Source organism: Phalacrocorax carbo, chromosome Z (genome assembly GCF_963921805.1).
Source record: "Phalacrocorax carbo chromosome Z, bPhaCar2.1, whole genome shotgun sequence".
Lineage (NCBI taxonomy): Eukaryota > Metazoa > Chordata > Aves > Suliformes > Phalacrocoracidae > Phalacrocorax > Phalacrocorax carbo.
This window is the reverse complement of record NC_087548.1, coordinates 269300-397494: the sequence shown is the minus strand read 5'-3', so window position 1 is coordinate 397494 and position 128195 is coordinate 269300. Positions and strand designations below refer to the sequence as shown.

The 128195-nt window shown below is 43.5% G+C and overlaps 3 protein-coding genes across 17 annotated transcripts; all 3 read left to right on the top strand.

Annotated features, from left to right (window-relative positions):
* The first annotated feature begins 26048 nt into the window (after window positions 1-26048).
* On the top strand, window positions 26049-77298 carry ZNF532 (zinc finger protein 532). 14 transcript variants are annotated; one of them, XM_064439192.1, is made up of 12 exons: window positions 27162-27383; window positions 29036-29144; window positions 34115-35120; window positions 36998-37142; window positions 40939-43298; window positions 49621-49802; window positions 52707-52883; window positions 61319-61481; window positions 65211-65489; window positions 71234-71346; window positions 73083-73230; window positions 74985-77298. In XM_064439192.1, the coding sequence occupies exons 4-12, from the start codon at window positions 37052-37054 to the stop codon at window positions 75477-75479; spliced, it is 4008 nt and encodes a 1335-aa protein (XP_064295262.1). In that variant the 5' UTR covers window positions 27162-27383; window positions 29036-29144; window positions 34115-35120; window positions 36998-37051; the 3' UTR covers window positions 75480-77298. The 14 variants fall into 14 exon arrangements, with proteins under 14 accessions (XP_064295273.1, XP_064295275.1, XP_064295261.1 ...); XM_064439193.1 differs by having other exon boundaries at window positions 34112-35120; XM_064439196.1 differs by lacking the exon at window positions 27162-27383 and adding an exon at window positions 27732-28232.
* A 19046-nt stretch (window positions 77299-96344) lies between these two features.
* Window positions 96345-103684, top strand: SEC11C (SEC11 homolog C, signal peptidase complex subunit). 2 transcript variants are annotated; one of them, XM_064437762.1, is made up of 6 exons: window positions 96345-96880; window positions 98431-98506; window positions 99382-99531; window positions 101676-101795; window positions 103029-103086; window positions 103494-103684. In XM_064437762.1, the coding sequence occupies exons 1-6, from the start codon at window positions 96346-96348 to the stop codon at window positions 103545-103547; spliced, it is 993 nt and encodes a 330-aa protein (XP_064293832.1). In that variant the 5' UTR covers window position 96345; the 3' UTR covers window positions 103548-103684. The 2 variants fall into 2 exon arrangements, with proteins under 2 accessions (XP_064293832.1, XP_064293833.1); XM_064437763.1 differs by having other exon boundaries at window positions 96694-96880; window positions 98397-98506.
* Window positions 103685-117555: 13871 nt separating this feature from the next.
* Window positions 117556-123205, top strand: GRP (gastrin releasing peptide). The gene is made up of 3 exons (XM_064438218.1): window positions 117556-117968; window positions 119439-119689; window positions 122998-123205. The coding sequence occupies exons 1-3, from the start codon at window positions 117821-117823 to the stop codon at window positions 123049-123051; spliced, it is 453 nt and encodes a 150-aa protein (XP_064294288.1). The 5' UTR covers window positions 117556-117820; the 3' UTR covers window positions 123052-123205.
* The last annotated feature ends 4990 nt before the right edge of the window (window positions 123206-128195 follow it).

The window sequence follows — 128195 nt, the reverse complement described above, 5'->3', positions numbered from 1 at the left end:
TTAGTTCACATAGTGCATTGACCTAGTGGAGTTCTTAAAGTTTTTTTTTGCCCAGGATGACATTGTTATTTCTCTCAAACATGCAACATTTGAACAGCAGCAGGAGGTATTTTAATAGTGCCACCTTTTGACTTGCTTATGCCATTTCCTCTTACAGTCCAATCAAAGCACTGTTCATACCAGGTTGGAGAAATATCTTCTACAAAAATGGCGTGAGTGAATCTAGAAGATTCATAATAGAAGAATCTTCCATATCTGCATAAAGCTCTGCAAGCTCCCTCCTCAGTAAAAGTAACCTTTTATCCTGAGAGTCCTTAAACTGTCTATTTGGCTACGGAAAATCATTTGCACTGTGTAACTCTTGACTAAGGGATTTCAAGGCTGTTGTTGCTTTTGTTCATGCATCAATTACTTTTTCTCATTCTGTCAGCTATTAATAGCTCTGGCAGCTCTCACATATATTAAGCTTCAGGGCTGTATTCACCTTGACATATATTCGTGACTACTGTAAGTATAATGCATTTCAGTATTACTCCTTCCTTGCACAGAGTTTTAATTCAGACAGACTAAGATCTGCTCACTTTTTGGAGTGTGGCATTCTGAGATCTGAGGTGTTTGCCATGAATTGAAGATAGGTTTAGGGTATCAGGTGTGGGAGGAGCGGTTGGGAATTTGGGGGATTTGGGTTGGGTTTTTTTTTCAGTTTGATCATGCTTCTAGTGTAGTAATTGCAATAATATAGGAATTGAGCTAGAACACCTCCATGTTATGGAAATTAAGCAGTTATTTAATTTCTAAAGTACTGCTGCTGCAATTTAGTCATACTGGGCTTATTTTAAGAGCTACTAAAACAAAATGCTGTCTCCCATCCTTTTTTGTTGCCCCGCACAGCAAGCATGAGACCAGGATCCATGTGGGTGTGTGTTACCACAGCGACCAGCCTCCACACCCGCATCTGCAGCGGATGCAGGAGGAAGTGACTAGCACTCCGCCATCTGTTCTTTAGACAGAGTCGTTTGAGTTATTTGCTAGCACCCTGCTTTCCTTTTTCGAAGTCAATTGAAATTAGTATGAAAAGCCTTCAACCTGTTGTGCAAATGACTTCACTACACATAAGATCAAACAGCTCTCAGTTGCTTCCTGGGCTCTGTTATGACTTAACGTGGTCATTAGGATTTATTTCACCTCCCTAAAGGTGAGGCAGGTCTACTTTCTGACATCCTATAAGAGGGTCTACGCTGGGCATGCACACTAAGGCAGCACAAGTTATCCTGTGGAGGTAGGCACCTCTCCCCTATGCATTACGGTCAGGCAGCCTGGAGACCTAGAGAAGCCTATCTGTCTAGCCTCTGCAGAGCTGAAACTGCTCAGATTAATTCCCTGCTTAATGTGCTGGTTTTCAGTGCTGTAGGTATTTAAAGTAGTCCCAGGATTCTTCTCAGTTCACATCCTGTCTTCTTTATGCCTGTCATCAGCTTTTCTCCTTTCTTTTCCCTTCTGTCAAATGCCGGTAGTACCCACGATACCTGCCTCACAGCACCAGCTGAGGATTGGTACAGGCATTTTTAAGAACTGCTTTGAGATTGTCAGAATGTACCAAATTTGGGTGGTTTTTTTTTTTGTCTGCAAAAAGCATTGTAGTCTTTCAAGAGAGTACAGAGTAGCTATGAAATACTGATCTGCTGATTCTCAAAGTTTTGTAGGTTTTGCTCTATGCCTCAGTGATATGCAGAAAACTGCTGCAGGCTCTCTTTCAGTGTTGCAGCTGCAAAGAAAACATTTTACTTGAAACACGCATTAGATTATCAGCTCTGCTTTTAGTGGAAATAATGGGTTCATTTTAATCAGAAAATATCTGTGCTTCGTGCCAAGCCTTTTACCTATCCTGGCAGGTAGAGAATTGCAGCTGTTTGCACACTACGCTGTAATCACAGAAACTATTTGCTGGTTAAAGGTGGAGCGGGTCTTGCAGCACATAAATCGGAGGTAGGACTTGTTGCACGTTACAGTGGGAAACTCCTGCTAATTTCTGTCATACTCTCTTCACTGGCATAATCCTGGTTATAACACAGCAGCTCCCTCGTGTTAAAACACACTTTCCTTTGATGTGGGGATATAGGGAAGCAGACCATTTACTGGCTGTGTGCAATATATCTTGTTTGGCTTTTCTTTTTTGAGGAGTGGTCCTTGTTCCTGTAGGGTCAGATGAGACAACTGTGAGCCCAACAGAAGTAGTGTATAAGCCGTCAGTGAAACCCACAAACTGTTCTGTACTGTATGAAGTATAGAAAAGAGAGAAAATTCTGTGTTTCTGTAGCCCTTCAGAAACAATGGCAACACCCAGCTGGCGTAAAACCGGCGATGAACTTGGACCTGTGCCACCTGCCTCCCCTTGACCCCTCTGTTACGGCCTCTCTGGAAGCTGCGCTAACCTCTGGCTGAGAGCAGCGAGTCGCGGCCAGCTCCCCATGCCCCTCCCGGGCTTTTTCTGAGGCGGCCTTCAGAGTGGTGGAGGAACAGATACTTAACACTTCCCTGCTATAAATGCTGTCGTGTATTGAAGGACTTTAGAGCCACAAAAATTGCAGGTGCTAGAACTTGCCCGCTTGCTGGGAGCTAGCTTTCGTCAAACAGTGGGAGAAAAAAGCCTGCAGAATTGCATGATTAACAGGGAAACGAGTGAAATAAGCACTCGTTTGAGTGCACAGAGCTAATTAAGTCATGAACTCTTTTACCTGATGAGCCGAAGCAATAAATTAAATCTCCTGGTACCACCTAAAGCCATAAATTCTAAGGATGCTTTTTGAAGAACTGTGTAGATTGTAATTTTAAAATTATGGAAATATTTTTTGCATTACAGCTTTTAGTTACTGCATACTATGTTTGTTTAAAAATATGAAGTTTATGTGCACATATATGTATGATTTTCATTGTTTTAAATGGGCCTCAACACAGTGCAATATTTTCTCTTAATGAAAGCATGGAAGATGTAATATGAGTCATAGAGTATTAGAAGTGCATTGCAAACAACCACCAGACTCTCACCCTCCTTTCCCTCGTGGTCTGTTTTTTAACTGATATCCTTTTACAGAATCCACCTCTGTGTACCTAAGTTTGTCACTGCTGCCTGAGCATTCATTGATTTGGCAAGCAGCAGCACCATTCCTCTTGAGAAACCCCAGGATACCTTTAGGTGATCTGTTTATCTACTGAGCTTCCAAGTTCTTCTTGTCGTTCTTTCTCCATAACTCCAGCCACAACTCATTGAGCCTGGCACACTGGGCTGACATTGCAGGGACTACAGCCAAATTCCTGCATCAGAGTTTATATGTTATCCTGTTTCTGGTGGACGTGTGGCAGTGCAACCCCTTGTTCTAAGGCGGAGCTGGAGCCAGAGTTTTACCTATGCTGCCCTGCAGTTAATGAATACAGAACTTCCTAGCCTGTTCGGTGTTTAATGTTAATATTAAACTCTGCCATTTAATTTCACAAGAAATGGCACTTAGAACACTCCTTTTTGTGCAAGACTTGTCTGTATAAACTTTGGCTGACAATGTTTGTTTGCTTATGGTCTTCTGTGTAAAGGAAGCACTTGACTGAAGTAGGCGTGTTCACTAAACTTTGGATCATGAATGGATGGAAGGAAGAGGTCACAGCTGATCTGCACCTTATTCTTTGTCATCTTCTCTCAACTATAGCACTGCTTTACGTAAAGAGAATAGATGATCAGATGTCCATTGCTTTTGATTTGGCATATTCAGCTCAGATCTTCAGCCCTAGATAATCTACAATATATTCAACTCTGAAAATCTGTGTGGATCTGTAAGTTTCCATTCACTGGAGGTCCTCCAAACTTGGCCTCTAGCTTTGGACTGATGTTTCTAAGATTAATTTCTTGGGGTTTTCACTTCCATTCAACTTTACAACTGTTTGTGAGCTCATTCATCTTCTGGGATGCAAAAAGATATTTCTAGAGTGCAGATTCTACTTAGCATGCAGCAGTTTTTATTTCAGTTCTCATGATAAAGTTATTACTATTAAAACACTCCCTGAAGCAATACCAATAAATCGGTCAGATTCAGACTGTATTACCGAGGTTGAGACTGGTTACTTTGCTGGTTCTGGAGTTATTTATGATCAAGACAAGAGCTAGTATAAAAAACCCATTTAGCAAGAAGCTTTTCTATCAAAAAGATCTTTCTGCCTACAGCTATGTTCTGCCAAAGAGCATATTGCTTGTGATGAAAATAGTCACTAATATCTTCAACCCAAAAGCAAATTTCTGGAATGGGAGAGAACAGTTCAGGTTGAACAAGAAGTCTGATTCCAGCTCTCTGAGAAGACCTCCTGCCTGCAGGGAGGCCCATGCAGCTAGGGCCTAAGGAGCTTCCCACAGAGGCTGTTCTCACCAATGAGTTCACGTGCTGGATTTAGCCCCATGCCTGGGATACCTGGGCTGTCGAAGGGACTTGAATGGTCATTTGACTTGCTTACTGCTATGTTAAGTAATGATACTGTGTTCTGCAGCGTCCTTCCTTCTCTCTGTCTGGAGATGTAAGTAAAAAGATGCTTTTATTGCTATTGTAACAAAAATTTTGAAACTGCAGCACTTTACAAAAGAAAGCTCTTGGACTCTGGTATGCAGTGTTCTACAGCTCTGCTCTCTTCTACAGCTTGCATGGCAGAGGCCAGGAAGTGGTGTCTTTTTGGAGAGCTTCTCACTTCTGCATTGCCTGTTCATGTTGTTCTTAGTCATTTGAAGTGACTGTTAATCCTAATTGACCTGTTTCTACAGTACAGAGTCCACAAGCAGCATTCCAGCAGACAGGCTGAAATAAAGAACAGCATCAAAAAACATCTGCCCCTGCTCCCTCAACCCGGGGGGTCAGAGAGCAGAAACACTGAAAGTGGCCAGCGTGAGGCAATTAACGCCGCTGCAACCAGTTTGCACAGAAATTAACCTGAACATTTTTCCTTTTGCCTGATACACTTCTTTTAAATAAGCTTTTAAAAAGACTTGTTTTATACTGTGTCTGTGAATGTAAAATTTAATAGCCCACGACTCTTCAGAGTATTTGGCATTTAAACATGTCTACAAAATGAATGCAAACAGATACAGATACCCTACATGGTATACAAAGTAAATGCTGCTACATGTTAGCTTAAAATACCACTCTCCATTTCACTGTATTGCAAAACTACGCTTGCAGATTTTGATCCCCAAAATTGAGCCGTGTAATAAAATGTGCCTTATAGAGCCAATTGTGAGATTATTCTGATAGCGTACATCAAAAGCAAGAGTTTTGTTCCCAGCTTTGCTGTTTTAAGTGTCCTTGAGCAGAGGTCTGTGCCTTCTGCTGCTGTCTCTAAGAATGTAAGCAAGGTCCTGGAGAAAAAGTCCAGGGCTGGGAGTCAGGGGACCTGTACCCACCCAAGACAGGACCAGGTGCCCCAGGTAACCGTGGAGCCTTCTAAAACGAGGTGCTTTTGGTGTGTGAGGTTGCAACAGTCCCTTTCTTTTCATAGAATACATACGTGGTCTTGTATGTCTCTGGAAAAATACGATCTTTTATTAGACTGAATTCATTGCTGTGTTGGTTTTGTGCAATCACACGCTCTCTAGTGGCTGAACAGAAGTGTACAGCTGCTGATCTAGGGTACAGCCCTGTAAGGGGCCTCCCTTCACCAGCTGTGATGCCAAATCCACATTTTCAGCACCCTTTGCCCTTAGCAGGCTGCAAGGGGATTCAGCCCCTCCCAAAACCTGCCTGTTCTTCTTAGGGTATGCTTACGAGCCAGTCTGGACTTACTGACCCTGCTGCACTTCAGGATGAGGATGCATTGTGGGGAATGGGGTGAAGGGCACAAGAGGGAGAGCATGGTGTGGGATGTGAACAGAAAAGGTGAAAATAGAAAAGAAATGCTGGGCCTAACCCTGCTTGTAGGCATGCCACTTGAAATGCAAGAGATCCTTTTAGCAAAGAGCGAGGGAAGGCAAGGCAGCAGGCGCTCTTACCAGATGAAGCACACTTGAGGGAAACTGCAGGACTGAAAAAGTCTGAAGAGGAGAGGACTTGGCTATCTCCCCTCATATTGGCTGATGCGGCTTGACAACAGAGATTGATCTGACAACTTCTGAGGGGTCTAAGGGCTGCATCTAATTTTCATATATATGAAAATATTCATATTCTTTGCAAAAGTTCAACAGTTGCTGTTTGAGTGAACCTGGCAGAGTAGTAACCGCCTGGGACACAAATTTATCTTTGCTTGTGGTTGTAAAGCAGCGACAGTCTGCTGGTACTTTGCTGGAGCAATGGAACGAGATCAAATCCAGGCAGTAAGATGGGAAGACCAGTGCACGTACTTGGTGTGCAGAGGTGCAGTGCACTGGGCAATGGGAAGGAAAAGAGGAGGTTTAAAGCTAATTCATTATCTGTCTGCCAGGACAAAATTGGGGTTTGACTTGTGGTTTGGTTACATGTGTATTCACTACAGAATTCAAATCATGCAAGCCCTCTTGGTCTATGGAATCATTTTTGCTTGTTTAGTGGCTGTGAAGAATGAGGGGTTTTGACCCTCTGCTCAGTTATCAGCTTTCCATCAGCTTCTTTTTCCCTTTTCTAATCCCAATTAGATGAGCCACACTCTCAGCAGGCCCCTGGTGCCCCATGTGTGCTGGAACACCTTTACACCTAGTGGTCTCCCATCATCTTGTTTTATAGTTGTTACTCTTTATCTTTGCTGCTGGCAACCCAATAATCAGTTCTTCTCTTTATATACACTGATAAACAAAAAACCTTTTTTTTTTTTTTTTGTGAAGGCTTGTAAGTTTCCACAGCTGGAAAAGCTCTGTCTGATGTCAAGCACCAAACATTTCCCTTTCTTATCAGAATATGATAGAAAAGAAGGATAAAAACCAGCTTTTTATCTAAAGGTTCCCAAGAGAAATAACTGTTCTTTCTCAACTAATTCTATGTAAAGTTATTTTCCTTTTAGACTCATTAGTTACAATATTTTCTCATTGCTATCATCTTGGTGCTCATCAATAGTTATAGTAAAGTTTATAATAATAGCTGTCTTGAGAACGATATTCATAGTATTTTTACATATACAAGTGATACTGAGTCATCAGTGACAACAGCTTCTTAAATTAGCAGATGGTGGCCCTATAAGAAAACATGTTTTCTTGCCTTATCCCTCAACTTATTCCCAGACTGAGCAAAGATAACTAGGTAGTAGCATCTGTTGATGTAATATTTCCTGTTAAACTCCATCTGCCTGCCAGATCTGATGATGTTCAAACTATGGTATATGTAAGGTACGAAAGGTATAATTAGAATTTTGATGTATCACAAACTCGAGTTGGTTTTAATTACGTGAGATAGACATTTTTGGACAGCTCTAAGAAGAACAAAAAAATGTAGTGAGTAGAGAGATGATGCCCAGCAGTTGACTTAGCTACCTAGATTATTATTTGCATGCATGCAGTGCAAAATGTAAATTTTTGCCTTCTCTGAAGCCAAGCCATTTCTTGCATGTTGGACTTGTATAATTGTTTGTATTATTGCCATGGAAGGAAAGTGGAGAAAGGCTTTCAGAATGGGTCAATCCAATTTCCCTGCTTGCAAAGATGGTATTGTGGCATTTGAACCTGGCTCATAGGTATGACAGAGTAAGCAGGGTTTAGATCAGGTTTGCTGTTTACCTTTCTGATGTTATCACAAGTCCATAGCTCGCTCACTGAATAATTTTTACCCATTTTTAATGGACAACATTATAAAAATAAGGCTGTGAGGTTATTTTCCAAAACTTCCAAATTTCCAAAATTATAAGGGGGTCTGAAGTGGACCAGACCCAGCTCCACCTGCCAGGGTCAGACATGGGACTGTGCCTGTGGGTGAGGGCACTGCCCATGCTGGGGTCCACCACGGGTTCCTCCAGCTCAGACCCCTGGTGTGGCCAGCCCCAACCCTGCTGCACCCTGACAGCTACCTCTAAAACCTCCTGCAGTTTTTTTTTAAAACCTTGCTTTACTATGAGAGTAAACACTGGATACCTAACAGTTGAACCTTTGGGATAGAAACTCAAAAGACTGTGTGCTTTTGTATCAAACTTGAATTTTTATTCAACTATTTAATTTTCAGTATGATTTCAACAGGTTGTGGTTTGTTTTGGTTTATTTTATACTTCCTTCAAAATATTCACCAGGCTCAGAGCAATTGCAATGTGCCACCAGCACATCACCTGCAAGGTGAGGGCTGTGCCAGAGGAAGCTCCATCCTCTGCCACGACTCAGCCACGATGCAGAGGCTACTGTAGCCTGGTGCCAGCTCCCACCTGCCGCTTTACCCCTCTCCCTGCCACAGGGGATGCTGTGGTGAAACCTCCTCCTCCTCTCTCAGACCCTGCAGACAAGATCTGGGAGGAGGTGAGCAAGGGTCTGTCACTTGGTGCCTGTGAGTGTGTGAACTCAGCACAGAGGTGCGGGGGCTCACCTAAGTGATGGGACCCCAGGAAGCTCTTGCTCTGCTTCTCCATCTGCCATTGCCTATGGGGCTGCTTTTAATGCAGGAGCTTCAGATCTCTGGTTCCTGAGATCTTCAGTCTTGGTCTGGGTTTCTCAGTGTTGTTATAACTGCTGCTGTAACTCACGTATCAGTTATGTTGTCAGAAATTTATTCCTTCCTTCCTCCATCATGCAGTTGCGGGGGGAGGAGAGTGAGCAACATGCAAAACTGACTGATGTTTAGGGAATAGTTTTGACAGGAAAAAAAGGAGAGATGAAACATTTCAATAAAATCAAGATGTTTTGCTTTTAGACTGTTGTTGGCATAATGTCTGTGGTTTGAGATTGTTTTAGATGTGTTTCTTCATTAGTGAAAAGATGGTTTGAAATAATTGAGGAAAAAAAAACAGTTGGGTTTTTTTTTCCATTTTGACACCAAGTGACACAGATTCTCCAAGCTCTAATAGTAATAACAGCAATGCCCTTCACCTTGTCTACTTTTAATCCTGGCTATATTGTGTTCTCCTTTGGAATCCATCAGCCTTTAGCTGGAGCACCTGCTGATGAAAAAAGCCAAGTTCATCTTGGAGCCTTTGAGGGAGGGGGTGCAGTACAAATAATAAAGTTCAAATTGCTTCTCATATAAGAGATTTTTTAATACAAACAGACCCTGAAATTTCCTGTTGTCCCTAGGTAGAGGTGCGTACAGATGGATACCTGCAAACAAAGACCAAGGAGTCGTACAACTCTAACCTTCTTTGCTTTGTTTTTAATGTGCTAGGAAGATCCTTTCTAACCAAGTGTGGTTTTTGCCCTCCCAGAGACCATCGCAGCCACCCCGATTGGAAAGTGAGGCTGACTGAATTGCATGAGCTTGGCCGGCCTGTGGAGTTGGGCTCAGGACTAGCAGCTGGCCCTGGCCTCTTTGGTTAACTAACATAGTTTGTGGCCCATGAGTCTGGCTGTTGCTTCTGCTATTGATGTAGAAATACCATGGGTGAGATCATTTGTGGGAAAGGTCACACAGTAGCTCAAAAGGAATAAATGATACTTCTTGTCGTGAAGGAAGCCTACAGTAATATTTTTAGTGGTTAGTTATTCAGTCCTAGAGGAGGCTTTTTAGAACTGAGGCTGCACTGTGCGTGCATGTTTGTCGAACACATTGTGCCTGTTGAGGCTGGGGAGAGCTCCATCAAGACTCGTTAACAGAAGCTCTGGTTCTGGTGTTTCTCCAAGTGCGTACACACACACCCACACACACACAGCTGCATACAGGGTAACAAACGGTTAATGCCGGTAAAGCTGTAATTCTCTAGTTATTCAGTTCCACTGTTAAAATTCCTTTGACAGGAAGGCTGGAAGCCCTCACCACCTGAGCAGTTGGCTGGAGCAGCCACCAGGTGTCAACGTTCTTCTGCAGAGAGGCGGCGTCCGCTGCCTCTCCATCGCCTGGGGCATCTCCTCTTCAGCGAGATGCTGATTTCCCTTTCCGGGCAAGGATCTGGGTAACAGTGTGAATTTACAGTACTGGAGTATTAAAGTTATGCTGTGTAAGGAGTGTTTTTGAGAACTTCAGTTCCACTAAAATACTATGAAAAGGAGGTTTTTCTGTGCAACCAAAACCTCCAAGAGTTTCCTCAGGGCTGCTGCCCCAAGGGTGACAGCATCCCATGCCTGCCCCCCACCCTGTCATGTCCATCCACCACCTCGGATCGTGCTGGAAGGGGGAAGGAGGCAACGCAGAGGGACGGTGGCAGCGCGGCGAGGTCCACGGCGAGGGTGGCACGAAGCCGCAGATGCTGAGCGCGTGGTGTAGGCAGCATTGCTGAGGGAGCAGCGGGTGCGTGGGAGCATCATTTCTGAGGCAGAGGTTTCTGAGAGGTGAAGGGACAAAGAGGCAAGATACCCCAGGTCTGAAACGGTGGATTAGCCCCCACAGACAATGCGTGCAGGTGCTGGAGGAGCCGATGCCCACGACATGCTTGTAATCTCCCCAAGCAGCCTGCCATTAAACACAATCTAATCAGGGCTGCAGCAGGTGCAGCCAGACCCAAGTATTGTCACCAGTGACAGCAATGGATGTCTTACCAATGGATAATGGTTTGCCATCACGCTGCACAGGAAAAACACGCTGATTTTATGGGGAGGTAACCAGACTAGAGCAGCTGGGGGTGTGGGCGTGCAGCCACCCCACCTCGTGTCCCACAGGGATACTTTGTCACCTGGGAATCCCTTCCAGTGAGATAACCGTCCTCTATCTGTTTCTTTTATATGAAACAAACCAAAAGAGCCTCACCACCTGCCCTTTTGTACAAAAAGGGAAAGCCACCAGAGACTGCTAATCTGTCTCAAATAAGGCTGATAAAACTATGAGCATGGGCTACTGCTGAACACTGAAACCCTCAGGGCTGGGTCTGTGCTTGGGCTGGATGCACCCCTGGTTCTTCCCCTCCCTATTCTGTAGCCCTTGAACCTCCTGCATCTTCTGCCTCCCTTTGTCAAATCGAGAGGGGCGTTTCCAGTGCTGCACACAGCAGACTAACAGTGTGGCATGTCACAGGGTGATGCATTATGCAAGCAGAAGTGTTGCCCTAACCCGGACGTGTTTTGAAACATTTTTGGTGTTTTAGGTTGTTGGGTATTTTTAAGACTTCTGTAGGGTAGTAGAGCGCTCACCGGGCAGGGAGCAGGGATTTCCAGTACAGAGCAATTTCCCTCCCTCTTGCCATTGCTAATACATGCAAAGTTATCTAGGATGGAGTGTGCGTATGTGAGTAATGCCAAAGCCCAGTAATGACGTTAAGTTAACTGGTAAGGACAGAAGATGTAGCTTGGGCTAGAGGACTGTTTGCAGTAGACCTCGGGTTTAAGTCTGTGGTGGAAGGAAGCCAAAAAGCTATTAATGCTTTGGTTTCTGTTGTTTAAGACTGCAAGCCTCCAAACTTCCTTAATGTTCCTCTGGATGCTGGCTGCAGACATTTAATTTTCCTCAGAAATATTTACAAAAAGAAACTTGCCTTGTTCATAATTGTCCACTTAGCTCTTACATAGACTTCTGAAACCCTCCAGAGGACTGCGTGTGTGGTCGGGGCCAATCCCTGGCCTGTCTTTCTGTTGCAGCAAACTCTTCAGGCGAAGGCTTGAGAACCTGTGATGGGTACATACTGTGTACAGGCAAGGGTTAGCAAACCTGAGCTTTTAGATTTCTCTGTACTTCCTATTTGTAAGCGTGCAACCTAAAACATGCTACATAAGGAAGATACGTGTGTGTACATATCTGTGCATATATACAGATTGTACACTTCTGTAGTTTTAAGTGTCCTTAATGCCAGGTCCTCAAGTGCTGCTGTCAGGCTGTGAGTCGGGCAGAGGCAATGGGTTGCTTTGGCTCCCAGGGTTCGAGGGTGCAGGTGAGACGCACAGGAGCCCAGGTGGAGCAGGCCTGGCTGCGTGGTGGCTGCACCATGCTGCAGAACTGCCACAGAGGTGCTGTGCTTTCTGACACTGGAAGTCCTCTGCGCACCTGGAAGCTGACAGTTGCATGAGCTCAGCAGCGTGTCTGAGCTGGAGTGTTGGCAGAGCTGGGTGCAGGTCGTCCCTCCAGACAGGTCTGGGGCACCTGCGAGGTGCTCAGCAGGGCCAGTCTCCAGTGTGGGTGCCCTCTGAGGATGCACTGCTGACAAGGACAGCCAACATAATCCAAGCAAGTGACTGTAAAGTGCTGCTAAATGTGCACACCTCACCTTTGCACACTTTGCTGTTTGGTTACACAAGCCAGGCTTAGCATTGCTCCATGGCACTTCATAACTCCCAACTTAGGCTGTGACAGAACCACAAAACAATAGTGCTAACACAAACACCTGTGAATTATTTTCAGTAGTGAGTTCACCATTGACATAAGTGGCAACTGTACAGAGAGACTGTCAGTTTTTCACTGTAATCTGCTGTCGATAATTTGCAGGACAAAAGCAAACATTGCTGAAACTTTCCAACTCACACTCGTTCTTGACTTGTTTCCTGGGCAGCTGTTAGCACAGGAGCCAGCTCAGTTGTTATTAGACACCATTAGGTGGGAGAATCACTGTAGAGGCAGCAATATTTGCGATTTGAATAATAGCACCTGTCTTTCATAGGGAGGGTCCCTGGGGTTCATAGGGGGTTCACTGCCCCCCTTCTGCCACAGGCAGCGAGGTAAGGAGAGCTCTCAACAGTCAGGGCTGCATTTTGAGGAATTTGTATGTCTCCTAGCCATTTGTAAAAATCATATTTCTTACAATGATCACTAGGGAAAAATTATGTGTATAGGAGCAAAGCTTGTAAGGGGCTTGGGGGATTTTTTTTTTATTATTAACTATTTAACATTAACATGAGCTTGCCAATATTTAAAATATTTTTTACTTAATCAAGAGTTTTAAATCAATATATACAGAGTTTAATACTCAAATGCAAACTATACTTTCATTTCCCCAATACCTTATCACAATTTTTGATCAAAGTTATTTCTGCTTTTGATTTGCCTCATCACAGTGTTTGGGTGTCTATTACTGCTCTTGGAAGGCTTTTCACACAACCTGATACACTTCTCTGTCAAGCAGCTTTTCTGACACTTGAGTTTCAGTTCGCTTTCCTCAGTGTCAGCCCCCTCTAGCTGGTCCCTTCCCCTCCACCGCCACGATGGGCTGGGCAGCCCTGCGGCTCGCTTGCAGCCAAGACCCCACAAATACCAAGAAAACCAGGTTGCACAAGCCACCAGCCCCGGTTTGGGTGACGGTTTGCTAATTGCTACATATTTAGGGTTACATATTTTGTTCAGTAGAGATCTTTATGGCAGCAGAAAAGGAAGTTTTCAGTACAGAAAGTAGAGTTGTTACACAAACTAAATGGAATTTGTATAATTCTGACTCATCCTCTATAGCCTTTGGTGGTGATGAATCAGATGTCCTTCCTCCAGCAGGAGATACCCAGTACCAGCACTGAAAGTCTGAGATTGCTTGAAAGGCTGTACAGGCTGTGCAGGCTGAAAACCAGCAAGCCACCTTTATTTTTATTTTTGCTTCAATTGTAGGAAGAACATCACGGGCAGCTCGAAATCAGCAACCACAGACAGGCTAAGCTGCAGATGACATCCTCATCCATGAGGATAGTGTTTCCTGAGGTAAACAGAAGAAAAGTAGCACAAAAATCACTCCTGCTGGAAACAATGTGGCACCTAATTGCGGTTCTTCCGCTGCACAGGTTTCTTAATTGGCTGCTAGCAGCTTCCACCTAGTTCTTCTGATGACTTGCTCAGAGGCCAGCTCTGGTTGTTTCGGATTCCCCTTTATCCTTATTTCATTATGTGCTTGTTCCATTTTATGAGGTAGGCTATGGAAAGGCAGAAGTGAAAGCACTGCTGCTGGCGGCACGGAATGCCTGGCTGAGCTCGCCCCCAGAGGGGCAGGCTGCTGGCCACCACTGCGTGCCGTGAGGCATCGCCTCCGGTGTGCCCTTCGCCAGCTGTGTCGGTGCCAGACTGCCTGGCTGACCCAAGGGCACCAGCAGGAACCCTGCCAAGCAGGCATATACAAGCACGCTGTGTATTCTGGGTTGAATTTTGCAAGCTCGTTGGCACCGTGAGCTAGCACAGCGTCCCCCAGTCCAGTTGATAAAGAAAAAGTCTTCCAACAACTGTCAAAGACCTTCCCAATGTAAGGGTGTGCATGTGCCAGTTATTCCTCTTCTCTGTCCACTGCTTGGGTTACCTAGTACAGCATCTTCTTTCACTTCTTAGTTTCTAACTTTAGAAGAAATAGCTGAAGCACACAGATACTGTCTGCCTCTGCTCACGCAGGTGAGCCGTGGCTCTGAAATGGCAGCAGCAACCAAATCCTGTAGGACACATTGGTGTAGAAAGACAGTATATGCGTAAATGATCGTAACTGATAGCAATTTCTTATGTACTTCCCTTCATTGCTTGAAGAGATGTAATGAGTAGGTTGGTAGGATACATACTCAACTACACAAAGATTTTCTATTCTGAGCAAATTGTGTTAGATACTGTCTAAAACAAAATCTAAGTGTTGCAAAAATACTTCCTCTCCTTGTCTGGTTTGTAGGATTCCAGCTGTGAGAGAAGGTGTATCCAGTGTCAGAAGGGGCCCTGTGGAAACTCCACCTATAGCTCCTATAGGGAGCTCCTAATGAGGCCATTCCACAGACTCTGACAGTAAGTGAGCCAGGGAGCATTGTACATGGCATGATATTTAACGGGTATTACAGTAAAAAATCATCTCCCAACCCTGTGTTTAGGTTCAGCTCTATCCTTTTGCTCACAGTGCTGTGTAAATGCAGGTGAACATACAGCATTCAAATAGCTGTTGATAGCACCATCTGCAAAAGGCTAATGGCTCATTCATTAAGCAGTGGGAGCCAGCACAGCCACGGTCTAATCAGATAGCGTATGATGAATAATTCAGAAATAATCCTTTTATACTTGAATAAATATCAGGAGAAGGAAGGAAAAAACCCTGTACATATGGCATGTTAAGGGAACAAAACCGACATTTTTCAATGTCCTAGGCTGATGAGCTTTGTTATACGGGATGTTAATCATGCAGGTGGGTAATGCTTGAAGAGAAAGCTGACTGAGGGGTTTCTGGCCCAGCATTTGGAAGGTGTTAGTAAGCGGAAAAGCCCATGGTGCTCATGGGAAAATCCATTAGCCTTACATTTGGCAATATGTATGTGGTTCTGTTGTGTAACTTGCTGGTGACACAGGTGGAGGATTGAGTTTGTGAGGAGACGGCTGGGAAGACTGAGGCCTTCTGCAGTGCTCTTCTGTGCAGCTGGGCAAGTCGCTTTGATCAGGTGTGTGCTGTTCCTCATGCAGCTCCTGCCGACACACCCACACACTTTTCACGGGAGCATTTTACCCTTAAACTACTTGTTTTGCTGGAGTACATGGTGTGGTGCATTTGCAATCCTGACCAACCAGATAATTGTTCAGTGGGGCCTCTATATGGCTAGTACAGATGCTATAAGCGATTTCCTTTGTTTCAGGGTATCTTAGTGCAGAACAAAACAAAACTATATGAGCTGGCAATGTGCACCTGCAGCCCAGAAGGCCAACCGCGTCCTGGGCTGCATCACCAGCAGCATGGGCAGCAGGTCCAAGGAGGTGATTCTGCCCCTCCACTCCACTCTTGTTAGACCCCACATGAAGTGCTGCATCCAGCTCCAGGGTCCCCAGCATAAGATAGACGTGGACATGTGAAAGCAGGTCCGAGGAGGGACACAAAAATGGTCAGAGGGATAGAACACCTCTGCTATGGAGAAAGGCTGAGAGAGTTGGGGTTGTTCAGCCTGGAGAAGAGACAGCCTCAGGGGGACCTTCTTGCAGCCTTTCAGTATATAAAGGGACTTAAAAGAAAGATGGAGAGAGACTTTTTACCAAGGTCTGTAATGACAGGATAAGGGGCAATGGTTTTAAACTGAAGGAGGGTAGGTTTAGATTGAACATAAGGAAGAAATATTTTATGATGAGGGTGGTGAGGCACCAGAACAGGTTGCCCAGAGAAGTTGTAGATGCCCTATCCCTGGAAACATTCAAGGTCAGGTTGGAGGGGGCTCTGAGCAACCTGGTCTAGTGAAAGATGTCCCTGCTTACTGCAGGGGGTTGGACTACATGATCTTTGAAGGTCCCTTCCAACCCAAACCATTCTGTGATACCATGGTTCTAACAATAGCCTGGAGGTATGCACAAAGCATGGATAATGGAAGCCAGCATGCCAGCAAAGTCACATCCTTCGTGATGGACTTAGGCCAGGGGCCATGGAGCAGTGAGAGAAGCCAGAGCAGGGGCTGCTTCCAGCAGAGGCTGTAGCACCCCTTCATTCATCTTGATCTTAGGTTCTCCAAAAATGGTACTTCAGTGCAGAAGAAACACCTTTCCAAGTTTTGGCAGTCATTGTAAAGTTTTCCTACCTCATGTCTAGAAATGCTTGGGCTTAAAGGTATCCTTTTGCCAACAGATGTAAACCTGTGACAAGCCTTCCCAGAGACGCAGGGTACAACCGTCTGCCATGAACACCAGTACCGCCTCTTGGCAGCTTGAGGATGACTAGCCAGAAAGTGTTGCAGGCATATGGCCTGCATACCAGGTCTTGTATGTGTGCAATAGTGAGTCTTATGTATGTGCATATTTTGAGCAAACCCCTTTTTTTCTAACTGAGAATCTGCTTGGGACCTCACACTATAGTACATATGTAGGCGTGAGAGTACCTGAGGTGCGTGTGCTCTCCTTCTGGCGGGAAAACTGCTATTGTCTGATCTGAGCAAAATCTGTGTCCCCTTCAGCCCCAAAAGTGGACTGTATAAGCTGTTTGTGAAAACAGAAGGACCTGACCGTCACCAGGTCACTGGTGGCCAGAGGTCTACATCCAGCACTGATATAACCCAGGGCTGCAATAAACATCAGCAGACAAGGAGCCGGAGTGCGGTGTTGAAAGCTCACCATAAAGGCACCAGAGCTGCCGAGTATGGCATCCAGCCACCCGGGCTGCATTGCTGGAAGGACACAGCCTGGATCCGGAGATTTTGGTGTCCTGTATCAGGCACCTTTCCAAAAAGGAATAAATCTCCTTTATTTTCTGCCATTCCTCTGTGAGGATGCAGCACTTTTCAGACATTCAGTTTCTCTCTTTACTCTTACTCAGGCAAGAGCATTCCCCCCATGTGGATGCTGCTGGGCCTTAAACACCTCCACAAGCATGCCATCCTAAGTGCAGTGCCCACACAGTCCTACAGAAGGAGAAAGTACGCCATCACACCCCTTCCCACCATGCCGTGGCTCAGCCTTGGTTCAGCAGATGCTCCCAAGGGGATGGGATCTGAGCTGCTGCTGGGAACGGCAGGTACAGCTGAACCCAGGGTAGGACCAAGGCACGCGCAGGCTCTGGAGACCATCCCTCCTGCTCAGCTGCGGCCACGCGCACCCTGCGACGCCTGATCCCAGCCTGCCTCGCCGCAGGGAAGGCATCGGTTCCTTGAGCTGGGTCCCTGGAAGGGCAGCCCAGCTCTTCCCACTGGCCGTGACGAGTTCCCTGCAGCGGAGGCATCGCTCCAGCATGCAGGGCTGCAGCCGGGTCAGGCCTCAGCTGGCTCGCGGCTCTCCCCACACGCAGCTGCAGACACGGCGGCCATGCCCTGCATGCAGCCGCCTGCTCCCGTCTGCGGCCAGCCCAAGCAAGCCCCGCAGGGCACAGCAGCTTCAGCCTCGGCCTGCAGCAGGGACCTGCTAAGATAGCCAGCCAGCCGGTCTGCCCGCAGGATGATCGCACCCCTGGCCTATACGCAGCACATCAGGAAAAGGGTTGTGCTCAGGAAATCAGCCATTCAATATCGCTGGTGGAGCAGCTTAGAGACCTTCTCCCGCCCCCTCCGGGCAATCCCCAGGGCGGAGGCTGTCCCCGTCACAGGGGGCTTTCCCAGAAGGTGTCGTTAGCGCTGGCACGAGTTACGCCATTGCAGCCTCCTCCGCTCATCTTTCCAACGGATATTTAAGGCCCAAAAGACTGTTTGAGAGACAGAAATAAAGCGTAGCCATGAAGCCTTTCTGCGGCAGAATCCCTTTGATTACAGCAAACGCATGGGGAGGGCAGCTCTGCGTTGGCGCAGGGGCAGAGGCGGTGTCCACCCTGGTGCCCACCCCAGCAGGACAGCTGCAGCCCAGAGCTGTGGCTCCCTGTGGTGGGGACAGAGCTGCTGCTGCTGGCACCGTGCCTCCCAGCCAGCCTGGCCGCCACAGCGTCTGCCTCTCCTGAGGCCCGAGGAGAAGGGCTGTCACCATCGCACGCAGCCACGTCGCGAGGAGGCTGAACTGCCTCTGCACAGGGGCAGGAAGCCCTGAACAGCTGCCAGGCCTGTGGCTGTGGGGGTTCAAAAGCACCATTCATGGGAGCCGTGACCTCTCCAGTACAGCGTTATGCTAATACCTCTCAGTATACATGGAAAAGCTGAGGTATTGACTGTAACTCCCTTCCAGAACCGTTTTAAGACCCCCATCCCTGCTAACTAACCATTATTTCTTTGGGTAATAGTTGGTTTGCTCTGGCTTGTTAACAGCCAGAAAAAAAGAATTACTAAGCCATGTCAAATACTTCTATCTTTGTATTATATCTGTATTGTATCAGCATCTCTTCTACAGATGATTAAAAATCTGAGTGTGTTATTGTTCAAGACATTACCATACTCTGACTTTTCCAGCATTTTACATCCTGAGAGTTATTAGGATTTCTCACTCTTCATGCTATCTGGGCATTGCAAATGTTCACTTTGTAGTTAGAGATTCTCTTCTGAAGATGGATAACAAGAGTTATTAACTTCTATGTAGCCATTAGCCTTTGTCTAATACATCCTTTAAATCTGTGGGAATTTGCCTGTTGTGGAGATGCTGTTCCATAGCTATGGGCAGTGTTTGCTGAAGGCACAAGCACGGATTGTGCAGCAGTTATGATCTGAATGCTGTCTGCCCCACAGAGACTGCCCTAACATTATATTCTTACATTCTTCCCTGCCATAAGACTACATCCCTTTATCTTAGGTTGTACCTACTTCTTGTGCGCTCTTCTTTTCCTCTTCTTCCTCTTGTTTCTCTGAAAGACAGACAGTCTTCAAAGCCAGTTATAATAGGGAGAGAAGGCCAAGACAAAAGACAAAAGCTCAACACTGAAGAAGAAAATCTGTAGCTAAGAATTGGTTTCAATAGCTTTCTCACTTTCTGATCATAAATCTAATTCAGCATCATTTTCAAATACATATATGGTATACATAGGCATATATATATTTTTATATATGGGTTATACTTGCCCTGTGCAGGTTTTAACTGTAGTTTGTTGTGGTCTGCACTTGCATTTAAGCTGTGTGCAAACCACTCTTTGTGCTGAGCTAGGTGCTGATTATTTTGGTCAATAAGTGCCTGTATCAGAAGCAATGGCGATATAAAGCTGGTTGCTAGCTGCTGAGTGTATGCTCAACCCATAAAGGCAGCAACAGGGACCACTGAAAGAGGTGACTATCAAGGAGGGAAATGTCCCCCGCAGATAGGAGCAGCAGGGGACTCTCCTCACTCGTGTACCTCCCTTCCATTTGTCTCTGTGACCATCCGCTACGAGCCAGTAGTGACCAATGGTTTCTGGTCCTAAAAATAGTTGATGGCTTTTCAATAACTAGGAGAAAATGCTGAACAGTCATGCTTGGTAGTTTGCATAGTGTAACCAGACCCTAGAAGAGACCAACAATGGATCCAGTGATTTATCTTCTCCAATGGAAAAATGGCTCTGAATTTAACGTTGCAACATAGGCATTGCCACAAAGTTATCACGGAGTTGGATAATTTGCAGGTTAAAAGTCCTCTTGCTTCCTAAACTAAGGAGCTATTCATACATTTATGTAAGTACGTTCTTCATTAACCTCTACAGAGTGGAATAAAAGTCATTTCACTACCCAGCAAATTTAAAACCAACTTGTAAACCATATTTATTAAATAGTAAGACCTCTCTCATCAGACCATAGCTTCCACTTCAAGGTGTAGGAGTTAGAATACATCTGTACATAATCTGCACACATTTTCTATCACTGTATTTTTGCTCTTACTGACAACAATTACATGCTCTTTTTCTGAGCTAATCCCAGTGGAAAATGCAAACTGCATTGCTTCTGCAGAATATTCTGGACAAAGATTACCAAACTGTGCTTCGAAAGTCCAGTAGAATTGGCATACATTTAATTTATGTTGATTTTAAAAAACTAAAGCTGAAAAAGAAGTAATCAGTCCCCAGTTATTTTTGGACGTCTGGAGAGGCTCCATCCTCCATGGAGCAGCAAACCTTTCCTTGCAGCACAGGGGGTCACTTGCTCATGATGTTCAGCCTAGATTAACAGTGGTTTCACCATGGATCTCAAGCACTCAGCAGGAGGGACCCAGGCCCATGCCTTGCTCACACAGAGAGAGCAGCATCTATGACACTCTATATATAGATATATAGATATGCTCTGATATATAGCATATATGGTATATTCATAGATATATAGGATATATATGATTCATAGGTGCCTGAGGACTGGAGGGTAGCCAGTGTCACTCCAGTCTTCAAAAAGGGCAAGAAGGATGACCCAGGAACCAAAGGCCAGTCAGCCTCACCTCCATCCCCAGAAAGGTGATGGAGCAGTTCATCCTGGAGGTCATCTCCAGGCATGTAAAGGAAAAGAAGGTTATCAGAAGTAATCAACATGGATTCACCAAGGGGAGGTCATGCTTGACTAACCTGATAACCTTCTATGATGGTGTGACTGGCTGGGTAGATGAAGGGAGAGCAAGGGATGTTGTTTACCTCGACTTCAGCAAGGCTTTTGACACTGTCTACCATAACATCCTCATAGGTAAGCTTGGGGAAAAAGTGTAGGTTAGATGAGAGGACACTGAGGTGGATTGAGAACTGGCTGAACGGCAGAGCTCAGTGGGTCGTAATCAACGGGGCAGAGTCTGGCTGGAGGCCTGTAATTAGTGGTGCTCCCCAAGGGTCTGTGCTGGGTCCAGTCCTGTTGAACATACTCATCAGTGACCAGGCCGAAGGGGCAGAATGTCCCCTCAGCAAGTTCGCTGACGATCCCAAGCTGGGAGCAGCGGCTGATGCACCAGAGGCCGTGCTGGCACCCAGCGAGGGCTGGGCAGGCTGGAGAGCTGGGCCCGGGGGAGCCTCAGGGAATTCAACAAGAGCCAGTGCAGGGTCCTGCCCCTGGGGAGGAACAGCCCCCCGCACCAGCACAGGCTGGGGGGGACCTGCTGGAGAGCGGCTCTGCTGAGAGGCCCTGGGGGTGCTGGGGGGCAGCGAGGTGACCCTGAGCCAGCACCGGGCCCTTGGGGCCAAGGGGGCCGGCGGTGCCCTGGGGGGCATGGAAAGGAGTGTGGGCAGCAGGGCGAGGGAGGTTCTCCTCCCCCTCTGCTCTGCCCCGGTGAGGCCACACCTGCAGGGCTGCGGCCAGGTCTGGGCCCCCCAGTCCAAGAAGGACAGGGAACTGCTGGAGAGAGTCCAGTGGAGAGCTACGACGACAATCAGGGGACCAGAGCACCTCTCTTAAGAGGAAAGGCTGAGAGACCTGGGCTTGTTCAGCCTGGAGAAGAGAAGGCTGAGGGGGGATCTCATCAATGCTTATAAATACCTGAAGGGCGGGTGTCAGGGGGATGGGGCCGGGCTCTTTTCAGCGGTGCCCAACGCCAGGCCAAGGGGCCACGGGCACAAGCTGGAACACGGGAAGTTCCCCTGAACATGAGGACAAACCCCTTCCCTGTGCGGGTGCCAGAGCAGGGGCACAGGCTGCCCAGAGAGGCTGTGGGGTCCCTTCCCTGGAGACATTCACCCCCCGCCTGGACGCGGTCCTGTGCCCCCTGCTCTGGGGGTGCCTGCTCACGCAGGGAGTTGGACGCGACGATCTCCAGAGGGCCCTTCCAATCCCCACCACTCTGGGATTCTGAGCAGTGCAGCGGCTTAGGCACAAGATAGGGCTTAATGCAACCCCCAAAGGCTAGCTGGTGGTTGTGTGGAATTTGGCAAACTGCAGATTAGATACAGGCATCTAGAGTGAACATTCGATGAACTTTAACTCCCCCGTCCACCTGTGGGTCGAATCTTGTCTATAAATCAGACCTCTGGTGTCTACCAGATGGCCAGGTGCCAGAATACTACAGCACTTTGATAAACATGTCGCATGACAGATTTAGGTTTACGCACTATTGGGCTGGAAGCTATCTTAACAGAAGGAATTTACAATTTAGAGTGTACAGATGTGGATGCAAGGTTGTGTGTGCCTGTCATATATTTGTCTGTTTACTAGAATGAGAAACATTTTCCATTCAAAATCAGATTTTAATTTTTACTTGACCTCAGTAGTAGTTAAGCTGTATTCTGAATCTAGTTATAGATTTCTCCCTACCAAAGTCCTTCATCTTATCTCATATTAGATCCCTTTCTTTTAATAAATCTCATCTTTCTAAAAGCAATCCTAGAGCTTTTAGTCCAAAATGTAATAGGAGACCTATTTTAATAACCAGGAAAGGAAATTGATTTTTTTTCCCAAGAAAACGTCTAGAGAATCTAGGAGCATCTGAAAAGGGGATGTTTAGTTGTAAGCTGGTTTTTTTTAATGCTGAATGTTTATATATAGCAATTAAAGAAAAGTGCCATTGCACTTCAAACAATGATAAAAAGGAAAATATAAGCGTTCTAAAACAAGAAATGTAGGCTTCTGCTCTGCTCATGTCAATAATATGATACAGGAAATTTTAAGGTGATAACCTAAAAAAGCAACTGAAGCAACAGATAGCATTAAGTTTTTTGCTAAGAGTTGTAAAGCTATTAGTCTAAAAAATAGATTTAGGATTGGAAATACGGAATCTGTATTTTACTCTTCTTTCTTGAGCTAAGGACATTTCACCAGCCAGGAAGGAAATGTTTTGCTATTGAGCAAAAGCAACAAACAAAACTGGGAGAGGACAAAAAGGGCATAATTTATTCTGACATAAAAAAATTAAATGTAAATTGACCTTATTTACCCTAGGCCCCAGCACATTTTAATGTGTAAAAGCTATGTTTATAGGTATTTATAATTGATACAGTTAAAACTGATTCCTGTACAGAAAGTGTGGGGTGAATACACCATGTTTTGGAGTTCTGGATTTCAAGAGCCTTAAAATCCTTAAGAATTTAAATAATTAAGAAGTTAGTTTTGCACACAAGTTCAGCATTCACCGCAGCACCAAAGGGAAAATGTTTTGAATTGGCAGCACTCCTTGCTGACTGCTGAGAAGTAATAGTGGGCTGTACTGGAGGTCTGTCTTCAGGAAAAATAAAAGATGGGGTTAAAGATTCACAGTTCCTGGAGCATGAAATACATGGTGTGCAACCCGACAGCAAAGTCCGCTGCTCTGTCAGCGCAGGTGACCAGGCAATCCCACCTCAGTGCTGTTCTGGAGTTGAGTGGAAGGAGTGCACTGGTGGTTTTATTTGTCTTGACGGAGACTCTCCACTGCAAGGACAGTAGCGTCAGAGGCTTTGCTCCTGGCCACTGCAAAGCCAATGGAGAAAATAGAATAATCTTAAAAAACAGTAATTTCTTCCACCGCAGGTTCTAAGGATTATGTGCCATAGTGTCTGTGGGGGAGTGAACGGAACCTCTATTTTGGTCACTTGTCATCTGATACAAGAAGAGCAAGTCCCAGTCTAATCTGGGTTGTGAACTGTGTGTACTGCCAGCAATTGCTTGCATCCAGAGCGCCTCGCTGCTGATAGCACCAGCTCTTCCAGCCCACTGTCCTCTTCCAAGCCATCCTCAGGGTCCTCTCCTTCCCCACCCACAGAGAGGGGCCACGCAGTGGTGCTTCTAGCTGTTTGCAACATGGTACGGAAGTACTTTCAGATGGAAACGTGAAGGCTGAATATTCAGCACCTGTGGGGAACCAAAACTCTCCTAACTGACTACGTAAGTTTCATCCCTGTACAGCCCCCGCTGCTGACACACGATAAAGTGAGGGACTCCAGTTCCCACCTCTGGAAGCGCTGGAGTAACCTAAAACCACCCGTTGCCTCCCCAGCAGCTAACAAAAGCAGCTTTACCTGCAGAGTCACTACATTTTTGAGGTGACGCAAGGACTAAATGTCAGATCTAAGGTGTAAGGTCAACATGCTAAAAAACCTACCAAAGCCCCACAAAGCCGAAGTGACACTGTAGGGACACTTGCATTGCAACTGCCTGTTATTTTGTGTTTGAACTAAAAAGATGACGGAGAAGAGCTGTCAGCCTGGCACCACTTGTAAATGATACTTAAAATTCTCTTCATTTTATTTTTTGAATGTCAAATACTTAGGGTGACAGACTTTTTCTGCCATGGAGATGTCAAGGACACCTGGCTGGAAGGAAAACATGTAAGTCTGTCTGAAAGACAGCACGCACAAGGACCTTTATGCCATGTATAAACTGTGAAATCAATTAACATTTCAGATATTAATACAAAAGTAGTAGTAGCAGCTGCCATCTTCTTTATACTGTTAAGCAAGCCGACCACAGAAATGCAATGTAAGAAAACAGACTAGTTTTCACTTTTTTCACCAAATCAGTTTACTAGTTAATTGGGAAGAAATAGGTGAAATATTATGACCTAATTCTACAAGTCATTAGCAGGATGAGCCCTAGGCTCGTGCAAGCTGAATTTCATGGCCCTTTTAAAACATCAAAACTAGTGCAGAACACAAATCCATTTCTTTTTTATATAAATTACCAAATCAGTTTATTATATTCAAATTCTATAAACTTGTCATACTCCCTGATTGCCACAGTTGGCAATGGAGCATTTTGCTGTTTTGGTTAATTTGAACAAGTCAGAATTTGTCCCCCATGAAGTCCATCTGCTGGGGTGCGAGCAGCCAGGGCATGAGCCTGCCCAATCAATACCTGTAGACACAGGCTCTGGCAGGGCATCCTCCCATCAGGAGCTGTGTTAACAGTAATGCTGTGGGCCTTTGTGACTTCGCTGCCTTACCAACAGGCTTATAAGAGATGTTAATAAAACATCGCTATTTCAACCAGAATATGTAGTTATTGTCTACATAGTCTGTAAAAAAGCCAAGCTTATAGCATAAACTTGAGATGGGTGTTATATATTTGAAGCCATTTATATGATCCAATAAAGTGATTCACACGCGAACTTTAAACTCTAGGAATCACGCTGCACACTTGTTAAATACACAGTCCCGTCACAGAAAGGGAGGAAATTTCAGATTAAAATTTATAACTATGGCATTAGCGCCAGGTCGCTTTGCAGCAAACAAAAGCCTTAGTACCAAATGCAGCTTGTCACAAGAGCCCAAAAGGTCTAACTATCTCCAGGAAGGCCCTAATCATTTCACGTTAATCTTCTTTTGTGAGGTGCAACTGCACCAATACAGGAAGTTCTGCACTGCGATTGTTTTGAGCACATGGTGCGTTAGGACGGCTCACACCGGTGAGGCTCTCGTCGGTGGGGTGTGCAGCAGGGAAGGCGACGGCCAGGCCAGCCCGCCGTCCCGTTGCCGCCCAGGCCACAGGGGCTTGCTACGTCCCTGGCCACCCCACGCAGCCACCCCTGTGCTGGCAGCAAAAGCAGCATTGTGACCCCTCAACTTCCAGAGGAGCCATGGTGCAGAGCCATGCTTGTGAAGGAAACGAAACATCTGATTTAACAACGCGTCATTTCTCCTGTCCTTTGTTGACTTATAACCATAACGCTGGCAACAGAGCCCGGCGGGAGGCACACACCCGGCCGCGGGCAGAGACCTGCCGTCGCTGCTCGGGGCTCTGTGCCCCCCACGCACTGCGAGGTCCGAGGCGTTCGAGGAAAGGGAGACCCTCGCAGCCTGGGCGGGCACCGAGGCGCAGGACCCCGCGGCTCCGGGCAGGGCTTCCCGCGGGGCCGGGGCCGCCGCTGGCGTCGCAGCGGGCCTGCCCCGTCCCTGCCAGCAGGGCCGCGGTGAGCACCGGGGGAGGACTTGGAACCGGCCCGCCGGCACCGCTCGTTCCCTCTCGGGGCGGGATTCCCTGGCCGCCGGGGCTCGGCGGGCGCCGCAGCAGAGCGGGGAAGCCCCACGGGGCTGCGGGAGGCCGCGACCTGCCCGGCCCCGGCCCCGGCGCCTGCCCGCGGAGCGCTCGGAGGCAGCGGCAGCCCTCCCCGCCCCCGGCACACTCCAGGGAGCCGTTTCACACGGAATCACACGGGAGCGTCTCCCCCATCTGTGCAAGCCGAGGCACCCCCACCCCCACCTTCTCCTCAGTCCCGGCAGAGCCTCCCTGCCATTATGTTCCACCATCTCTTAGCCAGGCCGCTCCGCAGGCGGCCGAGGCAGCGCGGACCTTAGCCATGCCCGCCTGAGGCCGCCGGCCGGAGCAGCCGCGGCCGGGCCGCGGGGCCGCAGCAGGTGTGTTTGCATGGGGGTGCGGAGTTTGCATGCGGTGGGGGTCGCCTTCCTCCCGGCCCGGCTCCCGCCTCGCCTGCGCGCAGGCCCTGCCGCGCCGCGGGCAGCCTGCGGCGGAGCGGCCTGCCGGGCCTGCTCGGCTCGGGCCGCTCCGGAGCGGGGGCGCTGCGAGGGCGGCGGCTGCCGCCGGAGCCCCGCGGCCACCCGAGCACCGGGGCCGCCAGGGCCGGCGGCTTCGGGCCGGCTTGGCGTCGGGGGTGGGGGGGGGTGTCGCTCGGACGTGGCCACCCCGCCGCCTCCCCCACTCCCTCCCACGCTCGGCCGTTCTCCCCGCCACCTCCCCTCCCCAGGCCTCCCCAGCGCCTCGCGGGGACCGTTCCTGCCGGGTCGGGCTCGATAGGGCCCGCTCGGGTAGGGCCGACCCTGGGCCAGGGAGCCACCTGGCCCGGCGGGGGGGGCTCGGGCGCCGCGCTGAGGGGAGGGGGCTGCGGGCCGCTAGCGAGGTGCCCGGGGCCGCGGCGGCCCGCAGAGGCGGGAGCAGCCCGCCCGGGCTGAGGGGCTGAGGGAGGGCCGGCTGGAGCTGCCCGTGCAGAGAAGACGGGGCTGAGGCAGCGGAAGAACATGGTCGTTTTCCCCAGAATGGGGTGGGGATGAGGGATGTGGAGAAAGTGCCAGATCCAGCTCTCTCCGCAGGGGAAGGGGGGGGTGAAGGGTTGTGCCCGAGACCTCTGCTAACAGTTACAGGTGCAGCCCGGAGAGCAGAGGGGCTGGTTGGTGTAGCCTAGCGTGGCAGCTGGCTTGGAGGAAAGCCTTGCTGAAGAGCCATCTCACAGCAGATCCCGGAGAGGATGGGGCTTGGCGTGTAGGCGGAGGTAGTTACTGGTTGTACCAGTGCAAGGGTGAGTAGCCAAAACAGGAGCGGGGTGAATAACGTCTCAGTTTGGGGTGACTGTCAGCCACACAGGAGGAAGGCCCTGGGTGGGAGAGGAAGAAGGGGGAGCGAGCCAGGAGCAAAGCTGCCATGGGCAAAGGTGGGTGCAGAGCCCTCCTCTGGAGGGACTTTGGCACCATAGGGAGCTGTGACCTTCATGAAGACTTGCCCCAGAGAGGGATGTAGGACCGAGCAAGCGGCTCTAATCAGCAGCCATCTTCGCGGGGTGGGAACCGCAGAGCTGTATCCTGGCCTCCCCCACAGCTGTGGGGGTGGGAAGGCGGGGGGGTGTGCTGGTCAGGCATGGGTCTGCAGCTTGCTTTTCAGTGCCTCAAGGATAGTTGAATAGCAAAAAAAAAAAAAAAAAAATCAGCTCAGCAGCCAGCTCGGTGCTGCTAGGAGGGGGCAAAGGAACTATTTTGCAGGCATCTCGCTGCTGCGGAAATGGATTTCTTGAGGGGAGGGAGGTGCGTGTGTGGGTAATCTTTGTAGTAACGCTGTGCAGAGAAGAGAAAATGCCATTCAAGCGGCCCCAGATGCAGCGAGGAGTGGGGAGGGCGGATGGGAGAAGACCTTGATCGGCCACCCCACGGCCGTGGGCATGAGGGGGCAGATGTGACGTTGATCAGCAGCCACCCCTTGTGCTGTGGGGAGCAGAGAGGGGGGAGCGGTCCTTGGTTAGCAGTCTGTCTCCCAGTGCTGTGGCCGAGCCTGCCTGGTGCTGCAAGAGAGATCCTATGAGGATTTTTATTGCGGTCTCTTTGTTAGCTACAGACAGGCACGCACACACTCACAGCTTTCAGCCAGGTTGTGGGAGGTAAGTGGGGGAGGAGAGGAACGGAGCGTGTGGGGCGGCACTGGGGAGCAAGGGGGCTGCGTGGGCCGGGCACGAGGGGAGCAGGGGGACAGGGCTGCGGCCGTCCCCACCACCTCAGAAAAAAGAGCCCCGGCGATTTTCAGGGACTTGTTGGCAACTCAGCGAGGGTTGCCATAGCTTTTTATGTAGGGTGACCAGAACCGGCTGGAACTGGTTTGAGGCAGATCAGCTCCTGAACACAATGCAGTCACTGAGCTACTACAGTGGGATAGCTTCCTCCCTTCATGGCAGCCAAAAGCAGAGGAGCTTGCAGAAAGATACCATCCCAAAACAGTATGTGAATGCACACTTTAGACACACAGCACTGGTATGTGGCTAATATAGTCATAAAGGATTCTGTATGTGAATGTACATATTTGCAGTAACTGAGATTACTTTGGCTTTTCGTGCCTTTTTATGCTTAAGGAATGGGCAAGAGCTGAGATTTATGACCCTTATTAAAATATTTTTGCTTTGCAAGGGTGGGACACTGGTTATGCAGTCTATTTTAAAACTAAACTAAATAAAATTGATTGAATGATTTGTAATTGTTATGCTTGTGACTGAAGAATGCTGCTTTGCATGCTGTTTTATTTACAGGGTGCTGTCTTGTGGTTTTCTTCTTCAGGAGACGTTGGGGGGGGTTGCTATGCCTTTCTGTAAGGCCAAAAGGAAACAATATTGTTGTAGAATTGTGCATAAAAGCATTGCAAAGATGCTGTAAGGCATACTCGTTTTCCCTTTTTTTTTTCTTCTCCTTGTAGGCCTATTGATTGGGGCTGCCTTTAACCCTTTCATATTTGCAGAGGTAATGCATCTGTGGCAGTAACTGAGCATTGGCTAAAAAATCTTTCAAAGGTCAAGGTTCACAAGGTGAGATGTGGTGTTTTGGTATGACTATAACAATAGCATGAACATACATGTATGTGAAAAGTAAATCTGGCTCCTGATTGCACACTTGGCACATTAGTAAAGAGACAATTTTTTAAGTATTACTAAAGAAATGCTATTAACATCCTCCAGTTTTAATAGGATTAAAGTTATTATTTGTAAAGACTTACTGATATCTTGGCTAAATACAGTATTTTCTTTGAAATATCTTTTATACAGATACAGATATTTTCACAATGTAGTGATACGGAATAGGCCTCTGAGTGACAATCATAAATTGTGGACCACATGGCAGTGAACAGTTCTGTGTTGTATTACAGCATTTACACATTCAGAATTTGCTGTCTAATTATTTAAAGGTTGCTTGTTTGGCCATATCTGAGTAACCTGAGACTTACTTCTGATTTCAGGTCTTCAGTGTTAAGCATGTACTTAATATAGCCTATATAGAAAAAAACCCATATAAAATAAATAGTATGGATAGTGTTTCTTAAACTGTTGTAACCCAGGGAGGATTTTGCAGCAGCCAAGAGGAAAGATGTATTTTAGAGGTTTGATGGAGCTCCAGTGGGTTATTAGTGGCATGAATTATAATATTGTGCAGTAATGAAATAAGAGTAGGAAACCGGATGGGCAGTGCATCAGCTCCTGAGGGATGACTACTTTTAACTCAAAGCAATGGATAATGGATAGGATTTTTTTTCCCTCTCATCTGAAAAATAAATGTGTACTTAAATTTGAGCTGGCATTTGTATCTTATACTGAAAGCTGAAGGATTCAGAGAGGGGGAGAGGGGGAGAGAGAAGGAAGCAGTAATGAATATAGCAAAGGGAAGAACAAAGGCTGTTAGAGCTTACACATTGGAACACTAAACATTTTGCCTTGGGGATTCTTTTGCTAGAACTGTTACTTCCTATAACAGGAAATCAGCAACTCTAGAATCTTAACCAGTATGATTTTTTAAAAAATCTGACCACTCCTGGCTGTGTTAGCTAGTTTGGTAGTCTACAATCAAGATAAACATGGAGGCATTGAAAATGTTCTGTTCTAGTGTGAAATGAGGGTCTTTTCCTCTGTGCTCAGCAGAATAAAGTAGACAGTCTTAAAAGCCTTGAGAGGTTGTGGATATTGGGTAAGTTGTATGGTGGCTGATGATAGGCAGAGTGCCTGCATCAGAGTGACAATACAAGGGAACCGTTTTATTCTGACTGCAGTAGATTACGTAAGGTATTTATATATTAATTGTAGAAAAGTGAAAATAGCATGCTAATGTTTAGCCTGAAGTTATGGTTTTGTCGGTTTTAATGCAGCTACAATGTGTTGTTTCTCAGATTTGATAGGACAGTAAATAGCTTGTGTGGTGGAGCAAAATGCCTAACAGATCACTGGGCTGATTTCTGTTCGTATTTTTCATAGTTTGGATGCAGAGGCTCTATATTTGACTATAGACATCTGTGGCAAAATTATGCTGGCAAACATGAATTCTTGTTGCATGATAGGAATACTATCTATTGCTGATGCATGTTCTTTTCGAAGTGTCAGCTAAAATTCACGTTACATGAGAACACCTTTTAGTTTTTTGGTTTTTTTTTTTTCTACCAGAATAGTAAGCAGTTTTAAAATTGTAAGTTCTTGAATTGTCACAGAATTCCGTGACATCTGTTTTGTTTGGATTTTTGAACATATTCTGTACTATGAATTTTTATTTTTAGCAAAGGAGGTTTTGAATTTGCAGGGATTTTGTAGGCTGTAAGATGAGAAACCTGAATAGATGCTGGAGTCCGCAGTGTTCTTGGTGAGTTTTATTTTTTTAGTCTAATAATATTTGTAAATGCTTTTCACCAGGAAATTTTGATTTTGCCCGTAGGCCAGCTTTCCAGCAGAAAATGATGCTTAATGCTGGAGGGTTGGTCCTCTGTATCAGCAATCATGCTCTCATTTTGCAATGAGGCTTGTCTTAGGTATATGATCTTGAGAATAAGGGTAATGATTTATCAAGTTCCAAGCCTCTTTTGAATGAATTAACTAACCGTGGTTTTCTTAGAAGTATGAACATGTGTTAAAATACAAATATGCATACAGATTGCTGGGAATATATGTTTAAAGAAAAAAAAAAACAAAACTAAAACTTGACCCGAATGTTGTAGGGCCTGTTTGTTGCTAGTGTTGCACAGACGGGCCCTGCCTGTCTTGGAGTGCTCTCACCGAGATTGTCTGCAGCTGCTTCATGCTGTTTTTGAGTAAGAATTGCCATCCACTTAAAAAAGTACATTAAAGGAAATAGGCAGGAAGCAAGTGCCATTTAGAATGTGATTCAAATTTGCATTAAATTGGGAATCACAAAATTCTATTCATTATTGTTGCACATCTGAATCATTCACGTGTTAGTGTCCCAGCCCATTTTACATATAAAGTACAAAATTAAGCCATTTTTATAATTAATTTTTAAGTAGAGTGCAGAAAGAATGGTATGGGCATTTACCTTCTTTTCATGTATTCATCTCCATTTTAGGAGAAATTCAGGAAGTTGCTAGGCCCAAAACCTTAACTGGATCTCTCGATAAATACAGGTAGTTTTCATCTGGTCAGCTGTAAATAGAGGTGGTCTGCTCAGCTCCCTGTGATGTGGGAGAGGAGATACATTGCTTGTGTGTTGAAATGCCCCAGTTCGTTTTGCTAGCCAAAGACTGATAGTAGTGAACTTTGAACCAGTTGCATGTGGTTCTCTTTAAACTGTGCTAGAGGTAGTTCAGTGGTGGTGTGGGAAGAGGAAATGGACAGACTTCAAATGTCGCTTCTCTTTCCCTTCCTGTTTTCTCCTGCCCAAAGAGAACTTGAGATACCCATTTTGGAAAAAAAAAAAAAAAAGTTACAAATGGAGGAGTTAGACTACAAGATGAGGCTTCTAAGGAGTCATAAACTACAAGCAATTCTATTTCGGCTGTCAAAAAATACCCAAAGAAATTTGCTTAAGAAAACAAAAATTCTCAAGAACTGTCTTTACTTAATTATACCTATTGCAGGGGAAAATGGCTCATCTTTTAACAGGTCAGATAAGAAGGATCTGTAATCAGATGCAGGATGTAGTAGAGAAGAGGACAAAGACAGCTACCTGTTGTTTTATAATCAGTTATAGAGATGGATATGTTTTTAAAATGGTGGTAACATGCCTACAGTTGTAAAACAACTCAGATTCCTTTTGGGGATATCTTACTTGTTGGTTTGACATGGCATGGCAATCTGTCATTGCAAAACTCAGCTGAGCGATATGCACAAATAGCACCTTGCCATACCTCGCATTAAGACTGAATAAGATACTCCTCTGCAGAGATCTTGTATTCCTAAGGCTCTAGACCTGAATCCATGGGCAAACTGATTGGAAAAAGTTCGGCCTGTATGAATTAACAGCACACAAGGCAACATAAATTCTCAAGTTTTAGTCTGGCTGCAACAGCATCTGCATTTGGTATGTGGAGATAAGTATCATCCTCGTGGCCTCTGAGGACTCACAAATTATTTTGTTTACCAGCAAAAGACAGTGTGCATACACATGAACTGTAGGCCTGTCTCTATGCCAGGTTACAACAATACACCATGAACATATCGTGAGTGCCACTCAGTATCTTTGTGACTCTTTTTTTCGCATGATTTCCATTTTCTCCTATCCCAAATGTAATTTGTCACCATTGCTTTCATTCATGGTGTATGTGATTTTGAACTTCCAAAATCTGTATGGAAGACACTCCTGAACTGAGACATTTAAAATATTGTAAACAATTATGACCAAACTGCACTTTAATTCATATCAACAGAATACACTTGGTAATGCATTGACTTTGGTGGTTTTATTGCTTGTTTGTTTTCAGCATTTGCTAGTTTAAAACAGCTCTTGCAGCCACTGTTTGGATTAACAGGCTTCTGTGGTATTCTAGAACTAGATGAATAAAAGTAGAATGGAGGAATGGGTTAGTTAAATAATTTTTTATACTTTTGTAAATATTTTAGCCATTATTCTAAAATAACGTTGTCTTTTGTGTATAATATTGAACAATATTTTGGATTAATAGTTGAGAAAGGTTCCCATTCAAGTTTTTTTTCTTCCTTACGACATCTGGATTTGTTTATAGCATCTTAATCATACAGCTCGCATGAAAGTAGATCAAAGTCAAATGTGAACTGGTACCGCCTGCTGTGGAAACAGGCCGCAGAGACAGCCTTGTAAATCACAACCGCTAGCTGAGCTTTGTGTAGCTTCTTACCCTGTCCCAATTCCAAAATGTTCTACCTGACCATGGCATGAGCTAGGATTGTGCTCTGGATCAGCAGCATATGGGCAGTGATTTGATAAGCTGCTGTAGCTTGCTTCGGTTTGATGGTACACTCTAAAAATGCGTTTAGATATTGTCATGAGTGGGTGGTAAGGCAAGTGAATGTGAGTAGGTCTGAATGCTAATTAATCGTTTAAATCCTTTTTACTGTGAGGGTGGTGAAATGCTGGAACCTGTTGCCTTGAGAGGTTTTGGGGTTTCCATCTTTGGATATACTCAAAACCTGACCGGACGACCTCCTGAGGGTCCTGCTACAGCTGTCCCAGCTTTGGGCAGAGAAGTTGGAGTTCCAGAGGTCCTTTTCAACCTCAGCTATTCTGAGATTCTGTGGAATGCCTGTTGAAAACTTCTTTGGGCTAGTAGCGAATAAATAAATCTTGAAATTCTGCTGAAACTGTTAGCAGCAAGGTTACTGTACTGAGTTAAAAAAAAGAAGAAAAGCTACTGAAATACTGGGCTAATACTTATCCTCCAAAGTGTTTTTTGAGGGGGAGGAGGGAGGAAGAAAATTAGTAGAATGTTCTCTGAGTAAGAGAAATCTGAATTTGCATTCTGGTTTTCATCGAGGTGTGTGCATGGAGACAAATTTGCTTTTCCCTTTTTTTTTTTTTTTTTTTAAAGCAGATATATACAGTACATAATGTTGAAATATCAGATTGCTTGGTATAAATTTTAACTGTAAACCACCCCATAATTCATAAATATATTTACATAAGGACTGGCATGACTTTATTGATACTGTGGATGGTAAATGAGACCTTTATCTTAAGAAATCAAAATGCTGCCTATTTTGAAAGTTATATTTCTGGAAGCAGGAATCTGTCCGAGTTTTGCAACAGTAACAAGTCATGGGACCTTTGATAAGTGAAAAGGAACCTGTATTTTATGTGAATATGATAGGCATTGCTGATTGTGGTTAAAGTGGCCTCGTGCATATCCTACTTGCCTGCTGAGTGTTTCAAACCACACCAAGCTGTGATATGAGATGTGGTTCTCATTTCCTGAAGAAGGTTTGGTGGTTGAATTAGCATATTGCTTTTGTCTTTCTTTCAGATACCTAGCTTTCAAAGTAAATAATCAGAAGTGTTAGTCAGTCATATTTACTAATCTATGTTTAATAACTAATGAACTGCTCATAATCTGTGTATTAGGCTGATATTTGTCTAATGTTTAGATATATATTACTCTGATTCTGATTGAATCACTGAAGTCTTCTCTACCTGATGAAATTTCTTGGCATAACATTAGAGAAATTTTTTTTAAAAGTTTTTATGCTGGTTAGGCTGGTATTGCTCTCTGTGTAGGCATTTTGATCCAGAATGAGCATGATGTTATTTAGGCATCATTACTTACATTTAGAAGTGGAATAATTATACCAGATTATCAGAATTTTGTTCTGGAATAGCGTGTCTAACTGTGAATTTATACCAGTCCAACTATAACAGAATAATTGTTATATATGGTTATACCAGAAGTATTCTTCCAGGATCAAGATATTAAGCTTGTGCTAGACACTGAAAAGTGGTGTCTCAATGCTCTTGTTTTCACAGTACCAAAAAGAATGCTGATTTTCTTTGAAGGACATACAAAGGAAAGGATCTGTCCCCTAAAGAGTGAATGGTCCCCAACCGTACGTAGTACAAATGGAGATAAAAACTGTAGAAAGAGTTCAGGGAAAGTAAAGGAAGGTAGTCACAAGAACATGAATTCTATAGGTAGATGAAAATTGGAGTTGTGTTTTTTCCTGTTTCCTTAAATAGTAAACAGACTTGCTGCTGAGGGAAGCTTGAGTTGAGTAGTTGTTTGAACACAAGCATGGAGTTACATATTGTAAGTATAGACAGCTATGTGGGATTTGAAGGCAAAGGGTAGGAATTTAAATTTAATATGGTAGATGAGACAGTGCTAGTACAGACAGTTAAAGCAATTGCTTTAAGAGTCACCAGACTTGTGGTTGAGTTTTAATTGGGAAAGTATTGAAAAGGGAGGAGGATTATTTGTCATTGCTAGGCCTGGAAAGCTTGAAGTTGTTGTTGTACTGACAGACAAAAATCAGAGTTTTGAGTGGTTTGGAGATAGGACCTGTCTGGGAGCTGCCAGATGAATCTGTTTCTTTGTCTTCATTAGGCTGTTGAACTTCCCCAAAAGGGGTCTGGTTTGAGTGTTTACAATTGCTTAGCTTTACACCAAAAGACACCTTTTAATTTCAGCAGCAAGTTATTGGCAGCTTGGTCTGTGCCCCATCTGCAGCTGTCCTAAAGCCCAGGCTACAAGACAAATAATATTTAGAAAGTGAGAAAAAATTTTTTCTCCTGTGTGTTTCTCTGCTCCCCCACCTTGGCAGAGTACGTGAAAGGGAAGGTTGATTTGTTTTTCCTCTTATGGCTGGAGTCCCTCCTCCTGGAACAGTTATAGTTACAGGGCTTGAGGAGGAGTGACAAAAATTCCATGTGGTAAAACAAAACTGCCTTTATCAGTCCTTCAGAAGCAGTTATTTATTTCTAAGCCCTGATATTTCTTTGGTTGCTATTCATGTCACTGCATATTTGAGCCTTCCTCACATCTACACAAATAGTTGCTGTAAGAAAGCAGTATTTCAAAATGTTTTCTGAAATCCCCAATGACAGGGCAGGAGCTCATGGATGCATTACATCTTGCAGATGTTTTCCCCTTTTTCTGGAGATCAGCCTTTTAAAATCTTTGAATACATCCTTAGGGTTTCCATCTTAGCAGCCAGATTATGAAGGCCCCAAAAGGTTTACAAGGACTTAACTATTTCTCATGGGTGTAGCATCAAATTCTTGTCCTGCTTGCTTCTTCTGCTGTCAGTAGAGAGTTCTCATGGACTGGTTCTTGTTTTGACATAATTACCCAAGCGAGTGCTTCTGTGGAATGTGTTGTCAGATGAGCTGGAGTAAAAAGGCTAACCGGGAAAAGTAAGACAGTGGAACAGTCAAGGAGTATCTTCCTTTGGCTAAAAAGCTGTGCCATTTTCTTCATGCTGTTCATAGGAAGCACTTATTTCAGATGTGTTTCCAAAGAAGGAAGAATGTAGCAAGTCATGCACACCTGCTTCGAAAAAAAGCATGAACACAAACAAAACAATCTGGGTTTATCCTCCAGAATTTAATTCGCACCTTGTATTTTGTTAAGACATTGATGCACACATAGGGGTGGACGTTGTTGCCGAATTGATTAATGGAAATCATGAACTAAATATATTCAGAGTCTGCTATCTTACGTTTTTAAGACTCACTGGTGTCTTCCCAGGAGTCCTAACATCCACCATCAAAAAACCAGAACCCAGAAGCATTGCACCTCACTGCTCCATGGCTCTCTAGCTATGTAGTTCCTATTGGCCATATCCAGATTTTTCTTCCTTTTCCTTACTTTTATCATTGAATAATCAGTAAACAAAGTAATGCTTGAATTTTTAAAGGAACTGATTTTCTTTAATAACTTTTCTCAAGTAATTCAAGCACCCTAAAGATCTTGCACATCTTGCAGACCTTACAACATCAGCAGACAGCCAAGTGGAGAGGCAGGAAGTGGAACTAGTCCATGGGAAGGAAAGGGAATGTTACAAAGGGAGACTGTCGTCTGAAAATACTACTTTGGACAGAGTCAATAAATCTAAGAACTGACTCTTCATGTGAGTACCCACAAAATTAGGGGTGTTTAATTTATTGTATCAGCTATCCAATTTTCTTCATAATACAGACTTCAAGTTAGCATTCCCTGTTTTGAGGTGAATTTTGTTTCTATTATTTAGAAACTAAAGATTTTAAAAATTCTATTTCAGACAAAGGTGTTTGAGGAGGTGGAAGTCTTGCAGGTTGTTTCTTTAAATATGTTTTTGTTTGTTTAGTTTGAGGAATGTGTCATTGATTACACACCTTCTGTACTGTTTCTCAGTTCAATTCTGAAGATCATCTTAATGGCAGCCCTCTGATGCTAGGTTTTTACACCTTTGTGTGTCTCTTTGGAGATATTGAGCTTTGATTTCAGCGGATTAAAAGCAGTTCTTGAAGAAATTCCAGTTCCTGGAAAATCACGATTTCCTAGGGAACTAGGAACTTGCCTCATTTCCTGTCCTGAAGTATTTACAGGCATCATGTTGGCCCAGAGAAGGGATAGGCTAACAGCTTGTCTGGCAGCCAAGGTGTCAGTTGATTTTGATCTTGCCTAAAAGGCAGAGTTTTATCCTTAAGGGAAGGAGTTACTGAAAGGTTTTCAGAGGGAAAGAAAGGGAGGAATGTGGCTTCAGAGTCCTGGCTCTGGTAGAAACATAGCTTATATACTGAATCTTAAAATCGAATATTAGAATAGTGAGGAAGAGGTGAATAAAATGTCCAGGTTACAACGTTGCTTTCTTGTTTACCACGACTGACCATGTCTTTTGTCCCTGTTGTTTAACTTAGATTGCTTTAAAAGTTTGAAGAATGGGGGAGGTTCTTCATAAGGGCAGCAGTAATTCTGGGTCCCCCATGCAGAATAAACCATTCCATTCTCATGTTCTGGTAGAGCATGGGAGTTGTTCCTTCTGCATACACCTGAAAGCCAGTTACGACTTTATGCAGTGTGCTCTTTATGGATAAATTTATGATCTTAGCTCTGCAGACCTCTTGAATTCTTTTGAGGGATCATCCCATTTGGAATGGGCCTAATGGAGTTTCTCAGTAAAGGACAGATGCATCTTCTCTGCTACACAGTTTTGCCTTGAACGTACTTGGATAAAATACTGTGTAAGTGGGCCTTTACTTAGTTCATTGCTGTTGCTAAATGTTAATTAAACGCCAGTATATGTAATTAGAGGAAGTTTTAGACTACGAAGACTTTCTAGTTCTTTTTGAGTGTATATAATAACTGTAAAAGGACACCTATGGACAAATGCACAGAGTGCAAATAATTAGTATCTTGAACAATGAAAAACTGTCGATTAAGACTTTGTATGGTTTTACATGGTTTTGATATGCTTTGGTCTCAGGAATCTTCAGCTCTTAGGCGACCTTTGTAATTTTGATATTATGTGTATATATATTTTTGTATTTATTAGGTAACTGCCTTTATAATTGTGGCCAGTGTGATAATCATCTTGCTTTGGTATCAGAAGGTGTCTACTGCAATGTGTGCTGAATGCGATGGGTTAGCTTCTGATTATACTACAAGAGTTGAGCTGTACTGGTTGCTTGTCTAGTCTCTTCTTAAATCTTTATGTACATTTTATGCCAGTTACTAGTTTTAAATGCATGAGGGCTAGAAACCTGCTTTTGAATAAATGGATTTTAAAATTTTATAATTAAACAAATACACAATAAAACCAGAATTACCAGCATTATGAAGTCTTGATAATAAGCATTTACTATGATAAGCTACTATATATTGTCCATTAAGTAAAGGAATTATGAGTTAATTAAGAGAGTAAATCTTTTAGTTGCAGTGGTATACCCATATTTTCTAGGGAATCGTGTGCTGAATTCAGCTCTGCAGAAGGACTTGGTGTAATGAAAATGAGTTAGTAAGAGAAGCAACAAAACCATTAAGTGGACCATGTAAACAATTTTCAAAACTATTACATGTTATTTGAAGGTATTATATGAAATGTCTGTGTGTATTCCAGTATCCTTGAGAAATTTCCCTCAGTTGCCTTTCTTAGAGTCTGTTATGACTACGATTAGCCAGCATTGATGAATACGTAAGTCTTAGATTGTTGTCGAGCAAAGGGATTATGCCATTTTAATAAACTGCATCTTTCTGAGGAACAGTTAGTGTGCTGCCCATGTTGATAATGATATGCATAAAAATACGTATTTAAACATATATGCATTTTGATTAGTTTTTCTTAGCATTGTTACAGGTGAATTCAACAGTCAGCAAGTAGTTTCTCTCCAGACCTCGAGATAATGAGCTAAGATGAGGAGGAAGCGAGCTACTGAAGTTGTAGGATGCATCTCCATTGGCAAGTGGCTTCTGCCATGGGGCATGTAGCTTCTTGCTTACCTGAGTTAATATGAGGAGCCTGGAGAGCACTGTTGCAGTTAGTCACAGCATGGTTCTCTGATGGCCAATGTTAATTGATACTGGAAAACACTGACCTGTAGTAAGAATATTTTCCAGTCCTTTAGTGCTGATACAAAGGCAAGAGGTCAGACAGGTTGCTTCCTAAACAGGCACTTTCTAACAAGAACGCTTACTTGGTTAAGTATCTTTTTACATTTAATACTGACTTTGGACTGATAATTACTGAACTATGAAGATGTTAAAAACAGCTCTGTCACAACAACACAAATCGTATCTGTGCATGGTTATGAAAGAGAATGAAAAGGTGTCTGTGCTTTCTGTAACTGATTTTGTTAGATCTCTACTCGTGATTCCCCTGCACACCTGTGCATATTATTGGAGTGTCTGTGGAAAAAGGCAGATTTTGTAGTGGGATTTAAATCTAAAAGTATACTCTAAGTTAGTTTTTCTTTTTACACAGCATTTGTGAAGTTTCAGGTTTGAGCAGCCTGTTTGGTTTGGGAATTGGAAGAAAAAACCCCAACAGCAGAGGCCAATGATGAACAAAAAGCACAGAATCTGGAAAGTGTTATCTGTGAGGGGAAAGAAAACCCTAAAGATCTGGAATTGGTTAGCCTAAAAAGAAGACGATTGAAGGGAGATAATGGTCTTGGAGTAAAGTGCTGTTGCAAAGGGGATGGGTGAATAGAACCACATGTAATTCATTCAGATTGCATCAAGAAAGATTCAGGTTATGCGGTAGGAAACATATAACAGTGAAAATTGGGAATGACTGGAATAAATTACATTGGAGGTTGTAGAATCTTTGCTATGGGAGGTATTTAAAGTAGGTGAGACACCTGTCAGGAGTAGTGAAGGTACAGCAGATTTTTCATTAGAGCTGCTGAAGGAAAGTATTGTGAACACTGGGAGACACTTATTCCATAATTCTTACAAAGCAATTTAATTTATAGAAAACAGTGCAACAGTCTTTAACTGCTAGTAGAAACACATTTGTTACCGTCTTCAAGAAGGCTCATCAGGTTGGCAATGCAAATATCAAGGAAAATCTAGACTTAGGAGGAATTTCAAGTGCCTCATATAATTTTCATGGAAGTCTAGGTATCTTGCCATAGTCACTGTATGTGTGAGGAAGGATTGTAGGAGAGGGGACAGGAAGAAAGTCACTGAAGAGAAATTTGTGCCTAGAATGCGATGACTGGGTCACAGTCTGTGAAGTTGATGGATTACTGTAGCTCTTGGTGTAATAATGTGACTATACACTTGTACGGCAACACTGTTCTGTAATGTGTAATTTCTGAAAATATTACTTCAGAAGTGAAATAACACCTTTTTGCATGGCATATTGGAATATACGCTTATTTTGTGTAAGACTCTGCTATTGGAGCTTAAAATACTGAGATGATGACTTTCTGCTTGTTTTACAGATTTGCATACAATCAAATACATGACCATGGGGGATATGAAGACCCCAGATTTCGATGACCTTCTTGCAGCCTTTGACATACCAGACATGGTTGATCCAAAAGCAGCTATTGAATCTGGACATGATGACCATGAAAGCCACATAAAACAAAATGCTCACACAGATGAAGATTCTCATGCCCCATCATCATCTGATGTTGGTGTGAGTGTCATTGTGAAAAATGTGCGTACTATTGATTCTTCTGAAGGAGTGGACAAGGATGGCCACCATTCTACAGGCAATGGCTTGCATAATGGCTTTCTAACATCATCAGCTCTTGATAGTTACAGTAAAGATGAAGGGAAGTCACTTAAAGATGATGGGTCAGCCTCTGAGACTACACTGAAGGATTCAGGTTTCAACCAGTTTAGCCCAATATCAAGTGCTGAAGAATTTGATGATGATGAAAAAATTGAGGTGGATGACCCTCCAGATAAAGAGGAGATGCGTGCAAATTTCAGAGCAAATGTCTTGGCAGGATCTGTATCTCAGCAGGAATATGAAAAACTAAAGGCACTTGGAGGGGAAAACTTGATTAAATCTGGAATACCGGTTTCGATTAGTGTAGATAAAAATAAAGTTGCTAAACGAGAGACAGAGTCAAACTCTATGAATTTAAGTGTCTATGAGCCTTTTAAAGCTCGAAAAACAGAGGAGAAATTACTAAAAGACAATTCTGAGAAGCTTCTTGAAAACAGGGTACTTGATGGAAAATTGAGTACTGAAAAAAGTGAAACAAATCTTGGCAGCATTTCACAGTCCAAAGCAAAGTCATCAGCAAAGCTTTCTTCATGCATTGCTGCAATTGCAGCACTGAGTGCTAAAAAGGCAGCTACAGATACCAGTAAAGATTTACAGTCTAATTCAAGAGAATCTTCTCCATTACCAAAAGACATGAGTGAAAGTCCCCGGGCTATTGAAAAATCACCTGAATCTCAGAGTCTCATTGATGGTGCTAAAAAGCCATCTGTCAAACCACCTGATAGTCCCAGAAGTGTATCGAGTGAAAACAGTAGCAAAGGGTCTCCATCTTCTCCTGCAGGGTCAACACCAGCAATCCCTAAAGTTCGCATAAAAACCATCAAGACTTCTTCTGGGGAGATCAAGAGAACTGTTACTAGAGTGTTGCCAGAAGTTGATTTGGACTCTGGTAAAAAGCCAGAGCAGACTGCTTCTATGGTAACTTCCATGACATCCCTCCTGTCCTCACCAACCTCTGCTGCTGTTCTTTCCTCTCCTCCTAGAGCTCCTCTCCAGTCTACAGTTGTCACCAATGCAGTCGCATCTGCAGAACTTGCACCAAAACAGGTCACTATCAAACCTGTGGCTACTGCCTTTCTCCCCGTTTCAGCAGTTAAAACAGCAGGTTCACAAGTTATTAATTTGAAGCTTGCTAACAATACTACAGTGAAAGCCACTGTAATATCTGCTGCTTCAGTGCAGAGTGCCAGTAGCGCCATTATAAAAGCTGCCAATGCTATACAACAGCAGACTGTTGTGGTGCCAGCATCAAGCCTTGCCAGTGCTAAACTTGTGCCAAAGACAGTCCATCTTGCCAACCTTAATCTTCTGCCTCAAGGTGCTCAAACCACCTCTGAACTCCGCCAAGTGCTAACAAAACCTCAGCAACAAATAAAGCAGGCAATAATTTCTGCAGCAGCCTCACAGCCTTCTAAAAAAGTGTCTCGAGTCCAGGTGGTGTCATCTCTACAAAGCTCTGTAGTGGAAGCCTTCAATAAGGTGCTGAGTAGTGTCAATCCCGTACCAGTTTACATCCCGAACCTCAGTCCCCCTGCCAATGCCGGAATAACGTTACCAACACGAGGTTACAAGTGTTTGGAGTGTGGCGACTCATTTGCTCTTGAGAAGAGCCTGACTCAGCATTATGACAGGAGAAGTGTGCGCATTGAAGTGACGTGTAATCATTGTACAAAGAACTTGGTTTTCTACAATAAATGCAGTCTTCTTTCCCATGCTCGTGGTCACAAGGAAAAAGGAGTTGTAATGCAGTGTTCACACCTGATTTTAAAACCAGTCCCAGCAGATCAAATGATAGCATCTCCTTCGAGCAATACTGCTACATCTATGCTTCAAAGCCCTGTGGGAGTTGGCACGCATACTGTAACAAAGATACAGTCTGGCATAACTGGGACAGTAATATCAGCCCCAGCAAGTACACCTGTCATTCCAGCTATGCCACTAGACGAAGATCCGTCAAAACTCTGTAGACATAGTCTAAAGTGTTTGGAGTGTAATGAAGTTTTCCAAGATGAGACATCTCTTGCAACTCATTTCCAGCAGGCTGCAGACACAAGTGGACAAGTAGAGTATCATATGTTTAAATTCCAATGTTTCATCTATAAGCCTAGGAGACTTTGGATATGTTTTTACTTTCATTTAGATGTTAATTATCTGAACCTCCATGATTAAAAGTATAAATGAAAACCACAAAAAAATCTTGCAAGCACTTACATAGTGAATGTCAACATTTTTTTAAATAAGAGTTTTCTTAGAATTTTTTTAGGCCCTGAAGTCTGAAACTTGCACTGTATATTTTTACTAAAATTTAGCATGAGCTTTCTTACAGCTGAACATTATACTACTGAAATGAATAATGGTCTTTACTGAAAATTTTTAATGATTCTTTCTGTGCTTTGGAATTTGAGTATCCTGTGGAATCCACTTAATTGGCACCCTCATTAACAGCCCACCTATTCAATCTGAACGATACGTTTAAGTGATTCGTTCTTGATTTGTCTTCAGTTTTTATTATTTTCATATAGCACCATAAGTGAGCTAGGCATTCCTCTTACCTACAGGGACTCTAGGCAATGAACAAATGGCACACTGGTTCTATCGAAAGGATATGCATGCTGTTTTCTTCAGGTCCTTCTTAAACAGAAGCGAAAAGTGGTGTTCACTAGCATGCATTTCTTGCTGTGTGACCATTTGTTTGTGTTGGTTTTCCTTTCCTCTTACAGTTGCTAATGAGTTAAGCTTGCAAACCATTTAGAAATTCTTCACTAATGTATGTGGTCTAATCTGAAAGAAACACGTAATTCAATAAAAGTTAATATTAATCAGTGTGCGATGTATTTTATAATCCTATAAGAGTTAAGATTATTAATTAAATTATAGAGTTGGATTTCTGTTGGGGCGTGCCAATTAAAAGGGATTCTGGTGTGTTTCAAAGCGTTCAGTTGAGCTTGGTGTTGCAGCTTCTTGCTATGTGGGAAGCTGAAAACCTGCAAGCATGCTCAGACTGATCAAGACAGGATTGTCTCAGGAATATTCCTGGGAATCACACAGCAACATGCAGGATAAAAGTTTTAAGTCCTGCAGTTAGGAAAAAAATGCACTAGTCATGGAAAAGCAGATAGGTTCCTGTCAGAATCTGTTTATTAAACTTAAAACCTGTTCTGTGGCCGTGAAGCAGTCACACTGTGCCCACCACTACGGATAGTGATGTAAAGAGATTGGAATGTGGAATTGATCTTGAGCATATGGATTATGTGGCTCTGCCTCAGCTCCTACTTTACTAACTGGCTAGCAGAATTAGGCTGAAATTGCCTGGATTCTTAGTGAAATGCCATGTGAGTGAATTTCAGTTTGTAAGATACTACAGATGTGCATACCTAAAGTGAGTTTATTTAAGCTTTTTGTCAGAAAGAACTAGGAGAATGTATTCCATCCTCAGATCTTGCTGCAATTTTGAACAGTATCTAATGGCTGACCATGGGTATGTCCTGCACCAGCTCTTGAGTTTCCTAATACTCAGTAATTGTTTTTTATCCAACTCCTTTGCTGGTGCTTATTGGTGTTAGATTTACCTTTTTTTCCCATAATAGGTCCATTAGTTATAATTTGGTGTGAGAAGATCCAGTAGTCTTGTGAAAACCCTGTTGTTCTTGATGCTATAAAGTCAAGCAATTAAGAAGGCACCAAGATAAAGCAAGTGGATGAGAGGCAGGCAAATATACTGAGAATAGGTTGGGAGGATCAGGCAAGCATAAAATGAAAAACAGAGAGGAGCAAAGATACAAAAGTGATGTACTCGCTCTCTGCGGGGGCCATTTTGTATGGACAGGTAAACTAAACAGATTTGTAGAAACACCTTTTCCCATTTCCTGCTACCTCTGTCTGGTACTTTTGCCCTGTGGCTGCTGTTTGCTCTCTATGCATGTCCTGTTAGATACTGTTTACCCTGGTGATCTACTACAGGAAAGCAACTGAGGTCTTCATAGAATGTCAAAATACAGCTGCAGTTAGGTGGAAGGATAAGTATGGGTACACAGATATGCTGTTCAGGGAGGAAAGCTCATGAAGGTACAGAAAACAGCCTTGCCTGCTACCTATCAATGTGTCTGCGTCTCTTGTTGGAAACTTGCTCTCTCTTAAGAGCTGATGTATGAACAAGGTCTTAATACCTGCTTACTAGGCCATGGATTTCCAGGTAAAAAAAAAAACAAAAACCAAAGACAAGACGAAAAAATGAAACCAAAAAACCCAGCCTTGTTGCTGCAAAGCACTGGAGGAAAAGCAGCTATTTTCCTGTTGTTCCATATTAAGAGAACACTCTCAATAAACATAGTTTTAAATGTTCTTTGTTGAAATCATCTAATTTTAAAGGGGATTTCAGTTAATTAAATATTTTTCTTAGTCCTTATTCATATATCAAGCAGCAGTTTTCAATTCTGTGCTGGTTTTTTTTTTTTTATGTTGCATTTTATCGTGTACTGTAGTGTTGTAGCTATACCTGAATGCCCACCATAGTAACTGTTTAACTGAACAGTTGCTTTAGTGAAAGCAATACATCCTGCCGCCTTTTTGTTATCTTTTTGGCCATTTTTTGTCCCAAGCATTGCTGCAAGGGTAGTGTTTGCTGAAGAAAGACTCTGTATAGGCATTTATTAATAAATCTAGTACCTCTTCATTATATGTTACCCCTTGAAAAGCTTGGACAAGCAATGATCTGACTTCTGTTTTCTTTCTTAGTGCTTGGCACTGGCTTTTTGATGTAAAATTACCATTATTTTGCATGGAAGGAGACAGGAAAGTTAGATGAAATGGATATTTTAACTTTGGAAGGAAGGAAGAAAGAATAAAAATAAATATTTGGAATTTGCAAACAAATAATAGGGAAAAAAGTTACTATTTGCAGCTTACCCTTCTTTCTAGTGCCCACCTAATTGCTTTTGAAATGGAAATTGTGTACTGTTTTATGTTTTCAATGAGTCTAAGCAATAAGTAGCTGTTACTTCCTGTTCTTAAACTCCTGTTATGAAGGAAGAATGTTTCTTTTAAAATAAACAATAGTAAAACAGCCCCAGCAATTAAAAGATGCCTCTTATAAAGTTGTTACCTTTCTGTAATATTTTACTTCCATTAATGTTCCTGTTAAAGGGAATGGGACCACTCACTGACAGGTTTCATGGCTGAGTGAAACCATCATGTATTTACTGGGGGAAAAAAAAGTAGCAATCCTGGGCTAATTAATGTTAACGTTCATCTTGTTTACAGATAAAAGTGTATAGCTCCCATGGAAACTACATAGCTCATTTCCCTTCATACTCATAGTTCTTGTGTATCTTTATTTTCCACCTCCACCATTTTTTCTTCTAACCCTTTTTTTTCTGAAACTTTGACTTCAAATGCAGGCAGGTGATGATTTTCACAAACTGTGTTTTATTTTGGTATGGGTTGGAATGAGAGAACTGGAAGTTAATGCCACCTTAAGCCCAAAATAAAATGGTAAGCAAACATGCTGAATTTCAGAATTTCACAGTAGATTCTTCTTGTTCTACTGTAATCAGTTACAATTAAACATTTTACTGTACTCATCAAAATAGCAAACCAGTGGCCTTAACAAATAGCATTATTGGCATTTCGTGTCAGTCTGAGTTATTAGCATTACAGATGAATCTTGCAGGCTGCTTGCTGCAAAATCAGAGATACACACTTGGTTCGGGTTGGAATGTTGTATGACTCTTCTGTGGTGTAGCATCCCAGTTTCCTGTTGTAGTGCTGCAGACAAAAGGCTTTGGAAGGACCATGAAAACCCCGTATGTTTCTCTTATTGGAATAAGAAGTTCTGTTTTGCTGTTTTCTTACATAATCCAGTAATACCCCAGATTCTCTAGTATTATATTGTTGCTTATTAATACATAAACGGCAAAAGATAGATTTTTAGGAATGGCGCTGAAGCCAAGTAAATGTGACAAGCACATTTTAAGTAGAGTTATGGTTAGTCAGGATTTTGTCTTTAAGCCTGAGCCGAAGATGAAGTTAACATCCCAAAGCAGTTCTGTTCAGTGTTGGAGGGCATGAGTCAGTGGCTCCAGCCATAGCTGTTTGGTTAATTGAGGACAATTATTTGGCATTTCAAAGTGAATATTTATATGTGTCTGAACACAATTTCAGACTTGCTGTGTCACAAAGGCTCTTAGGCTGATAGTTCCAAAGCCCACAGATAGTTAACCTCAGGCAGAGCTTTCTGCAAGGGCAGTAAACGTATCCATGCTATCTACTTTAGCATCTATCTTTTAGGCTGGCAGTAGTGCTAATATTGAACCTGAATTTGAGTAATGGTAGATTTTCTTTGCTTGACTTCCTCTATTTTAATGTTTTGCATTTCACCATTTTGCTGCTGTCAGGACATTCTGCTGCCGTCAGAACTGTTTGGTTGGAGACTGTTTTCAAACGTATCAGGCCACCATATTCACAAAGTAAACATTAAAAGTGAAAATACACTCCTTTCTTCTGTGTGTGTGACCACAAGATATTTCATGTTAATATTTCTACTTAAAGTTACTGTTTTTAAGAGTCAAAGTATTTGCTTGTACCCTCAGAAAAGGCATTTCGATTAAGCTCTTTTGGAAAAAGAATAAAAATGAAGTGTACAGATTGTAAAACAAAAATATACTTGTTCTTAGAATATCAGTAATACTGTAAAAATGCTGAGGCAATTAAGAAGTTACTTTAGACCTTGATATTAACCAGTGTTCTATTTGAAAAAAAAATCCTTTTTTGCAGTGTCTGTAAAGGCTTTTTCCTTCTTTCTTTGGAGTTAATGTCTGTCTCCTGTTGTTTAAATGGGAACAGGTTATTTTTTTTTTACTGGCATAGTTGCCAATACTAATAAGTCAGACTCCTGTGAAAACTCCTATGAAAACACTGTACTATTTCTTCTACGGTGGTAGCTTTGATTCTGCTATTATATGATCTGGATATTACTGGTTTTTAAGAGAGATGTAAAGGAGAGTTGCCTAAATTGGAAGAATGGGGTGACTTTTTAGTAAGAAACTGTTATTTCTTAATTATTTATTTCAGGATTTCTTCATATGTGGGTTAGTAAAGAATTTATAATGCCGCTCTGGAGATCTCATTCTATATTCTTGCAAAATGTACACATCACTACATCTGCAAGACTCTCAAAGATAACATTTCTAAAAATACACAAATCTCATGTTAAAAAAAATACCTGTGCAATGAAGGAGTCTTGGTTTTGTTTCTAAATCTTCATAATTCACTGCTAAGATTCATAAGTCCCAAGTCATAATAATTTGAAACGCCTTACAAAGCAGAGTCTTACAAAATAGAGTTAAAAGTCCTATTCTGCAAAGACTTGTATTTGTGCTTGACTTTGAGACCATGAGTGTTTCTGCTGAAGTCAGCGAAGCAGCTTCCGTGATGAAAGTTAAACAGAAGCATAGCTCCATAGAGGATGCCAGCTACCTGCTTAGAGATTTGAGAGATGTATTGTAAATGAAACATTTTCTGGAATGCTTTTACAGATTTGGCTCTATGTGCCCTCCAGTGATGGAGAGCAACTGTGAGCAGAAGTGAAGCCTGTTTACAGCTGGGCTCCATCATTTGCATTTCATCCCAAAAATGGCACAAAGCACCCAAGGAATGTCAGATTTGGCATATGGTAAACATGTAGTTGAAGATTTTTATTATTTTTGTGCAACAAAATACAAGAAGAGACTTAGTTTAGTAAGTTACTCCTGCATGTAGAAAGATTGTCCTCCAAAGAAAAACCCTGTAAATATTTTACATATCTCTAGCTTTTACTGAGATGCAGAGTATGTTAATATAATGCAGATGTGGTATTCTAGCCTGAGAAATAGGTTTTGAAATTAGTTGTGCACTTTCTGCCTGGTAATATTCCATTTAATTGGTACTATGGATATTACCATAAGAATTCATCAGGAGTAAGGATTGAAGAAAGTGAAGATAGCATATTTGGTGGGTTTGGGACTTCTACTGTATGTGGCGCACCAATTTAAAACCGTACGGTTTGCTTCTCAGGTTGTACTTAGGCCCCTTGCACTATTAAGGTAATGTTGTGAGGCACCTAAGCAAAACTTACATAAACCAACATGCATCTCCCATGGTCAGTGGTATATGAAGAGCTTTGTGTCAGAATGGCCTGGAATGCCAATATGTCTGTTGCCACTATCTGCCAGCTCTGTCGTACAAGATTTATCAGCAGGGCCTGCATTTAGTACTTTCCTACTTCTTTTGGTTCACATCACAGTCATAACATTTAACCTTTTATTTGATATATTAGTGTGTTTGACAGAAGATGTTACGTATAGCTGAACCAAACCTTTTGTTTCATTTATTTTGGTTTATCGTTTAGAAGACATGCAATATCTGCCAGATGCTGCTTCCTAACCAGTGCAGTTTTGCATCACACCAGAGAATTCATCAGCATAAATCTCCATACACGTGTCCTGAATGTGGAGCAATCTGCAGATCTGTCCACTTCCAGACTCATGTCACTAAGAACTGCCTGCATTATACCCGAAGAGTTGGTTTTCGGTCAGTATAATGATTACTTTTGTTGTCAATTTATGTATAATTTATGCTTTTAAAAGTAGTTTTCCATTTTCATAAGCATTGTTTGTAGAATACAGCTTCACGGGTTTAAGGTTGTCATAGCAACAGTGCTATTAGTACTACAAATTTTGGAATAAATACCACATTAGGATTCTGCTTTGTTTTGGGCATCCACTTTTGTATGTTATTAAATCAGAATATTAGCTAATCTCATCCAGCCATAAAATGTCAGATTCAGGACTTCACAGTTTATAAGGTAGAGAGAATTCAGATGTATTTTCTTAGTTTCAGGTTCTTAAAAAAACCTCTTGAGTTTTTTCAAAACATTGAATTTTAGATTGTTCTCACTGGTAGAACAGTCATTTTCGGTATTTACTGCCAGGATTTATTATCAAGATGCTGGTGGATGTATTGCACCTATCTGGTTGCTCTCTTTTCTGTGGGAAGTCAAGACTCATCAGCTCTACATTGCTTGAAAATTACCCCTGATTCAAATAGCCTGGTCTTTTGGTTCTACTCTATTGCTCTTCAGTTTCCCTTCTATTCTTGTTTCCCTGTAATGGCAACTCATTGAGAAATGGGGATCAGAGGCATTTCATGGAATTAAGTTTTGAAAGGCTTGGAAAATTATCTTAGACTTTTACTCACGCTAAATGGCAGGCAGCACAGCAAGGGATCAGAAGAGCAACCTGTACAGCCAACCTTTGCTCAGCAGTCCTAAAATATTTCCACTTTACCCTGTCTGACTGGAGAGGGGTGATTTGGAATCTTACCAGTGGGCAGCTTCTTCCCCCTTAAGGTGCTACAGGTTCATTTGCTAGGATGGCTGTGAATTCTTCTGCTAAGGGAAGAAAGCATTTTTACTGCATCAAACCAGCTGTTGCAAGCTGTTTTGAGATTGAATCCATGGCCTGACTCCACTCTCAACTCTTTACGGTTCTTTGGGTTCTTCTCTTTTGTTCTTCCATGCAGTAGACTGTCTTGCCCTACGTTTCTTACATCTGTTACCTCCACTCTCCTTTCCTCTAGTCTGTGTCTCTTGGGTTTGTACACCGATTCAACTTCAGGGACTCCTAGTCTGCACCAGTAACACCAGAAGACTCATAAATTCTTCACTGTGAATCTAAACTAAAGTTAATAAACTTTTCAAGATGTGTCATAAACATCTCACGTCACACTAAGGCTATGTTTCTGTATATGGCAAGATCTAAACCAAAAGTACCTAGGCAAAGAAAAGCAGTATCTTAGAAAATTAATGTCTTCCCTCTTAGACTCCTCAGCATGTCCTTATTACCATGGTGCCTTCACTCAAGGAACAGCATAACCGGTCTTGCCTTTCCAAAGGACCTCTGTGAGGGAGTTCAGTTTCATTTCAGTGATTTAGGCTAGTTGTCTGAACTAAATCAGCTGAAAATTTCAACCTTAAGTTTAATTGCATCTTTCCAAGTTGAAAACAAGAAAGCTGTTCTAGCAGTCCAAGAAAGGAAGGCTTGGTCCTTAAGAAAGGTTTTAACATACAATGGTGGATGCTGAGAATAAAGTCCGGACAGGATGGGATGGGGAAGTGGGAGATGTGACCCAGCTCTCCTGAGGTGATGCCCTAGGAGTAATCTGATGATGGGAGGATAATGCTTCATACTGCTATGAAGAAATGTTCATATCTTTATGAGCAGAGAAGAGCCTAACAGACCCAGAAAAGACAAGGACCGTTTACCTTAGAAAATGTATTGGTAAGCAGAGACTAGGCAGATATAAAGTTGATTAATAACAATAAGAATGTAAATTAAGTGCTCAGAAAAGAAAGGATGACCTCATAAAATTCAGAGGTAATATATTTTAAAAAGAAAATGGGATTCTTGAATGCAACATACAACTATTTCCTGGTTTATTGCTATCAGGGCATTAAAACAGTATCAGAAAACAATTCGGTGTTTTTATGACAACAATCATAGTAGATAGATGCCAAAATTGAAATTTTGGAAAGGTAGAGGCCTTCTATGTTTAAATTGTGAAACTCTTACTGCAAAATACTTGTCAATAAGGAATTTGTTCATTTGACAGGTTATTTTGTAATTGCTTATTGCAGCATGTTCTTGGACTTACTTGGTAGCATTTAGTACTGGAGATGTATGGCACTAAAAGGGACCATTGAGTATAGAATTCTTATGTACTAATATTAATTCAATTTTTTAATCATTTCATTTTACAATAGATGCGGAAAGGTCACAAATTTTGGACACAGCAGAAGTATGTTTTTGAAAAATATTTTCAGTTTTCCAATCTGATAGATTGATCTGATTGTAGAGATTTGGTTTAGTTGTCCTGAGTTTAAATTGCTCTTTTTTTTTTTTTTTTTTAAATACAAGCGCTGATTTGATTACATGTCTAGAAAATCTTTACCAGTATGTCTTTATTAAATCTAAACAAGGGAAATGGTGGAAATGTTTCCCTTACTGATCTTCCATTTTGGTGGTAGTTTCTAAATTGCTGTGGCGTACCTCGTACAATCCACTGCATGTGATAAATGCATTTTGTAAAATCTCTTTGGAAATTTACAGAGGTTTTAAGTGTTCTTTTTACAATCAGTAGAATATTCCTCTGTCGACCCTTCTGTTTTGTTGTAATGCCATAAAAACGTGTTCTTACTTCATATCTCTTAGATTTTCAAATTAATTTGGGAAATTTCTTTTTTCTTCCTTTCTGATATGCAAATCTCTGTTTATGTTGATTCTTACTGGGTTGTTTAAATTGACAGAATAATGTAGTTTTATCTGGTTGTGTATGTATGTTTATCTCTTCCACTTGCTTGGAAATCAATGTTGATTCCGTTTCTTTCAGTATTGCTTTGGGCTAGGCTGAACTGACTCTTTTCCACTCTCTTTGCAGCTGCGTGCATTGCAATGTTGTATACTCTGATGTGGCGGCACTCAAGTCTCATATTCAAGGTTCTCACTGTGAAGTCTTTTACAAGTGTCCTATCTGTCCCATGGCATTTAAATCTGCTCCCAGCACACACTCCCATGCCTATACACAACACCCGGGTATCAAGATAGGCGAACCAAAGTAAGCAAAATTAATCTTCTACTGCATTTGCCTGCATTTTAATAACTTGTGAAATTGCATTCTGTCCTGTGCTTATAATCTTAAAAGTCACGTACTGTACAACCAACAGTTTGTCATCCTGTTGGTGCCGTGTGGCGTTCATGTAATGTTTCATGAGTTTTTAGCTGGCAATTTATTTGGCAAAGGTTAAATTCCCATGAATATAGAAATAGCGATTCTTTAAACACTGCACGCTACAAGAGAGTAATACAGTAGTTATAAAAATTATTTGGACAGGCAGCTAGTGTGTTGCTGGTTCTTATGTTTTAATCTGCTTCGCTCACCTGCATTTTTACTGTGAATTAACATAACGCGATTCCAAAAAGAACTAAGACTCATCAGGGCTTTTGCAGTGATTTTCATAGCATCTGGTTGAAAAGGTTGGGAAAAAAGCGAATTTTTTTTCTCTGGGCGAATTCAGAAAATTAGTTCTTTCAGTGCCATCAGTTCACAGGGGTCAGGGCATGTACTTGTGAGAGATGGTTTTAGAAGTGGCAGTTGTCGTCTCTGGGCTGACCTTGGGTGAATGTCACGGGCTACAGTGGTACCTTGTTCTTTTGGTCAGGCAGCTGCTCGCTTATTGGGCGATGTTTTCCCTGCAGGATCTGTTCTCCTCTTTCTGTCTAGTAGATTTTTCTTAATGAAAGCCATAGGTTTTGGGGGTGGTGAGCTAGGTTTTTGCTTGCTTAAGGATGGTCATGTCTCAAGCAGAACAATTCCAGTGTGTTATTAAGTGAGGGGTGCCAGCCTTTAAACCATTACCAGCCTTGCCCCTCCAAATCAAAATAGATGTATTTATAGAGTTGTTTATGTAAGCTTTTTTCCAATACATAATCTCTTTTTCTCTGGATTAAAGCAGAACTGATTGCATTCTGCAGCTAGGAAAGTTGTGCATAAACACGGTGGTTTACTGACGATGGTAACATAGGGCACGGTTAGGAACTTGGCTTCAGGGTCTTTGTTTTAAAGATGTTGAACCTTCAAAGTCTCTGCTGAAGCCAGTGGGAGCTGCAGGTGCCGATGCCTATAAAAATCAGGCTTTAAATCTCATCGGTCTTAGCCTGATGCCTTCTCATTGCAGGCCTTTTTCTTCTGTCTTTGTTCTCCTCTGTTGTTATGCCTGCAGTATGGAGAGTAAATATTTAAGTATTTAACTCCGTGTTGTTTCTCTGGAGTGCACAGAGCACACAAGTACATTTTAACAACTTGCAGACTCAAGAAAATAGAAAGAAGGCACATGAGAGAAACAAGGTACCATGTAACATAATAACCAGATTTCAGAAGAATTTGGTTTATCAGTGTTTCTTCTAACATATTAACAGGAGATTTATTCTTTATGGTGTATAAACCTACATTAAAGCAAAATGGCAACAAACCTCCTGTGTTTCATTCCAAATTAAGACATTTCCACCCAGTAACAAATGATATCTTGTTTTAATTGAGGACGGTATCTTCAGTGAGAGGGTTTGAAATACCAACATTTAACCTAAAACTTATTTCAGATTCCCGTAATTTTAATTAGAGAAAACCAAAGATTAAGATCACCATTGGTGTTAGATATTTCACATATGAAAAATGCGGAAGGTTTTTTGAATTGTGCTTGGATCTGCTGAACTGTTTCTGACCAACTTCGTGAATTAAATATTTTACACGAGTTTTCTTTCCATATAGATGTTCTTATAATTGTATTCTTTTATGAATTTATTTAGATTATAAAAAGACAAATAAAATTTCATGAGGTACTATTGTATTGTAATAAATTATAGAATTCATAATTAACCACTTCCTCTTAAGATGTGGTGTCTTCTTTAAATTTGCCAGTTTTAATCAAGATGCTGTCTTAAATGCATGCGCAGTGACTCATAGGATCTTCCCTGTCTTCACAGTGTTCGGAGTTCTTTGCTTCCGTTTCACAAGCATCTGTAGGTAGTATGGTGTTGCCACCAGCCCTCAAGATGCTTGCATTGACTGCTGTTTCACCATTTAATAAGGTCTATTTCAAGCTATCAGGGCTTGTGGTTTTCTTCAGAATTAACTACATGTATTTCTGCTACATAGTAGCAATTTTTAAAGGAAATGGTTTTGTCGTTTAAATTAGTTGGTTTCTGAGGATATTTCTCACGTATCTTGGTCAAATTGACATCAAATGTTTGTGACATTGCTCAAATTCTGTTTTATTTGCTGTAATGTTCTGTGTTAAAATCACGGAACAACCCGGGTTGGAAGGGAGCTGGAAAGATCATCGGGCCCAGGCTTTCGTGGGAAAGGGAGCTGAGCTGACCCTCTCCAACCACATCTTGAATGCCTCCAGTGATGGGGACTCCATCACATCCCTGGGGAGGCTGCCAGTGAATGATTGTTCTCACTGTAAAAAACGTCTTTCTTGTATGAAGATGAAACCTCTCCTGGTGCAACTTGTACCCGTTGCCCCTTGTCTTCTCCATGTGGCTCCTTGTGACGAGAGAGCCTCCATCCTATTTGTAGCTGCCCTTTAAGTACTGGAGCACTGTGATGAGATCCCCCTGAGCCTTCTCCAGGGTGAAGAGACCCAACTCCTTCAGTCTTTCTTCAGCCCTTTGATAATTTTTGTGGTGCTTTGGACCCTCTCCAGTCTGTCCTTGTCTTTCTTGAGTTGTGGGGACCGGAACTGGACACAGTGGTCCAGATGTGGCCTGACCAGCACTGAGTAGAGCTGACAAGCGCTGTTGTATTTGAGGAAAACAGTCACATTTGACCGATCTGCTGCTGCTGGTTTATCTGTATCGTATTACCTAGCATCTACATTGTATATGGGTGGCGTACATTTTGAAGGCTTAGCGAATTCATTATTGAAAAGTAGGAATGTAATATAGTCATATAACACTATAGATACGACGGCATAAACTCAGTTAAATTTTTGTTCTTCTGAAGTAAAGATTTTAAAACGAAAGGTACAGTAGCCTTCTGTGTTTGGAAATGTGGAGCTTCTGAGTTATCACTGAGTGTATAAAAGGTGTCTGAACCTTGAGTGTGAGTTTCAGACATCACCCGGTAGGCAGGTGTTGAACTCTGCGTGGCCGTGGAGCCTGGCTTCTGGGTGTTCCTCTGGGCATCACAGAGGTGCAGCTGAAAGCAAGACCCAGTGTGTCAGGGTGGCTGGGGAAGATTTGTCACTCCTGTCCTGTAAGCGGGCTGGGGCCAGTCGGTCCTGAGGGACTCTTCACTGATTCACACTTTTTTGTTTACAGGAATTGGGCTCACTGGGTAAATGGCTGTGTGCCTCTGGCATTTACTGGAACTGTGTGCTTTACAATTACATTACAAATGGTTGTTTTAGAACAGGTACAGTAAACTATTTGGTGTATGAAAAATGAAGTTTATGTGCAGTGATTCTCAGTGGGATGAATTTAGATTATTTTAATATAGGGAAATGAATGGCTGTCCGATCTTTCAACTTTGTGAAGCTCTCTCCTGTAGCATACCTAAGATGCTACATGGTTTTTATGGGAAACCAGAGCTTATATGTAAACAGTAAACAGTGTAACTTCATGGGAAGAGCACTAAGATATTTTTCATGGCCGATATCTTTTCTCCAATATCCAAAACTCTTATCAACCCAGATTGTGGATATGGACTGTACTATTGGTACAAAGTATATTATCCCACAGGTACCATTTTTTCAGAGGAAAAAATTATGGGAAGGAGAAATACCATACTCTGGTGCAGAAGCTTTCAAAACGCTAACCATCGTTTATGTGATATGAAAGTGTTTTCCTGTGAGGTAACGTCCATATCTAGTCTAAGAGAATATGTGAATTTGTTAACCTGATTTTTGAAAAGTGAAAAAGTGCATGTACCACGCCTGTTTTTGTGTGTACCATGGGGCAGGAGCAGTTACTGAGTAACCACCCTGATGGTGGCGTGGTTGCAGTTGAACTGCCTGCCCCACTCAAGTGCCTTGTTGAATTGAGGTGGTTGTAAATTGTGTCCTGATTAAGCATAACTGCCTTTAAGCTTTGGGCAGGGTTTTAAGCTGTTACACGTTATATACTGAATGCTTCAATTATAAAACAAACCATCATACTCAGCTGCATGTGTTTAGGATTGAAAATAATGCTTTTGAATGTGACTGAAAGAAATATTCAAAGTGGATACAGTCACAAGTCGTGCTATTAGGTATGTTGGTATGAATTCAACCAAGTACAGTCTTTTCTCAAGAGACCTGTCTGAAATTTCCCCGGGGAGGTGGTTGACTCGGCCATGTTGGACACTTTTAAGAGCCGGCTGGACAGGGTGCTGGGCCATCTTGTCTAGGCTGGGCTCTTCCTAGAAAGATTGGACTAGATGATCCCTGAGGTCCCTTTCAACCTGTGATTCTGTGAAATTTGGATCTCTATTAGATAGTTCTTGTGAACTTGATAGTGAAACAGGGTGAAGTCTTTTAGCTTACATAGAAAATATATATATTCAGCTCCTAGTGTTTTTAGAGATATATAATTTTAATATGTGATACATTCAGAAAGATGTCAGATGTTTTCTAGCAGATTCACTTGCTCAGGTCAGTGCTGGTATGTGCTGCATTACCCAGGGGTGTGGTCATTAAGGGCTTGGGAAGAGCACTGACAGCAGGTCGAGGGATGGGCTCAGTGCTTCTGGCGCAGCATGCAGTACTGGACCCAGAGCAGGGTCCCCAGTGCGAGAGAGAAATGGGCATACCAGAGCAAGTCAAGCAAAGGGACACTAGGATGAATAAGGGACTGGAGCATCTCTCATGTGAGGAGAGGCTGAGGGAGATGGGACTGTTCAGCCTGGAGAGGGGAAGGCTCAGGAGGACCTTACTGATATGTATAAATACCATATGGGAAGGCACAAAGAAGAGGGAGCTGCGCTCTTCTCCGTGAAGCCCAGAGGCAGGACAAGAGGCAATGGGCACAAACTGAAACACATGAATTTCCACTTGCACGCAAAAAGTCACTTTTTTACGGTGAGGGTAGTCGAACAGTGGAACAGGTTGCTCAGAGGCTGCAGAGTGTCAGTCTGTGGAGACATTCAAAACCCAACTGGACGTGGCCCTGGGCAGCCAGCTCTGGCTGACCCTGCTTGGGCAGGGGTTGGACCAGACGACCTCAGGAGTTCCTTTCCAACCTCAGCGATTTCTGTAGTCTTCTGTTCCTTACTTTACATAAAATAAGAATCCAAAGCATATAGTAGATCATAGTTTATTTGATTAAATTGTGTAACCCCGTGGTGATAAATTCATATACTACAGACCTGAAATCATTCCAGGTGAGATCACTGTCTAGTTCTACTACAGATCATAAAGCAGGTTTTCTAATGTCTTGTGTGTAATTTTGTTTGCAAGATACGGTTCTAATAGAAATATACATCATGAAATAATCAGAGAATTATTTTTAATTCTGCCAGTCTTTATTTACATCTTGTTAACCTGGAACAATGTAACTTTACTCATCTCTCTTTAGCACCTAGCCATGGGATAGACTACTCGGCAACAGGCACCAAAATGCTGGGGTTCTGGATGTTAGCAGTGGTATGTGAGCAATGAATCAGAAGGGTGAAAATCACCTTGCCAGGGACAAGGCTATGATACAGTGTTGTGCCTTGGCTTGTTTGCTTGCTTAGTTAGTAGCCCAGCTCGATGCTTCCCGACTTCTGGACAGTTGCCGATGGAGATGTAAGACAGTGTTATAAAAGACAGGATGTAAGGGGCAGAAGAAAAATATTTGGTGCCCCAGGATTAGGGAATGTGTGTGGTTAGTACCAGCTCTCTACCTTGTGACATTACAAGCAGATTCACTACAGAACTGCAGCAAGTACTTTTCTGAGGAACCTCCAGGTTTTTTTCTTGGGTGAAGAGGGCTGACAGTAAAACCACTGCTTTAAATTATCTCTAGCTGCTCTGCTGAGATGGGACCAAGATGGTGGAGCTGCGTAGCTCTGTGTGCTGTGGCCGAAGGAAATGATCTCTTGCATAGTGAATCCTTTGGCTCTTTCTACCCTTAGAGCTTGAACAGTGCATCCCACAGCATGTGCCTGTAATAGCACTGTGCCTGGAGAAGGTTCACGTTCTCTCTCTTTCTGTCTGTGCTTGATTCAGCTGACCTGCTGGCGTGGTGATCCATTGACTTTTTTCCCCAGAAGTTGTCTCATAGGATCTCAGTTAAAACTTAGTAAGATCTGTGGGTTTATATTGATGTGAGGTACATGAGGCAAAACTGTATTTTAGGAGCCTGGGCTTGCTTTCTTACCAGTTCTTATCAAGAATTGTTTCCTATTTCTGGCAAGCTCTGTAACACCTTTCATACAGGAATTGTCCAAGAATTTAGGGTTCTGAAGGGGTATAGATCAGTAATAATGTCACAAACTAAAATACTTGTTCTGAATAATGTTTAAGAAGCTTTTATGGACAGTAATGTGGGGGGTCAGAGGACGGGGAGCGGGCTCCCCTTCCTAAGTACTCCATGCTCACTAGGTGAAGCTAGCAGGTGTGTGTGCTGCTGTGCCTGTGCCAAGTATATCATCTCATGCAGAGGGTTCACCATGGAAAGCAGTACAATAGTATGTAGGTCGGCAGAGGATGCTGTGTGAATAAATAGATTTATCTTAGCATGTGTAAGAAACCGGGACCACTTGATATACCACAAAAATAATATTTTTCACGGTTAATATGATTAAGTGTACAATTTGTCATTATTTCAAATATTTGGACTCGTTGAACGGCTTGGACGTTGAAGCGATGTCCATGTTCGTGTCATCTCAAAACACATTGCAGATTGGTCTTTAGAGCTCTTGAACAATGTAGTATTGATGATAATTGCTCAGAGGGATATGGAAAGGACTTGGAACATCTATGTGGATAATGAGAAAATTCAGCATTGTCGCAAGCAGGGTTTGTTGTCTTTTTGTTGTTGTTTTTTAATGAAAAGTCATTCTTTAGGACAGAGATCAACCTCTAATTGATGGGATTAGGAAGACTGCTTTTGCAGAGGAAGTGCCTGTCATTGTACTGAAGACCTGTTGGGTTTCTTTTATTTTAGCTGAACTTTCTCTGAAGTACCACTGCTACTGATGGCTAATGGATTAGATTTCTCTCTCATTTGATGATCTATGCCAAATTTCTTTGTTACTTTTCTTTCACGTGTCATTTCTTTCCATTCATATTCCAAGTTTTAAAAAAAGTGTGGTGTTTCTGAAAGAATAGAATTACTTACTATTTATAAGCAGATACGTTAAAGGGTTGCAGTTTGAATGGCTAATCTTGTTGCTCACCTTTAGTTGCCAGAGAAATCATTCTTAATACAATCAAACATGCAGATAAGCAAAAACAGCAAGCAAAGTATCAAGTAAATAATTATGTAGAATGCAATTGAAACTATACTTTTCATTACAAAATCATCAGCAAAATGAAACAAGCTTCAAACTATTGTCATGTAGTTGTTGCAGCATTTAGATCAGAGGATTATGTTTCTGGTCTTCCTATGTTTTTTGTCTGTTGGACAGACACTTAACAAGGATCTGCTAAAATACAACTATTTGCAGATTGTTTAATAACTTTCTTAGGATTTTGTGATACAGAATTTTGGCCATCATATTTATTTTCAGGGACTATGCTTTTAATGTCCAGTACATACCTAGTTCTTTGTTAACTAGTACATTTATTTCTAAAGCACTTTTAAAATTATATTAATAAATGCACTGCTTCACCAGTTACACAGCTACTAAAACATAAATAGCAATAGAATACTGCCTATCAGAATGGGAGATTTAGGTAGCTAATTTCAAGAGTCGCATATGCTTTGAGAGGAAGTTCTGGTTTTGGTGGTCTCTACATTGTTTCGATAGACAGATTCTTAAGGGCATGTAACTGCAAAACAGGGAAAGACCGTCCTGTGTAGTTTCAGCTTTTGAGCATTAACAGAGTCTAGGCTTGGTGTTCAGGAGGTTCCAAGCCGTATACATTGCCAAAAATAATTTATCTTGAAGTATATTACCAATTATGATCAATCACTCCCTTGAAGTGTATTGCCTTTCCAACCTGAAACAGGTATATTGTCCTTCAGTTACAATGTGAGTTCAGAAACTGAAGACATTTAACTTTCAGAGTGTCCTAGGTAGGTGTTGGTATTATATATGTAAGTGGCATATGCTGTTTTCTCGCTTCTTGCTTGCACTGTTTAATGATTTTTTTTTTCTATTTTTCTGGTTTTTGTACTGCTCCTGTATTTTGAAATTGGAGGATGTTTTGAATTAGTTTAATGTTAACTTTTTTCGGGCAGTGTGAAATGATTGCTTAAACACATGTCAGATCTTATCTCTGCTGAGAAAAAAAGTTAACAGCATGATTCTTGCAAATAGATCATCAACATGACTGACATTGTTTATTGTACTTCTGTTTTTAGAATAATATATAAATGCTCTATGTGTGACACTGTGTTTACTCTACAACCTTTGCTCTATCGCCACTTTGATCAGCACATTGAAAACCAGAAGGTGTCTGTTTTCAAGTGTCCAGACTGTTCTCTTCTATATGCACAGAAACAGCTTATGATGGATCATATCAAGGTGTGTAGGCATCTTCTCTTGTTTCGTTCTTAGATACCATTTGTCATGCAATATATGCTGTGAGAAAATACTGTAAAAAGGCACAGAATAACAGAGGTCTGGTGAAAGAGAGACATGTTAGTAATTCCAAAAGAGTGATCTGTGAATAATGTTCTCAAATGTTAAAATACTATATTTTGTATCATCTTCAGTGTATCTGTGATGTAATCACTAACTCAGGTTTTCTATATGACTTGATTTTGGTATACTAGGAGTATCTCAGTGCATTGCATTCAGGAGGTCATTTTATCAAAAAAATAATGGGTATAGTGAAGTAAGTTAGTCCAGTCCTCATAAGTATTGAGCCTTATTTACAGTATTCTAAGTATGCAATTGTTAGGAGTCAAGAATGCTCAGTACATTATGAAGTCAAACCTCTGATGTTCAGAACTCACCGGTAGGAACCAGTATGTTTCTTTAATAGATGTAGAGGTTATTTGTGTTTGTGTTTACATATGAATATGAACCCATGCATGCTTTGAAAAAACTTGAAGTGGATTTTCTTACAAATACACTTATAACTGCAGAAGACTTACTGTCATCCTTGCAAATCATGTTACTAAGAATCAGCAGTCCCCTGGCTATAATTTGTTAGTGTTGTGTTTTAAATATGCTGTGTTACCTTGTTTTATATATACTAAACCTGTTAGCAGTGCTGAAATTTCTTATGCCTTATTAATGTGATCTGGCACCTGGTATTGGCTGAAGTTATTTACACCATTGCAAAGTATGGCAATCCAGAATGGTAGCACTTAAGTCAGTGGGCTTCTCTTGCAGCAACACACAAGAGTTAGTAAAATTTGTATATAGAATAGTGGAAAACCAGACATGTTTCTTGTCTGCTAAAACAAGCATTTTGCATTTTAGTCTCAGCTATGGCACTTGTAACCTCAGAAATCTCTGAAGCTGTGTTGAAAACAAGATCACAAGTCTTGAAAAAAACAGTTGGTCTTAAAGCCGATCTTAAACTTGAAGAGGAGATAGGGAAGGGCTGACCCAAGGCGTTCAGAAATAGAAGGACTGGATGTTTTCTTTGTTTCTGAACTATTTAATGTTTACTGTAAGAATTGTCTTACATTTATGCCAGGTATCTTAAATGGTCCGCTTGTGCAGGAGTGCAAAGTCCTATTTTCTGTTTCCTTTGATCTGCTTGTATTTTGTCATTTTTTAACCAAATAGGCAAATTCCATCTATTGTGGTATATGTCTTATTTATGTAATTAGTTTTTCTTGGCTCAGGTGTTATTGTAAAATATTGTTATAGCTGTACATAACTACTTCTTTAAGGCCTGAAAACAACTATTTTAGGAGCATGATCTGACTGTAGTTAGGGCCAGAAGCTATTCTTATAGAAATTAGGTTTGCTCAGCATCTCTCATTATAAAGGTACTCTCAGTTATTTACGACTGGGGACTATTTAACTCTTTTGGCTTTAGTGTTTCATGCCAGTATTTGCACTTTCAACCAGTGTTTTTTTAGCACGTTTCACTATAAATGATTCAGACGTTTTTGAGAATAAAATTAGAGGATTAGGATATACACATGCAGTAGCAGTATTACCGCTTTTATTCAGAATTGCTAGTGCTTTTACATTTAGGATGTGTGTACAGAGGTAGCGACAGCAGCAGAATAGTATAAATTGGTCTTCAGTTAAGGGGGAATGAAAAAACCAGTAACAGGGTATAGATAAAAGCCAAAAAGGACTCGGGGAGAGGATGAGTGCCAGACAAAGGCAGAGCTCAGCCCCCCTGCACAAAAAGTAATTGTTTGGTGTGGCTGGACTTAAACTACCAAGGCAGAGAGGTCCTGGATGAAAATAGAACAGAAAGGGATAGAAAGAAGCTCAGAAGGAGGTTGTTTAAAGCTACAAAAAATAACCTAGAATAACTCCTGCCAATGTGAATGTTTCTTGTTGGCAACATATTGTCTCATTTTCCTATAACGGCCAGCTACAAGAAAATGTCTATAAGCTAGTGAGAACGGGTGATAAAGGTCTGGACTGGAGGTGTAACACTCCCAGTTCTGCTGGTGATATGTGCTGTGATCACTGTGACTCCATGTTATGTTTTAATGCTTTTTGTTTATTTTCAAATAAGAAATTACATTTTAAGTATTGTATTTAAAAGACATTTTGAAAGTTAGGTGCTAACGTTTTACATGCTGACAAGTTAAGCTGGCATGGAAGCTACAGATCAATCTTCAGTTGCCTGATTGTATAGGAACCTCCTTCCCCTCTACCCTGTGCTGCTTTCTTCTTGTCCTGGTGCAATGGTATACTAAAGGCAGCCTCTTCCTTTACTACACAACTTCAGTTTATGCTTAGAGCCCGACAGTTTGTCCTATGTGCTTTGCTTTTTAACATTTTTAGTTTTTTTTAATGACTAGCTTTTCTTTTAACAGTTGTTAAATAGAAGACCATATTCTACAGATTAGGTTGATATTTGCTGTAGAGCCAGCGGGTAGTCCCCAAAGCTACAGGATTTACAAATGAACTTCATACTCTGAAGTATTTTATTGGAGTATCAGATAGTATTCCTATATTCTCAGAATCAAGAATGTATTGAATGGTTTTTTGTTTCTGGGATTACCTGTAGGAAAAGCAATTATGTTGAGATGGCTAGACATATCATCCAGGAGAGTTACAATAAAGGTCGGTAGATTAGATGATTAGAACACTGGCAAGTCTTTAGACACAAAAGAGACCTGGGTAGTGGACCCATGTTCAACAGTATGTGATGTCTGAGCTGCAGTGATCTTTGTTGGCCCAGAACCCTGCCGACTCATTCCTGTTGTGTCCATGTTCATATGGGAAACTCCGGCGCACAGCTGAAGGCCAGGTCTTCCTGAACTAGTCATCTTTATGTTAGGCTCAGGTATCACACCAACATATGACACTGGCTCCAGAAACCAGGGAAGGAGGAGGTAGAAGAGTTCTTTCCCTCTTCCTGATTGTACTTAAAGTCTAGAAATAAATCAGTGAGGAAGGGTCATTACCTAAGAGCTGCAGGATGCTTGAGAACAGCTTGTTAGACACCCCTCAGCTATCCCCTGATCCTGGGGACCCACACACTTCTCCTTCTAAGGATTGTTAGCAATGTAGTCCTAAGTTACAGTGTTCATAACCTGAGCATGGAGTAAGGGCTTAACTCAGCCTGGACATAAAATATTAATATATCCTAAACTATATAGTTGCCGTATCTTTCCAGAGTTCTCTTTTCTTTTCTTAATTACCAACGTGCCAATGCAAAATTTGTCAGTAAAAACCTTTCCTTCTTGGAAATCTCTAGTCGTAGTTTGAAATGGGGATGCTCAACTAATACGTTAGGTAAGTAAAGCAAGAAATTAAACTTAACATAAAGTACTTCTTGAGCCCTTTTTTCCTCTCTATTAAACAGCAATTTAAACTTAACCTACTCTTTTTTTTGTTTGTGTGTGTGTGTGTGAAACTATCTCGCCACTGAAGAAAACTCCTCTTTAGACAGATGGTGTCTGTTACTGTTGTTGGCTAGCTCCTCTTTATTCTAGGCCTTGCCTTTACTTAATCATGTTTCTTTAAGTTAAGAATGTGATCTGGTAATAGTATGACAAAGAAGTAAATTAATACTTTTGATTCAGGGAGTCTTTGCATTTTGTCAATACAACTGTATACATCTATGTTAGTTTTGTACTTTTTTTTTCTCTTTTATTATAGTCTATGCATGGAACTTTGAAAAGTGTAGAGGGGCCACCAAACCTGGGGATAAATCTGCCTCTCAGTACTAAACCCACAACTCAGAACTCAGCCAGTCACAACAAAGAGGACACAAAATCTGTCAACGGAACAGAAAAGTTGGAGAAGAAGTCTCCTTCTCCCATAAAGAAAGCAGAACCTAAAAAAGTTGCTAATCCTGGCTGGACGTGTTGGGAGTGCGATAGGCTCTTCACTCAGAGAGACGTTTACATCTCTCACATGAGGAAAGAACATGGAAAGGTAAATTAATAATATTCAGTTACAAAAAAGTTAATTAAACCTGAAATATGAAGTAATTTTTTCCAACTTTATTTGTGTTTTTGCAAATGATTCCTTTAAGTTCCTGTTGTTCTTCTCTGTTCTTATATCTATTTCATCTTTCTCTCTTTGGCTGCTTAGTTTTTGTCATTTTCTACATGGTTCTACTGAGAAAATCCATACGCTCTTACTTAATTGTAGGCTTGTTCATCCAGTACCAAAATTTCTTCAAGATGGAAGGAGTGAAAGATGTTGCAGTGTTTCATCCAATTATCTAATCTGATCCAGGTTTTCATGTCTTCATTTGTGCCTTCTCAGTTCCCTCTCTCTCTTGAAAATTCATTAACTGTTATGCTCAGGGAATAGAGTCTTGTTCTAGTGGTCCAATGAGCATTTCAGTTTAAAGGTAGACTGACTCTAAGGTTGAGCCGTTGCTCTCATCTTATGCTTGCAGGTTCAGCCAACACGTCAGCTGGGTTGAACAAGTTGAATTTTCTATCTAAAGCAGCTGGATTTAAGACAGCTTACTTAAAATGGATTGAAAATGAAGTATGGGAATTCTGTATTTTCAAGTCAGCAGAAAGACAGCTTGATGCCCTTGCTGCATCCCATAGCTTTTCCACTTAAATTAAAAAGACTGGCAGGTAGGCAATAGTGAAACTGATCCTTGGATGGACCCTTCTTAGCTGCATTGGAGACAGACTGTAGCAAGCACCAGCCCAATGCTGACACACAGCAGTCGTCTGCTATCCAGTCCTGTCCTTCGCTGCGTGCTAGTGAAAAGCATCTGATTCTTTCCTCAGTTGGCAAGCAGGGAATTAAACTAATGTACTGTGCTAATGTAAGAGCAGAACTGGAAGGGATAACAGACTTATTTTGTCTAAGTGGAGAAGAATCATCCTTTGTGAAAATCTGTAGTTTTCAGGATGCTAATGTGCTATAATAAATGGTAGCACATTTCCGGAGGTTTCTGTGTCCCTTCAAATTACAGTGCTTATCTCTAAAGCTGTTGTGCAGATTATTTTATCCTGTTTATAAACATTTTATGGAAAAGCTGAAAATGCCAGACTACTGAGTGTCATCTCTAATTTTCTTATGACAACTTCAAGCAAATAGCACCCAAGCCTGACTGACGGGAGACTCTTTCCATGTTTCTTCTTGCCTTCAGTAACTCCCACTCCATTCTTTCAGCCTTCCTGCTCTGGAGTCCTGTAGCTACATTACCAGTCCCACTTGGAATGAAACGCACAAAACCAAAGGATTATGATTCACATAACTACTTTTTTTTTTTACCTGGTTCTCCTTTTACAGCTTGAGGGCATGAAAAGTAGACAAACAGCTAAGATCACGTGGTCTCTATTTGATTTCTCCAGTTGCTTTAAAAGACCATTTTTGCATTTCTGTCCATTGAAGTCACTGAGGAACTGTTAATTGCTTCAGTTTCAAGCCTAGCAGGTATATTCCTGACACTGGGTAGAGTCTATAAAGAAACTCCACAAAAGTGTTACAGTCCCTGTGGCATGCCTATGCACTGAATTCTTGTTTCTGATCCTGTAACACTCATCCAATCATAGTTTAATTTTATGTCAAAATCAGTCTCTTTAGCAGCATATAAACTGTTGGTCCACTCTATTTTGACTGTTAGTCCAAATATTAACTCATCAGTGCTTTTACCAGCAAACAGAAATAAGTTCAAGACCAGATGCATTTTACATTGATGCAGTTCTTAAAAACAAACAACACAACCCCCTATGAAACTGTCACTTCAGAGTGAACTAGCAAATGATATCCAGTCCAATCACATCTACAGCAAAGTGGCAGAAGGCCACTATGTAAAATAAGGTTAGTAACACATTGATAATGCTTCTAAATATTAGCTTTGAATATGTATCTTTCTACCTCTGATTTTGATAAGAATGTGCAATGTTACCTCAAGAACAGCCCTTACTATGAACTATAATTGTTGCACTCAAGTACTGGCCTAAAGGCCTGTTCCATTGCTTACATTTATGTGCTATTTTTCATCCCTATTCAGCTGGTTCCTTGAATAACATGGGGACCAACAATATTTTAAAATTAATAGAGATACAATTCCCTGTCTTTCAGAAATGGGTGATAAAGACCAATTGCTACATTCCTTCCAGACCTCTTGAAATGTTCAGTAACTGTTAGCTTTCAAAATGACTATGTTCAGAAACTAAGCTTGTAATGATAGATTTTATTCTAGAGAGACAAATGAGCATAAGATAACTAAGCATGTGATATGGATCTTAAAATAATGCAATTAATTTATAGTCTGTTTTTCTTAAGAATGATAGGTGTGGGTTAAATGTTCTAAAATGATCTATGCAGAATGTTTGTTAAAAGCGTTAATTAAGCAATTCATGAGCTAGTCACAAAGTCCACTGTCATGTAAGGTATTTGGAGATAATTAGTTTCAAACTTCTAATTGGTGCTTCTGCAAGGCCAGAGTGTAACCCTTCTTAGCTGATCCCAGGCTGGATTATTCAGAGCTATTCATAGGAGAGGTATTGCCATGTATATCCTCTGGACAGATTCTTGAGTTTCCAGACCTTTTTGGGAAACATCTACACAGACAGATGCATATTCTCTGTATCCTCTTCTTGAGCTGATTGAAGGTAAGCCAGCTTTAGGGTAGGAAAATTTGTAGCCACCTTGGTGTGGCTCTCTGCCTGATCTTAAAAGTGCTGTTTAAAAAAAAATAATAAATGTTATTAGCCCAGGCAAAGGGTGGTCCTAACCAGTCTGTACAACTCCTGGCTTGAAACTGGATTGTGTATGTCTGCACTCAGCCAGGTAGACATACACTGAGCTTCCTAGGACTTCTATGTGTGTTTCTGTGAAAGGACAGATGTTTTCTAAGCAGGAATTGCTTTATCAATTCCAGCTTGCTGTGCATCTAATTTAATATCTTCTTTCTTCCTGTAAAGACAAGATGCTGTACAACAGGTCCTGCTGCACCTAATTAGAGAACTCATTTTGTAGTTCTTTTTGGTTTTGGCTGCCACTGAAGAAACTAATGCATCCAAAATCCTATTTGGGTCTCTATCCGGAATTTTCCCAACAAATTTAGAACAAGTGTGGTGTCATAGACGATTACCCCAGGTAGTGCCCCTGGTGCTCAGAGACAGACTGGGTCCTACTGAGCACAGTCCTCCTGCTGCTTTTCCAACTAAACACTTGACGTATCTCCACTCTGCAGTGGCCTTGGCAAAGATACACGGCTGCCTTGGTTGGACTTGTATGTTTGTTTGTACAGCATGGTGCAGGACTGTTTCTTGATAGAAGCTCTAATAGGGCTTCATAGGGCTTCACATTTTATTTTATTTTATAAATTCTTCACAGAGCATTGCAGTCGTAAGCATACTGCAAAACCACACTGCAAAAGGTATTGATTACTGCATTAACATTAATGAATATGCACTGCTTGTAAATACTGTCATGTTTTCACCTTTAACAATTTAAGAGCAAAATATGTTGATTTCCTTTTATTTTAATTGGCCTTTAAACGTGAAAAGGAAGTCTAGGTTGAACAGTATTGCGTCTCTAACAGCATTATGTTGACTATCCCCAATAAAATTACCATGTCATGTCTCCAAATGGGCTGCTTCACATTTGCATGAACGACCTTTCAGAACTGCTTTTCATTACTTCCCCACACTCCGTGTGATTTTGCTCTTCATAGCAAAATGTCTTTCATCTCACTGTAACCGCTCTTACTCCTTTAGCCATTCCAGGCATCACTTTTTCCTGGGTACAAACCTTCCACCATTCACTCTAAACTTCGTAGTAAATGATAATTTTCAGTAATGACATCACCTCTACAGATCTCCACTGGCTTGTCTGTAGCTGTTCCTCACTAATGTAACCATTAAGGAGAATATGAACATCAACATAAAGCTCAGCAGCCAGAGCACAAATATAAGATGTTTTTCAGTTCCTTAAATATTTCTGTTTGGCTCGAGCTTGTTAGTATTTAGGATTGAGATTTATTATTACTATTATTATTATCATTATTATCATTATTATAACTATTATCATTATTCTTGTTATTGTTATTTATTAATTAATGTTAGGCACCAGATAATTACTCCTGTCGTGTCAAAATGTTCAGGTGGATTATTGTGCATCTCCATTGTTTAGGAATTTGTCACTTCCTTCAGAAGGTAAAAATAAGTGAGCCAAACCCTTTACATTATTCTGTGAAGAAAATCTTTGCTATTGAGTGCTTTGGAACATAGGGACAGGTCTTGGGTGCGATTGCCAGAAGAGTCAAGAGTCCAATTTCAAGCATTGATCCAAGTCTTTCGCTCAGTGGCCTCAGTTGGAATAGCAGAATAAAATTATGTTACTTGTTTTTTTTCAGTTTCCCAATAAATGCAGGAAAGAGAATGTTACTGACACTATGAAGGAAAGCTATGATCACTGCTAGAGCAGGAAAAAGCAAACCAAAGAACGTGATTTTCCTTCTACATACTTGACTGATTGTATGAAACTGTCCATTCCTTCACTTGTACCTGACTAGCAGGCATGAGCACTCTGTCAGACTGGAACACTTGAAATCTGGGTTCACGTGATCCAGATTTCTTTTGGGAGGTTCCAGTAAAATCCATTTCTTTTGCAGACCCAGGACACCTTGATTCTGGCAAGAATCATTATACTGAATGATGAGTGTGGGATCCTGGCCCTGACTGAATTTTTGAAAAGTGAACTGGAAAAGTAATCTGGAAAGGTCTTCAATTAGATTTGTTTGGTCAATGTTTGTATTTAATTTCCAAAATGTTGTTTTGATTTCCTTGTTACTGCCAAAACAGCAAAAATTACAGATACGACCTTGAACAATCTAGTTACCTCTGAAAGGAAGCAGGAAATCTGATTGGGAATATTGGAATTTCCTAACTGCAGCTACTCAGGTTGATAAGACATGGCCTTTGAACGGAGTTCTAGTACTGGTGGAATTCAAGGGACAGGACCATGTCATTCTTTGATTCTTGGGGCTTGTATAGTTCACAGTTTTGGAGATGTTATTTCTTCAGATGCTACACCTCCTGTGGTCATGTTCAGCTGGAATGACATAGATGGAGTCCACTCCATCCTTTTCAGCTTCCTTCCTTTTCTTTCTCCTTCCACTGTAATATATTTGTAATGTAAAACCCACAGACTTCCCCAAACAGATGTCCCTCAAGTTGGCATTGGACCATACCTCTCATTTCTTCATGACTTTTCTGAGCCCTGTTAGTGTGTCCGTGTCCGTGATGTTTTGCTTTGGTCCTTTTTATGGTCCTTCACCCCTCCTTGTAGGTGACTGATAAAAGCTCTCTCAGTCAGCAACTGCAGACATAGTTTGGTGATGGGAAGGGAAAGATTATAGTGAAAGCAAATCTCCCACCGTACTGCCTTTACTGATCCCGAGATAGACACTGATCTTCCTTGCTTCTTTGGTGAAAGAAACTAACATCATCCGCAGTCTGTGACACTGGTTTACAACTGGTGATAGAAGCGTGTGTAACTCATGCTGGCTACACTGCTTTGAAAGAGGTCCAGGTCCTCTGGCTTCTGCAGCATTGCTGTAGGAGTGGTGTGTACTTGAAGATACAGTACCAGACACTGGTAAGTTATGTTTCTTTGCAATTAGTAAAAGTTCGACATATGCACTACTTTCACTGAGCTTTTTTAACGAAGGTATTTTTCTTCTTTTTTTAAAGCAAATGAAGAAACATCCCTGTCGACAATGTGACAAATCTTTTAGTTCATCCCATAGTTTATGTCGTCACAATCGTATCAAGCACAAAGGCATTAGGAAGGTTTACACATGCTCGTAAGTTCTACTTTTATTTATTTAGAAACAAAATATAAACCAACAAAAAAATTGTTACTTGAATTTCTTTGCTTGATTGTATAAAAGCCAGTGTCCTATTCATCCAAATGATTCAGGTATTTATGTACATAGACAGGCTAAACTAGGCTATCTTGCATGCATGAAACAAAGCAGGCTACTGAGAATGCATGTACATGAAGTCTGCTGTCTTTCAGGGGCTTTGGCAATCAAATCTGAAACTTTAGTCAGCTGAGAGTTTGCATGGCTGATAGTTCTGCAGAGGTGAACTTGGTTTTCAATAGTCTCTCAAATACACAATCCACTCTTCTAATCTACAAAAGCCAATATTTGTAGTATTTTTCTCATACATAAAACAGTGTGTAATGTCTAAAAATCCTTAGCAATGTTTAAGTGACTAGAGAGACAATACATAATTTAATAGAAAAATCCATGTCAATCAGATAAGATATATAAAACAAACTTTCTGTGTATCTCTTCATTTGTAGTTTTGTATGTGGAACCAAGTCTGAAGGTCTGAAAAGGAAGCTGCAAGCAGCAGCCTTCTCTGTGGCTCAGACCTTGCCAGTCCCTTCTCTGCCGCAGCATGATCTCTGCTTTGTTAGGGAAAGCGCGAGGCCCTCAGGGCCCAGTGGTGTGGAAGCTTGAGACTGCCATGCATAGAATAGTATTCCAACAAAGTGCTTTATAACCTCCTGTCTCCCTGCACCGTGGCTGCCTGACACAACCCATGCATCAGATTGTTTCGAGTGTACCCTTAATTTGTACTTCAACCTACATGAGCTGGCTAGCCTAGACACTGTTTCTCTCGGTATATGACAATAGCAAGTGCCTGTTTTTTGCATACCCTTTGAGCAGAAAGCTTATTGTGGTGCTCTGTTTTAATTTCAGAATGCCTAGAGTACTGTCAGTTTTACTCTTTTTTTTTTTTTTTTTAAATAAAGTTAAATGAAACAGCATTTTAAAAGTTAAAACCTTAAGAGAGAGACTTGAAAGAGAGTATTACAGTTTAACTTCTCCCCTGCAGTTCTCGTTTGGACATCCCTCCTCCAGACACCCATACAATATAGTCCAACATTGGAGCTCAGGAGAAATATGCTTCCCAAAAGCACATGAGAGGTTTAGAAGTGATGCAGCTGGTTCTGTGTGGGAGAGCAAAGCAAAGATTGTGAAAGACAAGTTTGTTTCTGCTGGTTAGTTTGAGGTTGGAAGGGGAGCTGAGAAGGAATTACTAGTTCCAAGGAGATAAAGTATTTGGATTTCCATGCAGAATTAAGTGACATTTGGAGCTAGCATTCGTCCTACATGGAAGGTGATTGCTTTCCCTATGAAATTTAAATTAGGGAGAACTTTGGAAAGTGTCTAATAGACTGTTCAGTTTGGTGATGTTAGCAGCGGTACAAGAAAAAGACCTTGGATGCTCCCAGGTTTTATTCCGACTCACGCTTTGTACCATTTTGGATGTTATCTTCAGAGAACTTCTTGTTTGCTCTGAATATAAATTGCTTAAACATTTCTAGTTTTATTTTGTAATTATGCTCATTTTCTTATAACACTTACCTGTACTTCCTTGATTGGAAAAACATTGTCACTGTCTTTAATAGATTGTACTCTAGTCTGGATTTACTTAGCTAGTCTTATTTATATTCTTCAGAATACTACAGCTTTTGTGACATGTGACATTTGAATCTGTGCGTGTCTGCTTTGTGTTTGTGTAGGCACTGCCCAGATTCAAGACGTACTTTTACCAAGCGGTTGATGTTGGAAAAACATATTCAGTTAATGCATGGCATTAAAGACCCTGATGTGAAAGAAATGACTGAATCAACCAATATGGAAGAAAGGGAAGTAAAAGAAGACACAAAGGTAATCACTTACAAGATTATTCCAGTCACTGAGAGTGGAGTTTTTTGTGGGTATACATTTGGGATCTTTAAATAGATGCAGGCATTTTCATCCCATAAAAGTCTGATCTTCTGTGAAGTAGATCCAAAAAAATGTCTCAAAGGTTCCTGCAACAAATTCTGTCATGCTTGAATTACAACATGTTTTTGGAAAGACTTCCTGTTTGATTTGATCACTGAGGGATGGAGAATATAATTTACCCCTTAGTGGTTTGCTTTAAGAGCACCTTTCAAATTTTCTGCAACCAAGTCTTCTCATAGCTGTAGAAAAGCTACAGGTTGGGTAGAAGCAATGTCACTTTATTCCAAATATCCAGCCTTGAGCTTATTTGATACAAATTTTACAGTGAAACTGCTTTCAGTCTGATGATCAAAATACAGCAGGATCTCCCACTGTACTTGGGGTTGGTGCAACCTCACCTGGAGTTCTGTGTGCAGTTCTTGGCCCCACCATTTAAGAAGGATGTTGAGGTACTTAAATGTGGCCAGAGGAGGGCAACAAAGCTGGAAGGCATGACCTGTGAGGAGCAGCTGAGGACTCTGGGTTTGTCTAGCTTGGAGTAAAGGAGGCTGAGTGGCGACCTCATGGCTCTCTGCTGCTTCCTGAGGAGATGCTGATCTCCTGTCCCTGGGATCCAGTGATAGGACATGTGGGAATGGCTCAAAGCTGTGTCAGTGGAGGCTCAGGCTGGACATGAGGAAGTATTTCTTCACCAAGAGGGTGGTCAAACCCTGGAACAGGTTTCCTGGAGAGGTGGTCGGTGCCCCAAGCCCGTCAGGGTTTAAAAGGCATTTGGACAATGCCCTTAACAACATGCTCTCAACTTCTGGTCAGCCCTGAAGCGGTCAGGCAGCTGGACTAGATGGTCGTTGTAGGTCCCTTCAGCTGAAAGAGTCTATTCTGTTCTTTTATTGATGATGAGTGTTAGGAGGAAAGCAAAAATAAGATGACAGTGCTGTCCGAAGTCTTGCTATGTGCAGAGTTTAACAACATTTTTAAAGTGTTTTGGGCTCTATATGATAAAAAATTTCACCTGTGATAGCGTGTCCGAAGCTGACAGCAGAGACACAAACCTACCTGTTTTTTAAAATGTTCTGTTGTCCTTTACACAACTGTCTTTCAGCCCAGCATATTGTCTTCTTATTTAAGTGTTGAAAATAACAGCAGCTACCTACCTTGTGTTCATAAATATCATGGAGCATATCTGAGCTACACAGGAGGCAGAGGATTCTTGAGGAATATTCATGTCAGAAGAATAACAAGGAGAATATAAAAAATTATGTTTAATTAGTTTTAAAAATTGTGCATGTTGTTTCATCCTTTGGCAATATGTTAGTTTGGTTACTAACAATCAGGGGATAATCTGTCAGGTCAAATTTCCGGCACGAAATAGTATTAAGTAATTAAAATGTAATTAAGTAATTAAAATGGAGTTCCAGAAGGTAGTGCTGAAAAGTTCTTAGACTGATATTCTACATTCTGTACACAATTGAAGCCTCATTGGTGTGTGTATTTGGATGCAGTTACACTGACAAACGTTTATTTGAGGTTACGCAGTGTATTAGATACTGTAGCTCTATCAGAGCTGACAAAACAAATTTTATGTCCAATCTATCATTATGGAATCTACCAAGGGAAAGTTTTTGAAGTTTGCAAGTCACAAATAGTTATGAAAAGAACTGTGTACTTACGCTTACATTCACGGCTTTTTTTAGGTTCCTAGTCCAAAGCGTAAATTGGAAGAACCTATACTGGAATTCAGGCCTCCACGAGGTGCAATCACTCAGCCATTGAAGAAGCTAAAGATAAATGTTTTTAAAGTTCACAAGTGTGCTGTTTGTGGCTTTACAACAGAAAATCTTCTTCAGTTTCATGAACATATTCCTCAGCATAAATCCGATGGCTCTTCATACCAATGCAGGGAATGTGGACTCTGCTACACATCTCACGTGTCCCTCTCCAGACATCTCTTCATTGTACATAAGCTGAAGGAGCCTCAGCCAGTATCAAAACAAAATGGTTCTGGGGAGGATAATCAGCAAGAAAATAAACCCAATCATGAGGATGAGTCATCTGACAGTACAGCATCAGACAGAAGATGCAAAGTGTGCGCAAAGACTTTTGAAACTGAAGCGGCCTTAAACACTCACATGAGAACACACGGCATGGCCTTCATTAAGTCAAAAAGAATGAGCTCAGCTGAAAAGTGATCAGATTATTTGGGACGCAGAAATCTCTCTCCACATTGGAATACTAATAACATTTTTGCTACCGAAAGTTCAAGGTATAATAGTGTTAACAGTACTGTTCAGGCTGTTGCAATATATTCTGCATAAAAGTGTCCCCTTCACCTCATTGTCTATACCCTCAAAACCATTGAAGCAGTATTTGAGTTGAAAAGAGTTTGTATATATTTAAACTAATAACTTTTATACTCTTTGTTATGTGTTTGTATTGGTATCTAGTGGAAAATTTGGGTTTTTCTGTTCTGTTCCTGTTTTTTTTTTCTAGTAAGTTTCTTTAAAACAGAGTTCTGAATGCTGGGGCAGTTCCTTAGGTTCTCTTAAACCGTTTCTTATTTGAATGCTTGTGAAAGAAAGTTTAGCTAATGGAAGCGCATCAGAAGGCAGTGCTTGGAGGGGGGTGTGGAGGGGAAGCAAACTAAGGGGAGATATTAAATTCTAAGAACTTGTGCTTCTAAATGTCTACGGAAGCTTTTAAACTTTCTCTTAAAAATAGATATTAAAAAACAAAAAAAAGTACCACTGCATATGTAAAATGCAGTGCTGGTTTTAGGTGGCAACACCAGAACAGGTGCAGACACCCTAGAATGATAAAGTACTTTTGAAAAGTATAATTGCACAACTCTATATATCATGAAGTGTTTTGTTTTTTTTTTAGGCCATCAGGTGTTTGTGATCAAAGCTCAAATTGTTACAAAAGGGCTGGGCTGCTCTGGATTTAACAAATAAGATGTAATTAGAGGAATAGGTTTATAATGATGTTTTTTGTCATGTAATTTATTACACATTATATAGAAGCGAGTACACAGCATTATGTATTTTCCTTTATTACTGGTATTGAAAGAAGATAGTTAACCCTTGTTACAGGGGTTGGTATTTCCCAGCTCTGTACGCCAATGCCAAATGTTCTGGTGCTCAGTGTTACATACAACCACAACTGTCAAGAAGCTAACACACCAGCCTGTGTAAGTATAACTGGGGCTTTCAGCTTTAGCACAGACCATATGAAACTAGTTCAGCCATTTCAAACATGTATCTAATATCACTAGTTATGCTTTCACAAAGTACAAAAAAGGTACCATACTGTCCCTTTCATATATAGTTCTCTGTGAGAGTTATATTTTTAGTTTGTTTTTGCATTTTATACCTTGTATGTATCCCTAAAACAAAAATTTTGTACTTTTTTTTAAAACAAATTCTGTATATATAGATAGCTGCATGATATACAGTAGTAATTGTTTGGTTCCTTAAGAGTCTTGCTGCTGTCAGATGTTACTATACACTATGTCCATTACAACTGTATTAAACACATTTCATATGTAAATAAATGTGGAGCATTTTGCCCCTAAAGATTTGTGAGATTCTGTTATTTATTATTAAATTTTAACGGTTTTAAAAATTGAAGTGTTTGAAAAAATATGGATCCTTCTCAGCCACCTCTGTAAAACTTGTTGATCACTCCAGTAATTGTGTATCGGATACATTAGTTCTGCTTTCTCTCTTTGTCCTCATTCTTAATTTGGTTCATTGGTAAATGCTTGTTATCCCATTTATATTACTCACATATTGAGTGGTTATGAGGTACTTCTCCATTCTAAAACATACAGCTGGTGTCGCAGGATCTTAGCGTGTAATGTACACTGGCCATCACTGCCCTTCCCATTAAGTGTATACCTCTTTAACACTTGTTTGTTGATGTGCACTGTCAACTGTACAACAAATGAGTTATCACTATGCAGAATGGTGTTTTGTACACAGTGAACAGATAATAAAAGTTAAATTTTCACAGCCATTATTAACACTTTCTTTATTTTCCCTCTTCACTGTCTTGCACCTGCAAGGGACGCTGTGAACCAGTAACTTACGTCCTTGGTGCTGCCAAGAGGCAAAAAGCTAAAAGTTACTGACGAGTCATCTGAAAGCTGTTGGGCACAATGTGAAATCACTCCGTGGTCACAGCCCACTTTGCAGGTCAGATGTGTGCAGTACAAGGTCCTTTGCCCTGTGGCTGGCACTTTGTGTCCGTACAGGAGTTCATTTTGCCACAGCCATTGAGTGGAGCTCAGCTATTTAGCTGCAGGTTCTATTCAGTTTTAATTGGAAGATCGATTTAACTCTCCTTCTAGTAATCTCTTGAAAGGTTTAAGGGATAGTGGGTCTCGAACTGCCTCATAATCTCCAGACACATTTCTGTGTTGGAGCTTATACACACTTGGGTATGGCAGGAAAGTGTAACTTTCCCTCTGCGCAAATGGCTCCTTTAGACAGGCAGAAGTGCCTTTAGCTAGGTGAAGGGGGGAGGAGCTCTTCTGAGGACCATGGCTTTTTCCAAATACCAGACCTGGGAAAAAAGAAAAAAAAGATTTAGTGGGCAATTAATATCATAATGTTTCTCACCTAGTATTTCTTGCCTAGACCTTCAGGTCCTCCAGACATTGGGGATTTTCTTTTTGAGATTCTTCTGCTTGGAAGTTGGTCTCATCCAAGCAGAGGTTTCCTGGTAGTGACCAACCTGTTTGTTTATCGCCGTGTTACTTGATTTTGGGCAAAGAAAGTTTCACATTTTATTTGGCTGACCCTTTCAGAAATCATGGCTTCTTTGCAGCTCAGAACCCCTCAGTGTAAGTTTGTCATGGTCCTAAGCGTGCTGGCCTTGTCTCCCTGCCCATCCAGCTCTCGGGACACACGTGCTTAGTGGAGGGAAACACAAGGGCAAGTAGAGGCCCCAGATACAGCACAGGCACGTTGGAAGCGTAGTGCCTTATTAATGGACTGATTTTTTACTGACTGCAGGTGGCTTAGTCACCTGCTCTCTCTGTATCTGGCTGCTGGCGCAGTGAAGGTTTTGCTTTCTCTGCTGGAGGGGAGGCTGAGCAGTCTCACTGCTAAGCAGGGGGAAATGCCACTGTCCTTGCCGCAAGGCATGTGTTTCAAACAGAAGGGATTTTAAGGGACAACATGGTGCAACATAGCCAGTAAGGATGACACAGAGAAGGGAAAGTGTAACTGAAGTTTTCTGTGCGTTTCCATGCCAGTCAACCAGCAGCAAGCAGATGGGCACAGCTACAGCACACTGGGAACCTGATGAGAGCTGCTGGAGAGCTATGGTAAGGGGAATGAAAATAAATGAATCTGCGGCCTCTCCTGCTTTTCCATCCCAGCTGTTTGGTTGTGCAGGCTGAAAAGGGAGTAGCTATAACCTGAAAAACACAGTTTGACTTCCAAGGCTTCTGCTGGGGCACAGCCTGAGCAATGACATTCACAGCTGCTGTTTAAATTAAAGCAACTTCAGCTCAGTATCTGTTTGCGGTGAGTTCAAGGTGTTCCCCTCAAGAGCAGGAAGAAAGCCCTAAATTACAAATTCTCTGGAGAGGGTTGCAAAACCTGTGAATGGGAGGAAGGACAGGAGCAATAGGAAAGCAAATCTCCATCACAGCTTGCAGCACGAGCCCCATCAAGGGCAGCTCATTATACCTGGCCCTCTGCAACAAGCAAACCCAAACCACCAGTCCCAGCTGCAGCCAGGTTCTGGCACAGAAACCAGACAGGCCTAAGCAGCGAGCAAATAGGGCTGAGAGACCTGGGGAGGCCAACACTGGTGCAGTGGCCACCCACGGACAGGAGGCTCCCAATTCCAAGCATGTTCAAGGCACCGAGCTTCCTTTGCCATTGCTCTTTCCTCTGAGCTGCAGCCTTCCCCATTGCTGTCCGTGGGCCGGTCCCTCTGGGTGCAGGTGGATGGCCTGGGCAAGCCAGGCAGCCAGAGAGAGAAAGCACTGCCTGCCTGCGCACACCATGCCTGCTGCGTGCCATCCCCACACCACCACATCCACAGCACGATGAGGCGCAGAACCCCAGCGGTGGCCAGGCCTCGCACCGGCACGGGGCGCATACCACGGAGCCCGGGCGCTTGGCTCTCGGCACCAGGCAGCCGGCCCAGGGCCAGCTGGCTGCGCCTGCCACGTGCAGCCGGTCTGCTGAGTCCCCTCGGCTCCATCGGTCTGAATGCCCAGCAGCTGGGCTCAGCAGGAGGAGTGCGCTGTGCTCGCCTCTCCTCTGAGCCCCAGGACCTGCCGTGCCAGCTTGCTTTTCCCAAGGCAGAGTGTTTTGCTTCCTACGGGGTTGATTGCACAGAATGAGGTGGCTGCGGCTGACCTGGTGTCCCACTTCCCCATGCTCATTGTTCCTTCCCAACACTCTCACAGCCTTTCTCAAGGGCATTTTTGTCGCTGGCAAATTGAACATTTTGGAAAGTGTCTCAGTATAGCCCTGTGCACAATGCGAAGGGCCGGCTGCATGCTGCCTCGCTGGGCTATTGTAAACTCCTATGTTGCCATTTTCTGTTACTTTCCTACTGATAAGTAAGCGAGTGTCCCCATGAAGATGCATTCAAAACTTTCCTGAGTGGTTTGTAGGGTTTTTTCCACACGTACTACAGCCTCATTGACTTGTTTCCATGCTGTTTCCTGAAGACCTCATATATGCACGGCCCTGAGGACAAGCTGAGCCAGGTGGTGTGGCAGCCAGGCACTGTTTATGTGCCCCACTGCTCCGGGGTGAACCATGCACCCACGCCAGCACGCTGCCTGGCACCACAGCCAGCCCTTATAAACCTGTCAGCAAAATGGCTGTACACTGTGAAATGCAACAACTGAGCTCACCCACTCTTGAAAGCTTTGTTTTTAAGCACTAAAACACATATCAATCGGCTAACGGGGTCTGAGGGAGGAGCATGTTTGACCATTTAGCACTGCCAGTGTTAACCAACATTAGCAGGTGAAAAATTAAGTTTTATTTAGGCGGTGCTGGCATGCGAGTCTGACCCCTGTCATGCAGGGGCTGTGTTGATGGCTGCCTCGGGCCCAGGGCAGGCACGGGCTCCTGCCCTCCAGCCGGGCACGCCTTCCCCCTCTGGGCCTGGCCCTGGTCCGCCGCCCTGGCCTGCTCAGCCCAGCTGCGGGCACTGCTCGGCACCATGGGGACCCACTGGGTGCCCATACTTCAGGCAGCTGTACTGGAGCAGGATCGGTGCGGCTGGCTGCGGCGCTGGGGAGCGCAGCTCTGCAAAAACGGTCACTACATCCTGAACAGGTGGTTGCAGCCCTGGTGAGGTCGTTTCTCTGTAGCTGGATACTTGGGAAGAGGTCTCAGTGAACTCCCTACCTCACTGAAGAGCAGAAAGAATTGCATGGGAAGGCACATGGTGGGAGGGGAGATACATATAGAGATATATATACACACACACCCCTGTCAGGCACTGCCTCCACAGGATCAGAAGTCCGTGCCTTTGTACAAGGTGAATAGAGTGAAGCAGCCACATATTAACCCCAGACCTGACACTAACATTTTGTTTTGCCTGCCTAAATGCTCCCTGAGGCCTTAATTAGTATTTCTGTTCTAATCTACTTGCTAGAGTTGATGTGCAATGTTAAGTACCTCTGTGTTAAACCAAAAGAGTGGCTGCAAAACAGTGGAGGCTAAATGATTCCTTTCCTACCTCACGGAGAGTTTTTATGAAGTTTAATCCATTATTGTTAAATCCTCAGAGGAAAGAAGGTGTAGAAAAGAGAAGTATTAAGGTCATCATTGTAATTGACTGTCAGTCTCACAACCTTAATTAAGAGCAAACAATTCAAAAGTCAGACCTCACATAAAAATATATTTAAATATTTTCTTTATAGTTTACAAGAGGGTTAGGTTGGGTATTAGGGAAAGGTCCTTCCCCCCGAGGGTGGTGGAGCCCTGGCACAGGCTCCCCAGGGAGGCATCACGGCACCAGCCTGGCGATATTCCAGAAGCACTTGGACACGGCCCTCAGAGACACGGTGTGAATTTGGGGTGTCCTGTGCAGGGACGGGAGCTGGGCTCGATGATCCTTGTGGGTCCCTTCCAACTCAGGACATTCTGTGATTCTATGGTTCTAGACATAAGAATACAAGAAGAAGAGAGCAAAGCATTTCAGTGACAAGTGGTGCATATGCATATGCCTTGAAGTTGCAATACTTTTATTCAGTGGAGGGTAGTCCTGAATTAATCCCCAGAGACTATCTGGGTCGAGGGCTGTGCGGTTCATAAACAGTCTGAAAAGGGAGTCACAAACGACACTGTTGCCAGTGACACTAAGCTATGCAGGGTAGTAAAAAATTATTGCAAAGCACTGCAAAAGGACATTGCAGTACTGAAAAAGGCGAAAAAATGGCAGAGGAGAGTCAATGTGGGAAAATGTAACATGATTCAGAACTGAACAAGCAGGACTGAGTTTACATACCAAATGACAGACCCCCAACCAACCAACCTGCGAAACAGGAAAGAAGACTTACAGTGGCAATTGCTAGTGCTATGAAGTTGCCAGCCTGGCACACAGTAGTGATTTAAAAAGCAAATCGCTTAGTAAGACAGGAATAAAAAAGAAATAGAAAACACAGTTATACCACTAAATAAATCCATGAACACCTGCACAGGGAATATCTTATTCAGCTTGAATTCCCCACCAGCACCTCAAAAGACAGAGAGACCTGGGATAGGTGCACGGAAGGACAGATACTGGAAGGACAGATACTGGAAGGACTTCTGCACGGGGACTGTCAAAACAGGGTATGGCTGATCAGCCTGAGTAAAAGATGGCCCAAGCAGATATGCCAGAGCTAAAGCCATGATGATGTTGAACAGGGAGTGACTGCTCCCTGCATGAGAAACGGGGACATCCACATGAGATGGAGAGTTCAGAAGTGCTTCTTCATCAAACACATAGTTAAGATGTGGAACTCTCTGCAATGGGATGTTACAGATTCTAAAAGCTTAATGAATCAAAAAGTGATTATACAAACTTATGGAAGAAAGATCCACTCAGGGCTCTTTAAAGACAAAACCAGCTTCTCTGGCTTGGGAACTCAGTGTCCTTACAGCCCCTTTCAGGCATCCAGTGGTTTTGGCTTTGGCAGAGATGGGGCTTGAAATAGACAAACCTTTGGTCTGATCTAGGCAGGCTAGCTTTAGATTCTTTGTCATCCAATTTGCAACCTGAGATCTGCAAGTCATCTTCCTATCATGACAACCTCGTGGGAAGGGGGCCTGCAGCCCCAGTGGTCCTGACCCAGCAGCCAGGAGGTGCCTGCCCCTGAACTCCTGGGCTGTCTGTCCTCTCTCAACCCCATAGGCATGCTTGTGGTGCAATGCCAGACCCTCGCCAGTCCAATTTGTGGCTCTCCCATGCAGTACGGGTTCTCAGCATGGCATCTACTGTCTCACTCCAGCATGCCACAGGGGTGTCTGCAGCCCCAATCCTTCATGCTCCCCCCCGCCCCCAGGATAAGAGTACGCAGGGGGGCTATGCACCTTGCTGTACTTCTAAACTCAGCTAGAAATATGTCTAATTAAATGAATGTATATGCAGTCTCGTGCATGCCCCCTTTAATGGCTCCCATGTGTACCTGCCTCCTTTGTTTGCAGGGTTATTGGGCATGATGCATGTATGCATTGCTCACCCCTGCACCATGCCCCTGGTACTTGCCTCCACGGTACCTCCTGGTATTCATGGGGCTGGTCTTGACTTGCTTAGGAGGTGTTTAGCCCTGTCTTGGCCAGCTGGCCTTCTTGCAGAGTTAGGTACAGCAGAAGTTGAATCTAGCTGACCACAATCACTCTACGTGTAGACTTGTCTGGTTTTTTTATTTCTGGAGGGCATTTACAGATGCACAATTTGACCTCACAAAGGCCCAAATGTTCTCAGTTCTTAACCTCTGTGTATCTGTGGGGAATTCAGTACGCAGGCCTATTTAGTTTTAAAAGGATTTTTATATAACCCTGACCTTTTCATTCTGTTAATATTACCTTTCTCAGTACACCCAGCATACATGCGCAGCTGCCAGGCCAATAATGGGACACAGAAAAACCTATTTTATTTTAAAACCTTTCTCAAATATTAGAGCAGTTCAGGAGTCAATTCTTTGTATTTGAATTTCAGATTATTACTAAAAGGTTATCTGTCTAGGCTCCCGGAAGGCCGAAGGGTGGGTAATGGAGTGAAAAGAGAAATAAGTACAGAACGTGGCAAACGTAGCAGGCACAAGCATACCCGACCTACATCCCTGGGTTTTGCATACAAACTGGGTTCTGTAGCCAGAGGTAGATGCAGAAGGAGCACTTCTTCCCTTTGAAAAAAATTTGTATTTTCTCCTCAACAGTAACTGTACAAAAAATGCTTTTGATTTTATTTCTTTAATAGCTAGAAAAAAAGATAGGTTTCCTCCCTGGGGGCCAAACCGTCCATTTGAGGACATGGCAGTTAGACACTGTGCAGTACAGCTCAGTAAAAAACACCGAGGAGAGGACCATGTGGGCTGCCAACAGGACAGGGCGACCTTGTCCTCACAGGACAGCCCTGCACTGAAGAAGATGCCAGGCCACGACAAGCCCTCCAGCAAGCCACACAGGGACCGAGTGCAGACCTCACATGTACTGCTGGACGAGATGCCACCATGCAAAGTCCTAGCCGGCACTTTGCTGGGCTGCCTGTGTCCCTGCGGCTTGGCGGGCAGAGGTCACTGCCCGTCAGCGGGCCCCCCAGGCAGGCCGGGGTGCGCCTGGGCAAGGCACAGCCCAGCGGGGGCTCAGGCGATGCCCTCCCCGGCACCAAGGACCACCGCTGAGCAGGGTAGCTGAGCACAGCCTTGACACAGGTAGCTGTGACCTGCCCATGAGTGCAATCATTGGGGTCGGCAGCGAGGCTGAGTCCTGGCAGATCGTGACACACATGGAGATCCCCATCTCCACTGAGAACATCACCCAGGTTGGCTGATGCCAGCCAGGGGCGAGAGCGGAGCTACATGCTGAAGCACCGTGCTCTCCCCCACTGCTATAGGGTGTTTTGGAAAGTCCTGGTAAAGTAAGGCATTGGAAATGACCCAAATTCATCCGGAAAATGAACTGGGGGCACTACAGTTTTCTTCTCTGACCCCCTGCTTTCTACTTTGAAGGAAAAAAATGTATTTGAAGCAGTAATGTGACTGTTAGCAAAATAATCTGAGCATTGTATCCTTCACAGATATGTCCCCTAATGTGATTTGGCAGAAGCCTTTATCCAGTTTGTTTATTTTATATTCTCAAATTCTGCTATTTTGTATTCAATGATTCTAATGTGATGGTGGGTATATGGATACACTGCATCATAAGTATTGCTTCCTCTGAGTCTGTCCACCACTTGGCTAACATTGCCATAGCTTTGTGTGCCAGATTTATATTTAAGGTCAAGTACAACAATATTTCCTGGTTTAAGTGACTGTCACTTTCAGTTAAAATGCAGAGCAGTCCCTGATGAATGCAATCAGGCTGTAATTGGAGGAGCTACTGGCTCAAAATATCACTTGGTCATTACATTTACATACTGTTGCTGTTAGTAAAATGAGCAGAGCCCTTTATATGCAGAGAAACACGTCTTCATCAAGCAGCACCAGCATTGCTCCGGACAGTTTACCTCACTGAGATCTTTCCCACACATGATGTGCTCCACTCATGTGATGTCAAGCACTTTCCAAATGCTCATAAAAGCCAAGGCACAAGCATCACAGAGCAGCCTCTATGGCCAGAGGCCAAATTCGTCTCCATTTAACCCAATGACCACGGGCCAGAATGTCTCATATGGTGCTATGATTGAGGCCTTCAAGTGCCATCACATATATAATATCTTTTTTGTTTTCCTAGGCAGTGTTTTAGCCTCAGTTATTCAGTGCAGGTTAAGAAAATAGTTAACAAATATCATTATCAGTCAGCTCAGTTGCTGGTGCAACACTGCTGATCTTCCCAGGTAATACAGTTACAGAAGAGAGAAGAGATCATGGAAAAGTCATAAATAGTTTGAGACACTGAGGTGACAAGAAATTAAGAGCTGCAGCTAAACTTTGGGGGGGGGGAAGGGGGGGAATCAGACCTGTTTAGGAATTAAAATGCACTGGGAAGGCACAGAAGCAACATAACCTTTCCTTTGTAGAGAAATTACTGTCAGCCTCTAAGCTTTCCAGCACTTTACGGCTGTGGCTGTCAGAACACAGTCATACCTCAATCTGGAAGCAGACAGAAGTTTTTAAGGTGAGCCTGCTCTCCCCCCTCATCTTCACCCCTGCTGTCCGTGGTCATCTCACCTGAGTTATGGCTGAGGGACCTGGCTTTATGAGAGCTCCCAGACCCTTCCAGAAGCAGCTTCACTTAGGCCAGGACATTTTCTAAAGGTGTTAGATTTAGCTACGCCAAAAGCAAGCTGACCATAGGACAAGGAGGCAGTAGCAGAGCTCTTGATTAAACCATACATCAAGTCTGTCTCCTTGCATCTTCACTGAGTTACTCCTGGGATCTGGGGGAGGCCACAGCAAACACTGCAGAGCAGACACAGCACCATTTGTCCCTGTTACAAAGAAGGCATCAGCACATCAATGCCTATGTGCATGGCCAAAAGCAACCAAGAAACATTAACCTTTACTGGTAATGCTTACTACAAACCCCCAAGACAATCTATTTTCCTGCATCACAGGAGATTCATCAGGTACTAATATCACTATTGTGATTAATTAAAAAGTGGTAATCTGAGCCTGCACTCAAATAAATGACTAGTGTTTCATTCTCTGCAGAGTCCCTCCTCATGCCAGACGCAGTGGCAGGCACTCCCTGGATTGGTACCTGTGCAAGTGCGTTGGGTAGATGTGGTCATGTCTATCCATGAGCTGCAGCCCTGGGGATGGGGCAGAGGTGGCTCATGGCTGGCTGTGGCACAGGCAGAGCTCCCATCGCCTTCCCAGCTGAGCCGCAGGGCAGGTGAGCTGTCATGGGAGAGGTGGGAGCTGGAAGGGGCACAAAAGAGACGCACCAGTTGCTGCTGCTGGAAGACAGGGGCACAGAGTACTGCTCAAGACTACTACTGTTACAGGTCCATGAGGCCGGATGGGATCCACCAAGGATACTGAGGGAGCTGGCAGAGGAGCTCGCCAAGCCACTCTCCATCATTTATCAGCAGTCCTGGTCAACCGAGGAGGTCCCAGATGACTGGAAACTAGCGAATGTGACGCCCCTCTACAAGAAGGGTCGGAAGGAGGATCTGGGGAACTACAGGCCTGTCAGCCTGACCTCGGTGCCGGGAAAGGTCATGGAGCAGATTGTCTTGAATGCCATTACGCAGCACATACGGGACACCCAGGGGATCAGGCTCAGGCAGCATGGGTTTATGAAAGGGAGGTCCTGCCTCACTAACCTGGTCTCCTTCTCTGATAAGGTGACCTGCTTAGTGGACGAGGGGAAGGCTGTGGACGTTGTCTACTTGGACTTTAGTAAGGCCTTTGACACTGTCTCCCACAGCATTATCCTGGAGAAGCTGGCTGCTCACGGCTTGGACAAGTGCACTCTGCGCTGGGTTAAAAACTGGCTGGGCGGCCGAGCCCAGGGAGTGGTGGTGAATGGAGTCAAATCCAGTTGGCGGCCAGTCACGAGTGGTGTTCCCCAGGGCTCAGTGTTGGGGCTGGTCCTGTTCAATATCTTCATTGATGATCTGGATGAGGGGATTGAGGGCAACCTCAGTAAGTTTGCAGATGACACCAAGCTGGGTGGAAGTGTCAATCTGCTGGAGGTCAGGAAGGCCCTACAGAGGGACCTGGACAGGCTGGATCGTTGGGCCGGAGCCAACAGTATGAGATTCAACAAGGCCAAGTGCCAGGTCCTGCACTTGGGTCACAACAACCCCATGCAATGCTACAGGCTTGGGGAGGAGTGGCTGGAGAGTTGCCTGGAGGAAAAGGATCTGGGGGTGTTGGTTGGCAGCGGCTGAACATGAGCCGGCAGTGTGCTCAGGTGGCCAAGAAGGCCAATGGCATCCTGGCTTGTATGAGGAATAGTGTGGCCAGCAGGAGCAGGGCAGGGACGGTGCCCCTGTACTCGGCACTGGTGAGGCCGCACCTCGAGTGCTCTGTGCAGTTTTGGGCCCCTCGGGACAAGAAGGACACTGAGGTGCTGGAGCGTGTCCGGAGAAGGGCAGTGAAGTTGGTGAAGGGTCTAGAGACAGTCTTATGAGGAGCGGCTGAGGGAATTGGGGTTGTTTAGTCTGGAGGAGGCTGAGGGGAGACCTTATCACTCTCTACAACTACCTGAAAGGAGGTTGTAGTGAGGCAGGGGTCAGTCTCTTCTCCGTAGTAACAAGTGACAGGACGAGAGGAAATGGCCTCAGGCTGCGCCAGGGGAAGTTTAGGTTGGATATTAGGAAAAACTTCTTCACCGAAAGGGTTGTCAGGCATTGGAACAGGCTGCCCAGGGAGGTGGTGGAGTCTCCATCCCTGGAGGTATTTAAAAGAAGGGTAGATGTGGTGCTTGAGGATATGGTTTAGTGGTGGGCTTGGCAGTGATAGGTTAGCAGTTGGACTCAATGATCTTAAGGGTCTTTTCCAACCTTAACGCTTCTATGATTCTATTTTCCCCAAAATACCTGCCTTCACCCCCAGCCCTACCGCTGCCAGGGCAGCAGCCTGTGGGCACTGGGAGGCAAAGCAGAGGCAAGGCTGGTGGTGGGGACATTTGGGTTCCACCCTGGCACCACCTGTGGCCCTTTCTGAAGCCAGTGCTGACAGGAGGACACTTAGAGGGCAAGAGGAGGCAGCAAGGGAGTCTAAACCCCAAAAGCCACCAGCACCAGAGCCCAAGGGGTAACACCAAGCCAGTGGCAAGAAGTGAAGAGGCAGAAAGCAGCAGTGCCTTGTGGCCAGCACCTGCATGCTGCTGTGGCTCTCCTGAACATACCCCAGGTGCTCTGGGTCTGTTCAGATAGCTTAAGGAAGAGAGGGGTCATTCCCCACTTACAAAAGGGAGCAGATCCACAGAAAGATGACAAATCACGGACTAGAAAGGTACAAATGAGGCAACTTTAGGAAGAGCTGTGCCAGATATTTCCAACAGAGCCTGGTTTTGCTGTGATCACTGGCCCACCAGCCATGACACAGAAGCACTACACCACACAGAAAAAGCAAGTAGCACACAAGGGAATCGGTGTGCAGCCTCCCATAGCTCACCTTCCAGGCTAAAGAGGACTGTATTAGAGCAACATAGGAGCCCTGAGGCTGATGAAAGACCTGCTCTTGACTTAGCATCAGGCCCTCTATAAGTACTATACTGATTGTAATTTCAGTGAGAAGTGACAGGTCGTTGGAGCTGGACAGTCAGCAGTCACAGCTCAGGGACCGTGCCGTGCCTGCCTGGAAGTCTCTGGCTCCATTGACCTCTGGACTAACATTGTGCAGCTGGGTATGCAGGGCCATGTGCTGCGGGGGACAGCTGAAGGGACGGACAGATTTTGCAGAAGTGTCCTGCAGGAGGCCTACCCGTGCAGACAACGGTATTGCTGGCAGGGGCATCACTTCTATACCGCCTTTTGATGTAAAGCAGCACTGAGAGTCTGATTATGCCCATGACACTGTGCCTGTGGGCTGATACAAGGCATGACAAGGGGAGAGAACAAAATAAGTGACAATTAAGCCTGTCACTAGAGCTGAGAACCTTTGGGAAGGAGGCTGGGTGAAACCTTTCTGAGGCTGGTGAACTTTATGAATACTCTCCACTCACAAAGAATGCAGAGGTCATTTCAGATAATTTCAGATTCAAGCTAAGCTGCTTTTATGCAAAAGCTTCAGCATTTTTCACAGAAAAAAGACACAAAAAATCCCATAAGCCATCTCAGTATTCTCCCCTCCCCCAGCAAAAAGCAAAACCTAACACATTACACACATTTTTATTTCACATGGGGATCGTTCTTGAATAAGTATTAAATATTTCCTTTTGTTATAATTTTTTTTAAAACCTTTTTACCTTCCCCTCACTTACTCCTCCACAGTTCTAAGAATCAAACTTTTTTTTCGCTTGGAAAAGCCTAAACATTTTTTTCAAATTGTTTCTGGTTTTTTTTTTCTATTCCTTGGGGGAAGGAAAACAGAACATTATTTGCTAAATTCAATTGAATGTTCAGATAGTTTGATTCCTACCTCTCCTTCCCCTTTTCCCCCAGAAAATAAATTATTTTCACAAAGAAATTATTCCCTGAAACAAATCTACTCAGCAGTAATCAGGTTAGCTATTCAGATACTGGGTTGCAGAGCAGACTAAAAATGTTGACTCATACATTTAGAAATATGACGATGCAAAGTGGCATTCTAGTTCAAAACTGTGCCTATGAATAGATCCTTGCCAGCCACCAAGATTGATAATAAGACGCATGTGGGAAGTTACACAAGACAAAAGCCATGCAGTGGTCTCCAAAGTGGGGTGTGAGCATCCATTGCAGTAGAGAAAGAAAATGTTTTTGTAGGAAAAGGGAGAGGAGAGGGGAGGGAAGGGAAGGGAAGGGAAGGGAAGGGAAGGGAAGGGAAGGGAAGGGAAGGGAAGGGAAAGGGTTTTAAAAAAATATTTATTTTACCTGTATCTCATCCTTTTTTAATTTTTATTTTGGTGCATGTTTTATAATGTGCATAATATGTACAGTAGTACATTTATGTAATTTACAAATAAATATACAGGTGTTGGGGGTACATGCTCAAAATTTTTTTACTGCTAGAGATGTGTGATCAAAAATGTTTGGAGACCACTGCTTTAAAGAAACATCTGTCTCCTGGCACTATAGCATGAGACAAAAAAAACTTTTCATGTGGACAATGGCAAGTCTGTTTTTGCAGAAAATACTTCTAGGTTAGGGACTGCTGCCAGCGATACAGGGCAGGTGCCAGGAACCCTTTCTGCTGGCAGCCCCAGGAGCCACAGCAAGGCAGGAACTGTGCTGAGGGCAAAACCCATCACACCTCCAGGACAAGCACCAGACCCCCCTTTGGGAATCATCCCCAGAAGGCATTAGACATTTGCACTTCTCTCAACATATTCTGGGTAAGGAAATGGAGACCATGGATACCCCTTCCTTGGCTGCAGACAGAGCAGATGTAGGCAGCAGCCCCTTCCTCAGCCACCTCTCCATCTGCCACCACCTGCTCCAGAGGGGAGAAGAGAGTTCTCAAAGGCTATTTACAAAGGAATCCTTGCTGAGATGTTTTGAATTATAAAACTCTTGCTGTCCAGCTAACACTTACCCTTAAAGCAAAGAAAGGAATATTTTTGAGATAAAGGGCAGATAAATGTGAATGCAGTGCAAAACCAAAATAAGACACCATGGCAAAATAGAAATGCCCCTTGGAGGCATGCACTAAAAACAATAGATAAATCAGAGCCTTCACAAAGGCCCAGGGAAATGTCTGTACTTAGATTTTCACTGACTGAAAAAATAAAATCTCACAGAAGAGTGAGACTTAAGCCAGAAAGACCCATTAATAACCCCAGATGTGAAGACCTACATTTCCACAGTGACAGGCCATTCTGAAAGTCTTGCCTGCTGGATGCCCAATTTTAAGGAATCTTAATGGGCTTTCAAATGTACGGCATACAATATTGCCTGAGACTACCTGGTGTGTGGTCTAACAGAAGCGTCTGAAATTACTTCAAAAATCACTTTTAAGAGCAAAGGTGTGTAGCTGGGGTCATATTCCATTGTACTGTTTTTCACACACAGGTAAAACAACCTTTCAGCACATCAGTGGATACTGTGTGTGTGAAAATGAATGAGACTGAAGTGTTGATGGTAATGAAGCCACACGTAAACCACAGACTACCTAATACTCCCTGCTGGCTGCTGCCAGAGAGCTGTTAGCATTCCTGTCTTTGAAAGAAGCATGATTTCATGAAGAAGGAGGCAACTGAGTCAGGATTACATTCCCAGCAAGCTGGCTATCCCAGCACATATTGTCAGCTCAGCTTTGTGGCTCAGAGAATGGTATAATGTTCAGAGATTGGTTTTTCTGAGAAACTGAAGAGAAGTAGGCGCTGGGTCTGTTGTGGAGTCCTCTGCAGCTTTGCTCAAGTGCAAAATGTGGGTGAAAACATGGAGTAACAAGCTCTGAAGACAGAGACACCTGGTCCTGTATAGTTCCTCTGACAAGAAACTATAGGTAATGGGAGGAAGTATTAGGATCATGATCCCGCTTATGGTAAAAGAAAATCAAACTGAGGCTGACCAAGAAGGTGAACAGTATTGTCTACAAGGTGCGCATGGGCCATGCTTCCAAAGTAATGGGTTCAAAGATGTGAATACCCAGGTTGCCTGTTGACGTTCATACTTCAGTCTCTTTTCTCTGAAATATATCCCTTCTCTGACACATCTTTTCCCTTTCAGTGCTATTGCTTGGCAGATATAGTAGAAGCTTCTTTCAGAACAAAGAAGGCTGCTTTCCCCTTACTTGCACTCAGATGCAACTACTCATATGGCTTAGTGCTCCAAGTATTAGAAGAATCCAGAAGAGAGCGTGGTATTGGTGTAAGTGGCATCCTGTTGCTTTTGGACAGCACTGTGTGCATTACTGGCTGCTCTAACAGCCTGTTGAGCAACAAGAATGGGAAGCAGAATAGTTCCAAATGTATTTGGAACAATAGAGTGCTCACTGAGGGAGTCAGTTATTGCATTTCTTCTGTGCTTTACTTTGAGTGGCTGCAAATGGACTTCTATGGCATTGCCTATTAACCTACATTTTTCAGCTCAGGTGCAAGGTGCTAGTTATTTGCCCAGGAACAATCTCTTTGAAAACAAAGAGCTGTAATTCAAATATTACATATACAGGTAGCACTAATGTCTGGATGTTTGCAAAGGTATGGCAAATCAGCCAGAATGTCAAGAGCTACATTTCTCTGTGTACTAAAAAATTAGCATAATTTTCTAGCTGAAGAGCTCCAAAAGATCTACTGTACAAATATTGAAGTCAAACATCCAGAGTATGGGAAGATTTCAAAATACATGTAACCTTTAATAATCTAAATCATCCAGATGGTAAAATAACAAAGCCACCAACCAAAGTGTGAATATTTCTTAGCATCTGTGGAAAAGGAAGAAAAGTATGCCCCTAATATGTTTCCCTTTACTCACCATGAACAATGTGTGAGTAAAAGTGTTTTCTGAGCTTCTGAACTCTAATAGCAAATTGACAGGCAAAGATACTATGGTCTCAGAATTAAATGTGGGTTTGTGCCTTGGACAAATGAATGCAGCAATTTTGTGAACAAAATCTAAGCAGCTTCAATCCTACCAGACCTCAACACAAAGTTGCATTCTTGCTTTCCTAAATTCTCCACACATTAGCTCTGCTTTCTCCCTCTGCCTGTTACAAAACTAGATTTTATCATCTGAACTTCCACTTTGAATTCTCTCCATCAGGAATGACTGCTTAGAAGAACTGGATAATAGAAAAGTGTCTAATATTTACCGTTGAATGTAAACATATTAAATGCAAAGTACAGTTTAAATCTATTCTACTTTAGTAGGAATTTGGGCATGGTACACAGTATTTTGGAACACAAGCTGGATTGATGTGGGTTTTTTTTTTATTAGGGCAAATATGATAGTCTGCATTAATATAATGAATTATTTTAATAACTGAAGTGAAATATACATCTATAACCACACAGAATAACATAAAGATTTTGTTCCAATGGCAAAGTAAATCTAACAAATATTTAATTGTCAGATTGTTTATAATTGCCTGTGAGTTACTGGTCTAAACTCAGTTCTGCTACCCTAGTGAAAATCAGTGGTATATTAAATGAGGTTTTCAGATTAAATGAGAATCTGACCTTTTTTTGCTTGAAAGGCACAATTTTCTGGGAAAGAAATATAATTAGACAATGGGTAGCTTATGTGTTATATATTTAAATTAGTAGTTTTGTGATCATCATTTCCCAGTTGTATAAATATCATACACGTGGGAAATGCATTTGCGGGAGCAGTCAGCCATTGAAAAGCAGGATTTAGCTAGCACTGAAAAGGTTTACAGGCTCATAAATAGGCATTGGTTCTAAATCTAACCATCTAACGCATCTGACAGCAATACAGAAGCAATTGTTTATTCATCATGAAGAGACTCTTTTGAAACAGAAAAACATGTGAGACACCCTGAGTTCTTTTAAGAGCATCAGCAATTAACTACTCTTAGAGGAGCAAATGAAAAACCAGAGACCTGACTGACTAACCTCTTACAATAACAACTCTTGGATTTGTGTCATGGGCACAAGGTAACCAACAGATAATTGGACTTTCCCTAAAGCTTCACTGAACTATTACCTTTATTGTTCCTTTACTCCGTCTTATATGGACACCTTTGTAAACTCTGCAAAAGGATTCAATACGTCATAGAAGAAGCATGATAAATATGCGGCTCCAGGTTTTGTGGATAACAGTCACCCACAAGAGACTGTGATTTGTTTGCCTCCCTTACATTGATTTTGCTTCCTGAACATTTTATCCCAGTGACCATTTTTAATCTTTGTCATTTAAGAAAAAAAAAAACCACTGCCAAGCATATTTGTACACAAAGGAGAAAACATTTTTTTTTTAATCTCTCTAAGTAGCATGGTATGAAAAACTTACTTCAAGGGAATTGCAGAAAACCTTTTGCAGGGCAAGAATCTTTCAAACATTTCAGCGGGCAGATTCCACTCTTAAAGAATAGATACCTTTGTTCCACAACTATTTAATTAAAATCTTAATTGCACAAAGAAAATCCAGAAATCTTCCAGCCACCTTTGAGTTTGCTCTTGTGCATTTTCCTTCTCCATGTCTGTCTTAGTAATTGCTCCTAAATACTATCTCTGCTCAAAGAGGGATATTGACAAATTGTATCACGTATTTTGTTGTGGCTCCAAGGATGTGTATCAGCCATGTTCTGTGGTAATGCTGAAGTTCCTAGCTTTAAAGGACAGCTGTGTGACTCAGGCTGAACAGACAAGGCAGCCACATGTAACGCTATCTATGGAACCATCAGAACAAGCGTGGCTGCCACATACTGCTGAGGCTTGGACAGATGGAGGTCATCTGGGTCTTTTGACATACAAGTGTAGGGTGCAGCTCCTATGATGCACTTTTTCCAGCACTGCTGCTGAGGGTTCCTGGTGAAGACAGCTGTCCCCATGACCCACAGCCAGGGCCTTGTCCAGGCAGGTTTTGAGTATCTCCAAGGTGACGCCACAAACTCTCTGAGCAGCCTGTTCCAGTGTTTGGCCACCCTCACAGTAAAAAAGGTTTTTCTTATGTTTAAACAGAATTTCCTGTGTTTCAGTTTGTGCCCATTGGCTCCCATCCTGTCAGTGGGTACTAGCAAGAAGAGTCTGGCTCTTTGTCTACTCCATCCTATCAGGTATTTATATACATTGGTAAGATCCTGATGCAGCCTTTGCTTCTCAAGGATGAACAGCCTCAGCTCTCTCAGCCTCTCCTCTTACATCAGAATTCCTCACACAACCCTTAGTGGGTGCTGGGGGATATGATTAACACAGAAAATCAACTTCAATATTATTTTGTTTTGTGAATATTTAAAGGGTATCAGAGAAAACTAACCTGAAATAACTTAGAAGAACTCCTGTGTAGTAAGTAAAGGAATACTGGTGTCACTGAAAGGATAATCAGGTGAGAAGATCAAGTATCTTGTCAAGATAGTGCCTAGCTAGTATCCTTGGAGCTTTCTTTCTGGTATCCATTTGCCATTTCTGTCCATTCATGAGACCATTACATGTTCCTCTGTGATCTAATGCCAGTTCCGCTGCTATTAGCCACTCTTCTCCAACTGTTTGCTAACAGAAAGTCTTGAGCAACTTCTGGCAAACTGTGGAAATACCTTTCCAATGCTCCTTCAGGCAAATGATTTGCTTTCATTTATCTTAGTAGTATTTCCCTGTGCTCTTTGTTCTCCTGTTGCTATTCCCTGTCTTCAGGAGCTAATCCTGAACTTGGTGAAAGCTACAATTAGTTTGGTTCATTTCATTCCCAGGAAATCAACAAGCTCTGGGCAATGTACCTGTTTGGCTGGTTGTTGCGTCAGCTTTATGCAACCATTCAAATGCAGAATGGGACATGTCTAGAGATCATCTGGTCAGCCCTTCTGCATGGGAAGATAACTTCCAGCAGATGTTGGTCTGTTTGTGGAACCATGCAAAGAACTGAATTTGGGAGAAAATGCAGTTTAAAAATCCTCCCCTCTTCATGATCGTCATCTTTTTTATCTGGAAGTATTTTTACATGGATCAGTTGAAAATCCAGTTCAGCGCACAGTCATACAGTTTTAAAAGCAAAGCCGCAGCAGTGCTACAGGGACAAGTGTCCTAGTGATGGGCAAAACTCCCTTCATCCGGCATTCCTGCTGAAACCACCCCCAAATCCACAGAACCGCCCCCAAACCAAACGCATCTCCCTCACCACTCTCTGTGAGGTCACATTTTTTATAAACACCGTTTCCTGCACGATGGACAAAGGGAAGGCTTGGCGATAGCTGTATGTGTGAAGTGTTCCTGTCCCACCGGGGCACCTGAGCACTGCCAGCGATCTCTGACTAGCACAAACGCCTTCCCGTTGGTAGCCGGGACTGCGGGAAGGACTGAGCTGCGGCCACACAAAAGTATAGGGTTTTTTCTAGGACTCTGTGGGTTTTCTCTTTTGCAAGGCCTGAGTAGTGAACCCTGCGCAAACACCGAGGTGAAAGTCAGCTGCCGAAATCGTCTGGCCTCGACCCCTCCCACCGCCAGCGAGGCAGGCCGCCGTCCCACGGCTCCCGTGCCCACCCCGACCGCAGGGCTGAGGGCGCCCACCGCACCCCGGCCCCGCCCGGCCCCGCCCGGCCCCGCCCGGCCCCGCCCGGCCCCGCCCGGCCCCGCCCCCTCGGGGCACGCCTGCCTTGGCCCCGCCCCCCCGAGCGCTCTTCTTCCCCCCCCCCCCGTCCTGTCCCGGCCCGGCCCGCCAATGAGCTGCGCACACGCAGAGGCGGCCCCAGAGAGAGTTCGCCGGCGGCCGCCTGATCCCAAAGACACGGCTCAGGAGGCCGGTGCTGCCGCTTTGCGGCTCCACAGACGAGTCTGGCTCAATTCCGCCGTATCCGGGGGCCTCAGCGCCCGACCAAGAGATCCCTCAGACAGCAAGTTGGTCGGGCACCTCCACGGGCAGGAGGCGAGGGGCCTCGCCGCCAGGACCCTTTGCTGCAGTGCATGCTGGGAGTTGTGGTTCTCCTCGCCGCTGAGGCTCGCCGAGCGTGAGAGGGACGAAAGGAGGAGGGAGACTACAACTCCCGGGGAGCAGCGGGGCTCTGGCGGGCCGGCAGTGGTGGCGGCTAGCGGTCAAGCGCTGGGGTTTCGGGGCGCGAGCGTGTTCCACCGCGCCCCCTTCTCAGGAGCCGCCCGGGAGGGCGTCGGGAGCTTCCCGCCGCCGGCTCGGTGCGGTCCTTCCCCGGGGTCCCGCCATGGATCCCTTCGGGGACCTGCGGCGCATGAACAAGCGGCAGGTAGCGGCCAGGGCTTGCCGGTGCCGGCCAGGCGAGGGGCCCCGGGGCGTGCGGGCCGAGGGCTGGGTCGGGACGCGGAGGCCGCTTGGAGATTCGGGGGCTTCGGAGTCGCCCGGGGCTGGGGCGGACCGGGGTCTGGGGCCGTGCGGCCCGCCGCCCACGGTGCGCTGGGGCCGGCCGGGCTCCGGAGAGAGCGGGGCTTGTCGGCCGTGCTGTGGGCGGGGGGCCCGTCCCACCACCGGCCGGGCTGTGACCCTCGAGGGGGGTTTGTGCCCGGCCGCCCGCTCGGCCTGTCCTGTCCCGGATCACGAGCCGTTCGGCGGCGGTCGGGGAGGGCCGGGGCGCCGGGCTGGTGGGGCGGGGGCTGCGGCCGCCGGCCGGGCCTGCAGGTCTTGGGTTGAGAGCAGAGGAGACGCGGTTTTACATTCCTGTGGGTGATCGGCTTCGTTCTGGAGGTACGCCACGAGGAAGGGAATGGGTGGTTTTGAGCTCTTTAGTTCAAAATGGGTAGCTTCATTTTATCTTTACAATGTGATTATGCAAATAACCGGTTGGAAAGGAGAATGTAACACTGGTGACAAACCTTCTGATTTCCAGGTTGTGAAAGCTCTCTTGTTGGGTTTTTAAAAATATCTATTAATAATTTACAAAAAAAGAAAAAAAAAACCACAAACCAAGAACAACAACTTCAGAACAGATTTTGAAGCTTGACCAACGCTAAGTTAAGCGGGTCATATACCTGAAAATTCCAGCATGTATATTTTCAAACTAGAATGGTAGTCTGGAAATTTCTAGCTCTGTATTTTGCTTAAGTGAGCCACATGATAAATGGAGATGAGCAGGGTTGTTTTGCACCAAACTATCTTCATATGTTGCCAAGGGGAAAAAAAAAGGAGGTAGTGTGAAAAAAACGTATCCACTGCTGTAATGGCTGGAGAAGCAGTAGAATTTTGGGGCAGAAAGTTAGTCATATCAATAAAAGATTTTCCACGTAAGAAATTTGTGCCTGACAATAGCAGGGAATGATCCTTTGTCAGCTCTCTTCTACTCCCACAGCTCCTCTTTTTAAATAAAAATAACTGTTTGAAGTACAGAGTCTGCTATTACTGATCTTACAGTATTTCTTATGTGTGTTTTGAATACTTAGGAGCTCAGGTAGGAGTCAGGGATGTGTGATCAAAGTAGATCTGATCATTTGCCGTATCGCTTCCTATATTTTAGAAGTCTCTGCTAGTGAGTTCACTGGCTTCTAGCACTAACAAATGGGACATTGCACAGGCATAACTGCCAAGACTGAGGCACACACGGATTAAAACTTTATGCTGCAGTGTGGTTTGTATGGTTGGATTGCTGATAACAGCAATCTGTTCCATGAGGCTTCTGCTGGAATATGACTTTAGCTTAGAAGTCCACTTGCCTGGATTGTGATTCAGTGTTGTGTATGGGTTGAAATTCTATGTTGTGCTTCTAAATACAACACAGTGACTTTTAAAAACAATTTTCTTGTTTCATATAGCTGTATTACCAAGTCTTAAATTTTGCTATGATAGTGTCTTCTGCCCTTATGATATGGAAAGGGCTGATCGTCATTACTGGAAGTGAAAGCCCTATTGTTGTGGTGCTCAGGTAAGTTGCTGTAAAGGCCTTTTTGTTAAAGTCCAAATATTGTTTTGTCCTTTGTGTCCTCCCCTTCCCCTTTGGATGGATTTGGAGTTTGAAATCTCACCTACTTAAAGAAGTACTCAAACATTTGTTTTCTTCTAATTCTGTTTTTGGACACTTAGCAAAGGCTGCTTTTGTAATTGCAGTCTAGTTTTCATTGAAGTTTGTGGAAACAGTAGATAATGTGGGGCATATAAAGAGCTAGTCCTGCAGGCCTCTGAGTGCTGATCAGATATGTGAAGTCAAACACGTGTTCGTGGAAGATTCAGCCTTACAGAACTCGAATGTGTGTCAGCAAGGAATGTATGCAGTAAACAACAGTATTTTAATGGGAACCGTTATTGGTTATGGGATCTGGAATCCTACCTTAAAGGTTGTTACAGAAAGATACTGTGGCTGGCTTTGAAAAAAAGGCATGGATTTTCTGATCATTAATAGTAATCACTGGTGTAAGCATAACTCTTGCTCATGTTAATTGAACTCTTTCTACGTATAGAAGTACTTCCTGATGTACTGTGAAATATTTTTTGGCTTTTCACTGATGGATTGGTTTTCTTAGCCAAAGTGGCTTGTTTTGTTCCTTCTTTGTAGCTACAATACTGTTACTTTTCTATACAGCTTCTCTCGTTGAGGCAGTAAGAGTGTCTTTTATAGCCTGGCTCAGCTTGGGACTTAATGAGGTTTGGATTGTGTTAAATGTCTGTGTAGTGTTACTGAATGGGTAAAGCTACAGATTTCAGTTAAAATCATGAGTTCATCTGTAAGAATTAAATATTCTTTGTTTTCATGGTTGTTCTTTCCTTTACTGTGATGCTAATAAACTCTCTTTTTGTTTGTAGTGGCAGCATGGAACCAGCTTTTCACAGGGGAGACCTGTTGTTCTTAACGAATTTCCATGATGACCCAATCAGAGCTGGTGAAATAGTTGTTTTTAAAGTTGAAGGCAGAGACATTCCAATAGTTCACAGAGTAATCAAAATACATGAAAAGTAATGCAACTTGACATTTTCCGTGTTTCTAAATATAGTTTCCTTCACTGTGACTTTCACTTACATTTTAATTTGGTAGTATTTTATGAAAAAAGGCAAGTGAGGATAGGCTGTAAGATAAAACTCATCTCTAGGATGTGATCTGCTTTTGTCGCCAGTTCTGTGGCACGCTTCTTGAGACCCTGACTCCTGTACCTCAGCAAAGTTGCTCAGGTTCGAAGTAGGTAAACCAGTGCCGAAGAAGAGTCCTGTAACACAAGCTATACACATTATTTTTGCCAGTGGTAGCAGAGTCCACTTCTATACTGACGGTTGTAAAATTGGGATTTTGGTTATGAGAAAGCAAATCTGATAAAAGCAAATATTTGAAAGAAGGTGAAGATTCAGAATCAGAACTATAGGTGAAGTCTGACAAGTATGTGATCTTTGCTAACTGAAGTTTTCCAGAAAGAAGATTTGACTCTGAATGAAAGAAAAGATTTTTATCCTTTTTGTGTCTGTCAGTATCAATGCCAACAAAAATTCATGCTGAAAAGCAACCGGCAGATTACTTGGTTTTAGCATTATTGCATATACCTGGTATGATAAACAGTTCCTTCTCAAACAGAGAGGCAGTTCTGTTTCTAATTCTGCATAGTGAAAAGCTAACCCGAAGGTGGCAAGCATTGACATATTTGCTGGCCGTGAACTGAAGGTGTTTGTCTTTTGAGTAATATCTGTTCTTCAATGCATTTTTGAAAGAAATATGTATATCCAAGAATTACCTCTTTTTTTTCTAATACCTAGCTTGTCTTCATAAAAACTCCTTGTTTCTTGATATCATTACTTGCAATCAGCAGCTTCTTAAGCAAAATTGTTTTGAAGACTGTAAACTTCACTTTATTTAAATGGGAGTATTGGATCAAATTCTTGTATGTACTATCTGCACACATGCCTAATGCTTGAAAGGGAGTGAAGCATGGCAGGTTTTCTAACAGCAGTGGTTAAATTATGTTCACAATGTAGTGTAAGATACTTTGTCCATTTGAAACAGTAGGTAAAGCATATGATTTGGGTGTGATCAGGGTTTTAAACCTCTGTTCCTGTAAAAAGGAGTGAGCTTCCTTAATGCCAGGAGAGGTCAGGGCATTAGCTCTGCATCTGAGGGAGCAGCCTGGCTCTCTAGGCTCTGCAGGCATTCATCCATCAGAGGAAGCGTGCCACCTACTTCAGATTTCTCCATGCAATCCCCTGAAAAGCCCACATAATGTTTTGTCTACATGATGTTATCTAAGGACTGGTTAGTGTGGGTTTTTTTATTTGCCACATTAATAAATATCAAACATGAGGTTTTGCCTGGAACTCAATGTATTGTTTAACAATTAGTGACCTAAAACTGTATTGCAGTGTTAGTGACAAAATACCTTATTTGATGCAGATTTGCAGTTACTTTAGAGGCTCTTCAATATTTATTTTCATCAGAAGAAGGGCAAAACTTTATTTTGACATAAATATGATTAAGAGTTAAACAGGTGTATAGAACTTAGAAGAAAATTGCCTAAGGCATTGTATTATTATACTGATTTCTTTCCTAAGTGAAGATTTTTGGGGTCTACCTCATCTGAAATTTGTGATTCTAATTAAGTTAAATTAATTCTCTAATGTGTGATGACGTCACAGAATCTTATTCCACAACTTGTTTAAAAAAAAAACAAAACCACAAAAAGGAAAACTAAACCTAAACCCACCCACCCCCCAAAAAACCTCTTAGTAGGGTATTATTCAGTATTCAGAGTTAAATTTCTGATCTGTTGAAAATGCAGAAGTTTGGAGTCTTTTTTTTTTCCCAGATGGGCACATACTCCTTTTCTTGAGGAAGTGTCTGGATGGAGAATATCCCTTTTGTGTCCATTGTGTAATTGCTTACATCAGATAAAACACTCCTAGATTGTTAAACACTTCATGTTAAAATTGATTGACTCTCTTGGTAAAACCTGTAATGTTAACGATTTAATGGTGTTTGTTAAATAAGCAGGACAGGCAGGACTGAAAGTAAACATTGTTATCTAATCTTGCAGCACTTTTAATCTTCATTCTGCTTTGTAGATGTTAATTGAGATTTTTAAACTAAGTGCTATTTAGTTTATCACCTCATTGCCTTCTAGAGAAAATGGGAACATCAAATTTCTGACTAAAGGCGATAATAATGAAGTTGATGATAGAGGCTTGTACAAAGAAGGTCAGAACTGGTTAGAGAAGAAAGATGTTGTTGGAAGAGCAAGAGGGTAAGTAATGCAATATGTCTACTCTTTGTGACTAAACCAGAAAATTCAGAATTTACATCAGTTCTGTTGTTATATATGGTATTTTAAAATTTCTTAAATAAAATAGTAATTAAAAAAATGTGCTTCACCTGGAAAAGTTTCTTTCTGTAGTCCTCTCACTGATGTGGAGAGTGGAAATAATTTTTTGAAAAAATGGCACATCTCACAAATAATTCACCAGTAGATACAAAATTAACCAACTAATCCTTGTAACTGCTAGAAATTACTAGGAAAATATTTCCACATTCCACAGGAATTTTGTGCAAGGTTTGAGCATTAACTTTGGCCCTTCCCCAGTTGAGAGGTGATCTCTCGGATAAAAATTTATTCAAGTTACTTGATAAAAATCTAAGGGGAAAAAAAATTATTTCGCATTCAGATATGCCTTAGTGGCAAGCATAAATTATTGTTTCACACTGTTCTTATTTGGAAAGCTTTTGCTTAGAGCCTGTGGCAAAGTATTGTTTGGCTATGAGAGTCTTAGTGGTGCCATGAGAAGCTTGATGTGAGTTCTGCTGTATCCAGTAGTCTAAGATTAATGTCATAGGCCAAACCCAGTGGAAAATAGAACTTTTGTATCACGTTATATACTTGTGTATTTTCTTGCCTAGTTTAAGAGTTTCATTAAGTTGTCATAAATATAGGGTTAACTTGTGTAACGTAGAAAATACTTTTCTGCAAGAATACTTATTTGCTTGATTATTTTTTTTAGATTCTGTCCCTGCCTTCAAGTTAAATAAAAAGAAACAGAACAAGTGCCCCTCTAAACCTTTAATGCTGGTAGACTAGGTTAAATGCTAATTTTAAATATTTTCCGTATTAGTTTGAAACCCTTTCTGTGTTAGATTATGGGGCTTTTATAGCTGCAGAACAACAGGAGACCCTGAAAAGCTGATTCCCCTGTCTTGTAGGATGTTAGGCTTTTGTGGGTACCCCTCATTGCGATGATATTCACTTGTCATTTCTGAGATCCATGTGTATTTTTAATACTATGAATAATATGCAGCAAGATGAAGCATGGGAGGAGAGGGAAATCTGAGAGATCTTGCTCCCAAATTTTCATTAAGTACTTATTGTCTTTAAAGCTCTTGCTGTCAAATATCTGAATTTTTTTTCTCTGACTGAGTAACATTGAAACATGTCCATGTAATATTTGAAGGTTAGTTTTACATTAATCCGTTTTGTCAATTACAGATTTTTGCCTTATGTTGGTATGGTAACTATAATAATGAATGACTATCCAAAATTTAAGGTATGTATACAGACATTTTGCACACTTGAATTTAAAACTATAAAATAGTAAATAAAGGTAGTAAGAATCTTGCATATAAGAATGCGTGTTAATAAATTTGTTTCTGTGGTTTGTACCTAATGTCAAATGAGCTGTGTTTTCTTGCTTATCTTAGCTTGTCTGTTATCCAGTAAAACTTAGTATTTGTAATTATGAAGACATTTAATTTATGGGAATGTCATAAGTGTATACAGTTGTGATGCCTATTTTTAATTATAATGATCACATTACACTTCTGTAATTCTGTAGGTACACAAGTCTGTAATTGCGTACTCATCTAAAAAGTGTAATGTTGGAGGGAGCACACTTTGAACGATTTGTAATTTCTATGAAAAGAAAAGATAATCAGTCTTTATTTTCTTTTGCAGTATGCTCTTCTGGCAGTAATGGGAGCATATGTACTGCTGAAACGTGAATCCTAAAAAAAGTCACTTTTCCAAGAACAAAGTTAAATATACAGGGGGAAAAACCTAATATATTTCAGAAGTTTTCATTTCTGTATACAGTTACAAAACTGTGCAAGCTTTTGTCTAAATAAACTGTACAACTAGTGACTAAAGGTTTTGGCTGTTGTTTAATTATGTAATTGCATATTTAATCTCTTAAATAGATACTGCTTTCAGTTAGCCTTTTGCTTGTTTGGAAGACATCGACTGTCACATCACTCCTTGACATGCTGTGGTGTTTTTCCTAAGTGGTACTGCATCTGAACCCACTTTCTCCCTCCTGCTTGTTCTTTTTTTTTGCTTGATTATTTTTAATCTGTCAGTGCCCTCTCTTTTCACAACCATACAAATTGTTTTTATCAGTACTTGTAAGGACACAGCATATATGTTGGAACAGGTAGTGAGTTGTAGAAGTTTAGTCAGACTTATGCCTGAGGAAGGTTGTGTAGATATGGCTGACAAAAGTAGACAAGAAAGGGTCTTTCATTCTGATTAAGAACTGAGGAATGGATCTTGGAGCTTTTTCCCTGAATTTGAAGCTTGCTCCTTTGCGGTGCAGGGACAAAAAACTAATCGCCTGATTTTTAGGGACTGTGTATGTTTCTAGAATTCAGGCTATTAATGGTTTTACCTGTATGATCCTAGCTATAAAACAAACCTAACAAAAAGATTTTATGAGGCTTTATTAACATTTTTAAATTACTGAATGAATAGTGCAGAAGTGTACTTAAGTAATATTACCAATAAGGGTAATACGCAACTCATATTCCAGTTTTGAGAACATATTGTTATTTTCTATCATATGATACCTGACTTGTGTTAAACATAAAATTGATTTTTCACTTTAAAACTTACCTGATAACTGTCTTACATGAAATTCTGGATTTTTCTCTTCTTGGCTTCAAATGTCAATGTTCTACCTTCAACAAAGCAGAACTTGTTTTCCTCACTTGCTTTGTTTTTGCAGCTTTGATAAGGAACAGCATGATGCTTTTTTCCTATGGAGTTTTGTTTCTTCTGTACTCCCTTACCTCTACAAAAATATACTATTATACAATAATGGCACATCTGTTGTAACTGCTAGTGCTGAAAAGCAGACAACTGCTGAATTTTTTCCGAGTAATATTACTTCTTTTGTGTGCCACTAAACAGTTTTCATTACAAACTGTATTATAAACATGACTGACTTTGTGTCAAATTGTGTAGAAATAAAATAGAGTATAATAAATGGCATGTCAGAATAATTTAGGTATCCTTAATGCAGACTTCCCAGAAGTGTACCATCACAGTTAAGAAAAAATAAATTCATTTTGGAGACAGTGTATGTCCAGTAAGATTTTTTAATTATTATTATTATTATTATTCCTCTGCCGCTCCCCCCCCCCCCCCCCCCCCCCCGCAGTATTGCTGAAATCAGAATTTATTCCTTTCTACCTACCCTAAAGCAATCACAGTCAGTTCTAAGTTTGAGAGTGGGGTTTTTGGACATAAGACAAATGACAAATACAGCACATTATTTTGGGAATTTATTCTTGTGTTGAGGAAACATGGATTAATAAAATGACACAAGGATAACATCTAAATATGTGGGTTCATGCTCAGAAAAAAAAGGTTATATTTCTTGGGTATGATATCCTGTGTCTTAATTCTTCTTGATAAATCTTACCCTGCAGAATTGACTTGCACAATGGAGTAAAATAGGGTTGTCAGTGTTCCCATATCTGCTCTTTTAGTGACATGCTGGATGACAGCATCGGCCCAGTTTATCTTGCTGGTTTTAGCTGGATGCCTTGAGATCTGCTAATTACATCCACCAAAGTAACTTTGGTCAGGCGCGTACAATAACATGTTCAACCATATAGATAATCTGTTTTCTGTTTTGTGATAAGCAATAGCCTTTTTTTTTTTAAGCTAGTAGGACCAGGTGCTGTGATGATAAATCTTACACCAATATGAAAAGTTCCTGCCTGCATGGGAAGGCTATAAGATGGAGCTAGGCTCTTCTCAGTGTTGCCCAGTGACAAGAGACAAGCCCATCTGAACACTAAAAAAAAAAAATTTTTACTGTGCAGGTGGTTGAACACCAGAACAGGCTAAAACTATGGTAAAAACAGTAAAACATGGTACAGCTGTTCTTATGTAGGATAAAAGACTGCCCCCTGCAGACTTAGGAATCTCATAATTGTTTCTAAAAAAATTCTCATAGTATTTCAGTTGATCACTAGCAAGCTTACCTTTTCTATGAAGAACTATGTTAGTTTGCTAACTGGTGGCTACTTTGTTCAGGCCTGTTTTGTTGGGTGCCTCTGAGTGCTTAGAGATTGTTCATGACCAACTCTTGCTCTTGGTTCTGTTCTTGACTTTCATTCTTATAACTGTCTGAGCTACTTTAAGCCAACCATTTCTTTTTCTGATGATCTAGTTAGTGCTGCTTATTCATTTCTTTAGAAGTCAGGGAAGGAAGGAGTGCCAAAAGTTTTGCTCAGAATCTAAATTTCTGGTATAAACCCTTTCCTGCTGCTTGATAACAGTACAGAATCTTTTAGATCTTAGGCTTATAAGCAATAATAAATGAGCTTTGATGGTGAAATTGAAGGAGGAGAATGTTTTCTTTCTGCTGTGAGTAAATTGCACTGTAGGATGCTTGAATGCTTTAGTGTCTGCTAAATATTATTAGTGTTTGCAGTGGAGAGAATGCAGTTTGTCTGATATATTTTGTAACTGAATGTTACCAGCTTTTCCTGTTAGTCTTGCTGAGAACAAGTTTGAAGGCGATGTTGCATTTGTAGCTAAACTTATCTATCAGTTCTGATTGCTGAGATCAGATGATTCCTCTGCTGCAGACAACATGGTCACGTATCTCTTTTTGTGTAAGCTCTCATGTTCAGTGGAGACAATGCAACTTGTGAGCCCAGGAAGAAGTTAGTACTTCTCTGGCAGATTTGTGAGTTGAACAGGCTCAGCAAAGCACATGTAGGGGGAAAAAAACAGGAGCATGGTAGAGGCAAAGGAGGAGGAATGGCTTTAACCCTTGGGAACAGCAAGCTGTTAGATTTTCCCAACTATAACATGTAACTTCGTGTTTAAAATTTAAGAAGGATGTTGAGGTACTTGAATGTGTCCAGAGGAAGGCAATAAAGCTGTTGGCAGGGCTGGATGGCATGTCCTGTGAGGAGCAGCTGAGGACTCTGGGTTTGTCCAGTTTGGAGAAAAGGCGGCTGAGAGGCAGCCTCATCGCTCTCTGCTGCTTCCTGAGGAGGGGACGTGGGGAGGGTGGGGCTGAGCTCTTCTCCCTGGCACCCAGGGACAGGACGCCTGGGAATGGATCAAAGCTGAGCCAGGGGCGGCTCAGGCTGGACATGAGGAAGCATGTCACTACTGAGAGGGTGATCAAACCCTGGAACAGGTTTCCTGGAGAGGTGGTCGGTGCCCCAAGCCCGTCAGGGTTTAAGGGACATTTGGACAATGCCCTTAACAACATGCTCTCAACTTCTGGTCAGCCCTGAAGTGGTCAGGCATTTGGACTAGATGGTCATTGTAGGTGCCTTCAAGCTGAAATATTCTTCCAGCCCTTCTGTTCTATCCCTTTCATCTGTTTATCAGCTCTAAAATAATTTGCAGCAAGGGCACAAGTCAGCCCCAAATTAAATTTATGTATATTGCTGTTCGTTGTGCTTCAAGCAGAATTTTATGTACACTCTCCAGAGGTAAGGGACAAACTGTGCTTGTGCATATATTTTGGCAGGTTATAGATAGGGCTGACTAATAAAAAGAAGCAGGTTAACATCTTACATATTCGATTCATCAAGGTGCTTTCCCATTTCACCAATACAATTTATTTCTTTAACTGTCTGCTCTGCTTCTAGGCTGCAACTTCCCATTGAAGTCAGGGCAGGTCAAGGATATAATTGGTAGATCTACTGATATTAACTGGAGGCAAGAGTGCTCCACTGATCCTTGAAGCTGTGGTAACTGGTTCACCTCAGCTCACATGCTGCTTCAACATCAATACTCCCTGGGAAGAATGGCTAGTTTGGCTGTTGGTGTGAAATACTGTGCATTGTGTCACTGGAGAAAAGAAAAGAGCATTTTAAAGCAAATGCTTCCATCCTAGCAAGGTCTCTGGACGATAGTGGTTTTTTTGAGGAAGATCAAGATGCCACAGGCACAGGCAGTGTGTTTTTAACTGAGCAGTTGGGAGTAGGAGTAGCTTGACTTTGAAGCTGTTAGGTTTTTTCCTTCCTGGTTAGGTGCCTTTTCACAGCTTGGCTAAAAACTGCCCTTGTACACTCAGGGCTGTACAGGCGGCAGCATGTGCAGAAGGTGTCCTGGCCCTGGGCTGGGGCCATGAATGAGGGCTGGGTGTCAGCACAGACCATCAGGGCAATGGCAGGGGTTGGTCCCCATGGCCATGAGCACTGTTGTACTCGCGGGAAAGGGCTGCGTGGGAGATTGGCTTTGTTTGGTCTCCTCTGCTTGTTTCTTCTCGGCATCTCAGTGTTTGATGTTGGTGTCAAAAAGGCTGGGAGTGTGTGGGGCAGCCCCAGCACCGCTTGCTGGGTGCCCGTCTGTTCCTCTCAGCCCTTCTGGCAGGGCAGTACTGGAGGCATCCAAGTCCTGGCTGCTAGACATCCAGGTTGAGCTGCTGCCTGTCTTGGTAGAGAGAAAATATCTACATGAAGTAACTGGAGAGAGAACTCCAGTTTAAGCCTTGTTAGCAAGTAATTTCTTTCTATGTTTAATTAAGATAGTGAGCAACAGTGATGAAAAAGACATTTTCCTCTGCACGCATGGATTTTATCAGTGTTTCTTTGAACATCTTAGGGGCCAAAAGCAAACAAAACATAAGCCACCCACATGACAGAAATTCAGTGTTTCCCTGCTACACACCTTGGCTTAAATAAGTATGTTCTGTCTCTTCTGTCACCGTTTGTATATAGAACCAACTTTTGTATATAGAACCAACTCTGCTTCTCTGTCATTTGTGTGTGAATATGCTATCAGCAGAAACTATATATACACATGCTATATATAGTCTGTATCTATATGTAGGTATACGGAAATCTGATGCGGACGTTACCACCACCTGAATTTTGAAGCTGTTTGACATATGAATCTCTGTCTGGGTCCGAGTTCTACAAATAAAGCAGCTGTGCACAAAGTTTTGTTTCTTTTGCGATCACGTTAGTTTCTAGTGCTGATGACCATGTTTGCTAGAACTAAACTGAAAGGTATATGTGAAAAACCTGACTGCATGAAGGCCTGGGCATCGGGAAGCGGGGTGCTGGTGCGCCAGCCCTCTGCAAGCCCCATGGGCCACAGGTCTGCGTTTCCACTGCATGCTGGGGTGTAAGTGAGGAGGAGAAGATGGGGAGGCCACCTGGGCTTTGCTTGTTCTCTGGGATGGGCGTGCAGTGTGCCTGTGCCCCAGGGAAGCCTGAAGCCTTGGCTCACCCTCCCAGTCAGCTCAGTGCTCTAGCAGTTGCAGCACAGCCAAGGGCCGTGTTGGGCACCTGACCGTGGCCCAGGGTCTCAGAGCTGGCCGTGCTGCCTCCCTGCTTCTAAGGGACAGTGACCTTTCTGCCACTGCTTCACAGGGTGCTGTTTTCCTGCTTTGCTTCTTGTGACGGGAGTCTGGGGCCACCTGATAGCCTTACAGTTTGCTAATGCCTGTCCTTTCTGTCACCTGCATTTGTCCTGCTGTTTGTCTGTTCGCTATCTGGACTTGTCATGCAGGGTCCTCAGCTCTATTTTCTCCAACACATACGGTGTTTGTAAATCCAGGCATCAGCAGCTATATGTGGAAGAAAGTTGACATGTGGGAAACAAAACTCGTAGTTTTACATTTCCTCTGTGCTTATTTTCCATAGATTTAGTTGCAAACTAATGAATTGGCAGATGGGTCGCCTGCTGGTTGCTGCACTATCCCAGCCCCAGCTCATGTGGAAATCCTGCAGAAACAGCTCAGACTGTCCAGGGAGAATGACCCCTGCCCCCTTACCATGAACCCCATGTTTAACCTGCTCCCTGAACCCTTCCCTACACAGAGGGCTTTCGGCAGAAACCATGGCTTACCAGAGCTCTTCATGCCACTGCCTCGTGTTTCTAGATCGACACATGGCAAAATTTGAAGCCAATACAGAGTCTAGAATTGCCATCCCAGGTAAAAGGAGGCACAGTGCATGGCACTGGTCTGACCACTGTGAAATAAACCTATTTTATGACAGCGACTCTTCTGATCCACATGTGTGTCCAGGTCTGAGTGTCCTACCCCTGAGTACGGCCCAAAAGTCCATATTTCATAGTAGGGATGTAAGTGTGAAAAAATAGTCATGAAATGCAACTGGAATAACTGTATCTGATCTGGCCACTTGGGATGTGTCTGCTACACCTCTTTTCTCCAAATGCTGAAATGTAAAAAATACAGGTACTGTTCTCCACAGCAGTGATGTGCCAAATTGATTCCACTTGCCTCAGAGAGTGATCAATGCGAGCAAATAGTTCTGCACTGCGCTTGCCTTGCAAGCGAGTTAGTCACCCGAGCAGCAGCAGCTGAGTCAAGGTCACCCTTTGGGGTGCACGCAGCTGAAGCGGTGCCTGGCAGAGGGGCGGCTCCAGTCACCTGCTCCAGTCAGTGCTGCATTTCTATGGGCTTTGGGGCCACTGAATGGTGCTGGGTGTGGGCCACAGCCCAGATATGCAGCCCTGCCTGCGTCTCTGAGGATGGGTAGCCCTGGCTATCATTCACAGCAGGCTCCCAGGAGGGTGGCAGTGGTAGGAGCTACAGCCACCAGACCTGGAGTAGCTGTGAGTGATCCTCCTGTCCCACGTGAGGAGCAGCCCCTGCCACACTGCACCCCCACAAAAGCCTGACAGAGCCCACTTCCAATGAGCGCTCAAAACTGGAGGAAAAGAAAGGAAGAAAGTTTAAGTATCACACATAGCTGTGTCAATTCTCTTCCAACCTTTGTGGAAGCCAAGAGAGTTCATGCCCCTGGCCCAAGCCTGAAGCATGTGTCTGCTGGGCTGAGTGAGCCCAAGGCATGCTCTGTGCACCACGGCGCTGAAGACAGGGATATGAGCCGGCAATGTGCGCTCACAGCCCAGAAAGCCAACCGTCCCCTGGGCTGCATCCCCAGCAGCGTGGCCAGCAGGGCGAGGGAAGGGATTCTTCCCCTCTGCTATGCTCTGGTGAGACCCCACCCGGAGCACTATGTCCAGCTCTGGGGTCCTCAGTGCAAGAAAGACCTAGACCTGTTGGAGCGGGTCCAGAGGAGGCCACAAAAACAATTTAAGAACTGGAACACCCCTTTTATGGAGAAAGGCTGACAGACTGAAGATTGTTCAGCCTGGAGAAGAGACAGCTCCAGCAAAGCCTTCTTGTGGGCTTTCAGTATATAAAGCAGGCTTGTAAGGAAGGCAGGGAGAGACTTTTTGCCAAGGCCTGTAGTGACAGGACAAGGGGTGACGCTTTTAAACTGAAGGAGGATAGGTTTAGATTGGACATAAGGAAGATAGGTTTTACGATGAGGCTGGTGAGGCACTGGAAGAGGTCACCCATATAAGTCATGGATGCTCCATCCCTGGAACCATTCAAGGTCAGGTTGAATGGGGCTCTGAGTGATCCAGTCTAGGGAAAGATGACCCTGCCTATGGCAGGGACACTGGACCAGACAACCTTTGAAGGTTCCTTCCAACCCAAACCATTCTGTGAGTCTATGCCTCTATGCAAATGACCTCTCCTTGCCCTGAGGTGCCTGCAGCAGGGCACAGGTTCTGTGCCTGCTGTTCACATCCCATCACTCTTGTGTTCCCTGGGACCACAAGTGCAGCAGTGTCACCTGAAGCTTTTTGTCTTCTCCAGGAAGGCTCAGCTGGTGACTGTCTTCTCGAGAATTCAGAAACACAAATGCTTCCTATTTGAATCCTCAAAATATGGAACCCCTCTACCACAAAAAAATCACCAAAACAAAAAAATGCGATGCTTATGCAGCATGCTGACATACACTAAATGTGCAATAAGCAATCGCTTTAGTTAAGCTTTATTTGTCTAGGTCTAGAACTTCCTAAAATGCGGCACAAACGGTATAAAATGTCTTAAACTATGCCTTATTAAATAAATGTTTATTATTTCATATTGTTTGGCCTCTGTAAAGTTGTGGAGCTCTTCTCTGAAAAATGTCTTCAGTTCTTCAGGGAACTGTTCCTGCAGAGAGTCCATTTTCAGGTTATTTGCAGAATGCTTGCCCTCACTACAGGTTTAAAAGCTGGAGATTAGTCAATTCAGCGTCTTCAACATTTACAAAGTATTCCTTAGTGATCATGCCCTGTTATTACATTGGTGATATGCTTAAACCATTGTTTGTTCTGTACATATATTGTATCTGCCTCTTACGTCAGGATCACTACAAAGAAAATGATGAAAGGCACACCATTTTTCTTTTATCCCTTTTTATTTCCATAAAATCTGCCTTGCTGATAGAACAATCATAGTTGTCTAAAATATAAAGAAAGCAAATTAAAGAGTGTTATTGTGATAAGATAATAGCATTTAAAACCCACTAATGTTTTCCTGCCATGGAGCACAACAGTAGTTTACTTTGCCATGGGATATATTAAAAGTAGAAAGGTATTTTAAAATGAAGAGAGCTGTTTCTTGATGTTCAAACACATATTTGTGTTATTGGATTTCTTCTTTAAGAAATGTTGTCTTGAATGAGTCACTTGTAGTTGATAACATGCATTTACTGTACCTGGATCTTTTTCTGTTGTGTGGGGTCCAATATATTATTTCTGTATATTACCAAATTATTATTTTTTCTGAAAAGAGTAATAAGAATAAAGCCATATTACCTTTTTTGTAGCCTTATGAACAAGTAAATAAAGAAATACTAATAATGCACAAATACATTCAAAAAGCAGGCTGGATCCTCAGCTGGGCTGAGGAAGAGGTGACGAGGCCAAGGAGAAAGGAAGGGTCTTTGGGCCCATCCCAGCAGTCTCTGCCTGTTCAGACCTGGCTGCCCATATACCTGAACAACCTGACAAGCACAGACCAGGCATTCACCAGCCTACATGTGGTCCAATCCATGGGAGCCTTGACAGCCACCTCTGTGCTCGTGCCCAGCACATCTCTGTGCCCCCAGCTCCCTGGCTGCAGGGTGGGACCCCTCCCACACAGCCCAGCCCAGCCACGCCACATCCATAGCACAGGTTTTACTATGTGAGCCTCTTCATCCAAGAGAGCATTGCTGGCCGAGGTACATGAAACCTCACATCGATCTGCTTTATCGCTCTTTGTTCCGAGGGAAGGGACTGGGTATGTGACAATGCGTCGCATGCCTTCTCCCCTACCTTGTGCATGCCACAGTCACAGCTGTGCTGTGAGGGGGGCCGGGTTGGGGAGGGTCATGTGCACAAGGGGCTGCAGGTGGCGCGTGTCTCCGCTCTATTCTGCCTGGAGGTTTGTTGCCATTGCTGTCTCACCTAGTTTCCACTGCTATGTTGGTAGGGCTCTCAGCCACTGCTGTGACAAATTTGCTGCTCTTGCCACTTTCTACAGTTACATATTGGAATATTGCCGCATCTTTGAAGTGGTTTGGGTTACTTTTAAATAGATGTTTTGGTTTTATTTATTAGGTATCTGGTTATTCTGCTTCAGCGCTGAGTTATTTTTCCAGTCAGGTTTCCCTTTGCTGAACTGTTTGCACCCCGTTTCTAGCTGTGACACCACGAAAGACATGCCACGGTACATAGTGCATTAGTTCATGCCCCATTAGTCCAAAGGTGCTAGCAGGGAAAGGCACACAATAAAAAGAACAGCTGCCAGCCTGGGCCGAGTAAAACCCTGGAGTTGGAGGGGACGTGAGCCATGGCATGCAGATTATAATCCTGCCTACGAAAAGTCACCAAGGCCTACAAGTCCCAGTGATCATGGCATAATAAATCAGTCAAGGAGTGGCTTCTTCCTTCACAGCTCAACCTGCTCCCAAGGGCCATCAGCTGCAGCAAGCAGAGGACCCCCGTGGGCAGGCTGTTGGGTGTGGGATGGTACCAGACAGCACAAGGGGTCTCACCAGGGACGCTGTGGGCAGAGACAGGTCTGTCACACTCACCACATGCCATGGAGTGCAGATGTACTGCCCATTAATAAAGCAAATAATATGTTTTCTCCTGCTCAACAAGAGCCACTAAGGGCCTGAAGGGACACGGGGGTGGTGTCAAGCCACAAGACTATTTATTGAAGAGATTCAGTTAGTTCATTTCATTAATGTATCTGCCTAATTCCCGTAAGGCCATGAGCAAGCAGCATTGCTCAAGTACTCCACTGCGGTTAAGGCATCCTCATCACAGCAACACAGCTGACAGCGCTCAGCACCGTGCACAGGACCAAGTGCAGACACTCTGCAGCCATAGTTCCCCTCCCTCCTGCAAGCAGCAGCTGGCAGAGCCTGGGGCATTCTTAGGACCTTCCAATTTGGAGGAGTTAAACAGATTTTTGTATTTGTTTTATGACAAAACCTTTAAAATGTGTTTTTCTTGGCAAAAATATCCCTCCACTCAAAAAGCTAATCCTAATTAAAAAGAAAATTCAAACCCAAATTTGATAAATTCTCTAAATCAGTATTTTTCACTGTAACTTTAATCACCTAAAGGGCAAACTAATTTAAACTTTTGTTAAGTCCATAACACAAGGTATAAAGATGGGAGTGTATAGGGAGCAATCTCAAATTAAAGTAGCTCAAGCAGTGCAAAATGAGATTTAATGTAAAGGCATAGCCTTTAACACATGAAATGCAAGAAGATGTACTATATATACAAAATATGAGAAAGGTTTACTTGTTTGCATAGTGTTTGTGGTAAAAGAGACTTAGGACTACTGGGCAACAAGAAACTGAGTGAAAATTCATGGTTTGGCATTACTAGCCAAAGCTTACTAACAGCATAGGTGTTATATGCAGCTATATATGACTTATTGACCAGAAGATTTCAATATTGCTTTATGTTGTTATTCCTCAATAAGTCCTACATAAAGCAACAGAAGCAAAACCACCAGAAACAGTTGAAAGTAGCAAAAGTACTCTGCAGAATATACTACTAGGAAACAAGTGACTTCCTCGGTTAATTTGTGCAAATATGGTAGTTTCAGGGAAATGACCTGCTGATGGCTTCCCCTTGGCTCAGCTGTCTGGTGGAGCCAGGTCTGAGGGACCCTGTATCAGTGGTTTCTGGAGCGACGAGGGCTGAAACGAGTGGCACCAGCAGCCAGCTGTGCAGAGGACGTGCTGTGCTGCACTGCACTGTGCACCATGGTCCTGGAGGCCGCAGGGATGGCTGATGGCTGCAGCCCAGGGCTGAGACCCCAGCACGAAGGTAGGACCAGCACAACAGCCTGGGGAAGCGCAGGCAGTCAGAGGCTTTCCAGTACAGCCACTGTAGCTTAGGAAAGCCAAGTATTTTCCTTTGGCCAGGGCAGGGGGTGTGTGCGTGTCAGAAAAATGGACAGTTTCCTGAATTTTCAATTTCCTGCCTTGAATTACAATGAATAATTAGAATTTACCATGGATGGCAATATTGTATTTGATTGGCTGTCACTCAGTACAGAGCACATGTTGTCTATAGCTTTACTGCAGGCTGCACAGTGAAACTTGTGATTAAGGCATGAGAATACTATTGTAAATTTAACAAGAATGCATAATTAATAATCAAAATAAAAGAATGAATCACATTAATCAGTAAAAGAAGATGCAGTAAACTAAGATTAAACAAGGGAACAATTTAGCTCATACAGCAGGATACACAACTGACTTCAAAAGTGATTGTACTAGATAGTTTGCCCAGTAATTATGTTAATTCACATGCATGGTAGTTTCCATTGGGTGTAGTTCAGTTCCAGTCATGCAGGGTTAGCTGAAGGATCTGGCAAGTCCTTTACAGTTAGCTCTGTTAACTGTATCCTACTTCCTGACATAGTTCCCCAGACAGCAAAATCATCACATAAACTGTACCAATTTTACATGACTTCATCCCTGTCTCTGTCGTTCTCCTCTGGGACAAACAGCACATCAGGACTCTATCCCTCTATTACTCATCCACCTTCACTCCAATGCAGCTACTTACATGCCTGAAGTTGAGTATGCATTTAAGTGGCCCATTTCTTCATGGCTTTTACAGTCATATATTGCCTCCTTCAGTGATTCATCCACCCTTTCCTCTGCACGGCCTCTTCAGGATGGAAGTATTTAATCCATTAACTATTACAAAGTTGGCCGAGTTCCAGGTGCCTTGGAGTGCTGGGAAATTGTCATGGTTCAACCCCAGCTGTCAACCAAGCCCACACGGCCGCTCGCTCACTCCCCCTCCCGGTGGGACGGGGGAGAGAATCAGAAGAGTGAACGTGAGAAAACTCGTGGATTGCGAGACAGTTAGTTTAGCAGGTAAAGCAAAAGCCACACACACAAGCAAAGCAAAACAAGGAATTCATTCACCCCATGGGCAGGGAGGTCTTCAGCCCTCTCCCGGAAAGCAGGGCTCCATCACGTGTAACGGTGACTTGGGAAGGCAAATGCCATCACTCCAAGTGTCCCCCCCTTCCTTCTTCTTCCCCCAGCTGTATATGCTGAGCATGACGCCATATGGTGTGGAATATCCCTGGGATCAGTTGGGGTCAGCTGTCCCGGCCATGTCCCCTCCCAGCTCCTTGTGCCCCCCCAGCCCCTCCAGGTGGGCTGGGGTGAAAAGCAGAAAAGGCCTTGGCTCTGTGTAAGAACTGCTCAGCAGGAATGAAAACATCCCTGTGTTATCAACACTGTTTTCAGCAGAACTGCAGAACATAGCCCCATACTAGCTATTATGGAGAAAATTAACTCTATGCCAGCCAAAACCAGCACAAAAGTTTACAGGGTCTTTCTGTAAGGAAAGATGAAAGTCCTGAAAATCTGTGAGTCACATTACTGTCACCTGTGACAGTAAATTTATGTGATACTGGAAATTAAAATAAATTATTTGCACAGGATCTTCTCTTTCACTGAGCTGCAGGTGGTGTCTTCCTTTAAGTTTGGTTGTTTTACAGATATTCCTCCCACTTTAAAAAAATGCTGGAGCGTTTTTTTTTCCAATAAGTAAAAATTTTTCAACCTGTTTGGTCATTTTAGCCTAGAGCAGCAAACCATTTCTGTGAACATTTTCATGCTTTCTGTAATGAAGACAGATTCATTTATAGGCACTTCTACTTCAGAAAAATAATTACTGTAACAGAAATGTAACCGAGTCACCCTCGTTCCCTGATCCACCAGTCTGTGGCAACAGCGTGAAGCTGTTTTTACCAAGGAAAGCTTAACACACACACACACAGAGTCCTACACGGCAGAGGGTAAACTGCACAGTGCCATCGGCATTCCCTCACCCACCTCCTCTGCAACTGTCAAAGCCCCTCATGTCTCCTCTCAAGCCCCACTCTCCCACAGCAGGGCCATCCTTTCCATCAGAGCCTGTGCCGGGTCTGTTGCTGTTGCCCACCCTGCACAAGGGCCCAGGAGATGAGGCCCTGGGCTGGTGGGGCACGCTGGGCACCACCAGCAGCATCCATCCCATGTGCTCCGAGGTCCCTCACAGCCGCCTAGGCCACCTCAGAGCACCACACCACATAAGGCAAAGGGAGTTGAGGGGAAAACAAACTGATGAGAAGTTTAGGTTTCTCGAATGTGATCGAGAAAATAACCTCAAGGGAAACGTTGGCCGCTCTCTCCAGAAGTATGAAGCCCCCGGGGAGCAACTCCCTGCGGCCTGCTACAGGCACGAGCTGGCAGGGGAGCCAGCCCCAGCAGGCCCCGTGAAAGACCGTCGAACTGCTGCCCGCCCCGGGGCTCCCGCGGCGGCGCCTGGGGACAGCGTGGCGGCGCCGCCGAGGGCTGAGCGCCGGGGCCGACACCCCCTCGCCTCCCCCCTGCCGGCAGCCCGCCGGGGCGGGGAGGCGGGCGGGGACCCGGGGCTGTCGTCCGCGGCCCCCGCCCCCGCCGGAGGCAGGACGGAGGCACGGGGGGCCGGGGGCGGCCGCAGCCCCGGCCCCGTGAGGAGGCGTCAGGCGCGGGAGCTCCGCTCGCGCCCGATCCCGGCTCCGTATAAATGGGGGGCGGCGGCAGCGACGGCAGCGCTTCGCCCAGACGGAGCCGGAGCCGGCCCGCAGCGCAGGGCGGCTCGGCGGCGACAGCAGCACCGGCGGCGGCGGCAGCGACACCGGCAGCGGCACGATGGGCGGCGGTGGCCCCCGGCGGCCTGGCGCTCTGCCGCTGCTGGCGCTGGCGCTGCTGGCGGCGCAGGGCGGCGCGGCGCCCCTGCAGCCCGGCGGCTCCTCCGCGCTCACCAAGATCTACCCCCGCGGCAGCCACTGGGCTGTGGGTAAGTCTCCGTCCCGCCCGCCGCTGCCCGGCAGCCCGCCGCCCCCTCCCCACCGCCGCCGGACCGGCCCGACCCTCCCTCCGCCCAGCCCCCGTCCGCGCCTCGCCCGTCCGGCGCCGCCCCGACGGCGCTCCGCCGCTCCCACGGCGGCTCTCCGTGCCTGCGGGGGCAGCGGCCTCGGCCACAAGGGCAGGGTCGCGGCAGCCTGGCGTCCCACTGGGCCTCCCGGGACGGCTGCGCTGTCCCAGCCGGCGCCGCGGCGGGCTGCTGCCGGCGGGGGCCCAGTTGCGCGGACGGGGGCGGAGGGCCGCTGCGAGCGCACCGGCGGTCTGCGGCTCGCACCAGCGCCGGCCGCCTCCCGGGACCGGGCGCCCCGCCGGTCCGGCTCGGCTCCACGCGCGGCGGCCGGTCCCGGGGCCGAGGTCCCGCCTGCCTCCCCGCCCGGGCCGCTCTTGTTCCTGCTGGCGCAGTGCGAGCGCGTCCCCGACGGGCGCTCCCCAGTACCTGCGAGCGCCGGGCGGGCCCTGCGCGCTGCCCGGAGGCGGGCAGGATCAGGGCAGGGCGCAGCAGTCTCCCCGAGGGCCAGCACCCGTGGCCGAGGGCGGGCCAGCCGCCGCAGGCAGTCCGCCACCGGCCGTGTGCCGCCTCTGAGCATCGGGTGCGGAGCAGCGCTGCTGCGGAAGCGACCTGCCTCCCAGACAGACTTCGGCCTCCGCCTCTGCACCCCTGCCTTGTGCAGGGCAGAGGGTGCAGGGTAACGCGGCATTCCCCGCTACCTTCGACATGTTTATTCGGCGATTATGTTTTCTACCGCTACCCTTCTTCACAGGTGCAGGAACCCGGACCCAAGCCTGAAGGTAGCCGGCCGGGACCCTCGAGCTCCCCAGCACTCCGAGGCGCGCCCAGCACCTTGGGGAGCGCCGCTCTCAGCGGGGGCCCTGGGGCACTCAGCCTGCAGGAGGCTCCTCCGCTGCCGTCTCTCCCCCTCTCCTTCCCAGTAGCCTCATTCGCAGCATAAAACCCACTCTGATTTCATTTTGATGACAGTAAAGCATGGTATATCAAAAGTGCATGCATATTAGCTCCTAGAAAGGTGCGGGAGCATAGGCTTACACTACAGTTTCCACATCCCATCTCAAGGCAGGGAAAGTCCAAATCCTACAGCTTCTCCATTCACTTATTATTCCAGCAAATCTTATCAGGTGCCTCTCCCTAGCTCCAGGCAAAATGCTTGGTTATCTCTGCCCCGTTCTCAGCAATGTTTTCTCTGACAGTGTAGCATAAGAGACAGAGGAAATGAATTGTGTGTGACACTGACAAAACCTCCAGTCTCAGCTGTGCTTCAGCTTAGACATCATCTAACCCTTTTCCTCCCTCCAGCCTATCAGTCAGTGACAAATTCCAGCCGATGTTTGAACAATCAAATCTATACCTCTTTTGGTTAATTTCATGCTACTGTCATTGTTACAGGACATTTAATGGGGAAAAAAAGCACTGGAGATTTTCCTTATGTTTATGAAGAAGAAAACAAGACCCCGTTTTCAGCATTACCTGAAAATATCAAGCAGCTGGAAGACTATCAGCAGTGGGAAGAAATCTCAAAATATTTGCTACGGCTGCTGGAAGGGAATGAAAATAAAAGTGCTCACTTTTTAAAAGGAGAGCTTCCCTGGTATACCAGGAACACCTGGGAGACAGATGACAGTAGCAGTTGGAAAGATGTAAGTAAGATAAAACCTGTGAAAACAGTCCCACATATTCAAATTTTGTTTTACAGCAACATATCAGCTTCCTCTAACTTGTGGATTGTCCAGAAAGTAGCAGAAATGCATCTCGTGCACAAGTCATTCAGTAAAGTAAGACTCTACTGATTGTCGCTCACAGATTGTGTTTTTATGAATTTGCTACTGGGCATAAACTGGGCAAGCATTAAGCAGATTTCAGTGTCTGGATTCCCTTCAAGTAGCTTGGTCATTCCATTCTTTGCTGTTCTAGCACCTCATGCTCAGATGACCACATCAGCACCAAGTTCTGTATTAACTCAGCACAAACAAGCTCGTGTGAAAGACAGGTGTGAATGCAGAGGGTGGGAAGAAGGCAAAGGGTATTGTGTATAAAGCCACATCGTGTTGAATGTCTTCCTCGGTTGCTGTTCTGGCTGGTATTATCTTGCCTAGCTTGTGAAGTATTGCTGATCAGTGGATAGAGCAGCTGGGTTGGAGAGTTTCTTCTGCTCCCAGCTCTGTCCTTGTCTCATGCAAGTCTTTTTCCTCCAGCGGAGGGTGCTGGCCACTGCTACTGTGGTCATTTGTGGTCTTGCAAAATGAGCCTGTGGCTACCAATAAGCTATAATGTGTGCCTAGGACCCACCTCATCTTCCCTCAAGTTAATGTACTTACTAGCACTATTTCACAAGACAACAAGACTTTGGAACAGATTCACCCCTATTCTTTCAGGAAATCCTAGAAAATACATGTGGAAGGATATCAGAGAGGTTTTACAGAAAGTAATCAGGGTCTAAATGACATAACTGCAGAATTTAATAGAAAACTTTCTTTATAATGCGTCAGGTACAGTAATGGTGGTATAGCTGCGGAATTCTTTTGGGTGATGTTGAAATAGAACAAGAGGATTAACACACCCCCTTGAAGACATTATTGGAAAGGGTTTTTTTCTTCCCATATTCTACTGTAATATGGTATAGTTAATATTCTTGGGCTAACTTCAGCCCAGTCTCCCTCCTGAAATCCTGGTGCAGTGAAGTCAGTAAACACTTTGGTTTTGACTTGAATATGGGTAAAAATTTACCCATTAAATTAAGCCATGATTTAAGTCTCTTACACCACTGATATGAACTCTGTCCATAGGTTTCTCTCTGGCTATGGCTTTATGACAGTGATGTTTATAATAACTGTGATTAATGCTATCTATAAAGGAAACTATTAATCTCATCTTCAGCTCTGCAGTGTGCAACTTTGTAATCAAGTTAGATTAACAAATTCCATTATGCTAGGTAAAGAGGGAAATGTCTTTTGACTTCTAAAAGTGTCTGGTAATAAATCGTACTTAGGAAGGCTGAAAGTTGCCTCTGGTAAGTTCAATCATACGCATACGTCTGTACTTCTACCCTAAATTAATATCCACATTTTTGGGGTAAGACATTGAACATATACATAGAATAGAGATTATTGCCTTGAATATCCAAATTTCCCCAATGACTACTAAAAAATTCATATCTTTCATGTGACTAAAATATATGACAGCTTGCAGAACCTTATTTTGCCATAGAACCTTTGATTTCCAGCATTCAACGGTAACTTTGTCTCCACCTTGAAGTAAAACATAATAATGAAAGTAGCAGTTAACCTGTGCTTTCCTATTGTTGGACACAAATACCCAGTTGAATTCAGCCTAGATAAGCTACAACGTATAGTTTTTCCTTTGGCTTCAGAAAGTAAAAACCCAGCAGCTGGAAGTTAAGCTACAGATCTTTTTGAGATCTGCTTTCCAGATGAGGAAGACCTGAAGTTCATAAGGAATGTGCTTTACTTTTTTTGAGGGTTGTGACAGTTTCCTAAACATTTAAATAATGAAAGTAATTATTTTTAATAAAGGAGGCTTTGTTTATTTATAAAGGTGGAATTCTGGTATGCATATGAAATTCAGTCATACATGTACAGAGTGATACAAGAGCATAAATGACCTCTGGATTTTGATTCTGTAGATTTTTCTGGATGTGAGGGGTTCCATGTTGCACAAACTTTGGTTAGACAACACCTTCGTTTAAGGTGCTGCTGTACCACAGGTAATGAAGGTGTCCATGTACAAGAATGATGAATGTAGCTACCTGCCTCGGTGGAAGCTGGCCAGGTAGAATAAACTGATGATGATAATGCAGTGCATATGAGAAATTAGTACTTGGCATTAAATACTTTTGCAGCCATATTGTGTTTGAGTTTGAAAGGGAAACTAATTCTAGGAGGAACCAGACACCATATTTACAGCAGGTTACTATTCACTGTGAAATGGCCTGTTGGATTGAGGTATTGAAATGTCACCAAAAAAGGTAAATTGTGAACCCTACTGTCAGCTGATGGAATAGCTGTCCCAAGACCAATGACACCATCGAGGGGGGCTATAATTCTTATAGGCTGAGTACGCACTTGCAGAGATGCTAACCACAAGGAGTCTATCTCTGTGTGTGTGCAACCCTGTGTTCCTGTGTAATGAACATAAGCAAAGACAGGCTGCATTGGGAAGAAAAGTACTATGAGGACTTTGTTTCGTGGACTTATTAAAATTTCGCTGATTTAATTTAAAATTTGAATTTTAAATTTAAGTTCTGAAGTCCCCAAAGCTAAAGGCTGCAGAAGTAAATACAGACATCTACTTCAGGTAACTCAACTCAGGGTCTCACTTAGCTCAAATTCGTTCAGTGCATTATCCACCCCTAATGCTCACACTGTGCTGTACCTTTCTCAAGAATAAAAAAGACATTTCTAAAAGACTCACCGAGAGTCGGGAAAGTGCTGTAACACACAAACAGTCAAAAAAGCCAAAGAGAGGAGCAGAGTAGTTCTGGGAATTAGGCTCAGGGTAGTGCACCTGAGTTATTTTCTGTTTTCAGTTAATACCAGGCAAATGAAGATCTTGTCTGCTCTTTATTCTGTGAATAAATTACAGTTAAAGTAGTTAAAGATCAGCATGGAAGTCTCTCCTGCAAGTTGGCCTAAGTGTAAAAGTAAGTTGGAAAATAAGCTTTAAATTGTTTCTATGACTTGGCTTTTTAACACTAACAAGACACTATATAAATGAGACAGCAGAGAGAATTATTTGGGAGAATGCCTTTCCTCATACTTTGGCAGTTGGTTATTACACTAACCAAGACAAATGAGGTCTGTTTTGGAAAGATTATTAGGAATGTGTTTGTTATGCGAATACACAGAGAAGATATATATTAGGCTTATTAACTTAGTGAATGACTTTTTTCGGGACTAGTCTATAAACAATATTTTTCTCTTTTTATTAGATGATGGACTATCTGCTTCAAGTTGTGAATACGAAAGAGAGCAATCCAAGCTGAAAGGTCTCTAAATCATGAAGAAATGGAATACTTTCTGTAAGAGACTATATTTCACAAGCACTTGATTGTATCAGATAATCAGCAAGGTCTCTTTTCTGTAAACAAGATTTCCTTTGTGTAAAATATCTAAATACACATATTCTTGTATGTTTCAGCAATGACTAAGCTGTCTACTTCATTTTCAAGGTTGCATTTTCTCACTTGAATGGCTTTGATATATATAATTGTCACAGAAGGGTCTTCCAATTAATTATATGACTTACCTATCTAATCAGTTCATCTCTTAGTTCAAAACTACATGACAATTCAACATTCACAATAAATAGTACTAATAAAAAGGCTGAGTTTATACTTTTATTTGAGTTAATAAAATGGAAATTGGCTGTGACACAGGTAGTAACAAAAAAACCAACAGAATGATTCATTTTCCACTGAAGCTCTTCTCCTTGAGTTGCTCCCTGGTCTGTCATTTTTTTCAATAGAGGGAAGCCGACACTGCCTTCCCAAGGTATTGATGGGCCAAGTACAGAGCATATGATGCCCTTCCACATGCAGGCAGCAGGGAGACCTGCTGAAAGAGACTCTGCCTCCTTGTTTGACTCAGAGGCAATGCGGCAGCTCAGCATGCTCCTACCACACGCTCCTAACCGTGTGTTAGTGGGTCCAGTGCCTAAGGGAAGAACATGGCCGCCCAGGAGAACAAGCTTGTGGCACCTCTGGTGCCACAACTCCTTGCTTACCTGTAGCTTTCTGGATGGGACAGACACTATCAGAGGCCCAGACAAGGACATAACGTGCTGCCACCTTTCCTCAGAGGAGACCACTGACAGACCGGGCTGTAAGGGCGGCAGGAAGCATCCGTTTGTGCACAGCTCAACACAGAGCATGAGAAGCAAGTCTGGGCAGAGAGGTGACACTGCTCAGCACTGGTAAGGCCACCCATGCAGCACTGTGTCCAGTTCTGAGCATCCCAGTACAAGTGGGACATGGACAAACTGGAGAGAATCCAACAAGGGACCACAAAAGATGATTAAGGGGCTGGAGCATCTCTCCTGCGAGGAAAGCCTGCAGCTGTTCAGCCCAGAGAAAAAAAGGCTCAAGGGGGCTCTTACAAGTATGTATAATTACCTGAAGGGAAGGTATAAAGAAGAGGGGGCAGGCTTTTTCCGATGATAGCCAGTGGCAGGACCAGAGGAAATGGGCACCAAGTGAAACGTGGGAGGTTCCCTCAGCATCCGGAAACACTTTTTCGCTCTGAGGGTGACTTTAGCCCAGAGAGGTGGTGGAGTCTCCCTCCTTGGAGATATTCAAAAGTCATCTGGATGTGGTCCTGGGCAGCTGGGCCTAGGAGACCCCACTCGAGCAGGGGGTTGGAAAAGGGACCTCCAGAGGTCCTGTGAAATGGAGACTAGATAAAGGGATAAATGAGTCAAATGTATGGCTTTACACAAAGACAGTGCACTCGTGCTGATGCTCTCTCAGACTCGCGGGCCATCGCAGCGGCGCCAAAGGCCCTCGACAAGCTAAAAGTCCGTCCCAGCTTTGAATCCCACGGCGCTGGGCCGGCCCCGCCGGGCAGAGCCGCAGCCAGCGCGCAGAGCCCGCGGCGGCAGCAACGGCGCTCCGCCCGCCGCCAGCAGGGGGCGCGCTCGGCCCACGGACGGGCGGGGCGGGGCGGGGCGGGGCGGGGCGGGGGGCAGCGGCTGGGCGGGCGCCCCGCACGGCTTGGCACCCGGGGCCGGCTGCGGCCCGGGCGGGGCGCTACCGGGGCCGGCGCACGGCAGCACCGCTGCCGCCTCCCGGCCGCACCGGGGAGGCAGCCGGTGCTGCGGCGGCCGTCCGAGGCGGGCGTTGTGGGCAGCGCGGCGCGCTGCTCCCCTGCAACAGCGCATGGCCAGTTTCAGACTTCCCCGGGCATCGCTTTTCCTTGCCAAAATCGGTAGTGTACCGTGTGTATTAGGTGATAAGCCACTGCCCAGGTGCACGTACAGCACTGATACTTCTCCCTTTAATCTCTCATCTGTGCCCAGTTATGCAATTCTAATTCCACTTTTCATTTCCTTTTGTAGTGGCTCAATGCTGACTTATTCCTAGAGCAGCAGTAAACTGAGGTGAGGACTAATTAGTGTCCAGATGTGTACTCTGGAGCCCTCTCGTTCAACCCTGCAGGTCTTCTCAGACAAAACTGGAGAAAAAGGCACTGTAGTGCCAATGGGGCATAAAGTCAATTAGCCTGCTACTGAGTACCTGCACGCTTCATCTTCGATACGCTGAGTTACAGGGCGAATCCCATTTATCTCAGTGGACATCCCAACCCGTGCCAGCCAAAGGGAATACTCAGTGTATTTAACTGCTGTCCCAGGATTTTTATAAATTAAAAATGCTTATCCTTTTCAATTTCACCTTTCTCTTTTTGTCCGTGTTTGCCACCTTGCCCAAAGATAATGTGAAGTCTTGCCAGGAGTTAGGATTAGCACTTCAGAAAAATCCCCCAGCTCATGTGGTGTGCCAGTCTTTCTTCCCCTCCCTCCAAGGCCCTCTTTCCTACTGGAGGAAAGATCTGTGAAAAAGGTCATATGAGAAAGTTCATGTGCAGTCTGGGTTCTGCCATCAAGTGGTTTGATTTTAGCTCAATGCAGGGCCACATTGGGACAGCTATAGCTAAGTGCTTTGCCAGGACACCCAGAAGGAAAGTTACTCAGAAAGATAATAGACAGGAGCGATCCATAGAAGGGCAGGAAAAGCAGGTGACAGCTCTTTCTGGGGCAGAGTGGAGGGCAGACTCTCATTCCCCAGCAAGGTCCAGATTGCCCACATTACCCAAAGTGTGTAACAGCTCAGCCAGCACCCCATACCCTCAGGGATACTAGGCCATGCCTTGAAAGCTTTGTTCATACATTTGAATCAACTTTCCCCTGCCCAGCCTTGGCAGTGATGAAGGCAGAGTGGAGGAAGGAGTTGAGCAAAATAAGATGAGTGCCACAAAAAGGTGTTGGGAAGCTGGCTTTAGTCTTTGTGTGGCCAAAGTCACTGGAGTGGATATGTGCATGAGTTATACACCCAAGAAATAAAAGAGAAAAAGCCTGGCCCAGAAGCCAAAGCACGATGTGAAGACTTGAGAGCTCTTTATACAGACTCCAGGTGCGATGCTGAGCACAGGCACCTACCTCTGTTAGCACCCTTGGCCTCCAGCTATGGAACTGAAAGGGTTTGTGGCCTCTTGCAGAGCCTATATCATATGTGCCAGGCATGTGTGGATGACTCATATTACCTGAAGGGGTCTCAAGTAGCACTAGAGCCATGAAATAACCCAGTCATGCCACCCCTCTCTGAACCTGGGTGAGTCATGTTTCTCTGCATGTAAAATGGGAATGCCCTGTCCCACAGAGGCAGCATCAAATAAACTAGAAGGGTATTTGTTAGGATGTTACAGGGAAGGGATGGAGGAGCAGCATGTTTATGACCAGTTCATCATGAACTATGAAGCCATGGACAGCTGCAGGTTTGCCTACCATACAAGTCATCCTGGTTTTGACTCACGCTGCAGCCAGCAGAGGCATTTGAGCAAGGACAAGCTGCTGGTGAACCAGTCTTCCTGAGGAACCCTTTGTTTAAAAGCATTGCTTAAAACTAGCATCCCTTTGTTGACATCTGGATTAGCCCAGAGGCCCGTCTCTTTCCTGCTCCCTGCACCTGCCTCCTCGCTGAGATGGAATCAAAGGAGGGCTATCTGACCTACCTGCGCAGGTCAGCACACCACCCTCTTTGTTTACCCCAACACTCCCTTCTGTATCAGTGGCCAAAGCTTCAGGTTTGTCTCTTCTTGCCTCCATCCAAATTTCTGCTTCCTCCACTTAAACTCTTTCCTGAATATCTTGCCTAGCTGACTTTAACTGCTTTTCTACACAGAACCAAACATTTCAGAGCAGATTTGACAGTTCTTAGTGGGGCAGAAATGTCATATGACAGAGGGATGACTGCCAAATGTCAGCCAATTTTCACATCATTCATTGGCAGAACACAGAGATGCTCAGAGTGGAGACACACTATTCGTTCTACCAGAAAACTTGGTAATATTGTCAGAGTGACCACTGTCCTAGTCTAATCAGCTTTTTGGTCTGCTCTCTTTCGTTTTATTCCACCATTTCTTCTACTGATAGGATTTTGTAAATGGGTACCCTGTGGTTGACAAGCTGTTGAAGGAAGTGGATACAACCCATGGCATCAGTGACACAGGAAGACGCTGGCTGCATAAAGAAAGAACCTGAGTATCCAGTCCAAAACCACTGTAGCTGAAGGGAAACCCCTTGAATTAATGTCTGTTGGCGTTGGACTTTGTAGTATTTCCTGAGAGACTGAACTGAAGAAAGATGTAGCCAGGAGCTTTGAACAGATACTTGAGATTTTTCAGTAGTAATTAACTAAATGTTCTTACTTGAAATCCCTGTTGGATGTAGCTGAGGCAGCTGAAAAGAAGATCCTTCAACTGCCCATCTTGCCTGTGGACATCAACATGTCCTCGACAGAGGAAGGGAACAGTATTGCCCCCACCCCCACCAGCTCATAACAGAAATTTAAACTGTGATGAGCTCCGTGTGTTTTCATTTCACAGGGACTGTGACCAATTGTGGCTGTCAAGCAAACATGATGGCTGGCCCACTGCTCCAGGGGAGATGACAGCTGGAGGTATTCTCAGGCACTAACATATGTAGCCACTTTTCCTGATGCCACCCGGCAGGGACTGAGGGTCAGTCCTGGATGGAGAGCCAGTCTTGCTCCACTGGAAAGCAACTGAGCTGAACTCCATGTCAAAACTCCCCTTGGCTTAAATAGGTCAGGAGGCTTTGATAGTTTTCTTGAATACTGACAGGATTTTGAAAGGGATGGGAAGGAAGAGAGCTTAAATAAATTTTCTGCTGAGAAATGGTGCCATTGAGACCAAATTGCATAATGGCATTTTCCTCATAATTATTAATTCAGAGATCTTCAAAGCTATTTATAGCAATTGTCTTCTCTCTTGCATGCTACTGACCTGTGTGAAACTTTACACAACACTCCTGTATGTTAAGCCTGGGATTTCTGGCTGGGCAAAGACAGCCAGGCCTAATGGAGAGACTTCTCATGAAAAAGAGTCTACCTCTCTG

What these genes read in the sequence shown, in the direction of transcription:
- ZNF532 (XM_064439191.1), top strand. Translation starts at nt 27,106, where the DNA reads ATGGTCGTTTTCCCCAGAATGGG. An exon ending in CTGGTTGTACCAGTGCAAGG is followed by an intron (nt 27,384 to 40,938) that starts GTGAGTAGCCAA and finishes CTTGTTTTACAG; the next exon opens with ATTTGCATACAATCAAATAC. An exon ending in ACCCGAAGAGTTGGTTTTCG is followed by an intron (nt 49,803 to 52,706) that starts GTCAGTATAATG and finishes CTCTCTTTGCAG; the next exon opens with CTGCGTGCATTGCAATGTTG.
- SEC11C (XM_064437762.1), top strand. Translation starts at nt 96,346, where the DNA reads ATGAGCTGCGCACACGCAGAGGCGGCCCCAGAGAGAGTTCGCCGGCGG. An exon ending in GTTGTTGGAAGAGCAAGAGG is followed by an intron (nt 101,796 to 103,028) that starts GTAAGTAATGCA and finishes TGTCAATTACAG; the next exon opens with ATTTTTGCCTTATGTTGGTA. An exon ending in ATGACTATCCAAAATTTAAG is followed by an intron (nt 103,087 to 103,493) that starts GTATGTATACAG and finishes TTTCTTTTGCAG; the next exon opens with TATGCTCTTCTGGCAGTAAT.
- GRP (XM_064438218.1), top strand. Translation starts at nt 117,821, where the DNA reads ATGGGCGGCGGTGGCCCCCGGCGGCCTGGCGCTCTGCCGCTGCTGGCG. An exon ending in CGGCAGCCACTGGGCTGTGG is followed by an intron (nt 117,969 to 119,438) that starts GTAAGTCTCCGT and finishes TCATTGTTACAG; the next exon opens with GACATTTAATGGGGAAAAAA. An exon ending in ACAGTAGCAGTTGGAAAGAT is followed by an intron (nt 119,690 to 122,997) that starts GTAAGTAAGATA and finishes TCTTTTTATTAG; the next exon opens with ATGATGGACTATCTGCTTCA.